The sequence below is a fragment of the Cnephaeus nilssonii genome (assembly GCF_951640355.1).
Source record: "Cnephaeus nilssonii genome assembly, chromosome: 9".
Lineage (NCBI taxonomy): Eukaryota > Metazoa > Chordata > Mammalia > Chiroptera > Vespertilionidae > Cnephaeus > Cnephaeus nilssonii.
Genome location: NC_137080.1, coordinates 10,223,564 through 10,367,742, shown reverse-complemented (window position 1 = coordinate 10,367,742; position 144,179 = coordinate 10,223,564). Strand labels below are relative to the sequence as shown.

Sequence of the window (144,179 nt, the reverse complement as noted above, 5' to 3'; positions counted from 1 at the left end):
TTTGGTAAGACAATAAGTATATCAACAAATGTAAGGCATTTCTCCCAGTGTGATCAATGTCAGTAATTGTGTTCATTGAGTCCATTGTTTAGAAAAACAGAATGCCAACTTGATAATGATAGATGCACCCAAACCTAACTTTATAAAATGTGCAAGTCAGCAAGGTAATTGGAGCTCAAAGGGTTTGAGGGATGAATGAATGAATGAATGAATGAATAGAGGTGTTTACTCATTTTTTAAGAGTTCTTTGCTTCTCAAATAGACTTATTTCAAAATCCCTGTGGAGAACAACAGATTCAACAGAAATTATTTAGTGCTCCCTCGCAACCCCCCCAAAAAAAGCAAAACAAAACAGTATATACATAGTTTTTTTCAGGAGCATGTATATTATACAAAGCAAGGCTCACCTCTTGTAAGCAACGTTTAATATTAAATTTAGAGAGGGTTTTTTTCCCTACCATGTTCTCTGAATTACAGAAATTAGAAATGGTAAACAAATACTTCAACCTTTTCCTGTGCATGACTATGCATTATGTCCAGGGTCAGTTTCTTAACATGACACTCATATCTTTGCTCCAGTAAGCTTTGATCATCCTAACCACAACTTTTATAATCTATTTTGTTTTGAAAATATGAAAAATGAGAGAAGCTTGCTTGTGAAAAATCTGGCTCCTTGATGTCCCAGCTGTAGGCTAATAGGAGAGACTTAAAAAACTTGATATGGGCTCAAAGAGAAAGAGAGTCATGTTACCACCAACAAGCAGACAAGGCAAATTCCCATGATGCCAGGCCACTGCCCGAGGGGTGGAGGGAAGAGGAGGCACTTCAGGGCATTCCTTCAAGGGATTGGTTTCCTATGTGATGTCACATGTCACCGGGGGTGAGGCCAGGTTGCTACTTGCCCTCCACTTCCATGAAACTACAATTGCCCCCGGAGCATGTCACCAATGAGGAGTCTTCTGGGACTTTGGGTACGATATGGACCACAGGGGTCATTCTTCCTAAAAGTCTAGAAGAACTGCTAACATGGCGAAGTGTGCAGGATGAAACAGATAAAGTAATTTTTTTAATGTAGACTTTGCTTTAAAGTTGTCTATGGGAATGAAAGGGGGTATAATTGTTATTATTGGGTGATGAGTACATAGGGGGTCATTATACTATTCTCTTTTTTGTGTATGGTTGAAAACCTTCATAATCAAATGTTGTCATTGTGTGTGTGTGTGTGTGTGTGTGTGTGTGTGTGTGTGTGTGTGTATGTTTTTAATCCACTAACATAGTTGTGGCAGGAAGTAGACATGGCCATGGAGCGAGAACAAAGAGAATGTCTACACTAACTTCATTTCTCAGGACGTAAAAAGCAACTCGGTACTTGCTATTGAGTGAAATATCCCAACCATAAGCTCTGCCCTATCTGATCAACACTGTGGTGAAGCCAGTAAGCCCAGCACCAATTCAGATAAAACAGCTGCAAAAATAGAGGCTGCTCCAACCTTGAAACCTAAGGAAAATAGTAATTTAACATTTTTTATAAAAATCTCTGAAATGAATCCATTCCCCCCGCATTTACAATAACAACTTTTCACTTGAATTATGCATCACAGTGACTATTTGAATTACAAATGTATGAATTATTCATGATCTGCAATGTGACGGAGTGTTTTGGTCCCATGTGTTGAAAGCCAGTGAGAAGCTGGCCCGGGACCTGGTTGGCAAGGGGAGGGTGGCATCTGGGGACCCTGGGAGGCAGGCTGCCCTTCAGAACCCTCCACCACTGGGTTGGAAGAATGGAAGGGTGCCTTGTACTGTACGGAGGTCAACTCTGACCTCCTTGTCCCCACTGTCTCCTGGCTCCCCAGCCTGTAACAGCTGCTACCCACTGGCACCACCTACATTTTAAACCAGCTGGAGACAGAGTTCTACGTGATAAGCCTGTTATATTTGCAGAGTAAGCAGGAACACCTAATGGCTTGGCCCCCTAACGATTCTGGGACGGCCTCTGACAGGCTATAGCAGTATGCCCTGGCAAAGCAGAGGAAAGCATAATTAAAAGAGCTTTTGTCTAAGCTCTCTCTAAATCAACCTTTTAAATGTGCTCAGTTTAAGAGTCCCCAAATGCCAATTCAATCACACTGGCCTCTAAGAACCACAGAAACCCCCAGGATAGCTCTGGCCAATTAGTCAAGCAAGAAGGGAGTGTGTGTGTGCGCACGCGTGTATCTGTGAGGGTGTGTGTGTGTGTGTGTGTGTGTGTGTGTGTGTGTATTCAGAGAATCAACACAGATGCTGAAAGAGCCCCCCGGAGAGAGGGCAGAATGGCCCCAAACAGAACTCAGCTGACTCTGATAATACAATCGAGGGAGAGGTGAGCACACTGGGGACCTTTCAAGGAGTCAAGCGAACACTCATATTCTTAACGTAATTCACAAAGAAAGCCAGCCAGCCAGCTGTCTAACACCGGAGAGCTCGCACTGTGTGAGGCAGGGGAGCAGGGAGAGACAGATAAAAAAAGAAAACACAAGACATGCCAAAACCCAGAGGGAAGAAAAAAAATGTCAGAAACCAAACAGAAGAGCAAGAATGAAAGTTGCAATAGTGCAAAGTAAAACCCTGAACAGGCAATGTGCTTTTGCTAACAAAGAAAGCATGTGCTTTTTGTAGACAGCCCAGCAAACATATGTGTGTGTGTGTGTGTGTGTGTGTGTGTGTGTGTGTGTGTGTGTGTTTTAAGGGGGGTGACAACAGTGGGCAGCCTTTGCCACCACCCTGGCACACAGCTTCTCCTCCTGGGACCTGCAGACCCACCCTGTGCAGCAGGAGGCAGGCCATGGGTACACAGAGGTGTTGTTCGGTTGCTGGGGACGCTGGGAGCCACATCAACGCTGCACGGGCTTCGGTCCACAAGGGAAACTGGAGCCTGCACAGAGTCAGCAAGGCCTGGCAATGGGTGGCCATCCAGAGCAGCCGAGACCTAGGACTTGGTGGGAGCTGTGGACAATTGGACTAGACGTCTCCTGCGCTGCTGGCTCGGAAAGACTCTGGACTGAGCCCTTGCAAGTTCTTCTGATCTTCAGTTTCTTGTTTGCATTGCTGGGGATCTAGAATGTCATCTTTGACTTCAATGCTGTCCTTGTAGGTTAAGTTTTCAAACCACTGAGCAGAGTGCCTTTGGGTTGGTTTACTTGCTCTTTTAGGGGTCATGTTATTATTTGGACCCATGTTTTAAATTTCCCTAATTCTAATTGCAGTGGCTCAGGACATTGGCTGGTTTCAAGTTCTGGAAATACATTTGAACACCTTTCGCAGAAATGGGTGAGAAGTTAGAATAACAGAAATACTTGGCTCTGAGTTCAGTCGAATGCAAAAAGCCCATGTTTGGCTGAATGGGCTTTGTACAATGAAATCCCAGCTTCCCTTTCTTCTCTTCTAGGCCAAACCCATCCTGGATGAAATTAAACAAAGTGAGAGGCTTTGGAGTATTTATTGCAATATCCTATTGATAAGCAGTATTTGTTGCAATATGCTGCTGATGAGCAACAATGGCTAACCCTTTGGCTTCATTCTGCATGAACTTTCACAACCATCCACTGATTCATCTACTCATGACTAGCCCATCCCATATGCTAGTCATGACAGAAAGAGTAATGAGCCCCTCATCAATGATGAACATCCCTCCTCTCATCTCAAGAGTGCTGGCCTATGGCAACCCCTAAAGCTCTGCAAATATAAGGAGTTGTTCTATTCTGTCCACCCAGTGAGGGCATCTTCTCAGCTTCCTACTCCCCCAATTGTCAGAGAGGCTTGAGTTGTTTCACCAAAGGGACTAATAAATTGGTCTTTGGTTTGCCTTAGAACAATAATATATATTTCCCAGGTCAAGTGCCTGGGGCAAGGAATAGAGTTTAAAAATAAATTTATCATGTTCTCAGCTAAGGATCAGAGCAAAGCTCACTGATCCTCAGGATGGCTGACTCTATTTCCTTGATGATAAGCTAATCGACCAGCCATAATCCATACAGCACAGGGAAATCTGCACGTTGAATTGGCTGGGCCTTCTCACCAGGACACAAACAAGCTGGTCTCCATGGCAGTCTCTTTGCCCTACAAGGCCTTCAGGATGAGCTATAGAGAACGAGAAGGTCTATTTTCATCCTAGGAATTTGACCCTACTTTTGACACAGTGGCAGTCACAATGGAGTTTAGGAAATGATATTAAGTGGTTTTCTGTGGTCAGGTTGATATTCTGGCATGTCCGGGGAACTGAAAACAGACCACTCAGCTCCCCGCAGCTCTTTGTGCATTCACTGCCTGTGGTTTTGCTACAAGAGAGAGAAGTGCTATGGAATAGAAATGAGGAAAGCCCACCGACTGGGCATGCGGGCCCACTTCCAAGTGGGCGCGCACAGAAGGACCGCTCTCTGTGAGAAACAGAAGACCAGGCTCTACCTTCAGGTCACCTCCACTCTAACCCAGGTTGCCACGCTACACTCGGAGCCTTGACGTCACAATTCAGTTCTTGTGCTTCTGAACTTTTACACTAGTATTTGGGGAGCATTCGGAAAGGGAGATGAAATGTGGACAATGATTCCCTTTTATTACTTATTCAGAAAGGGCAATGGAGCCAATGATGCACTACCACAGGCTTTGTGAACTTGAACAGTCACCACTTTAATATCAAGACTATTGTCTGTTCCACAGAAAAAGCTGGAAGAAGTAGCAAGAAGCAGCCGGGCATCTGTGGATATATACTCATGCAATTAGTGCTTAATTGCCTTCTATAAATTGCATGTAGGTAGTTAGAGTTTAACAACAGTTTGTAGTGTTTTCATTTTCCTACAAATTAAATTTCCTATTTGATTTGGTGATTATATTCAAAGTAAGTTTAATATGCCTTAAAAATACTTTTTCTATATAATATTGATAGTGTGAGAACAGTGCTTAGAACAATTACTATATATGATAATACATAAATGAGTTTAATTTCTCTTGAAAGAAAAAATTTAAATTAGCTTACTTAGAACCCCTGCATTAAAACAATTAAAATTGCTCTGACCAGTTTGCTCAGTGGTTACAGCATTGGTCCACGGATAGAAGGGTCAAGGGTTCCATTCCTGGTCAAGAGCATGTACCTCAGGCAGGGCATGTATGTGGGAGGCAATCAATTGATGTGTGTCTCTCTCATATGGATCTCTCTCTCTCTCTCTCTCTCTCTCTCTCTCTCTCTCTCTCCCTCCCTCTCTCCCCTCTGCCCCTCCTTCCTCCCCTCCACTCTCTCTGAAAAAAAAAATCAATAGGAAAAATATCCTCAGGTGAGGATAAAAAAATTTTTAATTAATCAAAGCATTTTTAAATGTCTATACAATTCCCTTTTGAAAGTTGACAACTGGCAAGAAATCTAGACTTATCTCTAGTCCTTGATAGGATGCTCTAACATCTGGGAGACTATGAGGTATTTACATCTCTTCTTTCAGTTGAAGTTTCACAGCTTTGTAAAAGAAAAGAAGAAATGGTGAGTAAACAGCCAGTTTTTACATGGTGTTAAGGAGCAGGATTTGGTTTTCTGGACCAGGGCTCACCACACAGAACAGAGGGATGTTGACAAGGGACATTGAGCACATCCACAAACTCTGGAAAGAACGTATTTGGCAGGAAACTTGCTCATCCCATCAGGAGTACCAGAAACAGAAATGTGAGGGGAAGGAAGAAAACTATCCACATACAACTGGGAACTGTACAGGACAGAGGACAAGAAGTGTGCTAGTGAGAGAAGAGTGGGTGAGGAGGGTCCCATTCATTTCAGTAGAGAAATGGCGGGAAGAAGGTAGAATATGAGCTGACCTACAAGGACTGTTAGCCAACACCCAGACCCAGAAGCCAAGGGAGCTTGACATTTTAACACAATGTGGAATTCTGACCTCACTAGGGTCTCAGAGCGATGGAACTAGTCTGTGGCAGGAATATGATTGGGAGAGGATATGCCCTGTTCAAGCAATAGAAGCAGCGAAAGGGTATCACCATGTTGAATTTAAAAAGAATTAAATGTATTTTGCTCTCACTGTGTTTCAAGCATTTGTACTCATTGCCTTCTAGTAATTATTCCAACTTTAATCCAACGAAGTAGGGGTCCATTTTACAAATGAAGAAACTGAGGCATGGGGAAGTGTTGAAGCCCAGGTTCACTCCGTTGAATAGCATGGGAACTAGAGCCCTTGCTTTTAGCCACTACACTGAATGCCTTCTGAGGAAGCTTCCCAGAGCAGAACAAGCCTCAGCATGCCCTGCCTACCCACAGCCCCTTGTACTCTGCATCTCCCACCGTGACCTGGGCTGGAGCCGAAGCTGGGTGGGAGCCACAGCTGAGATCCCACAGGGAGTACCCACACCCCTGCCAGTCCAGAGTAAGTAGCTCTACAATAAGCCCCATTTATCCTGAGGCAACCCTAGATTAGGAGAGGGGTGTCCTGTATGGAAAGCCATTAACTCGCCGAAACCGGTTTGGCTCAGTGGATAGAGCGTCGGCCTGCGGACTCAAGGGTCCCAGGTTCGATTCCGGTCAAGGGCATGTGCCTTGGTTGCAGGCACATCCCCAGTAGGGGGTGTGCAAGAGGCAGCTGATCGATGTTTCTCTCTCATCGATGTTTCTAACTTTCTGTCCCTCTCTCTTCCTCTCTGTAAAAAATCAATAAAATATATTAAAAAAAAAAAAAGAAAGAAAGCCATTAACTCGAAGGTGGAGGTGGCCAAGAGAATTTGTGGGTGAGGATAAGTAGGGAGAGAAAATAACCAATCAAGTAATGAATGCTATAGTGACTACCCAGTCAGGAGAGACCAAAACAGGACTTTTCCTGCATAAATTATAATTGGGCCATGTAGTGCAGTGACAGAATCTCAGCCACCCAGGTGTCCTTGGTAGTCTTGTTCGTTTCCTTGTCCCTGCTCTGCTTTTCCATCAAGAGACCCTTTCTGTACACCAAGGAAGCCAATCCTGGGAGCTCCGCCCCCAGGGAGAAGCAAACTAGCCTTTCTTCCTACCTTGACCTAGAGTTGCCCAAAGTCCAGCAACCTGCTCTTATCTCTATGTCAGATTTGGCACATGTAAATGTCATGGTTGAGTCACTTGTCTGTCTCCTCCATTATACTGTGATCCTCTGAAAGGCCAGAACTGGTTTTTAGCCCTGAATCACCATCAAGGAATGTGCCCTAACACAAGCAAGCACTAATTTCACGGTTGTTTATTGAATGACCTGTGGATCTTACTTTTTCTCCAGATCCCCTCGGGGAGGCTTTCCTGATTGATCAGTCCTGCTTTCCTGTGAACTACCAGAACACGGTTGTTTATTAGATTATCAACTTCTCAACCTTGATCTATATCAAATGCCTGATCCATAACAGGCTCTTTATATAAGTGGTAGCATAATTTTCCACCACTCTGGTCTGGAACTCTCCCCTCAAAAGGCAAAATGCCATTGGCTCTCAACGCTAGCCTTGCATAATTCATTTTTTAACATTTTAAAACCTAAATGTGGCATTTTTACATTTATTCTTATAAAATCTCCAAAATAGTCCATCACTTCAGTTTATGAACTGATTTTGTTTTTGGATAGTAATAATTACTCACACTTTTGTCCTCTTTAATAAATGCATTGAACGGGACCCCCATGACTCACCAACAGCCTCTGGCACAAAGCTTTTCACTAGGAAGTTTTCAATAACATTTTTAACATAAATAGAAACATACTAAAAGCAGACTGTCTGATAAAATCTTTTTCTGATGACTCAAAGGCAGAGGAAATAATAAAGGGAACAATTGCTAATCATGGTGTTTTAAATCAGAAAGTTAAAACCATAGCACTTAGAGGTCATTCCTTTCTGAAGAGATGGAAGAGGATGGGGAACTGGTGAGTGCTTGTCTAAAGGATACTGGGGCCAACCACTACCCACCCCCATCCCCACTTAACCCTGAGCTAACCTGCTGTCATCATCTGTGTCTGGAGGTTTTGCCCAAGGCTTTGTTTGGGGGTAACTGGTGCAAGTCTGATAAAAAGATGGAAAACAACCTCCTCATTTCAGATGCCCACCTCCCACGTGCACACATTGTATATGGCACTTTGAGCATCATAGTCTGTGAAATAATAGAGTGTAGTTAAGTTGGACTCTCAGCAATCAATACACCATGCTAAGATGATAATGGATTGATTTCTACCTGGAGGAAAATCACTGTAGCCAGACCATTGAACTGAGCAGCACTTTCCCCAATGACGTAAAGGAAACGTCAAAGGCATGTTTACCAAATGAATAGATGATAAAAAGATGTGAGAAACCATTAAGATTATAAAGTATCAAAACATGTTTTAATGACATTGGCCTAAAAATAGACTAAACACAAAAGGCACAACATTTAACAAGAATAAATGCTAAGTCCCACTTTTAGATTTTCAAAATCAATTGCAAAAATACAAGATAGGAGACCTGACTTCAACACTTCTTATGAAAAAGCCAGAGGTTTATTATTAAGAATAACTCCAGCTTTTTAAATGCCCACTGTGTGTTATTCAATCTGAATTAAAAGTGTAACATAAAATTAATAAAGTCTACTGCAAGTTGTATTTGCAATCATAGAAATAAGCATCTAAGTTAAAGAAAGGGAAAATGTGACCATAATCTGAGCTGGTCAAAGTACCAAATGAAGATTATGGTTTCAATTCTGGATGACATGCTATAAGAGGAACCTTGATAAAAAAAAAAAAAAAAACCTGGGCTATATGCCAAGGAAAACAGAATGGTGAAGGCTCTATGAACCATAACAGGTGAGGAAGTATTTGAGGAAATGGGCATGTTTACTTGAGAAAGAGAAATCTTAGGAGGGATTTGATAAATATCTTTTAAAATTTCAGAGGTCATATTGACAGGAGGTCAGATATACTTTATCTAACAGCAGAGAGCGGAACTAGAATCAATAGGGTAAAGTTAGAGGTAGCAGATTTTGTCAGCATTCTTTGGTTATGAGCAATAGAAACCACCTGACTTGGATAGGGGAGGTCACCGGTTACTAGAAAGGCCAAGAAACAGGTTGAGACCAACAAAAAAGAGGTGGCACCAAGAGTTTGGTATCAGGACCTTCTTGACCATCATCTTGCCTGGCACCCCCTCTAGGCTAAAAGAATTCTAACCCCTAACTTGGTCTTTGTGCCACTCTGTTCAACTCCCAGAAGCATGGTTTTATTAGCTACTGGTTGGGTCATGTGCCTGCTCATTGACTGTCCCAGAGAAGTGACAGGGAGAGTCTGGCAGAAGGAACTTACAGAGATCCCTTTGACTTTCATAGCTGGAGGACATCTAGATTTATTTTTCCAACCTAGGCTTCTCCAATGGAAGGCAAATTGTGCCCCAAAAGAAAATCATGGTGCTGTTAGGGTGGGAGAATGAAGTTAAGGCATCCATAAAAAGAAAAATGACTACTGTGTAGAGCTCAAGATGGAGAAATCATTTCTAAATATCAAAGTGTCTAAAATGCAAGGTCCAGTGAGGTCATTCTCATTCAAGGTATTCAAGCATAGATCAGAGGATCAAACTGAGGAGGTTCTCACGTGAGGCAGGTTGGTTGAACTGAGAGATCCCTTCAATTCTAAGATTCAACAACTCTAAGAGCTTTCAAATTGGGGACATATCAGAATCATAAAAAAGAGCTTTTTCTAATTATTTCTGCCTAGCTCTCCTCCCTGTCTCTGAAGATTCTAATGCCTCTTTTCACCCCTCATCCCCCATCTCTATTTGAGAACCCAAAACCACACCACCTCAGAAGTTTCTACTGCTGTCAGTACTTTATATAGGTGAAATAGTCTGGGATGAGAGACGGGATGCTAATTAAATGGGAAAATTCTTTCTTTACTTAAAAAATCTTTTTAAGTGTTACAAATGTCTAACTTGTAGATTGAAGCAGTATAAGAAATATCTGTGAAAAATGAAAAGGGACTTAGTTGAAGAAAATTAATAGGTGGAGTTATCTCACAATGCTGCAAATGTTGGCTTTCTCCTGCTACTGCTATTTTGCTTGGAGTGGGTCCAAGTTTCCCCTTGCATAAAAGGAGACAAGATCTATTTGAAGCCATTAACAGCACCAATAGGGGGGACATTTGAATTAATAACCAGGAGGCCAGTCAGCCAGGAGCAATTTTGAGCATAATCTTTTCCTTTGACTTTTTTTGTAAAGACTGATATTTTGCTCTATTAAACTTAGTCCGACATGCCACTGCAGAGCCAAATAATTTATCTTTCCAACTCTACTTTTTTTAAACTGACCTAAGTAAAATATTTTAATTTACTTGCATGGAGATTCTTTTTGTGGACTGAGTTAGGTGCTATGAAGCATTATTTCTGAACTTAAAGTATTCTTTGGAATTTAGCTTTAAAAATAACAATATATTTAAGGGCATAAGCAAATGCTCTTGAATTAAAGCTAAGGGAACAGAGTAAGATACAAAACCATATATAATGCATGATCTTTTTGTTTCTTTGAAAGGAAATTTATACAAAAATTAAATTTTTTCTCACTCTTTTTTACTCATCCCTACTTGCTATTTGTACTACTGAACTCTTTGCGAAGTCTTATAATGTCTTCCTGGAGGCCTCAGGGGACTCATATGTGCTCAGTCCCCAAAGATGCTATGTGGTTTCCTTGCTGTTTCCTTTTCTCCAGCTCTGGGCCACCTTCTACCTACAGGCCCTGCATCTGCCTAGCATTCCTATTGCTTATCCAGGAACTCAGAGGCCCTCCGGCAACACCCTGTGGGATCACTATCCACACGCTTGATGCAATGGAGCTACCAAGGTGTCAAGTCTGGGCCAAATTCTGCGCTCAGTCCTGCCTTCCCTCGGGCTATGTACTGCAACCTCCTCCCACCCATTCTACTCCACGGCCTAGGCTGAGCTTCCTAAAACTCGGTTTGGAATCCAGATCTCTCCTGCTTATGCAGCCTTCAGTGGCTTTTCCAAGACCTACACTATAAAACCAAAACCTCTTAGCCATAACTACCAGTATGTGGCCCAAATCAGCTTCTGGCAGGGACTCTTTCTTAGAACTCACCCTCTCCTCTCAGGGAACATCTTAGGGCCCCCCAGGGGATAGCCAGACCCCTGGCATTGCAGGTGCCCTACTGTGTGCCAGGCCCTGGTGGGCTCAGAGGTGAGTACCCATCCCCATTCCCAGGGGCTGGTGCTGTCCTTCTGCCTCCAGTACCTCCCCTACCAAACCCAGTTGCCTGACAAACGTTCACTTCTTCCGAATTTGGCTCAAACATCTCTTCCCTGTGAAGTTGTCTTCAACACTCCCCACCTGCAGCAGTCCGTATCCCATGCACGCAATGTTCTCATAGCATGTGGTTCTCCTTTTTCCCTCTTGATTTCTGTAGAACTTAGCTAGGCTTCTGCTAGCATTTACTCACATTTGCTAGTCTACCTCCTTCACTAACTAGTGAGCTCCTGTGGGTAGGTATTTCCTCGCCACTGCAGTATCCTCAACACCCAATTCGGTGCCTAATACCGACCACACACAGTCCATGGCCTAACAGGAACATAACTGAACAACCATGAAACTCCACATTGGAACTTTAAAATTTCCAAGAGCACCTTATGTCCAAAAAAACTCCATGTTTCCTTTCTCTTGTTCTAGAGGGTACCTGGTCTTTATGTACCCCTTTCCTCCACCCAACAAGGGAGTTACAAGATGTGTTTGGTTTCTGGCCTGTGCTCCTCCAGGATTCCTAATGTAGGTGCATGTGTACAAGGCACAGCTCATTAGCTGGGTTCAAACTGACTGCAATTAGCACTGACCCTACATGGCCCAGCCCAGTGACCCAGTGCCGAGCGAGGGCATTGGCCAGACAAATGCCCATCGCTCTGGGCCCTGGCCTTCCAGGGTGGCATGCCATCTTGGCTCCCCACCCCTTTCAAGGGCAATGTAGTATCCACTATGCTACAACAGTTCACTCAACCCTGTCAATCAGAGTAATTCTCCCCGTGAGAAGAGGACCTGAAAGACACAAATCTGCAGAGCCCAGGAGCTGTCTGAGGCTTCCAAGGACACAGTATCATTTCCTCTTAAGAGACAGGTTTGCCTTTGCTGCCTCACATAGGCTTTGTGAACCCAGCCAGGTTTCCCACTAAGGAAGCTTCTTTACTTACTCACGGAGACTATCACATCTTAGATGACACAGCCAAGATTTGCCCTCCTTTCACTTCTTTAATGCTCATGGTCAGAACCACCCCACTTTACAGAGCTAGGGCTGAGGGAATATCTAATCTTAGCAGTAAAACTCACATTTATCATATTCAGATGACCAGTTTAGGAGAGAGGACAGCAGCAGTGAAAATATCTCTGGGACCTCTACAAGGGATTAACTCAACGGGCTGTGGAATGTCAGTGCCTCACCAACTGATACGCAGCTATGAACGCATTTCTCTGTCTAAAACTCAAGTGACTCTCAGGAAGGGATCACGGCAGATATCACACACGTAGGGCATTCGTGTTTCCAGCGAGCCTGGCATGTCTGACTGCTATCAACACAAACGTCATATGATCACTTGATAGACAAGCCCAAGCTAACACTAGGCCTAGCCTCTGAGTCGCCATTACTTTAAACCTCTCCCAGAATTGCCATGACCAGAGCTTCCTGGGATTACGTGGTGAGGTCACCTGAGCCAGTAACTGAGCCAGGAAGCAGAGGCTCAGCCATCTGATGGGCAGGCGAAGGCTCCAGCCATAACAACACCGTCAAAACAATGTCATGAACAAGCCTAGAATTTGTGATGATCAAAAGGTGCTGTAAACATGCTAAGGCCTTGCCGAGACCCTAGGCTTTCAATTAGAAAAGCATATGTAAGTGTTTTGACATGGTGTTGGGACGTTTCACTTAAATTTAGTGAAGGCAAGAAAACTCAGTCTGCCTTTTATTCATGCTGCTTCTACGGGCTTCTTTGGTTTGTTCTCTTGTTTGTTTGTTTTCAGTAATGTTAACAAGGGGTGAAGTTCCTCCTGGACTTGGCATTTGGTTGCCTCCTCAAGGCTCAGAATTACAAAGGGAGAGTCCTTGCTCAACAAATACTCATTGAGCTTATATTATGTGCCAGACACTGAGCTAGTCACTAGGAATACAATGCTGAGCATGGCAGAGGTATCTCCTGTCCAGTCAGGGGTGACAGTCTCATGGACAGTGTGCCCTAGAAGTAAACTCAGCCTACTGTCAGGTTTATCATCTGCACAGAGGCAAAGCCAATCTATTCCAATCCTCAGCTACAGGGCTAGTAGTAGCCTCAAAATGAAAAGAGGGCACCTGTGACCCGCACCTGCCTATAGCTCAGCTATAGACATCCCTGAGTTGAAAGTGGTGGGAAGTGGCAAGAGTTTCAGGCCTGGACTGGCCAGGCTGACCCTGCCCATGGTCCTGCCAATTAATTCTATTTACTACATTCTATTGAAGGTTCTCTAGGCCTAGACCTTTGGCTAAGGGCCTCATCCATGTGACCTGGTTGTGGCAGGGATCCTCCTTATCTCTGTTGCAAGAATCTTCCTGCTTGGCTTAAGAGGAAGGGATGAGAAAAAAAATGAAAAGAGGAAGGGAAGAGAAATCTGAGAGTTCAGTCTTGCTGTCGCTTTTGCTAGAGAAGTCATCTAGCTTGTAACCTCCTGTGGTGATGGCTGAATTCCTCCCGGCTGTGAGGCAGTGGAGACACTCCCTGGATCCACAGGGATACTTCCCCTCTCCGCTGGAACCCTACCATCATTCTAGGATATAGGCATTCGGGGAGAACTTCTGGAATTCCAGTGCAAACAAAGTCAGGTGGATCAAAATGTTTCATAAACTGTAAAATGCTATAAAACTATTGGATATTATTATTACTGTTACTATAATTGTTAGTTAGGCTTGCTGACTACCGAGATTCAGATCCCAAACCATTACCTTTATTTTTCTACTCTTTCCATTATCGTTTTATTCTTTCTCTATTGAAAGACTACAAAGCACATATTCTAAGTGCAATATCTGTTGTTTTATTCATTTCTTTTTCAGTAACATAAAGTCAAATAGTAGTGTTTTAACACATGATACAAAGTCAACTAGTTATATTTTAACTAATGCAAATATTTAGAACTATACATTGCTAATTATGACACATGTATGGACTGAATTTTTGTGCCACTACCCTTGCCTCCCCACCCACCACCCCTACTCAAATGTAGAAGCCCTAACTCACTGTAACTACATTTGGAGATAATATTTATGAGGAGCTAATAAAGGGTAAATGAGGTCATAAGGGTGAGGTCCTAATTGGGCTTTTGCCCTTTGAAGAAGAGGAAAAGACACAGGAGCTCTCTCCTCACACCACAAATGAGAGGTCAGGTGAACACACAGTGAGGTGGCAGCCACTTACAAGCCAGAGCCGATGAAAACAATCAATTTTATGCCACATTTAATACTTACACTTGATAGTATATGTAGGCCACTTATCACAAAGCACTTTTATCTACACTGTACTGAAATTCCAGTAATAAACAAAAATGGCGGTGGGCAAAAGTAGGTTAAATTACCAGCCAATATTACCTAAAAGATAAATCATAAGAAAGGATATGAAATAATAACAAGAAGAAGAAGAGGAAAAATAATAAGAAGAAAATATAACAATGAATAAATAATAATACAAGAATAAACTCTGTGTTTCTCATACTCACAGCTGTAAACCTACTTTTGTCAATCCCTGTACATAACAATTTTTCCTTTTTTTTTTTTCAAGAGGTGACTTTTTGCCTAAACTCTTTTCTCCAATAGAATGTTGATCCCATGTACAGTAAATTATGTTAATGTTTTTAAATTGTCCTTACAAGTTAATGATAACATATTTGCTGTATCTGTGCTGTCAGACACCCGTTTAATAAATGTTTGAAAGGGTTAAATATATGCAAAGGTGTTTTAGTTTCAACATGCACTTTTTAAAAATCTGCTTGCAACTTAATTCCTTTCCCAAGCCACTGTTTCAACACTGCGGATAATGAAATACAATGCAAATGAGACTAAGTCAAAGAGGAAGGCCTCTGGCTGTAATCTTCAAGAGAACATATGAGATACGTAAGCAAATATTACCAGAAATTAATTGCACACTATGCTATCTGGAGCGATTTACAAACCAAATTATGGTTTATATTTCAGCTTAAGCTAAAGAATTAGACTGATAGCATCTATGCGTAGCCACTGAATCAGACTTCAGAATGGTTTCCCTGAACACACACGTACAAGTGAAAAGCAGGAAGCAATGGGGAGAAGCAAACTTGAACTGAAGCTGACTCTGCCTTGCTGCCCAGCAAGCAGCCCCCTGGAGGCCTGGAGGTCTTCCTCAGGTACTGCATCCACGGCTGCCTTCCCCAAGCTTCTCCACCCCCTCCCCATCAAACCTTATCTGCCTTGGCCCTCAGGCTAGTTTTCTGTTCGGAAACTGATAAACTAATCTCTCTACAATGGGGAAGTCACTGCTTATTATCACTCCTTCCTGCCAATTAAACATATCTATATTTAAACAATGCTCTTACAGAGACCATGCTTAAACTTATGCAATCATTTTGATGATGCCAATGCTAGTCTTTGGTCTCTAGTTGTATTGGCTTTATTGATATCTATCATGTTTGATTAATGATTTTCTCCAAAGGAATATAATATCACAAGAGTCTCTTAAGGTTCGAGATAATTCAATATCACCCTTAGACCCATTAAGACAATTATCAGTAAGGAGTAATTTTTAGCTACAAATCAAAACCTATTAGTACTTTCAAATCTAAATGAACTTAGTCTCTTTCTATTTATGGTTAGTATCTTGTCAGCACAGGCTGCTATAACAAAATACCACAGACTAGGTGATTTAACCAACAAATATTTCTTTCTCACAGTTCTGGAGGCTGGGAAGTCTAAGATCAAGGTGCCAAGAGATTCAGGTCTGATGAGACCCACTTCCTGGCTTGCTGATGGCAGCCTTCTTGTTGTGTCTTTACATAGTGGAGAGAGAGAAGAGAGAGAGGGGGAAGAGAGAGAGAGAGAGAGAGAGAGAGAGAGAGAGAGAGAGAGAGTTTTACTCCTCTTATAAAGATACTAATCCCATCATATAATCTCTACCCTCATTACTCCATCTAAACCTCATTACTTCCCAAAGATCCTACCTCCAAATACCTTTACTTTGGGGTTAGGGTTTCAACATATGAATTCAGACAGGACACATTTAGTCCAACACAGTTAGTATGTGTTATTACAAGGCACATAGAATAAGAAATAATTCCTCCCAATGAATGGAAATTCAAGACTTAATCACTGACTCACAATGTCCAAGAGACATGTCCTCTGGGGCTGAACTGCCAACAAAATGGGAGTGTGCCCAATGTATGGTTTAAGAGACTTTCCAATGTGAAACAACACTTTTCTTGAGGAGCATGTAACTCTTCATTTTTGGCAATCCCCCATGAACCCCAAGGCCACTTCTGGTTCTGGGATGTTTTGCCAGGGAGAAAAAGATGTGACATAAGGATAGTCCATCTACTCTTCATGGGGCTGTGAGACTCATCCCCAAACACCATCAAATCCCCTGGGGGAGCTTGACCCCTGGACACACCGCCCTACAATGGCAGTCTGTGCAAGTCTTTGCTCACCAGGGAATTACCAATGTATCATGCCAGGAAGTGCTTCATAAATGCTAACCCTGGGAACCCAGCCCTTTTATCACTTTGTAATAAACTGGAATTTCCAGAAATTAGAACCCGAATCTAAATTTCCATGTTCTTGAAATCTAAAAAGAGAGAAGAAATCAGCTAGGCCTGCTGTTGGTCTCAGCATCTAAAATAGTTCCCTGCTGATTCATAATGTAGACACAGGGGTTAATTTCCTCCTTTCAGAAATCTGCTTGTGTGCACCCAAAATTATTATTATCTGTGTTCAGCCACGAGAGCATGACAAGCTGACTGGCTGCCAGCTTGGCCCTTTGCCTTTCCCGATTTAAATAAATAGATCTGGCTTTGGGCAGGTTTTCCAGACTGACGTGCGCTCCAGACATGAATGTTATTGTATTAAGATATATAGCGACATAAAAATATTTGTATAATCAATATATCTTGCTCAGCTTTAAAATCCAGGACAGGTTTTCAAGTAATCTCGTTTTCATAGATCAAGTAGGCTAGTCAGAAGCAATGACGAATGTTGGAAGAGATGGCATGTTTATTTATAACAGATTGATATTATATCTAGTTTCTGTGTACTAGGAAACGGAAATAAGTTTGTACAAACCTTTCCCAGCCCCCATAACCTAAAACCCAGGAGGCACCTCATCGGAGCCCTTTTACTATACAATGTAGTATTTTATCTTTACACAGGGTTATCAATGGCCTATATTTTCACCTATTGGCTTATCCCAGGCTTTTTTTTTTTTTTGGCTCAACTGAAAACATTCCCTGTTAGAGTAAGGCTGTTCTTTAAAATAGACCTTTTCCACCCTAGCTGGTTTGGCTCAGTGGATAGAGCATCGGCCTGTGAACTGAAAGGTCCCAGGTTTGATTCTGGTCAAGGGCACATGCCAGGGTTGCAGGCTCGATCCCCAGTGGGGGACTTGCAGGAGGCAGCTGATCCATGATTCTCTCTCATCATGGATGTTTCTGTCTCTCTCTCCCTCTTCCTTCCTCTCTGAAATCAATAAAAAATATATTTAAAAAATAAAATAAAATAGGTCTTTTCCTAATATGGTCCCTTTAACTGGTCCCTTTGAAGTATCCTACCTTTCCTAATTGTTTCACTTTAGTGTACCATCAAAGGGGAGAAGTGAATGAAAACAAATGAAATTGAAACTGGGACTTGGCTAGGGGTGCTGAAGGCTCTTCATTTAAGAGAGTGGTTTCTTTTCTCTTATATTGTAGAATCTGAAAATACCCCTTGAAATTTGGTCAGCCCAACAGGATCCACCTCCACACTTCCTTCTTCCTAGATTCTCCCATCTCATTTGGCAAAAAACTGTCAGGCTCAGACTCTTGTAGTGGGCAACTGAAAAAGACACTAAAGAAAGCAAATAGTTGGGCCCGCTGTGGCTCAGTGGTTGAGCATGAGCCTATGAACCGGTTCACGGTTCACGGTTCGAGTCCCAATCAGGGCACATGCCCAGGTTGCAGGCTTGATCCCCAGTGTAGGGCGTGCAGGTGGCAGCCAATCGATGATTCTCTCTCATCATTGATGTTTCTATCTCTAGCTCTCTCCCTTCATCTCTGAAATCAATAAAAATCCTATATAATAAAAGCCTAATATGCTAATTTTGTCTGGTTGACCAGTCAACCATTCAACCAATCAAAGCGTAATATGCTAATGATATGCTAAGGCCACTCACCCACTCACTATGATGTGCACTGACCACCAGGGGCAGACAGCTGACCCGTCGACCAGTTGCTATGATGTGCACTGACCACCAGTGAGCAGACACTCTGACTGTTAGGTTAGCTTGCTGCTGGGGTCCAGCGGATTGGAACTGAGCGGGAGGGGCTGGACATGCCCTGGAGCCCTCCTGCAGCCCCTCTCCAGCTGGCCAACCTCCTGCATCCCTTCCCAGAACTGATTGTGCACCGGTGGTGTCCCTCGGCCTGGCCTGCACCCTCTCGCAACCCAGGACCCCTCAGGGTATGTTGGAGAGCCGGTTTCAGCCCGATCCCACAGGCCAGGCCAAGCAAAGGGACCCCACTGGTGCATGAATTCATATAATTTTTAAAAAGATAGCAAATACACGCTATGAACCCAGTAGCACATAATTTAAGTTGGAATATGACTGATATAAAGAAAGATACATTAGACAATGCACGCCAATAAGATGTAAGCACTCACAGGTGCTACCAAATGCAAACACAAATACTGAGGCTTTCGGGGGTATTTGGAAACGACCTAAATAAGGAAGGATCTCAGGGGTGGATTTATCCATCCTTTGTTCCTTGCATTTCTCCAACATCAATTTAGTCTTCACTCCATGGCCAGAGAACTCATGGCCATTGGATGAACATGATTTGTTGTTTAATTCTCCCGAAGATTCATGAGTGGAGAGCTTGGATCCTTTTTTTCTCACATCAGATTGCTTTAAAATGCAGTTTTATATTCTAGAATAGGATGTAAAATCACCATGACATTTTTCCTTGTTTCTTCTTCCTTTTGAGACCTGGTTCCCATTATTTCTTTAACGTACTTAGAAATCAAATTTCAAGTTTCAAAAGTAATTCAGACTTATTTAACTAAATAAGACAATCCATGATGAAATTAAACATTATTTCTCTTCCTAACCTCCCTCCATTTTCCTTTCCTGAGGTAATATCCCTATCCATGCTTACACAATTAGATATAATACATATGCATGAAGTTAGGGTGTTTGTTGTTTCTTTTTACAAATAGGAAAGCAGTGCACACTTCATTCCACTGCTTACTTGGCTCACTCAGTATGCGTCATGGACAATCCTCTAGCTGCTTCTTTTGCTGGTCACACAGTATTCCACACCACCGACGTTCCTCCATTCCCCTACTGATTGCTGCTTTCTACTTCTGTGTCTCTCCAAACAATGCTAAAATAAATATCTCTGTATATCCATCCCTTCTTCTACCCATGAGGCTTTAAAAATTATAACAGTGGTCAGTGGACTTTTGACCTAAGATGTACTCCTACCTCAGAGGAATATGGCTGCCTAGAATTTGCTCCTAAAAACAAATAGCCTGTCCAGGCCTAAAAATTCAATTGTGATCATTAATAGCTTAGTTCTCCTAGGACACTGTTTTCCCAGCAGGTTTCATCAAACCATTTCCGGTAAATGAAAACTCAGATTTTTTTCAATCTACTTAATTTGCACCATTGAAACAAAACTTTTTGTAAAACCACTCATTGGAAGTTCTTATGCTGTTTTCTGCTAGACCAGTGCTTTTAAACATAAAAGTTGAAAGGTCAAACAGGTCACAAGTTGGCAGTAGGTGCTCCTGAAAGGGCCATTAACCCTGAACTCTTTGGCACGGGCCCCCCCCAAAGTGAAGAAGTTAGGAGCCAATGGCTCAAGAGGAAGACCTTGCTCTCATTCTGAAGAGTTGGGTGTTCTTTTGATACCCCTTTCCAATATTTTGACCTCAAATTTATTCTTATTGACCAAAATGACTAAAACAAAACAGAAAGTTCAAGGGTTCTGCTTTCTCTAAGCCACTTGCTCAGCTCTCCATGTCCCAAGGTCATGGCCAACTTTCAGTTCCTTAACTGGGCAAACTTCCACCCCCTGCTGCTCTCTGCCCTCTCCACCCTCCTCTTCCAGTCCTAGTCTAAGTAGTTCTTCCTCAGTTCAGCCTTCCCTCTCCCCTATACCCCCTACGCTGGCTCAGTTGGGGTTTAGAGATTTCTGACACTATTCTTATGCTGACCATGCTCCTTATTGGTTTTGATCTTGATTATATGTTTTTCACACCAGCGTTTGTACCTGTCCCTTGAGATCTAAAGCTCATTGGAGGGCTCCTAGTACATTCATTCTGTTGGGTGTGGCATGGGAGTATGGGCTCCCTTTTATTTTCAATTATACCCGTTGTAATTACACAATATGAGTCCCAGTTATGAGGTCGTCAGGCTTTCTTGAGCCTCCCTCTCTTCCAAATCCTGGGCCATGGATTCTGTCCATCTTTCCCCTGAATTTTAAGAAATCAGCACTCCGAAAATTTAGAGTGCATAAACACCATACACAGCTGAGTTTCCCTTGCCAGCTATGCCACGCTTTCTCCCAAGGTGCCCATAAGTAGCACTGTGTGAATTCAAGTGTTGCCTTGTTCGTTAAAGTTTATTGAAGGGAACAGTTTCCCTAGCCCCTTCTGCATCATCTGGGAAATGAAATTATCAACAAGCTAAGTCAGGAATTTTTCTGGGGCTCTGCTCTAAAAGGAATGAGATGTCCAGAGGAGGCTACCATCACTGTTTTTCTTGACCTGTGCCTGGGAGTGTCTGCCATTTTCTCTGTCTTGTTCCCACCCCCAGTCACTATCACTTCTACTCACTTTCTGCCATAGTTCTGCCTCTTTAAGGACATGTGGCAACCCTCCACTGTTCCTTACCCCGTCTTCCCAAATACACACATGCACACACGCACGTGCACACACACACACACACACACACACACACAGAATCACACAGAAGAGGAATGCCAAATGGACACAGACACATTTGCCAAATCCCACCCTGTATTTTCTTTAATTTTCTCTTTGCTCACCTAGTTTCAAACTTGGCTGTGCTACAGCCTCTTCTCCCTGTTCCCTGTCCCTCACACACTCACATTCACACACACACACACACACACACACACACACACACACACACTCAAACACACATAAGCACTTATCCTACTAGACACAATGCCAGTCACATCTGAGAGTTTAGCATGGTGCCTAGGGCATGGCTGATGTCATAAGCAGAGAGAACTCTGCTCCTGAGGGGTTCAAATCACCTCCTAGCTCATCTTCCATATTCTCCTCTTCAGCACTAGGTCCTCCAAAACACCCCACCCAGAGCTAGAACTGTTTGGAGGTCTCTCTCTCTCTCTCTCTCTCTCTCTCTCTCTCTCTCTCTCTCCTTCACTCATCAATCCCATTCACCCTGTGCCCTCACTTTTCAGGTTTGTGTTTTTCCACGCAGAGGTGTCTCCTTCATTCATTTCTTTGCTCATTTACTTCCATGAGTAGCTGCCTTCTCTGTTTCTAGCCCACCCCCCATTACTGATTTTACAAACCAAATGGAAGTATAGATAAGCAATTATAATAAATCCTAAGTCCTATACTTGAAATACAAACTATCAGCTATTTGACAACAGAGAAGGGGGCAACTATTCCTGCCTGGCCTGTGAGGGAAGACTGCAGAGAAGAGCTACATGTGAGTTGGGTCTTAAAGGATGAATAGGAGTTCTGAGACAAAGGTCATGGTAAGGTTCAATATGGGAATAAGCAGGGGCCTGTGTGCTACAGTGTGGGAAGCATGTGTGGGCAATGCTTTGTTCACCAGTGTCATGGAGATCCTGAAAGAGCACACAGTGGGCCCTCAGTAAGTATTTATTTTGGGTTTTGGATGAAGTAGAATAAAGCAGAATTTTAAAGAATATTTTATGCCATGCAGGGAAGTCTAAATTTTAGTTTATAGACAGTGAGAATTTACAAAACTGTTTTACTATAAATCAAGGAAATGGCATAATTGCATCTGGGTTTTTAGAAAGGGGTAACTCAAGTCTGTGTATAAAATAGATTTCTAAGGGAGAATTTAGGGGGGGTGGGAATAAAACATCATGCTAGCAAACTTTTTAATGGCTATATTGATTTATATAAAGTATATCCCTTCCTTTGCTGTATTTATTCCAAATCTTGGTTATTCTTGGGAAATCATACTTACCACCCTGTGTTAGTCTCTTAACATTGATGTTTAGGTCTGTCACCATACAGTTACCTGGAACCAATTTTGTTTCTGCCCCTCCCAATAGTTTTCTCTAAAAATCTCACTCATGTTCACACTTTTTTCTAATGATACTTGCTTTCCTCCATAATATCCAGCTTTCAAGGATTTACACTCACTCTCTGTCTCCATTTTTAATCCCATTGGCTGCTCTGTCACTACAAATCTGTCAGTCTCTGAGTTAACTGTTAGCATGTTGGCCTTTTGACAAACCTCTGGGAGATGCAATGCCTTAAGTACTTACATAAAAAACTGTAAGGATGAATATTTTAGGCTCCATATCAGGCCATCATGGGAAATGTTTGGAGGCTAACAGTTCACTTAGCAATTGGTCAGTTCTCACCACATAACAAAATTCTTATTTCTCCTTGGTTTGGCACCAGCCCCCACCCAACCCCTCCTTTCCATAAGTTTTTGGGTGCAACTGGATTTGGGGGAGGTAGTGTCAGATGAGGTGGCAAGGTGATTGTCGCCGCCATATGACCCAGCATATGATACCCACAGGGATACATTAAGAAGAAATAAATTACAGCTCTAGCATTTCAAGCTAGAGAAGGGATTTGCTTTTTAAATAAAACAATCCTAGAATTTTGGATCCAATCTTTTTTTCCTTCTGGTTTCTCTGCAAAGTATTTCCCGCATAATCCTGTGGCAGCCCACGGGCCCATGGCAGTTCCACACACAATGAGCGCTATGAACTTGGGACGTCTTCCCTTCCCGCTGGCATCCTCAGTGCTCGGATCAGCACATCACTCACCACACAAGACAGGAGAAAGGTTTCCCTGCACCAACATACGGTCTTGAATTCCTAAGCCAATCTCATTTATAAAAAGCTAAGCACCCATGGCATAACTTGTGATTGATCCAAAAAGACGTTCCCTGCACTTTGTCAAGACAAGTACTGCAAATAACATCTAAAAACATTATCAGACTTGGTCTCTAGACACTCCCTGCGCTACCCCATTACTTTTAATTTTTCTGGAACTTGTACCAACTGTCAGACTAGCAAAAGAGAAATGTACAAGAACCATTGAATGGAACTTGATTTTTGTTTCTTATTTCTTTTTATTTTTAACAAAGAAATCTAAAGAAATATTTTATTCATCAGGATCTCTTATGGATATTTTTCCTATTAAACCTCTTGAAGATTTCCAGGATAACTGGGTCCTTGAGCTGCAGACCTAGGAGGAAACAGGCAGACAAACCTCAAGAGGACAGAGTTATTTTTCTGCCTCCTAAGGCTGAGGCCTGAGCGTCGTATAAAGGGAACATTGTGATTGGTGGTCTATGGTAAAGTAAGCTGTTGGCCCTGATTCTTTACCCTTCTCTATACCGATCCTGTCTTTTAAATTTTGGTATTTTGCTCATAATGGATTTTTTTTGCATTGTTTTTTATTTTAAAATGCATTTTATTAAGATATCGTTTATCTTGATTAAATATCTTGGTGCAACGTTGAACTTTTCATTGAAGACAAGTGCTTACTTGCTACCTCACCCTCCTCTTTGCACTGCCCACAACCTGAGCCATGGGATTTTGAAGTTCTTCCACCTACCAGACACAGTATATTTCTTCTCCTCTTTAAGTTCAGCTGGGTGACATGCTGTGACCAATAAAATGGGACAGAAGCAACGGTGTGTCACTTCAAAACCTAAGCCTGAAGAGGCCTTGCATGCTTCCACTTGCCTTCTCTCACGTCTACCATCACCATGAGAAGAACTTGCCTATGGTCCCAGGAGAAGAGGCTATATGGAGCAGCGAAGAAGAGATATGTGAGCAGAGGCAACCCAGCCAAGTCCCATCAGCTGGGTCCATTCTATACCGGACAACCTCCAGGCAATGCACAGACCTATGAGCTAAATAAATGTTCATTGTTAAGCCTTTGTGATTGTTTGTGACACCAGAATGTAGTACACATAATAATTATTTCACCCTGGCTGTTTAGTGTGAGTTAGTCCTATTGACCTTTGTCAGTAATTGGCTTCACAATGGAGATGTCTAGGCCCATTGCAGACAACAAAACATAGGAGAAATTTCTGGAGCCTTCAGGGGAAATTACTCCTTTTTTTATGAGACATATCAAGTCCACTCTTTATTCTCTTCCTTACTTCTTTGTGGATAAGAAAGCATTGTAGCTCTGATGATGGCCAATAGTAGCCATCCAAAGACCTCCGGTGGAACTAGCCTGAAAACAAAATCAGGCAATAGAGGAATACAGAGCTGTGACAATAACAGGAAAAATAAAGCAAAAAGCTTGATCAAACCACACCTGAAGTCTGACCTACCTCTGGATTTTCACTCATATGATTCAGTCCTTATTGTTTAAGCCAGTTTGAGTTGGGCTTATGTTTCTTGCAGCTGAAAGCATTCTTACTAGGGAATTCAGAGCGTAGGACTACTGGACTCACTTTAGGGCCCTCTCTTTACATCAGTCCAGGCTTAATAAATGAAGCTTCTGAGTGATCTGACCTAAACTCCATAAATTATTGAAAGTTCCATGCTCCTTCCCTCAGGCCTTCCTCCATAGAGAGCTTTACATGGCTTAACTGCCTTCATTGCAGAGCATGTCTCTCCCTGCCTCGATGTGGCCATAATTATACAAATAATTTCTCACCATTCCCCATGCTATTTCTACTTTAAAATGGAAAAGAGAGGGAACTTATTGAATCAATTATAATATTTTCATATGATAGAATATTTTGCATGCATTAAAAATAATTTATTAACTCAGCAAATATTTACTCAACACCTACTCTGTTCCAGGAACTGTACTATGGAAGAATACTTGACGATATAGTAAATGTTAAGTATAGACTATAATACATACTTACAGTATGGTCTTAAATACAGCATGTGAAAAAGGAGTGTGTACACATATGTACACAGACTTACAAAGAAAATAAGACTGGAAAGACATTCTAAAAATAAAATAAGGATTATCCCTGAATAGTGGATTAATGGACAGTTTATTTCTTCTTTGTGCTTTTCCCTATTTACTTATCATATTTTTATGATTAACTTCTATTATTTATGTAAACAGAAAAAGTACCCCCAAGAGGAGACTATGCTACGTTTTTAATAAATCTTGAAGTGTTTATTATCTAGACTCGCTAACATTTCTTTCCTTTCTTTAATGAGCCTTGATGTTTAATAGACACTTACACAAAGTTGCTGTGTGTCAAAACTAGAGACAGAACAAAGGAAATGAATGTTTTTGAGTAATTTAAGAGTCATATTTAGTTTTATAATTGTGTCTCTTTTCATGCCAGATTTGAAATTTGGAAAAGGGGAGAAGAACCAGACAGATGCTGCAGACTACGTTTTCTGCTCTGACCCCCTCAAAAGCCTGAGCACACTTCTAGGGGCAGGAAAAAGGAGAAATAGAGAGGGTGTCATGAGACTCAGCAATCTGGGGGCTACAGAGACAGTGCAACTAACTCCTTCCAACCCATTTAGCAGGAAGCAGCTGACGTACCTTTCACGCTCTGACGGACCAGCGCGGGGAAAACCCACATTATGCTGAAACATTTCCAGGGCCAGCCTGCTTACTATTTAAGGGAAACATCATTTTTTAAAAGAAAGGGAAGTAGAAAGGAAGATGAAACCTTTTTATGATTTCATTTCAAAATGATAATACAATAAGGTATCCTAAAATATAATACAGTAACTTTATCTCAAAATGATAATACAATGCTTCTATTGTACTACTAGAAGGAATTGGAATAAAGGAAGATAAATTGGAATTGTTAAGGCTGGAATGCTTTACTTGCATATAGAATTGAGTATTCATAAACTACATTCAAAAATTATATTATTACAAGCACATTATCTTATTCTTATTGATTTTTAAAACTCTTTCACAGATGTTATTACATTTGATTCTCACAGCCTCCCTAAGGAGGACTTAAGACAAATATTCTTCTCCCTATTCTTTATTTCCCATAAATGAGAACCATAGAGACAGGGCTAGGATTCAAGCCCAAGTCTTACATGGTCCAGGATCTTTTCTGCTAAATAACTCAAATATATTTGTTCTGCTGATTAGACATTAAAAATACTTCATTTCCCTCTTTTTAACATGTGTATTGAACTAAAAAAAATTGATCACACTGGGTAAAATTTTCCACACATGGAAGCACCCAGTACAGTCCCCACTTTCAGTGGCTATTCCAAAAATATAAGATGACTGACATGCACTTGATCTTAATAAGGAACAGACCTCTTTAGAAAATTATAGCCTTTATATCACATTTTTTCATTACTTTTTTCTCTACTTGAAAATCGCCTACATGCTACTGAAAGATTGCATCCTGGGGGATAAAAAAAAAAATTGTCTCAAATATCAAAGGACTTGAGACCAAAGTCTCTTAAGGTAGCAATTTCTCCCTCTCCTTTTTTTTTTTAATCAACTCAGTAGAAATTAATTTGAATCATACTTTTAAAGAAAACCAAGCTGATCTCGAATAGCTCATGTGTAAAATGAAAAAGAGTAAACTCAGGAACCACACAACCCTCTGAAATTGGTTCTGCTAAGAAAATTGCCACAGTCAGAATGGTTTGCTGCTGAGAAACAAGTTGGGCTGGGTTTGGTGAAGACCGAATCCTCCTCTCAGACAATCAACATTGTCTGTGTCTGCACGACAGACAGTAAACACACCATGGATATGTTTATGAAAAGTTTAATTAAACCATTCAGATGGTTTCAAAAATCAGAATAGTTGGGCCCAATCTTGGCAAATGTGTGAATTATTCATGTTTCTACCTGATAAAGTTCTCAAAGAACGTGTCCTCCTCTCTGGGAACCTGGGAATGTGGTGTTCTGCACCACCTGCCTGCATAAGAATCATAAACTGTGCATGCCAGATGGGAAATCACTTCCTAGAGACTAGGGTCTATGTTTCTTTAAAATGGCTTTGTTAATTTCCCACTGAGAACCCATGGTGTGCAGACAGAAAGAATGCAACCACAGGCTTCCAGGCACTTCCAAGCTGGGCAGTCGGGTGTGGCCGTGAACTTCCTGCCTCTGAATCACCTGGTACGTGTCGATAATGTGGATCCTCGGGCCTCACCCAGACCTTCTGAACCAGAAGCTCTTGGGGAAGAGCCTTGTAATATGTTTGTTTAACAAGCTCCCTGGATGATTCCTATGAATTTTGAGTGCCACCAACCTCCTAGCTACTGAAGGAGTAAGATCAACCCAAGCAAGGGTAAGCTAATGTAATTCAGAAAAAGGGGTGCGGGCCCAGCGAGGGTGGAGTACAAACAAAGGAATGATCATAGGGGATTGGACTGGCCACCCAAAAACACCTAAGCAAATGCTAGGCAGAGAGAGGTTCAAATAGTAGTGAGTAACAAAGAAACAACCTTTTGCCCACAGGAGAGTAAGCTGAGCTCCCCATGTAGCCCACACCTATGATAGCAGCTAAAGAGGTCCAGACAGTATTGACAGAGCCACCAGCTGGTCCTGATGCATTGTGGGATCTGCCCCTTCTCCAGCACCAGGCCTGTATTGCCACACAGTGTTGCTGTGTGCATAAACTGAAAACAGTGAGGTTCTACCCCCAATGGTGTGCTGATTAATGTTTAACAAGGGGTTCTCCGGGAAGAATGAAACCTGACTTACAGCATTTGTCCATTTCCATGGTGTAAATTCTCCCACCATGGCTAATTTCAAGCCATTTAACATGATGTCAATGAATGTACACTTAGGAATCTAGTTACATAATGGTTCTCATAAGCCAATGTGAGCCAGCACACATACCACACACACATATACCACACATTTCTCACATAAAGAGAGTCACCACTTTTATATCATTTTGTCCTCACATTCCTGTATCTAAAAGAAGTGTCCATCCTGTCCTATAATTGAACATATAACTATTCTTTGCTAATAATGCCTTTAAGAAGGTATCCATTTCTATACACAAAAAAAATGATTTTTTTCCTCTAATTAAATAAAAAGTTTGAATTCAGAAAACATTTACCACAGTTAACCTATCTATTAGAATCAAATAAAGAAATTACCATGTGTCTATGTGGTAGCAGAATAAGGACCCCACCACCACCAAAAATGTCCACATCCTAATCTCTAAAACCTATGACTCGGCTAAATTACATGGCAAAGGGGAATTATGGTGGAAGATGGAATTGAGTTTGCTAATGATCTGACTTTAAGGTAGATTGTCCTGGATTATCTAGATGGGCCCAGTGTTATCACCAAAATCCATAAATGTGTGTCATTTGGAATGTGGAAGCAGGAGGCAGAAGAGTCAGGGTCAGGGTGACGGGACGTAAGAAAGGCTAAAGGCCATTGCTGGTTTGGAAGGTGGAGGAAGCAGCCAGGAGCCGAGCAGCATACATGGGCCTCCTCTAGAAGCTGGGAAAGGCAAGACAATGGATGCTCCCCTGGAGCCTTCAGAGAGAAATATATGCTGCCAACACCTAGATTTCAGCCCAATGAGACCCATGTTGGACTTCTGACTTCCAGAATTTATTACTCAAGAAAATAAATCTGTGCTGTGTTCAGCCACTAGGTTTGTGGTCATTTTTGACAGTAGCAATAGGAAACTAATACAGCCTGCTTTTCAGGAATGAGGCAAACTAACGCAAGAACAATATATAACTAGAAAGCCATAAACGGCCCTGGAAATGCTGATTACATTTGCCTGTAGTGCAGAGATCTCTAATTTGTTGCCTTTACATTTTCTCTAAGTGCTAAGAGACCCATTGGTCAAACTGTCACATATTGCAAGTGAGGTCTAAGAGAGATGAAGCAAGTGGCCCAAAGCCACCCTTTGAGTTCACTGGCATCAGAACCAGACTCAGAGCCTGAACCCTGCTCTCAGCCCTTGGTTTCTCCACTGCAGCTCATGATTTGGATTCTGTGAAAGACAAAGACATAGAGCTTCATTTTATCCTCAGGAGTCAAAGGACAGCTATTGATTGTTTTGAAAAAAATAAGTAGAAATTATATAGAATTACAAAAAATAAGAAAGGACTCCTAGTCCCTTATCCCCTTACTTTGGCCTCCTTACCTACCCTCTTTCTCAATCTTTCTCAAGATGAAGAAACACTAAGATGGCTTTTGAATGCAAATACTGACTGGGCCACATTTGTTCTGGGGAAGGAACACTGGATTTTAAAATGCCAGGCACATTGCCTTCTATCATGTTTTCATTTCCACATGACAGAGAGGCAACTAGCCCAGAATCCACCTCCTTGGGACAGGTCCTGGCATCCTCCTCCTTTTCCTGAGCATTCCAGTCTTGGTACCACATGCTGGTTGGATAATGGTACATCCAAGATGTGGGTTGGGGTTGGGAGGAGAAAGGTGAGCTAGAGGCCTGACCTGTCATGAGCTCCAGCTCAGAGCTCTGCTTTGGAGTGGAGATGTGAGGTAAGAAGTCTTACTGGGCACTTGTTCAATGAATAGTAAAGTAACATGATTTTTGTTTGTTATGGCTCCTTATACATATGGCTCCCTTCACCTCTCAAGAGGAGAGGGATTGGAGAAAGCCATCTTTAGGAAGGCCAAGGAGGAAAAAGAAAAGAAAAGAATGAACTACTGCTATACACAACATAAACAAAGCATCCTACAGACCTTATATTGACAGAAAGACGCCAGACACAAAAGAGCATGAACAGTTCTGTTTCCATGTATATGAAGATCAAGAACAGGCAAAACTAATCTACGGTGGATGACGTCAGAAGAGTGGTTACAAGGAGAGTTGAAAGAGTGGAATGATACTAAGAAGAGCCTAAAGGGAGCATTCGGTGTGCTTAAAATATGCTGTGTTTTGATTTAAGTGGTAGTCACACAGGTGTATGTATATGAAAGGTATTTGTTGACCTGTGGCTAAGGGTTGGGAACTCTAACACAAAATCCTGTTTCCCACGTGAAAGGCTAATTTTCAAATAGTTCTGTAAATAAAAGTGCATTTCTACTTTTAGAGCTCTCTGATGTCCTTAAAATTAGAAACATAGAAGCTACATATACCTTTGTTAGGTATAAAAGTATTTCATTTAAGTCATGTTAAATTGCAGTTCTCAGCTTAAATTTTCTTTCTAATGAGAAAGATCAATGGAGAGGCCCCACATCATCCAGTGTCTCCAAAGGGTCCTTTTTTGTTTGAGGAAAGGCAAGGCAAGAATTAGACATTTTAAAAGAGTTACCACATTTGGGTTTATCTGTAGAAAGCCAAAGTGTTTGCCAACGTTTGAGATTGTTCACTGTGTCCTCTTTGCTGCATAAATTTTATGTCCTAAATCTCTTTTTATAAAAAAGGAAATGAAGAGGCATATAAAAGTCGTTGCAGAGAGGTGACTGTGGTATACAAAAATTTTTTAATCATCTTGTTGAAGAGTTTAGAGGCGATGTTATAAAATATGCATTTACTGGTATTGGAACAGATGAAAACAGTATTTTAATTTTTAAAGACGAAAAGAGCTATTTTAAAAAGCATGTGTTTTTCATAGCATACTTTATACCAATGATTCTAAGGTTTCTATTAAACAGAAAAACAAATTACAAGTCTGGCAACCACAAAGATGGAAGGGGGAGAAGTCTCCATAAGTGAAAGGGATGGTAACCAATAGTAAAGTGATGACAAAATACCACGGCATATTGACAGCATTGTTAAAGCTCCAAATTATATTTAATGATAGCTAGCTGATGTCTGGGGGTACGAGAGCCCATGGATGTCTGACTGTTGACGAAAAAAGGAAAAAAGAGAAATGAGGGCTCACGTCTTCTCCAGAGAACAGCTAAGTTAAACTGATCCAGCTGAGACACAGCAGCTTCCAGGGTAAAATAACTTCTATTCTAATCAAGTAGGTACATGGATCAAACCTGGCCCTCCCTTGCATGCACAACCCAGGCTACTTTATCAGTCCGAGGGGAATAAATTTAGCACCCCAACAGTAGGTCTGGATCCAAATTCCAGAAACACCAGTTCAGGTCAGGACTCTTGTCTCTAAGCAGGTGGAACTTTGCTTGTCAAAGGCAATTTAAATGTGGTATTGAGTGTCAGTTGAAGCTCAGCGAAATCCCTGTTCCTTAGAAATGTAATATTTACCAGGAAATTGTGAGCTAAGTAGACTGGGTCTGGTGGAAGGGTGTGAGTGTTTAAGGGTGTCTACACTTTTAATAGAGAAACTTAATATTTGCATAAGCAAAGAAGATTATTAGGCTAACTGATGGCCGCATTCATATGCCAAGCATCAAAGTCAGACATTATAAGGTCTGCTTTTCTAGGTAACGATTACAAATGCTAGACTTGTCACCTGGCAAAATATATTTGGAGCTAATGGAGGGAACTTGAGAGGACTGTGTTCCTTGGCTGAATAAAGATCCCTGCCATTTGAGGAAACAACAGGATATCAAGAAGAAGCAAACCCACATCACTACCCATCATTTCAGCATCAACCGGTAGATCCCGCTGTGAATTGGTCCCATTTGTAAAAATTAAACCCAAGAGAAAAAAAAACTGAATTTAATATTTAAGGCAATATTCTCTTAACTCTTTTTAAGAGTTCTACATTCTTTTTTGAAAGAAATAGTCAACTGACCAAAGTTTAATTATGTGCTTTTCTCCTGGTTTTAGACAAAGCACAAACATTGAGAAGTTTTGATAATGATGTCTAATTCGCAGAGCTGTTAAAATGTTGTTACTCATTAGGAGAAAGGAGTCATGCTATCATTGTTACAGAAAAAGATAAAGATGTTTTTAATTAGAATTAAATGGGTAGTTTCTATATCAAAACCTTTTTTTTACCTAAATTTAACGAATTCCTACGACTATCCAGACACAGAAACCTGAATTTAATTTGGCCACCTACCATGCACAAAACATGATGTTGATGCTGAGTGGAAGCCAAGATTTTTACCCGTCACCACCCTCCAGAAATTTACAGCATGAAAGCTGGGTGCAGGCGGTAAGTTCAGCAGGAAGAACTGCCATTTTAGCCAAACCAAAGGATTGGTAGGATATCAACATACGAAGATTGACAGAATTTTCCAAATGAATGTCATGAACACAGTTTCCTCTGAATGCTGGAAAATACTCCCTCCACGGCCCTGAAAATGCAGAGTAACTTAATAGCTTCATTTCTACAACCCCTAAAAGGGCATACAATTTCCCTAAAAGGAATTACTAAAGTTCCTATGGGGCGGGCAGTGTTGTTCATACAAGGAGCTCCCCAAGTTCCAAATGGACACGCCTCTCACGCGGACCCATCTCTGCAGGCTGTTAGGTGGGCAGTCAGTTCTGGAGCACCAACCAGAGCTCTCCTTGACTTTGGCCACTAAAGAATCTGGCAGGGTTGACCTCTTCTTTCCATGGCATAGTCCCAGCCTGCCTCTTGCCAGCTTCAGGGAGGGTCAAGTGAATGCTTTGCAGTGTGCACTGAGAGAGGAACCTATTCTGCAAGCCCATCACAGGAGTTCAGAGATGCGAAGGCGACTGCCGTGGGTTGTGTTGGCCCAAGCACCCGGTGGAATGAGTAAATGGCACCCGGTCTGAGCCGGTTAATCAAGGGAGAGGAACGAAGGCTACACTGGAGCTTCTTTGGTAGGGTCTGGAGGCCAAGGGATCCCCTGGCCTCACAGTGAGGCGGGAATGGATGTGCTTGGTGCAGGGACTGTTGGTGACCATGGACAAGAAAGAACTTCTACTGTAAAGAGGCAACATCTGCCCATTCCCGGAGGGAGTGTGTCCCCACAGAGGGACTTTATGAAAACAAAGACTACGTCAAATGAGAGTTCTGACATTAAAGCTGAGGATTGGTACGTTAGTTATTTGTGGCTGACAGGAGCAAAGCCTTCTATCTACATCAGGGGTCTGCAACACTGCGGGAGGGAGTTCTTATTCCATCCAGTGCAGTAACTGCTGAAGATGCAGGGAACTAGGAAGCAGAGCTGAAAGGAAGCAAGGGGAACATCAGTGCACCTGCAGAGAGGGGGACAAGAACCATGTTGGCATGGCAACCACATCCCCATGACATAGCGAGGTGAGCCACAGCAGAAACCTGCAGAGGCGAAAAAGAGTGGGTCAGGTATGTGCGGCATTGGCCGCAGAGAAGAACTTCATGACCAAAGGGAAAGTGTGAGCCATGGTGGGAAAGCCATGACGTGGCTACGTTTCTCTTGATTCCCTTGGAAGAGGGAGAGTTAGCCCCGTGGGTTAATATTTTCTTGTTTTTACCCAAATATTTTGCTCCAGTGCAAGCTGAAGTAGTTTGGGAATTTAGGATATACCTGTCTTTAGAATTGTATCATTTCTAAATCTGATTTAGACAAAGTTAATAGGTTGGAGCCTTAAAAAAGGGGGGGTGGGATTAGGGGAGGAAGAGTTTTGACTCATTTGAAATAAAGCTGGAAAAAATGCATTTTAAATGACAAGGGTTCAGAGCCCTGTTTTAAAACACAGCAGTTTCCAAGGTTTACAATTTTGTGGGTCTCTAATGGCGAAGACCCTACAAAGCAAACCCAGCTTTGCCAGCATTCTCTTTTAGAATGTTCTTGGAATTTGGTTGAGGTTAAGGATATTTCCATAACGTAAGTCTACACCTTAGCTGTTTTCCAACATCTGAACATCACTGTTACTGCGACTGCTTCTCTTATATTTTACTGTGGCCTTTCTGAGCTTCCCACAATTGGGATAGTATTTCATATCCACAGGAATGGAAATAATAACCAATAGCTCACTTTCCTCTTCTGCGGTTTCTGTTTGTGTTTTTCTCCTGCTTTCTTGAGCCTCCTCAGCACCCCTCCTCCCCAACCACTTACCCCTTCAAGCACTGCTTCAAGCATCTTTACTGAAAGCAACATTTTATGAAGAGTAAGATAAAAGGAATATAATGAGGGCTAATGCCTAGAGGCTGACATCTGAGGAGCACTGAACTTGAAGCCAGAGGGCCAAGGTTTCATGCTAATCCCCAAGCTCCACACCGAGTCTGCAAGATTCCCTAATGTCTATAAAAGGTACAAACTCCTTCGCCTGGAATTCAATGTTTTCCCCAATCTGACATTGACCTGCATCAGTGTGCTACCACAGTACCCACATGAATTCTCTTCTCCTGCCAGCTGGGAAGTCGCCCCTGAGCACGGCATGCTCATCCCTGAGGTCTGTGCTGTGCTCAGGGCTCCACTTGCCCACGACTCCAGCCACATCCTTCCCCGCAGAGCTCTTACTGATCTGGAACCTGCTCACAATGGGTCACCACACTCAGCTGCTGAAATAAGGTTACACCTCCAGTTAAACGCAGAGTATATTAGGTGATATTAGCTTTCGGCGAAGTCACCTTAAAAAATCTTTAAGTCAAAAGAATAAAAGGAACCAAAAATAGCATCTGGTGTTACTTGAATATAAAAGGGAGCAGTAGTCAAATCCCAGTGCTGAAAGGATGTGTCAACAAAAGAAGGACCGGCCTGCATGAAATCTAGAAAAAGGAAACCCAACAGTCTACCTGGCAGACTGCCCCTTAGCAGGAGGAATATGCTGAAATCTCATAATCTGGTCACCTCACTGATGAAACCGCCCCCACTCCTTACTTTTTAAAAAAATATTTTTTTTATTGATTTCAGAGAGGAAGGGAGAGAGAGCTAAAAACATCAATGATGAAAGAGAATCATTGATCCACTGCCTCCTGCACGCCCCCTACTGGGGACCGAGCCTGCAACCCGAGCATGTGCCCTTGACCGAAATCGAACCTGGGACCCTTCAGTCTACAGGCCTAGGCTCTATCCACTGAGCCAAGCCAGCTAGGGCCCCACTCCTTACTTTTGCTCAGATTTCATGCTCACCCAGGAACCTTTGGTCACATTTATATTCCCATGAAGGTTTCCTTACAGAAGAGAAAGGCTAATTGGAGAGCATGAATATCCCAAACCTATGTCATTGGTTTTGTACTTAGCACCTTCACCTTCTGTGCGTTTGTTTCGCAGGCAGCCATCGCTGAGAACTGAGCCAACTTGAGGCACACCAACCAAATCAAGTCTGGGAGCCGCACAAGCGAAAAGCCAGAGCACAAATGTGGTAATCCTTGGAGGCAAGGCTTTCAGGAAGCCCTGTGTGGGAGGCCAGCCTGATCCCTGCAGCCTCAACCCACTGTCCCTATACCTGCCTCACAACCTCCCCTTGACCAGTCAGGGTCTGGAGAAGAGGGGAACCCACACCAGGTACCTTAACAGAGAGAACTTAATATAAAGAATTGGGCACGAGGTAGTGACCAAAAATGCAAAAAAGGAACACCAAGTTGTCATGGCTTTAACCAGTGCAGAAAGTAGTGCCCACCCCTAGGGGTTGGGGGAACAAAAGAAAGAGGTTTGGATTATTACAATCTAGAAAGTTAGAGTAATGGTATGGGCTAAATTGTGTCTCCTCCCACTCCCCAAAAAATCGTAAGTTGAAGTCCTAACTCCCAGCACCTCAGAAGGTAACCATATTTGGAGATGGGGTAAAGAGGTAACTAAGTTAAAATGAGGCCATTATGGTGGGCCCTGGTCCAATATGATTGGTATCCTTATAAGAGGAGGAGATTTGGACACAGATGGGTATAGAGGGAAGACCAGGTGAAGACAAAGGAGAAGATAGACATCTACACGCTCAGGAGAGAGGCCGCGGAAGGAGCCAACGATACCTACACCTTATTTTTGGACTTGTAGCCTGCAGAGCCATGAGAAAATAAGTTTCTCTTTCTCAGCCACCCAGTCTGCATGCAGTCCTTTGTTAGAAAACTAACACAAATAGAGAGGAGGGGATTCCTGCAAAGCTGGAACTCAGAAAACTAAGAAGGAGGCATGAGCTGCTGGTATTGGCGTTTCTGAGAGAAAGCGGGCAAGCAGGAAAGAGAGTGCATACCTTTCTTCCTCTTCCTGCAATCCAAGCTCTCTGTGGTGCCCCCTACTGGTAGAACCTAGCAAGGATCCAACAGGCAAAGCAGAAAAGTGGTTTGCTGAGTCCCAGCTCCGTCATAGTAAAGCAGAGGAAGAAGGATGGTTTGAAACTAAGACAATAGCTTAATAACTGACATCATATTGTATTTACCGATATTCGTCATCATCTCTCTCCTCCAATCGGAAGTGAGCTCCACAGGGTAGAGATTTTATTTTGTTCACTGTTATGCCACCAACATCTAGAATAGTCTCTGACAAATAGCAAGAATTCAATAAATACATGTCAAATAACTAAGTGAATTTGTATCATCACCCCTCCCCCCCCCCCAAAAAAAAGGGTAAAAATGAAAGACTATAGTGACATATGCTTTCCAAAGTACCTCATAATGAATGCATTAGTTAGGATTAGGTTGGCTTTAACTACCAAAAAGAAACAAAATGGTAATGGCCTAGAGTAAGGCGGTTATTAATATTTCCTAGCATATGGGGTATTGAATCTTGAATGCATGTGTTGGGTTTCGTCGTTTTTTTCCAAGGACAAAGTGCATTTTTCATGGTACTTGCCCCAGGCTTCCTTTGGACTTCAGCCACGGCTTTGCTTTATCTCCATGTAGACACTGGAAAGCTCCAAGACCGGAAGCGTGTTGGCTGCTTCTAGCTGAGGGTGATTCTCCCTTTCTGTAGGGCCAAAAGGAGGAAAATGTTCACCTCTCAGTTCCGGAAAAGAATTTGCTGGTGCTATTCTGAATGTAGACAGGTTACTTTGCCACTGTGGTTATAAAAGCAAATCTTCCTTCTGCATTTACAATAAATGATTGTAAATTGCTTGTATCTGGTTATCTATTTACAATAAATGCATCTGCAATTGCTTGTATCTGGTTATCTATAATTTCTAATTTCCTTATAATGAATATGTATTTCTTATGTAATAAAAATTTTTTCAAAAAGCACAGTACAGTAGTTGTTTCCAATTTTCATGGTTACAGAGTGAGTCAATCTTTTTAATGTCTTTTTTTTTTTTGTCTTTTTTCTTTCGGAGAGTGACCTAGTAGAAGGAGCATGAGTCTGGGAGCTGGAAACTTCCAAGTTCTTGTCAAAGCAGTGAGAGTCCCTTGCTGTGTAGACCTTGAAATTCCTTTGACCTCTCTGAATCTTGGGTTTCTTGTGCAATAAATAAGGATACTCAGGGACATTGAAAAGTACAATTGGTTAGTGTTCACTATACCTATAAAGGCATGACAATTTTTTTACTTAGAATAAGTTGAGAATTGAGTCAGAGGCATAACATCTAAATAAAAGCTGCTTTTATCAGCTCTGTGCTGTGAAAAATGGTGCATCCTTTGAGTATATTGTAAAGATCAAGTGTTTCAGTAGGCCAAAGCCTCCCAATTCAAAACCTGCTTTAGTTGCCACGAAGAAGATTGGACACATTGCTTGTGTACTTGACTCATTTGCCAAGTATTTACTAAAAGCAGTCTATGAACACAGCTCGCTTGTGGTAAACATAGCCTCCCCCATGTTTCTTGTTAAATAATCTAATGTATGCCCAGAGATAGCCCTGGTGTCTCTGTTCTTCATTACACAAGCTCTCTCCAACCACAGCGGACTGCACTGAAGTGAAGAGCAGGCCCATGAGGAACTGAGCTGGTCAGATTCAGTCTCTTGTGGACTGAGATTGAGTCAGGGATCACTTAGAATTTGGGGTGGCTGCCATATTGGGCCATGGACAAGCAAAAGAGCCTGGGTGCAGCCAGGGCAGGGGAGCATGTAGAGTGGAGAGACCTTGAGACCAAGGAGAGAGGAAATGGGGTGGGGAAGAGAAAACTGCCTGAGGCTGGGTGCTTTCCACAGACCAGGAAGAGCTCTCCAGTAAACTCTTTTCTCGGTAGGATTTGAGCAGGTTCTATTTTATTGCACCAACAATCCCTGATTAAATTTATAGAACCTCGCCTTTCATGGCAGTGAATCCTAAGCTAAAATTGCATACACCAGGAAAAAGTCCACCAAAATCCGGGAACTAGTAGAAACTTGCCAACTTCTTATTCTGCCAAATAAGAAATAAGAAATGTTACATTGTACTATCATCAACACAGTGCTATAAATTATAATGTATGTGTAATATATAACTTTTTAAAGTTGAATAGTTTTATTTAAAACTCATTGCATTGGGTTTTTTTTTTCTATTTCTTATTAAAGTACAGTTTGCATATAGTAAATATCACCCTTTTAAGTGTACAGTTCTTCAGGTTTTGAAAAATGCATAGAGCTATATAATCCCACCACAATGGAACAGTTAAATAGAATAGTTCCATTATCCTAAAAGATTTGTATGCGCCCTTTTACAATCCACCCCTATCACCACCCTCACCTCCTTGAAACCATTGATCTGTTTTCCATCATTATAGTTTTGCATGGGAAGATCTATAACAATAAAAGCATAATATGCTATTTAGACCGGACAGCCAAACGACCTTCCAGACATCCTTCCAGACGAAGTCACCATGCTGGGGGCCGAGGCAGAGACGGTTAGGGGTGATCAGGCAGACAGGTGAGCAGTTAGGGGTGATCAGCCAGGCAGAGTGGTTAGGGGCAATCAGGCAGGCAGGTGAGCAGTTGGGGGCAATCAGGCAGGCAGGCGAGCGGTTAGGGGTGATCAGGCAGGCAGGCAGAGTGGTTAGGGGCGATCAGGCAGGCAGGCAGGCGAGCAGTTAGGAGTCAGTGGTCCTGGATTAGGAGAGGGATATCTAACTGCCAGTTTAGGCCCAATCCCAGAGGTGCCGGATTGCAAGAGGGTGCAGGCCGGGCTGAGAACCCCCACCCCCCATGCATGAATTTTGTGCACTGGGCCTCTAGTTAGTATATAAGTGTAGACTTTGAGTCTGACTGCTTTCACTTATTGTAATGTATCTGAGACTTAGCCATTACTGATCCTGGCATATGCATCAGTAATTCACTTTTTATTACTGTGTAGTATTCCATTACATGAATGCACTGCATTTTACTTATCTGTTACTCAGTTGGGAGACATTTGGTTTGTTTCTGGTTTGGGGTGATTACGCATAAAGCCACTGTAAACATTCACATAGAGGTTTTTGTGTGAACATAGGTTTTCATGTAACTTGGGTAAATACCTAGGAGAGGAATTGCTGGATCTTACATTGAGTGTATATTTAACTTTACAAGAAACTGCCAAACTGTTTTCCAACGTGGCAGTTCCATTTTGTAGCACACCAGCAATAGATGAGAGTTCTAATTGCTCCTATCCTATCCAATGCTTGATAATGTCTATTTTTTGTTTATTTTAGCTAATAAATATTTTATAGTATTTGTGGCTTTTTTGTATTTTCCTAATGATTAGTGATGTTAAACATCTTTTTATGTGTTCATTTGCCATCTATGTATCTTCTGTGATGAAATGTCAATTGAATTCTTTTGCCTATTTTTTAATTGGTTTGTTTGGTTTTCCTATTCTTGATTTTTGAGAGTTCTTTATATAGTCTGAGAATAATTCTTTTATCAGATATATGCTTTGCAAATGTCATCTGCCAGTCTGTGTTATTTCTTTTCATTTTTTTAACTGCTGCATTATTCCTCCTTTTTTTTATTTTAGCTTGAACAGTTGAAAATATTGTCAAGAACATCATTGGCATGACAGTGTTTGGGAATCCCTACTATGTGGAACACAGAAAATAATGACAATAATGTGAATAATTTTGTTCGTGAGCTAGTGCACACATAACCTTACTTTAAGATGGGTAGGCAGCTCTACCCCAGGGGGTCATTCAGGGACCCAAGTTTTATCTATCTTGTGGTTCCATCATCCTCTGGCATACTGTCTTCATCTATTTAACACTAATTCACCATCCTTTAATTGCATTCCTACCCTAGGGAAAAGAGGAAGTGGAGGGCAACTACTTCCTTTTCAGGACATAACCCGGAAGTTACTAGACCTTAGTCACTGATCCCCAGCTAGCTGCTAGGAAGGCTTGATAGTATACTCATGATCTGGGCAGTGAAGTGCTCTCCTTAATTCTATTACTATGGAAGAGTATATATTGGAGGACAAGCACAGTTCACCAGAGACAAGAAATGGAGCTATTGTACCTCAAATCAGATTTTCTTACTCATACTCATAGACAACCAGAAAGCAGTTCCTTTTTAAAAGCTAAAAAAAGGCTTTGCCCAAAACTACTTTTAAGGTAAATATAAAGTGGAATGTGATTTTCCTTTGCCTTGGAATTCACCAAAGGAGTTGGCAAAAACTGAGGACAAAAAGGGAGCCAAGCATCAATTGTGTCAGACACTCCCAGGAAACCAATACCACACACCTCCAGCCCTCCCCCCAACCTCCCAAAGGCTGAGTTAGTGAAGAAGTTAGAGGAAGTTGTTGAGTAATTGCCCTGTGGGAATGTAATTTTCTGTGGTAAGAGATCATTTCTTCCTCATCCTAGGAGAAGGGAAAAGAATGTGTCCCTTCTCAAAGCTAAGTGAGCAAGGCTCAAGCAAATCACTCCTAACAAAGTCTTATCCAGGGGAAATTTTGCCCCCCGGGTAAGATGACCAATAATGCTGGTTTGAGTTGGGACTGAGGAGTTTTCTAGATGTCTTAGTATCCTATTGCTGCTATAACAAATAAGCATAAACTTGGTGGCTTACACTATGAAAATTTATCATCGTACAGTCCTGGAGGTCGATAGTCTTTCTACACTAAAATCAAGATATTGATAGGATTGTGTTCCTTCTGGAGGCTCCCAGGGAAGATCCATTCCTTGCTTTTTCCAATTTCTGGAGGCTGACTGCATTTCTTGGTTCGTGGCATCCTTCCATCTTCAAAGCCATCAGTTGCATCACTCTGATCTCTGTTCTTGTAGTCACGTCTCCTCTGACTCTGGCACTCCTGCTTCTTTCTTATAAGGCCCTTCGTTATTACAGTCATCCAGGATAGCTTCCCTTCTCAAGACACTTCACTAAGGGACTTTATCTGCAAAGTCACTTTTGCCAAGTAAGATAACATACTCATAGGTTTATGGAATTTGTATGTAGATCACTTTGGGGTTGACATTATTCTGTTACCATACCAGGTCATGGGGCTTTCAGGAAAATTGGTCACCAGGAGACATTTGGAAATATTTGGGGATGTTTCTATTTGTCACACTGTCATCTAGAGGATAGAGGCAAAGGGTGCTGCTAAATATCCCACAATGCACAGGGCGTTCCTTCCCAACAAAGAATTCTTCAGCCCAAAATGTCAAAAAGGTTGAAAATCTAGATTAGAGGTACCTACAAAAGTCATGAATGGCACTCTAAGTGGTGAAATTGATGATTTTCTCTCTGCCTACCTGAACTGGGCAAATAGAAGACAGATGTAGGAGATTTTTGCTGAATACCTTTTTATAACTATTGATGCTAAAACTACATAAATATACTACCTATTCAAAATAAAATCAAATGTTTTAAAACTCTACCTTGTAAGACATGGAAGATCGCTATCTATGACACATAATTCTTACTCAGATAAGAGAGTCTAAATGCACGTACCATATACTATACAAGTTAATTATTATACTTCCTATTTCCTTTAAATGAGTCAGAACAGAAACATCAGCATTAAAGTCATGAAATTAGTATTTGCTACAGCTTTTACTTGCAAACAGCCTAAATGTAGTTTTAGAGACATGATTTGCAATACATTACAACACTCTCAAATGCATCTTAAGTTAAAGGATACATAAGTTAAATGATACCAGATAGAAATATAGACCTACACAGAGCAATAAAGAGCATTGGAAATGGTAGCTGCTTGGGTAAATATATAAGATTTTTTTCTATTATTATTTAAATTTCCTTAAAAGAAAATTGATTTACTGTTTAAGTAAAAACAATAACAATGAAATTTAAAAGTATATGAAAAGCCATGTAAAAATATAATAGCACAAAAAGAGGGAGGGGTAGAAATGAAAGTAACTATTGTAAGGTTCTATGATTCTATGTGAAATGGTAAAATGTGACTTCAAGGTAAACTATGATAAATTAAAGATGTTTACCAAAACCCTAAAGCAACCACTGAAATAACAAAGAAAAGAGTTAGAACTAGTAAGTCAGCAAAGGAGATAAAATGAAATAATAAAAATAGTTATTAATTCAAAAGAAGACAAGAAAGGAAAAAAGAGGGAATAAAGAACAGCTGGGACAATCAAATTAAATAACAAGATGACCAATTTAAACCTAACCTTATCAGTAATCATATTAATGTTAATGGAGCCTAAACATACCAATTAAAAGGCAAAGATTGTTCATAATGAATAAAAATGTGAAACTCTATATTTTCTAAAAGAAATACACTTATATAAAAAGACAAAAAGGGATTAAAAGTAAAAGGATGGGAAAATATACCATGTTAACACTAATCAAAAGAAGACTGGAGTAGCTATACTAATATCTGACAAAGTAGACTGCAAAACACAAAAAATTATCAAAGATTTTAAAAAGTAATTTTATAATATAAAGGTGTCAATTCATTAGGAGAACATAATAAATGTTTATGCCCCTTATAACAAAATGTCAAAATATACAAAGCAATTGCTGATAGAATTGCAAGGAGAAATAGACAAATCCATAATTGTAGTTGAAGCATTCAATAACCCCTCTCAATAACTGGTAGAACAAACAGAAAATCAGTAAGAACATAGAGACTCAAATATACCCACCAATTTGACCTAGTTGACATTTATAGAACACAAAATATTCTTTTTTAGAACACTTACCATCTTAGATTATAATCTGAGCCATAAAACAAATCTCAAAAAAATCTAAAGGGTCCAAGTCATACAAAGCGTATTCTCCAACTACAATGGAATTAAATTAGAAATTATGAAAATGGGGCAAGAAATAACTATGATTATTAAATGTGTGATTAAAAATGTTACTCACTGCATTTTTCAGACCATATTTTAGGGCAATAATCAGAACAAGTACAAATTTAACAGGAATTGACTCTCAACTCAACAAAACCCAAGACTACGCCTGAGTCACATGGATTAGTCACACACAGAAGGAGCTCTGCTTGCCACCGCTCTCAGGGAAAGCAGCTCTTGCCATGTACAAACAAAAAACAACAACTATTGCTTGCATTTAAAAAAATCTCTTCCCATCCACCCAAGGCCATAATACATCCCAGAAAAGCATTTTTGACTATTGGTTCTTAATACATTGCAACTGACTGGCCATTTAGGAGACCTGTAGAGGGGGAGAGAAAAGGGGGAAAGTCTTTTGTGAAGATTTTATTTCCTACCTTAATAAACAAAAGGTTGACAAGTGACCACCTAGAGAGAGTAATCTAACAATTATTTAATAAATCAAACAATTCTCCAATTAGTAGGCTTGGGTGGTTCTATTGTGGAAGCTCTCCACTCCCATCCCACTGAGCTCTGTTTGTACCACTTGGTGGATGCTAAGTGGGTGGAGATAGTAGAAGCCACAGATTTCAGTTCGTGACCTATGTAAATGGACTGGTAACCAAGAGAGGAATGAAAAAGTGATGTAAGTATAATGGGACTATGGGAGGAGGGGAGAGGGTATGTTATATCTTTGTGTAATATTATCAGAAGTCTATTGATAATATCTAGAATTAATAAATCACAAAAACGGACAGAAGAATATCATGTGGAAGTGCAGAAGTAACTACAAGAAGAAACAAAAAGAGAAGTGGCGGCTTTTGCACAACAAAAGTGTCTTCTTAATGGACATTAGGTTGTTTCTGTCTTTGGCTTTCCTTTTGAGAGAGCCGGGGCCATTAATGTTTCTGAGAGGAGGAAAGATGTGATCTCTGTTTAAAAAAAAACACTTTAGTATCATATGATTTTACTTATATGTAGAATCTAAAAAAAATAATAAACAAACAAACAAAACAAAAACAAACTCATAGATACAGAGAACAAACTGAGATCTCCAGGTAAGAGGGGTTGGAAGGATGGGTGAAAACAGTGAAAGGATTAAGAAGTAAAAAATGGCATTTATAAAAACCATCACAGGGATGTGAAGTGCAGTATAGGATATATAATCAATAATCTATATATACAAAAGCCTAAGCGACCGGCCGATCAGCCGACTGTTCGGCTGGCCGACCGGTAGCTATGATGTGCACTGACAACCAGGGGGCAGACACTCAACACAGGAGTGGAAACCACAGGCATGGAAACATGGAACAGACTGGTGAGTCTCAGAGGGAAGATGGGGAAGGGAGAGGGCAGGAAGTGATTAACTAAAGATCTTATATGCAAACTCTAGAGGCCCTTGACCTGGCCTGCACCCTCTCACAATCTGGGACCCCTCAGGGGATGTTGAAGAGCCAGTTTTAACCTGATCCCCGCAGGCCAGGCCGAGGGACTCCACCAGTGCACAAATCTGTGCACCGGGCCTCTAGTATCGTTAATAACTATGGTGTCAGATGGAAACTAAACTTATCACTTCCTAAAGTACATAAATATCTAATTGCTATGCTATAGGTGTGAAAGTAATACAATATTATAAGTCAACTGTAATTGGAAATTTAAGAAATATTAAAAAAAGAATCACTTTGGTTCCTGTGTTGAGGTATAAGGGCAGAAGCAGGGCAAACCATTGACTTGAGAAAAGCTATTGTGTACAATCTTACAAAGAACCAAGGTGAGTTCAGGATACTCTCATCAGAACATTGTTATCAGACATCATGTAAGTTCCACTATCAAATATTGTTTAGTACTAATAAAGTTTATTACAAGCTCCTTCGTGTATAATACAATTGCACCGTTTTAAAAGTGTTCTGGAAATCAAGCTTTTCATTAGTTCGGTTAACTATTTCTACAACGCTTTGGGTGTGAGAGGTTTTGCTGGGCAAGGAGGAAAAGGCCCTTTTCTTTCTCTACTGGCATCCTGGTCACTCATGTCTCAGGGGCTCTGGAGATGAGCAGGACCAGAGGAGAAGTTGCTGGTAGTGCCGTCATGGGGCCACGAAGGAAGCTTGTGTTTCCTTTGGGTGTAGCCCTGAGGTGCACAGAGCCTAATAGTCTCTGTGAGTTTGTCACCGTCTGTTCTCTGCTGTTTTGCAGAGAGGAGAGAGGAAAGGCACAGGAACCAGAAAAACATCCACTCTACTGAGCAGCCTGTGGTGTGAGACAGAAACAACACAGGGACCACTTTCTTAGCATCTCTGAGCCTCGGGTTCCTCATTTGGAGAGAACAGTGCCCACCTTATAAAATGGCTTGGAGCGCCCTAACTGGTTTGGCTCAGTGGATAGAGCGTCAGCCTGTGGACTGAAGGGTCCCAGGTTCGATTCCAGTCAGGGCATGTACCTTGGTTGCAGGCATATCCCCAGTAGAAGGTGTGCAGGAGGCAGCTGATCAATGTTTCTCTCTCATTGATGTTTCTAACTATCTATTCCTCTCTGTAAAAAAAAATCAATAAAATATATTTTTAAAAAATAAATAAAATAAAATGATTTGGAGATGAGTGAGATTATCCACATAAGATACTTTGCACAGTGCCTGGCACATACCAAGGACTTGAAAATATTTACTGCTATAGTGCAAAGTGTTTGTTGTTTATGTGTTTAAAATGTTAACTAATTCATCATAACCACAATTTTATTCTTTGGCTTAACAACAATTTGATGACTGAATTAAAATGTGACACATCTTTATGCAAATATCAAGGCTCCAAATATTATCCAGTGGGAAACTATTTTGTGGCGCTTTGTTAAATTGAAACGAATGCTTACAACCTCCTTATAAGTAATACACCCAATGCATAAGTTCTCGGGTCTTTATTTATTAATCCACTTTAGAAAGTGTTCAGCACTAACCTGCCTTTTCCTGAACTCTCTGCAGGGAATAGTGTTATGTGGCAGTTAGAGCAAGCACAATGTCTTTATTTTAACACATATAAAAAGTAAAACCAGGCACAGTCCGGCGTTGAAAACGATTCAGTAACAGGCTGACCGAGAGTGGCCCTGCGCTCTGCGGGCTGGCTGGGAAGTTAATGTATACCTCAGCAGTTTGCATCAAAAGAAATGCCTTTCCATCAACTTTGCAAAAGCAGATTTCATTTTCCATCTGAAAAAGTCATAATTTCCTACTAGTCTTTTAAAAAACAAACCCAGAAAACAAAGTTTGCTTGTTATAGTTCCCCGCCACTCTATGTGTAGAGGAGGTTTATTAGTTCTCCCCATTTAATATTTCTGGGAGCATTTCCAGTTTGGGGCATAAATTCACATGTTACAGGTCCTCTCCTGCTCTATTTACTTGTTTTTAAAACAATGTTTATTGTTTTTCTATTTGTAAAATTAATACATCTTCAACATAATGAAGAAGAGAAAATCACCTATTCACCCAGAGATAACCCATGTTAGCATTTTGTTTTGTTTTCAGTCTTTGTTTAAATATATTCTTTTATGGTTACATAGTTGAAGTTAAACAATACATACAATTTTTAAACATGCTTTGTCCCCTTAACATCATAGCAAAAGCATTTTCGTAGGTTATTAAAAATTCTTCATTTTTAAGCGTGCCAAATAGTCCAACACATGAATGCATCATAGTTTACTCAGCTAGTCCCCTACTGCGATAGTTGAGTCTCAGATTTTCGCTAAAATAAATAATGCAGTGGTAAACATTTTTGTTCATAAAGCTTTTGTCAGCTTATTTCTTCAAGATTGGTTTCTGAAGGAGGAATTCATGTCAAAATGTGTAAAAAGGGGTTGTGATATGTACTGGCAAAGTTCTTTCCAGAAAGATTGAACCAGTTGCCTTTGGTGGGACTTCAAGGCATGATGGGCTTGCTGGCACTCTTTTTAATAGAAAAAAACTTTTTAGAGGAATTTTTAAAATGCTATTCACATCCTGTTTGAAGAAACAAAGTCGAGTAACATCAAACATTAGTAATAACCTAGAAAAACTGAAAATACCCATAGAAAGCAAATTGTTGCCTTGGATATACAGAAATAATTCACAAGATATGTGCACCATGTAATAATATTGGGAAAAATATTTTTCATGTTCTGTGCATATGTCAGATCTGGAATTCTATTGATAGTAACTTAAATCTTTCCAAAATCAAAGATTTAAGACCAGGCATTGGGAAAAATTCAATAGCAGTGTGTAATTAAGTTTGAGAAATACTATTGGAACTATTTGACTATTAAAAATATATTTGGGGGGGTAATATATACCTTATTTTTTTTAATGAATGAATTCTTTTAAGAGAATATTAAAAGAGTTTATAAAATATATTTTGGTGCCTTTCTTTCCCTGAAAGCAAAACTAAGACTTAGTGGTTGTAAACTGTACACCGTATTATTTAAAGCCGTGGTTCTCAAAGTATAATCCCCAACAGCAGGAGCATCACCTGGGAACTTGCTAGAAACACAAATTCTCGGGCTCCAAGACCTAATTAATTGGGAAATGTGAGGGTAGTTCCCAGCAATGTGTTATAACAAGCTCTCCAGGTGATTCTCACGCATCCCCAAGTTTGAGAAAAACTGATGTAGAGTTTAAAAGCAAATCAGTTTGCCCCCCTGCCCAAACGCCACCGCCTGAGGCTAAGCGTCTCCAAGGCCGCCTCCACCTCACCAGTTTTGCTCATCTGCAAGTGTGGGGAGAAGTCACTCAGTGTGCTCAGTACACGACTGTATGTGCTCAAGAAGATGGAGAGGCATATTAAAATACACGTTTTAGAACCTTCTCTCTATTTCTCACTTTATAACAAGACAGGATCCTTTGTGGCTCCCAGACTTCATAGGGTTTATAGAGCGAATAGGTGGAAATGCAGAAACAGTTCAGAGAAGGAGGTCGATTACTTTAAGACAGGCCTAGGAGATGGGGGAGGCTACTTCCCAGAGCGGAGATTCCGGGAAATGTACGAGACAGGATCCAGGCACAATTGTGAAATCTCTTCAGAGCCCCCTGGCTTTCTCTCCCCGGGTGGTGTGCCTTCGGTCTACCCATTACGTAACGTGGGGGATAGGTGAGTTTTTCTGAGCCTATCTACCATGCACCCTCTTGAAGAGCTCACTGGGCACTGCAGCATTTCGTCTCGGCAACTACACCAGGAGAATGTGGCCTCTTAAAAACAAGTAAGACTCAGAGAGGGACAATGACCTGTCGGATATCACACAGATATGAGAGTCAGAGGCAAGTCAAACCAGACTTACCTGATTCCAGGGGCTATGTTCTTACTCTGTACCCGTGTCCCTGATTCCAGAGAAGTTCACTTCTCCTCCCTGGAGCCAACTTCCACTCCCTCTGATTGTGATCTTAGATGCTGCTGTTTCCGCAGGTGTGGTGGGGGTGGGGAAATCCCTGCACAAGGAGCGTGAGCACGATTCAAGGGCAACCTCTCCCAGGATTACTTGTGCCTAAAAGGGAAGCTTGAAAAGGCAGCTCTTTACATCTTAACAATTTCGGGTGGCCGCTCTAGCAGTATAGCAGCTAATGAATAAGGTCTTTGAGAGTGGGTTAAGGGGAACTTTCCAGAAACTTTTTGAATTCAAGTAACTGCCTTATCCTGCCCACGAGTAAGGACAGATTGTTTCTATGCTTTGGAGTATGTGTGTAACGGGATCATTTTGAACCCAGATTGAAAATTAGATCTAAATTCTTTGTTAGATATTTCCTCCTATTAGTCTCAGTGAGATTAGCATTCTCAGAGCAAACTTTAAAAAAACAACACTTACTGAGCATTTACTATGCACTCAGCCATAGGCATTGGGATACAAAGACTGACTTCAAGAGCAATCTGGGGCGTGGCGGGAGGACTAGAGTTGTAACGCTGTGTAACTATAACCTTGTTGTTAGAACAGTGACGGAAATGTTCACAAAGAATTATGGAAAAGAAGGGAGGCACCCAATTAAGCTTGGGAGAAGTACCGCCTTGCTTATTCTTGAAGAAGGGATACATGGCGGAGTGGACAGCAGGCCTGGAGGCACTCAGTTGGGGATGTGGGGAGATGAAGCATGTTGACATTGCTTCGGCATGAAGCTAGTGGAGATGCAGGTGCAGAGAGAGGTGAGGGAATTCACAGGAGAGGCATGACGTTCTTAAACACTGTGTTTAGGAGCTTTGTCTTTCTGCCGTAGTCCATGGGAGGCTCTTAAAACTCTCAGAAGAGAAATGACATAGGTCAATTTGCATTTTAGGTGTAGGACCTGGCAAATGAGTGTTAGGTTGGAGAAACCCAAGAGATGTTACAGTTACTGGTTGGTGGTTAGATCCTAGTGACAATAGCCCTACAAGATTGTCATTATTTCAGTTCTAAAACATTGAACTCTTCACCTCATTCATTGTAATGGTTTTTATTATACTTTCAAAATGCTCTTTAAGTCAAACACACACGTACAGTTATAACCCACAGTCCCCTCCCCTCCTCCATCCAACTCTCGTCCTCTTGTACAAAACTACCACTTCTTTATTTCTTCTTGTAGTTACTTCTGCATTCCCAAATGATATTCTTCCGCCCTACTTTGTGATTTAATTATTCTGGCCTTCCAATCACGTTACACAAAGATATAACACACCCTCTCCCCTCCTCCCACAGTCCCATTATACTTACATCACTTTTTCATTCCTCTATTGGTTACCAGTCCATTTACATAGGTCATGAACTAAAATTCATGGCTTCTACTCTCTCCACCCACTTCGCATCAATCAAGGGGTGCAAACACAGCTCAGTGGGACAGGAATGGGGAGCTCCATAACAGAACCACCCAAGCCTACTAAGTAGAAAAATGTTTGATTTATTAAATAACTATTAGATGACTTGTCAACCTTTTGTTTATTAAGGTAGGAAATAAAATCTTCACAAAAGGCTTTTTTCTCTTAATTTCCCCCCCTACAGGTGCCCTAGCTGTCTCAGTCAGTTGCAATGTATTATGAACCAACAGTCAAAAAATGCTTCTCTGGGTTGTATTATGGCCTTGGGTGAGTGGGAAGAGATTTTTTTGTCTGTACATGGCAAGAGCTGCTTTCCCTGAGAGTGGTAGCAAGCAGAGCTCCTTCCGTGTGTGACTAATTCACGTGACTCAGTCATAGTCTCAAGTTTTGTTGAGTCCAGAGAGTCAATTCCTGCTGAATTTGTGTTTGTTCTGATTATTGTCCTAAAATATGGTCTAAAAATGCATCGAGTAATGTTTTTAATCATATTTTTAATAATCACAATTATTTCTCACCCCATTTCCCTCATTTCTAATTTAATTCCATCATAGTCAGAGAATATACTTTGTATGACTTGAGCCCTTTAGTTTTTGAGATTTGTTTTATGGCTCAGATTGCAATCTAAGTTGGTAAATGTTCCAGAAAAGAATGTCTATTTTGTGTTCTTTTATAAATGTTAGTTAGGTCAAACGGGTGGGTATGTTGAGTCTTTTATATTCTTACTGATTTTCTATTTGTTCTACCATTTATTGAGAGGGGTTATTGAATGCTTCAGCTATAGTTATGAATTGTCTATTTCTCCCCACAGTTCTGGCAGGTTTTGCTTCATATATTTTGAAGCTTTACTATAAGGTACATAAGTGTTTAGAATTATGTTCATTTAGAATTTTTTATTGTAAGACTTTTTATGTTATTTTATGTTTCAATATTATCACATTTAGAATTATGTATGTTATAAGCTGCATAAACATTTAGGATTAAATTTACACTATACTAGTACTACTTGTAAACATACTTCAGAATATCTTATACTCAATGATTTTTAATGAAGCAGTTCCATTTATGCTTCACCAAAAATTTCTCCTTCCCCCAACCCCTCTGTCTCCAATGCTAAACTAAGAGGAAGAAAGACAATTCAAAAATTTTCCAATTATTATATTGTCATTTTAAGCCCCCTAACCAGAGGCCTGCATTCATGATACCTGGCTTGAGAAGGCAATTTCTGCAGCTCACATGATGGTTTATATTGAGAAGCGCAATGCATTTGGAAACTTCCAGCTTGCCAACTTTTCAATCATGGATACTAATGAAGACAGTGCCTAGAGAAATTAATTTATTCATCTGGTCAAAAAATTTTAACTCAATCCTCATATCCTGAAGAACAATAAAAAGGTTTGTAATGGGCTTTGGGTTATATGATATTTTTATGAGAGGGAAACAAAGGAATTTAATTAAGATTAAGAATGTTAAGGAAATAGGTCATATGATTAGCTATGAAATAACTTTAACTTTTGAATAAGCTCATTGTTGCTTAATTAAGATATATTGATTTATAGAAACTTCAGGGGTGCTTTTGTTCCAAATGGGAAATATGTTGGATATTTTAATATGTAACTTTTATGCTTCTTAATTACCTATTGGAGCATTGTCAATAACATAGTGTTCTTTCAAAAATAAATTTAATAATTTGGTCCTTCCTCTATTTAAAAAAATCTATCTAGTTTATTTTATGCTCTTTCTTAAAGTAAACAAAAATTCTAAAATGCTACATGGCATAGTCTTATTGTTTAAACTTGCTGCTTTAGAGCCAAGCCCTTACTAATGACTTTAATTGCATCAATCATTCTGAAATTGTGCTTTTTATCTTGACTTGTGCAGTTCTCATGGACTCCTGATTATGAAACAGTTTTCTGATGCCAACACTGATAGAGTTCAATCTGTGGTCCAAGGCACTGGGAAATGAGGTTAATCAGTTTTTTATGTCAAAAATGTACTGAACTACTCACTCTTTATAAAGCTTTGTACTCATCAGAAGCACAATACTGCTGTCTCGTGAATCAATCCACTTGCCATTTCACTCTTAAATTCTGCAAAATCTGGTAGTCAATTACCTCCTCCTGGAAGGCCACTAAGATTACCTACCCATTTATGTTTGTGGTTATGTTCATTTGTATAAGTATTATGTAAATTATGTTAATTTTATTATCTTAATTTGTATAATTTAATGAACATTCACTGTACGTTGCTTCATAACTTGTTTTCTAATGATATAGTTCTTATGACTGTCCTCATAGCTAGACTAAACCCTTGAGGATAGACATGGTCTTCTGTTGCTCATATGACAAGTGACATCATTGAGATGAGCACTCCGTCACCTAGAAAACTTAAGTAATATTTCTAATGATCACATCCAGTCACTGTAAAATTCTGAAGTAAGTTTCTGGATAATCAAAGAAAGTTTAAACTGAGCTTTATGCTTTACTCTAACATTTTGATATTTGACAATCCCTGAATGTAAAGGTTCTCAGTCACTTTCTGTGCACAGAGCCTGTGAGCACAAATCATTCTGAATAAACAGGAGTTTACTATGCGGTATTCTGCATGGAACAGGAACTCAGGGATTGTGTTTGATTTTAACAAAACAGAACAAAATCCCAGAAAGAAGAAAAGCTTTTAAATTTCAATCCCATTTTTTAGCGTTTATGATAAATTGTCAAACAAGGCCTGCACTGAAGCATATTCTTGCTAAGAGAGTAGCAACTCTCTTAGCAACTTTCATATGCAATACAGCATCATTAGCAATAGTCACCGTGCTGTACATCCTCTGGACTTCATTATCATATAACTGGAAGTTTGTACCTTTTGACCCCCTTCACCCATCTCCTCCCCACCTCCCCAACTACCAGTCTCACCTCTGTTTCTATGAGTTCAGTTTTTTCAGATTCCACATATAAGTGAAATCATTCCATTTTTGTCTTTCTCTGTCTGATTTATTTCACTTAGCATGATGCCCTCAAGGTCTATTCATGCTGTCTGAAATATTTTCTTATATGTAATGACAGTGTAAATTTGTTTTATAGAAATCTACCATCTCATTCAAGATGATCAGTAACTCACTTCTTTTAATCCTACAGAGAAATCTGGAAACTACAAGTGAAATTTTCTTCTTTTAGAGTCATCTTCAGTAAGCTGTCATTAATTCACTTCTTAATATGTGTTGCTATTGTTTATTTGCATGGGTTTTCTAGTCTCAAAATAAAACTGGTCTCTGATGCAGCTGTCCTGGCTTGTTGTTTGAATCTTTGCACATTCCAATAGCATTTTCCACTGGAATGTTGAATTTAATGAATGAAAAACCAGATGTTCCAGGTACATGCAGCCTGGGTTGAAAAGGGCATATATGACAGGGCCCCAATGCCTTTTGAAATAGTTAATATATCAGTAGTATAGATGTCAACTCTGCAAAATTTTATGCTGCAAATATAAGCTTGACATGTTCTGTTAAAGATAAATTTATTGCTTTCAAAATGCTATCAGATCACTTCACAGACAATATGACTTCAGTTATACAATCTGATAATATAAAAACTCATAAAAGTGTTTTTTCTGCCATAATGATACTTTAATTACTAAAAACCTTAATTAATCTAGTACAGTATTATAAAAACTATTGTTTCAATGGTAAAAAGGCAGAGACTAGAGAACACTCAATAACAGTTATTTTCTCAGAAAAAAAACATCTTAGTAGGTCTGTGCTCAACCACTGAGCCACGTCAGCCAGGCTCTGCTTACTTTTTATATGTAAAAAATAGTATAGTATTTTTCTTACTATACTGCAGGCTCCCCATTTATTTAAAAACTAGAGGCCCGGTGCACGGATTCATGCACCAGTGGGGTCCCCCGGCCTGGCCTGCACCCTCTCGCAATCCGGGACCCCTCGGAGGATGTTGGATAGTCAGTTTGGGCCCGATCCCTGCAGGCCCGATCCAGACAGGAGGGAGCCTGATCCTGTGTGTTGAGGCATCTGTCCCCTGGTGGTAGTGCACATCATAGCGACCAGTCGTTCAGTTGCTTAGGCTTTTATATATATAGATAGATGCATGGTTTTATGTGACAATACATTGAATTGTGGAAATTCTAAAAATAATCATTTTATCTTTCACAATATCATGATCAATTTACTCTGTTTTTCCTGAAAAATAACGCCATCAACTTAAAACACCCAAAGAAGCCATTGGAACTATATCACAATTTAGTTGAAGGAAAAGAATTAAACAACTCTAGGGCATTTTAGATTATGTTCATAGCTACTCTAAAATGTTATATTAAAGTGGCTACTGTTCTAGATATCTCTGAAAATATGCATGCTATTCCTTGAAATGCATTTTCTTTGGGGGAAGATGTGTAGTTTTAAAATCAGAAGGCATTTTAAATCACAACTCTACTACTATCTACATGTGTAACCTTGAATCTGTCATTTAAGCTCTTTGAATTTGGGGTTTTTCATTTATAAATTGAATATTATAGTATGTACTCTTAAAGATTATTCTAAGGAAGAATTAAAATATGGAAGACATTTTACAAAGTCTAGAACATACACAAACACAGAAACAATAATTTTTCTTATTTCAGGAGCAAATCCCAAACAGTGATATTATATGTTCCCATCTAACAGAACCTGTTTGAGAATGTTGAAGATAATTCTTTTTTCTTATGTTGTTTTTGAATTTTTAAAAAAACATGCCTAGCTTCATTATTACTATCAATCATAACTTCTCATTGGGGATTTTCTTAAAGAATCTTTTTTATGATAAGTAAATATGGGGATTTATTTTTTTCCTTGACCAGACAGCTAACTATGAACACTTTTACATATTTCATACATAACAGAAAATGAAAAGTATTACAGTGGGAGAGAAAAACTATGTTAAGAATTCATTTGATTTTAGTGGAAATTTTCATCTACAGATATAGTATTGGTTTGAAATATTTAATTCTGGTCAAGAGACTATAATAATTACATTAGTGTCTATTGTCAGCTGCCATTATAATTCACATCAGAAAGAATGTTAATAAGCCAGACAGTGCAGTGCAAATTAGGGGAAATTTATTTTTCTATACTCAGGCTTTTGCTAGATGAAAATTAAACTAGATAACATTTTTGCTAGGTAAAGATGAAGCTTCTAGATGAGGACAGAAGATTTTTTTCTCACTTTTATTAGAGAATTTTTGTCTCTAAGTATTAACAATATAGGAAGAGTATCTTGTATAGGACTAGGAAGATGATAAACTGAGGATAGACCCTGTAATCCTAATAAATTGTGAGTGAATCCAGGCAAAGAAATGCATCCTAAAATGTCTATCTATTGCTAATAGTTACTCTGATTAAATTGTAAGCCCTTATTTGTATGCTTGACTTGAGAAACCCACAATGTCCTATTTCTCACACATAAAAGGAAAATCAGACAGAATAGCTTTGATCAATAAGACATGTTTACTGAATCATGGGTACAAGATGGACTGGAGTCAGATAATCTTGATTCTAGAACTGGTTCTACCAATAACTCTGACCTTGAGCAAATTGCTTAGTTTCCATGAAGGTGAAATGAGGAAGTACAATGAAATGGTTTTTTAAAATCCCTTCCTTCCAGTTATAAAATCCTACAATGCTGTAAATTATTTTTAAATTTCAGTAATACTGAAAGTGACTCAGGATAATTCTTTTTTTTTTTTTTACATTTTCCTGATTGAATATGAGTCCTTGAGAATAGTTTAGTGTTATGCAATAGAACTTTTGTCAGTCGTGAGTCTGAAACCATCTCTCCCCCTACTACCACATCCACATATCTCCAATGCACATGCGCGCGCATGCGCGCGCGCGCGCGCGCGCGCGCGCGCGCGCGCGCACACACACACACACACACACACACACACACACACACTCCACTATCTCAAAAAGACAGACCCAATGTCAAATTAAGGAAAGGACCAGGAGATCCAGCAGGGAATTAAGGAGGCAAAGATAGGAAAAAGTGAGCTGAAGGCTAAGAGAGAGTGGGGGAAGTCAGCCAATGATCCTTAGCTTTGAGGCCTGTCATTGGAGTTGAAAGTTCTAGACTTGCATCCTGCTGCATGGAAAAGGAGGATCCTGACTCAGTTACCCAAGTGTATTGGATGCACCTCGGCAAACAAGGACCCATGTGTAAATTGAAATGCTGTATCAGGTGCTATGCCATTCGGGGTCTGGTGAGCATTGCTGAGATAACCTGGGTAGAGACTGAGTGTTGCAAGAGGCCACCTTCCCTCTCACCCATGGAATCATCATGAATTTGGCTAATTGGCAGAGGTTCACAGTAGGGTTGGCCAAAGCCACAACTCTGTGGGCGAGTGGGGGCTCTTGACATGGTGGTTAGGAACCATAGATCATCACCAGTGACACCAGTGACAAATCTCTGGCACTTGAGGCAACCAAAATCAGAAGGTATGGCAAGGAGTCAACAGTTACAGAGTTTATAGCCTCAAGGGACATTTGAGTTCTCTCTCTTCTAATGGACAGTAACAGGGGAACTACAATAACACTAGAAGTCTGGGGGAGGGGAGTGGACTACAAAGCTTGATGATCAACTTATAGGTTCTTGGGGCCATTATAATGTAGAGTCCAGGGTAACTGCAATCTTATTTATACACTGAGGCCCGGTGTTCGAATTTGTGCACAGGTGGGGTCCCTCGGCCTGACCAGCGATGGAGCCTATCGGGGCATCTCGCCCAGTCTGCGGGGTGGGGGGAGGGACCATAGGAGGTTGGCCGGCCACAGGAGATTGGCTGTGGGAACACACTGACCACCAGGGGGCAGCTCCTGCATTGAGCATCTGCCCCCTGGTGGTCAATGCATGTCATAACCACTGGTTGACCGGTCATTCAGTCGTTCATTCACTTAAGCTTTTATATATATAGATTGACTTTGTTGATGTCTACACTGTATATATTATGCTTTCAATATTAAAATGTATTAAAGTGAAGGCCAACAGAAAGTTAATAAGAGGATAAAATGGTTATTTCTGCATGTTACAATAACAACATTCATCAAGAAAACATGGTCAGGAGAAACAAGAACCCATGTTTATAAATCCTAACTCAATGAATGTCAGTTCACATTTTCAAATCTCTTATTGTTTATTTATTTGTTTTATCCTTGTGAAAGTTGTTTCATCTTCACTCACATACATTTTGACTACGAAGAGTGTTTTGTACTCAAGGAATACTTGTCAGTATACACTGTACTAAAAATGTTAACATTCTTTAAAAATCTTATTTTTATTATTTCAAAATAAACCACTTCTATAAAGCTAAGCCACCATTTTGGAGAACAGAAGGAAACTTTGAAGGATTAAGACATATTTTTCCATTACATTCTAATATTATTTAATATAGAATTATACATGCCATTTATGAAAGTTTTGACCTAAGAGTTATAAAGATTAAACTATTTTCAAATCCAAGAATGAAATTATTTTGGTATATATAAATTCTTAAAGCTGTATGTGTTGAAAACCTCTCAATCAGCTTCTATGAACTTACAGCTTGCCCTGTTTTATTTTGTCAATGTAAATACATACATGTGTAAACACACACACACACCTGATAGGCTCAGGAGCAGGTACAATCATTCTCACAAATGTTAGAAAATTATTATCACACTAGAGACCCAGTGCATGAATTCATGCACAGGTGGGGTCCAGCCAGCCCACCCCAATCTGGGCTGATCAGGGCCGGGCCAGCTGAAGAGGGGATGCGGGAGGTTGGCTGGCTAGCCCTGCCCCCAATTGGGGTGGGGGGGCCGATTAGGAGTGAGGCCGGCTGGGGGGAGGGGCCGCAGGCGGTTGGCTGGCCCTGCCCCTGGTCAAACTCCCGGTCAAACTCTCAGTCGGGGGATAATTTGCATATTAGGCTTTTATTATATAGGATATATGTATACATGTATGTATATTTTATGTGTGTTATGTATGTATATATATTCATTATATATACAAGTATATGATCATATATTATGTAAAATATTTTTTATGGTAATGTCTTTGTTTTTCATATTTTTTTAATCTGAAAAGGCATATACCAAAATATTAACAATGGGTAAAGTTAGGCTTAGAATTGTTAGTAAGTTTTATGTGCTTTCAGTTTATTTTCCAGTTTCCCTAAAATGGCCATGTATTACTTGCAAAATAAAATTGTCTATTAAAACACTACAGATGAATAGTTTATGGCTGAGAAAGATGTTCATAATAAAAGGTTCCTATTTGGCAGCAGACTTCTAACTTCAGAAGGTACAATTGACCAAGGACCTCAGCTGCTGGGCTTTGAAGTCCATCAGGCCACGCACCCTAGCTCTGCTCCCACTCCATAAGAGCCCGATGAGGTTACTAAGGCAGGCCCCTCCCTGGGTGACATGGACTCCTCTGATGGCCCATTTTACTTGAGGACTTTCCCAGGGCCTTTAGAAATTTTCCTAGAATAGATGGCTGTGCCGAATGCCACCACCCAGCCTCCCATCCCTCTCTCCCTCATTTGGGGTCAGACTTAGGTCATGGTCTGATGCCTCTCCCAGTCTCTCCTATCTCCCTCTCCATTTTCTCTCACAGGTGTTTTCCTATGAAATTCATGTACATTTAATTCTATCTTGGTGTCTGCTTCTCAGCGAACCTGAAATAACACTGTTAATTCAGGCAAAGCAGTATGGCACATTATGATATTTTGGTTAGAAAAAATATATATATGCGTTCATGTGTGTGTGCACCCACATATGTATATTTACATTATGGATATACACATATGCCGGAAACCAATCACTGTTTCACTAATAGAGAGATGTGGACAGGAAGCCGGGAAGGCTGGTCAACAATCTTTCTTCCCATTCAAATAGCTTTCTGAAATGTTGGTGAATAGTGTACGTGGGGTAGACTTGGGGCGGAAGTATACATTATTAACATAATCTAACATCAGATTCTGTTACATGAGCCCATAATGTTACCTGAAATCCAAACACTGCAATAGCTTGTTGCTTTGAGTGCATTTCCTTTTTGTAAGACCCTACCCAGCTCTCACAAGACTGGTCTGACTCAGAAACCATTGCCCATATGAAAGCACCTTCTAATCATTTCTGTACCTCAAACGTACTGCCTGTTCTCTGCTGTTAATAGATGAGCTGTTGGAACCTAAAAACCTTGACATTATCATGTGGAAAGAAAAGTAGTTCAAAGAGAAAACAAAAGAACACCAAGTTCTTCAGTGAAATGCTAACTTTGAGTGTAACATAGACAGAGCCGTTATTCATACATCTGAGGTAACATTCTCTTAAATTTTATTTAAAGAAATGCTATAGTAGCTGAAACTGGAGTCTACAAGCATTTCCTTAACATGTCATTTTTTCCTCCAATTAAGATACATAGACTTATTATTATAAAGTTCTTCAGAATTCTTAAGATTTTCCATTTTATAATAGCAAGGATTTCAACATTTATTTTGGGGGAAAAAAGTTTAGAAAATTTTGTGAATTTCTCTAGTAAGTAAACCAATAATTAGGCCTAGGAACATGAAGATTACCCAGTGCTTCTCCTCACCCCCGCCTCCAATCAAAGTTAGCTTTCTTTTTCTTTGTATAGGAATTTTGCTCTTAGAGAAATAAGAGGAAGGGAGAGAAGAGGGGGTGCTATTCCCCCCCCCCCCCCCCCCCCCCGGTCTATAAAGTTTGGCTAAACAGTCTTACTGAAAACTTGCTGCGTGCTGGGCATTGTGCTCCTGCTGGGTTCACCCAGCAAGAAACTAGGGAGGGACAGGGGACTCGGCACATACAGAGATAGAAAGCCCTGAAAGACCATACAATGTTTATTAATTTTGTAGTTTGTGCAATTTTTGAGAATAATAACTTTTTAAAAATCTAAGTGTCTTAAAATGTGACTCTCTGCACAACAGCAATTGTATTTTTGTTTTTGTTTTTGTTTTTTTTAATTTTCAGGCCGAGCTTGAGACCTATGTGAAATCACTGACTCCTTATAATAACTCCTAGTCCTAGAGTCAGACCGTCCTCCCACTCCAGGATCTGAGAATGAGACGCTGCTCTTTCCTGTTCAAAGATGGGTAGAGTTGTGAGTCACCGAACTGTTCTGTTACAAATGTGATAAGCATTAGGGCCTTGAATCCCACAAAAGAGTGGGTTGAATTGAGGATTTTTAAACCACCTTAGTGCAATAATGGGTGCAGAGCCCAAAGTACTTCCTCTCCAGATAACCGTGCAAATAAGAGCAGGTTCAGTAAGGTTGAGAACACAGACAGGAACAAGGGGAGAGTTCTCTTGCACCCTAAAGTCATATTTATATACGTGGAAATTTACACAGCTCGGGGAACAGTTTTAAATAGGATGGCGAACCAAGGAAAAGGCAAACGCCCCATCTCTCCTCCATCCCATCACGTCCCCATCCCTGCCAAAGAGCCCACGGCAAACCAAAGGCCAAAGCTGCTCGGATATTTTTATCTGCTGCCAAGGTTTTGTTTTGTTGGTGTGTTTTTTTTTTAGTTCTTTTAACCATCATGGGAATGAGGTCAGCACTCTGATTGTCATTTTGTTCCAGATTCTTGAAATAGTTTATTATTTACAAAAGATTTCCCTACTGAGTTAGGATATGGGGAAAAAAATGTGAATGAGCAAAACCTGGGGGTCCTAATAGCAAAAAATTTCAATTGTCATGGCTTTAGTTAATTAAACAAAGATTATTCCTAAAGGACTTTTGAAGGAAAATATTTAAGAAATGTAGTTTTACTTTGTTTCCTTTTATTGGAGAGTTTTATTTGTTTGTTGATGTATAAGTAGTATATTCATTGTTATAAATTCAAAAATGCCACCCCAAAAAGTATAAAGAATAAAACAAAGGTGTTGCACCTAATGTCACTACCCAATGTCATGTTTTGGAGTCTATCTTTCCAGACCTTTTCTATATATTCCCACATTCACATACACACCCCCACACACTGTTTTAAATGTGATATGAGTATTTTTTATAATCTGTTACACAATCTCTCTACCTTCTTCACTTAATATAATATTGTGGTATTTTTTCATGTCAATGTATGTACATCTACATGATCCTTTTAAATCACTGCCTCATATTGTATTGTATCAATGCACCATAATTTAGCTTGTTGCTTATATTCAGGTTGTTTTCTGTTGTGTGTGTTTTTTCTATTTTATTTCTATTATACTGAAGATTAAAGAAAACATCATACTCCTTGAACATACTCCTGCAAATAAATGCCCAATTATTCTTTCCTAGGGGTGGAATTGCTAGGTCAGACAGTTTGCATATTTAAAATTCCAATACATGTTGTTAAATAGCCTTGTGGGAAGCTTACACTAATTCTACTCCCATACCAGCATATAAGAATGCCTCTGCCTCCACAGTGCCAACATTGGTCCTTTGCTTTATTTTCATTTTTACCATTAAATACATTTAAAAATTAAAGTCATTGTTTCTGAGTGGAATTGGCTATTAAGAATGAATTTATTTTCCTACATTTATTGACTAGTAACAATACTCTTGAAAACCTATTTATGCCCTTTGTCCATTTCCTGTTAGCCTGTGGGATTTTAACCTTATAATTTTGAATAACCCTTTGTATATTAGGGGTAGTAATATGAGTCTCCATGGATTATGAACTCCATTAAGGACTGAGACCATCTTCTTCATAATAACATGGAGCCAGCCTCTAGTACAGTGATTTTCAACTTTTTTCATGTCCTGGCACACATAAACTAATCACTAAAATTTTGCAGCACACTAAAAAATACCTTTTTTGCCGATCTGACAAAAAAAAATAGGTGTGATTTTGATTCATTCATACCAGACAGCTATTGTTGCAGTGACAGGAGTTGCCATTTTTTAATTTGTCAGTGTAATGGAAAAGAGGTCAGTGCCCCTGACTGAATAGTCAGGTATTGCATGTTTTAAAAAATTTTTGTGGCACACGGATTGAAAATCGTTGCTCTAATGTGATGTCTGATCCAGGGTGAATACTCAAAAAATATCTGTGGTTTGACTGACATTGTTCATCATGTATGTGGTAAGTATATTTTTCCAGTTTATGTTTTTATTAATCTTTTTTTATTTATTACCACCCATCCAAAGGATTTAAATGTCATGTAGTAATCATCTATTAGTATATTCCTTTATGATAGATGATATTTGAGTCATATAGTTTCCATATCAAGATTATAAAATAATAACCAAGCATGTGCCAAGAACTATTCCAAACACAACATATGTTCATTCATTTAATCTTTGCAACAAGCCTTCTGTCTTGTAGAGTATATTGATGCAATTCCCGCCCCCCTCCACACACACACACACACACACACACACACAATTATTTCTGCTTTTAAAAACTATTCTAGCCATTCCTCTTCATTAATTTAATTAATTTAAATATTAATACATTCACGTTTTCTAAATCAGGAGAATAAAAAGAGATATCCCAATCTCTCGCCTTCATCTCAGTGCCCCCCATTTTCCTCCTGTGCGTGTGATTCCCTCCCCTTTTTACACTAATTGTAGCATGTTGATATACACTGTTGTGTAACCTGCTTATTTGATTCACTTAATAAAATCTCCATTGTTCTTAAAATCATTTTGTCAACTTTTGATTATGACTGAGTTAAATTTATAGCTTGGGGACAATTTTCATTTTTAACATATTATCTTTCCACTCAAAAAGATATTTCTATTTTTCTAGTGTTCGTGTCCTTCATTAGGGTTTTTTAAGTTTTTCTTATAAATCCCATATATTTCTTAAATTTATTTCTAAATAATTGGTCTGTTCAGTCTTTATCTAAAAGGCTGGGAAAAATAACTACTTTGTATGTTTTTTTTTAACTTGCATTTACATTATTATCAATGAGGTAACTCATTTTCATGCACTTATTGGCAATGTGTATTCTCTCTAAGTTCATCTTCTTATCCTAAACATCTGAATGACAGGGAAGGTTTGATAAGGTTGCAGAACAACAAAAATCATTTTCAACACTTTAAAAATCTAATTCATCACTCCCACCAAAAGCAATTTCTTCACCTTATTCCTTTGTTTCTGTTAATAGGATAACAATTCTCCATCATTCAGGCTCAAAAACCACAGTGTCTTCTTTGATAACTTTTTTCTCCTCTACCCTCTACTTTATTTCATTTGCCTAAAGTGATTTTAAAATATCTACCATCAAAATTTCTTTTGTTCTGACTCTTTCTTTTTATTGCCACAGCTTTGTTCAGGTTCTCATACCTTTGCCTAATAAGAGTTGGCTTTATGATCTCCCCACCTCTGTCTTCCTTCTCTCCCTAAACAGAGGACAAATGAAGTGCAAATGCAATTACATGTTATTGTTCATAAAACTTGAATGATACACCACTGCCTACCAAATTTAGTTCACATTGCTTTTCTGTCTCTCACCACTATCCTACACTCTCTCTATAGTTCAGCAAAACCAAACTACTTAATGTTCCCAAAATAAGCTCTACGCTTTTCTGACTCTTTCTATGCCTTTGCTTCTGCCATCACATGCACCTGGAATGCCTTCCTTTTTATTTACTGATTTTAGTTGATTTATAATTTTTGGTTTCTTGCAAACCCATCCTTTCTTCAAGGCTCATCTGAAATATGATCTCCAAGAAATCTTTCCTGTGATCTCCTCCTCCTCTGAACTCCCAGGTTATATTTAAGCTGCCTACCTTATTATTACCACCATTGTAAATTGTTTGAGCAAAGAGAATATGTCTTGCATGATGGTGAAAAGGACCTGGGACATGGCATCAGAGGATCTGTTCAAAAGCCCACTGTCCACTCACTAATTGTTTTAGATTGGGTGAGTCATTTAACCCCTTGAACCTTAAGATCTTTACTTATGAATTGGCGGTGATAGTAATGTATATAACAAAGGAAACTGTGAAGAACAAAGTAGACGATGTATGTGAAAAACTGCAACTTGCAAATTACTATATATAAATATTGGTTAATAATTGGGAAATTTTGTATGCCCTGAGTTCCTACACATTTGAGCATCACACCAACGTATCCATATGCCATATTCTATATCAAGTGGTAACAATATTTTCTGATAAATTTTGGCACCATAATCTAGTCTCAAAAATGAAAATCATTGTTACTGGAAAACAACAGATTTTTTAAACAATGGTTTTATAGTCACTAAAAAAGTGAAGAAGAGCTCTAGCCAGTTTTGCTCAGTGGATAGAGCACTGGCCTGTGGACTGAAGGGTCCCAGGTTCGATTCCGGTCAGAGGCACATGCCTGGGTTGTGGGCTCAGAGCATACAGGAGGTAGCCGATCAATGATTCTCTCTCATCATTGATGTTTCTATCTCTCCCTCTCCTATCCTCTCTGAAATCAATAAAAATATATTTAAAAAACAACAAAAAAAGTGAAGCGTCCTGAAGGTATTGAGCAAGTCCAGCTTACAGATAGGTGACATTGTTATAGATTGTAAAAAATTGCAAATGATGCTGACAAGAAGCAATCTGAATGAAATATATTTTAATTAAAGAGTCTATGATAAATGATGAAAGACAGAGACAAAGATGAGAAGATTAGTAATTCTGATTTTTTACTATTTTTTCAAGTCTAGTCCTAAAGTAGAGCAGTTGAATCGGTGAAGAGGACTATTGATTTCTCATGGCTCAATCTGCTATTATTATTCTCCTAAAATAAGTTTTTAAATTATTCATAACAACTTCTGGTACCTCTACCCACAAAACACATAATACCATCTTTTGTACACATGAGAGCATTTGAATAAAAGACCTTGCCTATCCTAGAGAGAAGTAAGACAAGAATGAATGAGTGACTCTTTCCTTTATATCACTGACTCCTTTCCATAAGTTTTTAACCCCCTTCTAAAACTCTTATGCTGAGCAAAAGGTCTTGCTTTCCATATATATGAAAGGGAAGAGGCCCCACAACCTCTCCAACGTCTCTCTTTTTCTAAGATTAAATTTCCCTGCATTGTCATTCATCATTCTCCTTTTTTACTTTTTATTGTAGTACAAGTATAATCAGTAAAGTGCCTAAATAGCACCTAACTTTTGTGTATATACCTCAATGAGTTTTTGCATATGTTTAAATCCAAACAATCATCACCCAGATCAAGATATAGAACATATTTATTTTGTTACATGTATTAGTAATTCATTTTTTTTTTAATATATAACAACTTTATTAAAATACTAGAGGCCCGGTGCATGAAATTTGTGCATGAGGTGCGGGGGGGCGGGGGAGGAGGAATCCCCTCAGCCCAGCCTGCACCCTCTCCAATCTGGGACCCCTCAGGGGATGTCTGACTGCCAGTTTAATCGGCAGTCGGACATCCCTCTCACAATCCTGGAATGCTGGCTCCTAATCGCTCACCTGCCTACCTGCCTGGTCACCCCTAACTGGCCTCCCCCCCCCCCCCCCCCGCCGGCCTGATCACCCTTCACTGCCTCTGCGTGCCAGCCTGATTGCCCCTAACTGCCCCTCCTGCTGGCCTGGTTGCCCCTAACTGCCCCCTGCTACCAGCCAGGTAGCCCCCAACTGTCCCCTCCCTGCCAGCCTGGTCGCTCCTAACTGCCCTCCCCACTGGCCTGGTTACCCCTTACTGCCCCCCCCCCCGCTGTCCTGGTCGCCCCAACTGCCCCCCCACTGGCCTAGTCGCCCCTCACTGCCCCCCCTGCCAGCCTAATCACCTTCAACTGCTCCCCCTGCTGGCCTGGTCACCCCTTACTGCCCCCCCCCCCCCCAACTGGCCTGGTTGCCTCTTACTGTCCCCTCTGCCAGCCTGGTCACCACCAACTGCCCCACTCTGCCGGCCTGGTCACCCCATGCAGCCTGCTGTTCAGTCGTTTGGTTGTCCCTCACTAACCCCCTGACAGCCTGGTTGTAGGCAGCCATCTTGTGAGGGTGTGAGAGTTAATTTGCATATTACCTCTTTATTATATAGGATAATACACATACCATAAAATTTACTCTTTCAAATTGCAAAATTCAGTAGTTTTTAGTATATTCAGAGTTATGAAACCATCACCAATATATAATTTTAGAGCATTTTAATTATTCCAAAAAGAAACCCTGTACCAATTAAAAGTCACTCCATATTCCTCCAGACTCTGGCAACTGCTAATCTACTTTCTGTCTCTATGGATTTGTTTATCCAGGACAGTTGATATATGGTCTATTGTGACTAGCTTCTTTCAGTTAGTATAATATGCTCTAGTTTCATCCAGGTTGTAGCATATGTCAGTACTTCATTTCTTTTTATTGCTGAATAATATTCCATTGTATGGATGTACCACCTTTTGCTTACCATTTATCAGTTGATGGACATTTGGAGTGTTTCTACTTTTGGGTTAGAATGAATAATACTGCTATAAATATTATGTGCAAGTTTTTGTGTGGACATATGTTCTCATTTCTCTTGGTTATTACCTAATTTTTTAATTTAGGTGAAGTCCAATTATCTATATTTTCTTTTGCTGCTTATGCTTTTGATATATTTAAGAAACCACTGTCCTCCACAAGGTCATGAAGATTTACTCCTACTTTTTCTCCTAAGACTTTTAAAGTTTTAGCATTTATGGTTCATTTTGAGTTAATTTATATACATAGGGTGAGGAATAGTTTCAACTTCACACTTTTGCATATGGATATCAATTGTCCCAGTACCATTTGTTGAAACAACTATTCTCTCTCTCTCCTGAATTGTCCAGACACTCTCACTGAAAATTAATTGGCCATAAATAAATGGGTAGATTCACTCTTTTTAAATAAGTAATATTCCATTGTGTAAATATACTACAATTTATTCATCCTTCTCTTGATAGACATTTGGGTTGTTGCCAGTTTGGGGCTATTAAGAATAAAGTTGCTATGAACATTCAGTTTGGAGCTATTATGAACAAATATGATATGAATATTCTTGTACATGTTTTTTGATTGTCATATACCCAGGAGTAAAATCACTGATGTATTTGTCAGAGTTCTTCAGTGAAACAGAATCAATAGGATGGATGGATGGATGGATGGATAGATGATAGATAGATAGATAGATAGATAGATAGATAGATAGATAGATAGATAGACAGATAGATAGATAAGGAATTGACTCGTGATTATGGAAGCTAGCAAATTCATAATTTACAGAATGAGTGCTGGCAGACTGGAGACCCAGGGAGAGCCAATATTGCAGTTTCAGTCCAAAAACCAGAAAGAGAACCAGAAAGAACTGAAATTTCAGGACAAGTCATAAAGCCATCTATCTGCTGGAGAATTCCTCCTACTTGGGGGAAGTTGTTCTTTTGTTCAAGTCAAACCTTCAACAATTAGATGAGGCCCACCCACATTATGGAGGGCAACCTGCTTTACTGAAAGTCCACCAAGTTAAATGTAAATATACAAAACACCCAGAAATACCCTGAATAATGTTTGACCAATAGTCTGGGCACCATGGCCCAGCCAAGTTGACACATAAAATAAGCCAACATAGTTGGGTCATAGAATAGGTATATTACTTACCTTATTTGAATACTGCCAAAGAGATTTCCAATGTGGTTGAACCAATTTACACTTCATCTGCAGTGTATGATCATTGAGGTTGCTCCATATCTTTTTTTGTTAACACTTGGAGCTGTCAGACTTTTTAATTTTTGCCATTCTGGTGAGTAGGTAGTGATATGTCATTGTGTTTGTAATTTGCATTTCCCTGGTATGAAATTTTTTTGAACACTTTTCCATTAACTTATTGGCCATTTGGAAATCATCTTTGTAGAGTACCTCTTTTAGAGTTTTTCCCTATTTTAAAAATTGGGTTTTTTAGTGTTTCTTCTTGATTTGTAGAAGATTTTTACATATTCTGAGTGAGTCCATTGTCAGATGTATGTAGTGAAATAGACGATCTCTACCTTACCCACTCTCCTGATTGTGTCTTTTGATTAATGGAAGCTTTGGGTTTTTTTAACTCCTCATTTAGGTCTTTGAGCCATCTTGAATTAATTTTTTGTGTATGGTGTGATGAGTAGCCAATTGCTCCAGCACCATTTATTGGGAATATTATCCTTTCCTCACTGAATTACAGCAATGCCTTTGTCATAAATCAAGTTCTATTTCTGGATTCTCTATTATGTTTCTTTGGTGCATTCATCTATCCTTGTGCCAATACCACACTGTCTTAATTACTGAGCCTTTTAATAACTCTTTAAATTTGGTAGAGTAAGTCTTTTAAGTTTATTCTTCTTCAAAATTGTCTGAGTTATTCTAGGTCCTTATATTTCCACATTTTAGAATCATCTTTCAATTTATACACACACACAAACACACATGCATACACAAATATATTGGGATTTTCTTTTTCTTTTTTTTTCATCTCAGAAAGTGTCCCTTCCCCTAAGAAGTTAAACTCTCCTTTAGTGTCTTCAATGTTATTCCCCTATGCTTGTCTTGGATGCTCAAAAGCCATCACCTTATTCTTGCATCTTTAGTCTTTCACACTACTTTGAATTTTCACCTCAGCATATAAACATGGCCAAATGTCTCTTATTTCCTTCCAAATCAAAACAAACAAAACCAAATGTTTTCAACCTTACAGTACCCTCACATTACCATCCTCTGTGTTTGCCAGTTAATATTTTTAAATATATGCATATACATTTTAGTTATAACATTTCAGGTGAAGTATTCTCTAGACAATTGGAAGTTACTAATGGTCTTTGAACAAGATAAAAGACATGACCTAATAGTGCTTTAAAAAAGATAATCTGGTAGCATGTGTATGAACTGGATTTGGTTTGGAGATATAAAGACCATGTAGCATTGCAAGAGCCAAAATGAGAGATAATGAGTCTATCACTCTGCAGTTCAAAGCTCTTTGTTTTTAAAAACTTTTAATTTTTCAATGATTTCAAACTTGGTGAAAAAGCATTACACAAAATTTGGAAAAATAGAGGGAAAATATCCCAATGTCCAACAACTCCAAGACAATTATAATCATTTTATATATTTTTCTAGAATCTTATACACACTTCTTGGTGTTGTAATTCATGTATTTAATGTTTTTTAAAGTTTTTTTTCTTTTTCCTTCATTAAATATTATAAAGTTTTCCATATTGTTTCAGAATCTTAATCATTATTTTAAATAACTGCAACATATACAATTGACTATTCAAACTCTAATTTTTAAATAATAATATATTCAGAAATTTCAGTTGCTTCTGATTTTTAGTCTTATAAATATTGCTATAAACATCTTCATTCATATAGCTTTCTCTTTCATGACTACCAATCTTTTTGAAAGAACAGTCCATATTTCATGATTTCATGCTCCTACCTGCGTAACACCTGAAACCTACCTGCTCCTACCTTACTATGAAGCAACTCTCTTAAAGGTCACAATGACCTTCTAGTTGGCAACCCAGTCCTTCTAAGGCAGGCGTCCTCAAACTCCGGCCCGCGGGCCACATGCAAGTGTTTTTGCCATTTTGTTTTTTTACTTCAAAATAAGGTATGTGCAGTGTGCATAAGAATTTGTTCATAGTTTTTTTTAAACTATAGTCCAGCCCTCCAACGGTCTGAGGGACAGTGAACTGGCCCCCTGTTTAAAACGTTTGAGGACCCCTGTTCTAAGGTGATATCATTCTGAGTCTCTCCATAGCACTTAACACTGTTGGCCTTGAAATTCCATCCATTCCTCTTGATTTCTGTGCAATATACGGCCTGGGTTCGCCTACTTCTCTGGCCATGTTTTCCCTGCCTCCACCTCATCCTCCAAGGTTGTATTGTAGACATGGCTCCTCTCCTTTGGCAATCTCATGGCTTTCTTTATTTTCTCTCTGCAGATGATGTCCAACGTATATCCCCACCTTGGATTCTTCATTCTGAACTCTGGTCCCATATTTTTGCATGCTGATCATCTGCACCCAGGTATTTCTTTAGCATCTCAAATTAGGACTATCACAACAATCATATTTCCTTCCATAACGTCTCTTCCTGTGCACGATAGTCATTTAGGCTTAAATCCTGGAGTCGTCTTAAATGCTCACCTTTCTGTCTTTGACTCTCCAACACTTGTTCCAGCATATAAACCTGGGACTGCTTCATGAATGGGCATGTGATTCAGCCATGGCCTAGGAGCTGGAAGGGAAGTCAGCCAGAGGGTAAGGGAAGTGATTCTGGGAAATAGTTTCCCTTTCTTAAGATCTCTTCTCTGCACATTATGACTTCAGGATATGATACCTGGAACTGTCATTACCATCTTGTTATTAGTCAGAAAATGATGCCAACACCCAAGACATCAGAGCAGATATGGAAAGAACCTGTACTTTGATGATAGTATCAAACTTCTGTTCTTCATCTTTCAAACCTGAAGACTCCTCTACCTTGTAATTCCCAAATTTGTGAGATGTAAATTTCCTCACTGCTTAAGCCATTTTAAATTGGGATTTGTTAAATGCTGTTGAAAACATCCTTAGTGATAGACTCATTATCTCTCATTTGGGCTCTTGCAATGCTACATCGTCTTTATATCTTCAAACCGAATCCATTTCATACACATGCTACCAGATTATCTTTCTTAAACAACTATTAGGTCGTGTCTTTTATCTTGTTCAAAGACCATCAGTAACTTCCTATTGCCTAGAGAATACTCCACCCTAAGTAGCTTAGCATTCATAGTTTCATACAGCCCTACCCTCCTTTACACACCTCACGTTACGGATACACAGAATTAAGTTGTGTCTCTCAAATATGTCTTCCCCTTTTCTGCCTAGTTCAAGTTTTCTCTACCTGGAATTCTCTTGCTCCACTTCCTCCTGTCCATAGTCGATCTTCTTGAAACGTCATCCCCGATGACGTTTCTCCTGTTTCCACACCCTACAAAGTAATCTCTCCTCCCCCTAAGCTTCTATAGTGTATATTATCATATACCTTGTACCAATGTGTATAGTATATAGTGTAATCTCTTCTACTACCTGTGCTGTTCAGTAGAATTTTCTGTGAAGATGGTTAATGAGCATTTGAAATGTGTTAGTGTAACTGAGGGCCTGAATTTTTCTTTTTGTTTAGTTATTTTAAATGTAGATAGCTACAGGAAGCTAGTGGCCACTGTCTCAGAGGGCACAGTACTAGACTAAAAGATTCTTGAATGTAGTACAGAGAAGATACTTTATTTCTGAAATCACTATAGAGATCACCTGAAAGCACAGATTGCTTTCTACCCCTCTTATTTTATCTGCATAGCTTGTAGATAATAGACACTGAATATTTATTGATTCATTAAATATGGAAATCACATTTACCAAATATAGAATGGTTCCTAACTACTTGTGTTCCAAATTTAAGCAGATTAAATAGGGAAGAAAGGAAAGCTGAATGACCAAAACTTCCGTTACTGAGAAACAGATGGCCAGTTCCATTGTAAAAGGATCTCTCTCTCTCTCTCTCTCTCTCTCTCTCCCTCTCCCTCTCTCTCTCTCTTTCCCCCTGTCTATCTCACAATCCTCCTCTTAGTCAAGTAGGAAAACTCTGCAGTTCAAAACTCTTTGTTTTTAAAAACTTTTAATTTTGCACTAATTTCAAACTTAGTGAAAAAGTGCAAGAATAGTACAGAAATTTCCACATTCACCAAGTTTTTAAAATACTTAAACATTTCTTGGAATTTAAAAATACCATGTGGTTGCCAAGGACTGGGGAGAGGGAATCCGTGTTTAGTGGGTATAGAGTTTCTATGTGGCAAGCTGAAGAAGCTCTAGAGATCTGCTGCACACAACTTAAATATACTTAACACTACTTAACGTTTGAAAATGGTTAAGATGGTAAACTTACTGTTACGTTTTTTTCACCACAATAAAAAACAAAACAAAAAACATACCACCATCTTCAAGCATGAGAACAGTTAAGCCATCTTTGGGGGGAAAGCTATAATTTTATTATAGACTAAAAAGAAAGCAAATATCTTCTCTTTGGTCCTGTGAATTATTCTTCTAGAAATCAATCTGTTCTTGTATTTTGGAAACCTCATTTTCTGGAAGTTCTTCCTTATGGCTGATTTTAAATTTTATACGATAATCCCCTTTTTCATCATATTCCAACCTCAATAAAACAGTTAGTTACCTACAAGGGAGCACCCATACGATTGTCAGCTGATTTCTCAACAAAAACTATGCAGGCCAGATGGGAGTGGCAAGAAATATTCAGTGATGAATAGCAAGAACCTACAACCAAGATTACTCTACCCAGCAAAGCTATCATTCAGAATTGAAGGTCAGATAAAGAGCTTCACAGATAAGAAAAAGCTAAAGGAGTTCATCACCGCCAAACCAGTATTATATGAAATGCTGAAAGGTATTCTTTAAGAAGAGGAAGAAGAAGAAAAAGGTAAAGATAAAAATTATGAACAATAAATACATATCTATCAACAAGTGAATCTAAAAATCAATTGAATAAAAAATCCAATGAACAGAATAAACTGGTGAATATAATAGAATCAGGGGCATAGAAAGGGAGTGGACTGACAATTCTTGGGGGGGAAGGGGTGTGGGGGGTGTGGGAAGAGACTGGACAAAAATTGTACACCTATGGATGAAGACAGTGGGGGGGTAAGGGCAGAGGGTGGGGTAGGAACTGGGTGGAGGGGAGCTATGGGGGGAAAAAAGAGGAACAATTGTAATAATCTGAACAATAAAGATTTATTTAACAAAATAAAATAAAATTGGTTCTTCAGTAAAAACAATAACCTAGATTTACCAATTTTTAGATTTTGTTCATCTCTTCCTGTATATGAGTCTGGAAGACGTGAGAGAGAGAGAGAGAGTGTGTGTGTGTGTGTGTGTGTGTGTACGATTTTTCTGAACAATTTGGGAGAAAATTGCATGCATAATCCTATTTACCTCTTAGTATTTCAGTGTTTACTTACAAATATATTCTTGTGCATAACATATTCAGGAAATTTAACACTGATACAGTACTCTTATCTATAGTCCATATAGTGCATCAGTTATCCCGATAATGTCTTTTATAACATATTTTTCCTTCTAGTAAAGGATCCAGTTCAGGATTAAATATTGCATTTAGTTTCCTTTAATCTGCAGTTTTGTTTTGTCTTTTATGACATTCACAGTTTTTTAAGGAAACAGGCCAGTTATTTTATAGAATTTCCCTTTGAGTTTGAGGAATGCCTGATGCTTCCTCATGAGGAAACCCAGATCAAAGCTCTTCAGTGTAGGTGCAAGGATGCATTGTTATACATACTTTCTCTGCCACCCACTGGCTCTTAGACTTGACCTACTCACACCTATAATCTCCTTAAGTTTATAAAGAATTTTATTTCTATTAAAATATGTACATATACATTCCACTAAATACATTTTTGTATAAAATACAGATTCTACCATTTCAAAAGCAACTGTTGGCTCTGTGCTTATAATGGCTTCAAAGACAAGTGAAATTTACTCAATAAGGGATTGTTTCTCTAATTCATTTCATCAATTATTTTAATATTGAGTATGAAAATAATTCCTCAGAGGACTACTGTAAAGCATTAAAGTTTAGTGATTTCTTACTACTCCCAGTGAATAAATTAAAACTATAGCCTTTCCATTTTTAAATCACAATTTACTTTTACATCTCTTAATGAAATCGACTATGTAGAGAAAATACTTAAATTCTGATTTATAAGTAGTAATAAATACTTTTGACTTTCTCAGTGGTAAAGGTTTTGAATTGGTACTATATCCCAAGATTTTAGGTATTTTTACACGAGTGAAGTGAAAAGAGCTGGGGAAAAAAAATCCCTTTAGAGAAACTTGTACTTAAGATGTGCTGTGAAAGGGGGAGGGAGGGGGGCTCTCCCTGTCGGTGGAGCGCCCACATTGGAAGCAGAAGAGAAATGGTCCTGGAGGGTTTTCTGGGGAGTAAGAATTGTTTCAAGGAAGAAACTGGCAGATCCAGAAATTCTGGACAGGGGCAGAAAAAGGCCGTCGTGTTTTGGACCCCATGACAGTGCTAGAATGTTTAAATAAATATTTTACATTGTGAGAAATGCCCGGGTGGGGTTTTTTGCCTAGAGGAAATTAACTATTTCTTTAAGAAGACAGAACGAAGTCTGCCCTGCTCCCCCCCCCCCCCAAGTTAAAGTGTCTTTGGCTCTGACTCCAGGACTTCTAGGAACGTGCAAGGAAAAGAAGATCGACCCAACACAACGCTTGCAGCATGTCGTTGTCGTGTGTCTCCTCCCAGGCGCTCAAGAAAACGCAAACACGGGGGCAGTTTTGTCCAGTCCAGAAGCTGGGAGTCCCCCGCCGGCTCACCTCCCCGCGCCCGCAGCTTCCGCGCCGCGGGGCTCCGAGGGGGTGTGTCCCGCCCGCGGCGGCCGGACACCGGCCTCCGCCGCCGGCCCACCTGCCGCCGCCCGCGGCCCCGGCCCCGGCCCCGGCCCCGGCCCCGGCCCCGGCCCCGGGGGGAGGCGCGGGGCGGCCGCCTCGCCGCGGCCTCGGGGCCGCATCGCCCACCCGCCCAGCGCGCCAGGCACCGCCGGCCGCTTCCGCACGGCCCGCGGGGACGGGAGCGCCATCCAGTTCCTCTCTCCTCTCCGCCCCAACTGCCGGGGGAAACCCTGCCTGTCCTCCCCACACGGACACCCTCCTCCCCAGGGTGCGCGGCCGGGACCCCCACACTAAAAAAGGAAGACGGGCGCCCGGGTCCCGGGCCCCTCCTCTCGCATTGGCCCCGGCGGCGGCCCGCGAGGCCGCGTCCTCCCTGCAGCCTCCGCTAGACGGGCGTGGAGTCTGCGAGGGCCGGGGGAGGGTGCAGGGCGGAGGGAGAGCATCCCCGCGCCGCCGCCGCCGCCGCCCGCCGCGCCCCCGCGCCCCCGCCGCCCGGCTGGGGGGGCGGCCTCGTCACAGCCGCCGCCTCAGCAGCGGCCGCAGATCTCGCGGTGTTTGCCGGCGGCCGCGCCGCCATATTGTGTGACAGTATTTTGATGTGCACTGGGCTGGCCGAAGCGCGGCGAGAGCGAGCGAGAGCTGGGGGGGTGGGGGGAGGGCGGCGAGCGCGCGGGGGGTGGGGGCAGCGGGAGGTAGGGAGGCCGAGCGAGCCCGAGCCGAGGCACCCGGGAGCGGCGACGCCACCCAGCCTCCGTTTCTGATCCGCGGCAGCCGCCGGCGGGGCGACCCAGCCCGACCCCCTCCCCTCCCCCTCAGCCACGAGCGGCGGCGGCGGCGGCGGCGGCCGGAGGGAGTTGGCGGCGGCGGCGGCCGATCGGAGGGGCTGAGCGGGGAGGGAGGGAGGGAGGGCTGAGGTGTCCCCCCTGCCGGGCGGAATCGGAGGCGGCGGCGGCGCTGGCGGCGGCCGTGGTGGTGGAGGCGGCGGCGGCGACGGTGGAGACGGCTGCCCTAGTGGGAGAGGCGGCGGCGGCGGCCGAGGAGGAGGAGGGGGAAGCGGCGGCGAAGGGTAAGCGGACAGCGCTCTGCCGGGGCCTCGGCGGGGTCCCCAGCCTCGGTTCTCCCCTCCGCTCCCTGCAAACCCCCCTTCGTCTGGTCGGGGCGCCGCGGATTCGCAAGGCCCCTGCGGGCGCCCGCTCCTTCCTCTCCCTCTCCCTCTCCCTCCCTCCGCCTCCTTCCTTCCCCCCGGGGTGAGGCAGAGAGGGAGCCCCCCCCTACACCCCCCAAGTCCCTAGACCGGGTGGGGGTGGGGAGCATCGGCCGGGCCCGGGCTCTCTCTCGGCTGTGTGTGTGGAGGGGGAGGGGGAGATTCATTGGAGTCGTCGCCGGGGAGAGCCCGGGTGGGGGAGGGTGCCAGGGTGGGGTGGGCCCCTGCCGCCCCGGGGCCCCCGGCCACCCCTCAGGCTAGTGTGAGCCGTGGGGGGGCGGAAACCTTTGGGGGAGCCCTCCGGATAAAGATGACCTGCAGGCGAGGTGTGGGGGAGAGAGACCGAGAGGGTGCTGTCGGGGGGTCTGCGGGGAGAAGGTCGTACCCTTTCCAGGGTTGCTTGTCTGCAGCCTTGAAGTGGGGAGCGGGCCCCGCTGTGGTCCTGCGGCCCCCTCGATTGCACGAGATAACCCTAGGTCTCTGCTCGATCCGCGTCCAGCCCCAACCTCGTGCTGGCGGCGGGGCGGGTGGGAGGGGAGTGCCGAGCAGGTGACAGGTGTATCTTTCGGTTGCTGATGCTGCGGTGCAGCTCGGGCCGAGTTGTAAGACCCAAGTGTCGGGCCGTGTGAGCGTGTCTTTATGTGTTTGGCCATGTTTCATTCCATATATAGTATATTTGAGATGCTAGGTTTCCATTCTTCAAGTCAGCTTAATTGTTGTGGAGAAATTCTTCAAATGTTTCTGATAAGAGGGGTTTCCAGGAGAGCCGGGTTGGGGGGGGGGGGGGGGAGCGGGCGGGGGTGTGCAGCTTCTCAGGGGTCTCAAATTCATAAAATTCAGGTCCCCGGTGCCAGGCTGTTCTCGTTGCCTTTATTCATTGGAAAGTTCTTGAGCACTAAGGTTATATTCGAGGCAGCAGTGAGGCAGTAGAATTTTGCATCCATTTTGTCTGTTTTGGGTAAGTTTGTCAAGGGTCGAATTTTAGGGTCAGGTTGATTCATATTTTACAAAAGGAATTAATTTGTGCTGTAGCTCACTCAAAAGAGTATGTTGCTCATTAGGCAGTTTCAGACTTGGCCGGGAATGTTGGTGGGCATGGAATAGAATTTTTGCTTTCAGTTTTTATACTACTACTACTACTCTTCAGACAGTAGCAGAGTATTGACATCTTTTTTTAAAAAAAAAAAATACCTTTAAACTTTTTTATAACAATGAAGTCGTGATTGATTTTAAATGTTGACAGCTTGAGACTTTAGATTTTGCATTCTTTAATAAAGGAAGACATGCTTTCATCTTACTGTATGTCTTGGCTGAGCACATAAATGAGAAACAATGGAATTGTCAGATAAATGAGCTACAAATTAAATTAGGGCCAAGTTAGTTTTAAAAGGATCCTATAGCTTTTAAAAAACGTGTATGGGACAAATATATTGAATGATGTTACTATCAGTGTGTTAACAGGAAATAGACCAAAAATTCCAGTGATTCAGAACTTCTGTTGGGGTTTTTCCCCCCTTAAAATCTACTCAGTTTTTAATAGAAGGCGCTTAAGATTTAAATCTTTAAAGGATCAACGGAAAGTTTAATGTGTTAATTAGATAAGTAAGTCATCCAATGAATATACTCCCATTATTTCAGTTTTCTCTTGGGTGCATGGAATACCTTTTCCTGAGTTTAAAAGTATTATTAAAGGACAGACACAACCCTCTTTAGTGAATTGTCACTTAGTAGAACCTGTGCTTTTGTAACTCATTAAGAAGCGGGAAACAGTCAGACTCTCATATATTACAGATTTCCTGAAATATAATTTTAAACTGGCTCAATCTCATTTGATTGAAATAGTACTTACATTTGGTCCTCTTTTTAGTGGAAAGAAGTGCTTGCCTTCAGCTAAGGATATTGTTTAAAACTTGCATACCAGTTATTACACCTAATGAGATGAGGGGGCTTTTAAACTCTGCAGAGTTAAGTAGGTACTACCCAGATCCCCAATTATGTCATTATTGAGTATTGCTTCTTGTGTTAGTAACACATTATACTTGGGTAAATGTCTTAACATGATTGGTCTTGTGTGTCTTGATAGAAGTAAAAGTTTATTCTACTTCTGTAGGTTTTCCTGTAAGGAAAATTCTTAAAATACTCTTTAGGATGAAATGTATGTACATGTCTATGAACATACTACATTTTGAAAAATAGGTGTAATGTAGACTGTGAGTTTCATGCAAAAAAAAATCTGTGGGAATGTCTGAATTTTCTAAAACAGCAGTTTTTTAGTTATATAAACTGATCAAGACTAAAAGTTTATCTTTTTAATGATCATCAACATATTTTAAAGGGAAATTTTTGCCTTGTTAAGATATTTTGGAAAAAAGTACTTGATAACTTTATAATATGTAAAGTTCATAAATAAAAGTATAATTCAGAATGGCTTCAATTCCATTATATCTCTACCTGTCTAGGCTCCCATGATCCAGAGGAGTACAGTAGTAGCGTTTTTTCCTTATTTCATTTATATTATCTTCATTTGATCCATCAAAAATTGTGACTATAACAGAAGGATACGAGGTAATAACAGGGGCAAATGTGATAATTGGGGCAAAATAGTAAGAAGGAGAAGATAGGGGTAAGGTACTGGTAGAGGATTAGATAAACAGTTTTATGCAGCTAGGAATTTGGAGATGTAGGTAGTGGTGGCTGCCAAACATAGGAAAGTGATCATACTGTACTGAACTGTACTAAGGAGATTTGCTCTAATCTTTTGATAGACTCTGACTATATCATTTATTTTAAATCCTCTGTATTAAGATGGTAGGGATTTGAAGACAATAAATTGTGTGAAATTTGAATATATGTATATTCATACTTATTTGCCTCTGGCTTATATTTCCAAAATACTTACTGTATTTTAACATTTCATCTTATGATTCTGGTCCTAAAAAATCAAGGACACTTGCTTTATCAGGAAGCTAATGAGCCTGAGTAAGTTTACTCTTAGGCTAGTATGTATTGAATGTACTTTTTACATTCTCTTTAGCCACTAAACTTGATTATCTTGATAGTCAGATTAAGAATGGCTGTCTTTCTTTGGAAAAATATTCTATCCCTTAAAATAATATTTTTAGTTGTAAGTACTTACTACTTCTAGCCAGCTACATTAAAGTTATGCTTTTCTCTTAGACTTTTCATTTGGATTTTTATTGACTCATATTTCAGAATCTGCTTAGAGTCTAGTTTTTTAATCCTCAGAAAAGGAGTGAGCTACTGTTAAAAGCACTGCTAACAAGTTAATGTTTCAGAAGGAGATCCAAGTCAGAATTGCCACAAAATGAAATCGTGGATATATACATATGTGTGTGTGTGTGTGTGGTACACATACATATATGTACACTAGAGGCCCGATGCACAAAATTCGTGCAAGGGGCTCAGCTCTCGCAGCCCCTCGCAGGCCTGGCTAGCCCTCACAGCCCCGGCTTCATCCAGAAGGTCGTCCTGATGGTCATTCTGCTGTTTGGTCTAATTAGCATATTAGCGCTTTATTGTATAGGATAATCCCTATGAAAATTGATTAAAGTCTTGGCACTTAAAAGTGCATTCATTTGAAATTATTTATGGAGACCCTCTTATCTCCTGACAATGCTTGATAAATGAGGCTTTGCTGAATGTGTATTTCTGACTTGCTATCATTCTTAATGTAAAACTTTAATAAGAAATTTTATTATATTCTTTATTTTATATTTCAGTTCAAAATTTGGTATTAAGGGAGTGGTAAATTTCTTTTGACCTTTATTATCTTAATGTTAACCTTTTTAATGTTTCCTGCATAATAAAAGAGAGAGAAACTAATACCTACTGAATGCTTATTGGGTACCCAGCTTTCATTTATTTCACAAATATTTATTGAACACTTACTATATGCCAAGGACCTTCGAGATGCTGGAAATGCAGCAATGGATATTAATCAACAAAATTTCTGTCCTCATATAGTTTACATTTTAGTAGTGGAAGTGTGTCTAGGAGAAAAAAGTACTGTGGAGAAAAATAAAACAGAAAAGGGGTTTGGGGAATGGATATAGCCTATTTGTTCTTTTAAAAATTGTGTAATGGCCCAGCCAGTATTTCTCAGTGGTTGAGCATGGACCAATGAACCAGGAGGTCAGAGTTGGATTTCTGGTCAGGGCATATGCCTGGATTGCAGGCTCAGTCCCTAGTGAGGACGTGTAGGAGGCAGCGGATCAATGATTCTTTCTTCCTCATTGATGTTTCTCTCCCTCCCTCCCTCTCCCTCCCTCCCTCCTTTCCTCTCTGAAATCATTTATTTATTTATTTGTTTGTTTATTTATTTATTTAAAAACTCAGTGGTCAGCAAACTGCGGCTCTTTGGCCCCTTGAGTGTGGCTCTTCCACAAAATACCACGGCCTGGGTGAGTCTATTTTGAAGAAGTGGCGTTAGAAGAAGTTTAAGTTTAAGAAATTTGGCTCTCAAAAGAAATTTCAATCGTTGTACTGTTGATATTTGGCTCTGTTGACTAATGAGTTTGCTGACCACTGCCCTATGTAATGGATATCCTTGCTTTCAAAAACAAAAACTATCCTATACATAAATTTTATCTTTGACTAAAAATGCACTTTATAACTTGGGAACACAATTATGTTTGTACTTAAGAGTTACAGTTTCAATTAATATCAATTTCCTATTGTTAGTACTTCAGAAATCTGCTTTTTGACTCAGTAGAAAATTTGGAGTTTACTATCCAGGTAGCCACCTATTAGTTTTGTGATTTGGGGCCAATAACAATGTCTTACATAGCTTCTCTGAGCTTGTTTTCTTTTCTGTAAAATGACTTATAATATCTGTAAGTTTGTTGTAAAGATAAATTATACATTTTATGTAAATTATATGATATAGAAGGGGCTCAGTAAATTGCAACTTTTTTGTTTACTGCCTATCTGGAGTTCTATAAAAATAGTCGAAGTTGGTGACTCTTCCAAATTCTCATAGTACTGTGTGGGACATTATTTAATGTGCATTTGATTTGAACAATGAAAGCAGTCTTGCCTGATAGTATATAAGGTTAATTAAAATGCAACTGTAACTTATAGTCACTAGTACTTTCTGGGGAGTCTATATATACAATTATACATGTTAGCTAGTCAGCATGTTATCAGGAGTAAACTTTCTGTCTTCCTTTTTCTGGTGAAGAAACATTGTGATACATCTTATATAGGTTGATGAGCTAGGTCTCAGCATTTTGACAAGTAGATGTAAATATTGTGTAAAAATCCAATTCATGGAAAAACTTGTAAAAGGTTTAATACAGTGCCTGGCATATTGTAAATATTCAATAAATGTTTGCTATTGTCATATTTATTACTCCTTTATTGTGTGAAGAGAGTTAATGCAAAGAATTTACAAAGTATTAAAAAAGACAAAGATAAAATAATGTGAATGAGTTTCTTGAGGAAAGAGTGGAATAGGCAATCAAACTGCAATTGTTTTTCATTTTTTATTAGGCAATCAAAATTGAATTTCTCCAGGACAGACGATGTTTGATTTTCCTTCCATCTTGACTTCACCATATCTTCAGCGCCTGGCCTATAGTCCAGAGCTGTGTGTTAAATGTCCAGTGGTTCTTATTGATAGTTTTTCTTTGGTACTAAGTACCTTCTGAGTCTGAAAAGTGTGTGGTCTAGACATGTCTTTGAATCTCAGATTTTAAGCACAGACTAAGATGTCATGCAAAGTCTTCTGAATGGCATTTTTTAAATCTAGCCAAAAATTTGAAAAATATCCTAGAAATTGAAAGGAAGAAATCAGTTATTTGAAGCTAGATTAGTATTGATTAATTTATTTTCTGTAAGTTGTTGAAATTAAAGTGAATTGCAGTTTTAAAAAGGAGAGTTGAAAAAATAATTCATGCATAATTATATGCTCTTAGTTGCTAAAAGACAATTTTATCTATCTCTACATATTAGGTGTACCGGTTAAAAATAGCGGATTTTGTAATCAAAGAAAACACGATAATTTCAAGAGAAACATCAAAAGTGCTTTATTCAAAGTAATGTCCATCGCTAGCTACACATTTCCCCATCTTTCAGGTAATTTGTGGATACCATCCCAATAGAACTTTTCTTGTTTTGAGGCATACTATTCAGAGACCCTGTTTTCCACTCCTTTGTACATTTTGAAGTGCTGCTCAGAAAGTGCATGTGCCATCGATCAGAACAAGTGGTCATCTGAAGGAGCAAGGTCTGGTGAATACAGCGGGTGGGTTAATACTTCCCAGACAAGATCTTTTAACGTGTCTTTAACTGGTTTTGAAGTGTGTGGATGGTGCATCATCATAAAGCAAAATTACTTTGCCTTGTCTTCTGGAACATTCTGGTCGTTTCATGATCAAAGCGTGGTTCAAATTGATTATTTGTTGTTGGTAGTGATCAGTATTAACGGTTTCACCTGGTTTTAGAAGCTCATAATACACCACACCTTCCTGATCCCACCAAATGCAGAGCATTGTCTTCTTTCCGAAGCGATTTGGCCTTGCAGTCGATGTTGATGGTTGACCTGGATCAATCCATGATTTTGTGCATTTGGGATTCTCAAAATAAATCCACTTTTCATCACCAGTCACAATTCGATGCAAAAAATTCTTTCGTGCTGTTGAAGCAACATTTTACTGATGACTTTTCGGTTTTCCATTTGTCTTTCGTTCAGTTGATGTGGCACCCATTTTCCTTCCTTTAAAATCTTTCCCATAGCTTGTAAATGATTGGAAATTGTTTGCTGAGCAATGTTTAATCTTTCTGCAAGTTGTTTTTGAGTTTGGCACGCATCTTCATCCAATAATGCTTGTAATTGTTGGTCTTCAAACTTTTTTGGTTGACCTGGATGTTCTTTGTCTTCACGTCGAAATCATCACTTTTAAAGCGTTTAAACAAGTGTTCACAAGTATCTTGAGATGGAGCATGTTCACCATAAGCTTCCCAAAGTATTCAGTAGCACTTTTCTTCAAAATAAAGTAATGAATTATAACTTCCCGCAAATGCTCTTTTTTTGGCACGAAATTCAACATTTTTAAGTGTAAAAATATCTATGATGTTAACACCTTCAGCAAATTTGACATATGAAGTTTTGAAGCTTGTTGTCAATACAACAAAATAGCATACATATCAAATCGCATACATATCAACATACGTGTAACTCCATCTATTGAAAATAATCCACATTATTAACCGGTACACCTAGTATATATATAATTCTTTTGATTTCAGAGAGAGAGAAACATCAATGATGAGAAAGAATCATTGGCTTGGCTACCTCCCACACACCGCCCACGGGGGATAGAGCCCAAAACCAGGAATCGAACCCTGGTTCATGGGTGGACACTCAACCACTGAGCCACACCAGCCGGGCTCAGAAATCTATATATATAAAATCTCTATATATAAAAGGCTAATAAGCTAAGTGTCCCTCCCACCCTCCGACCGGTCTCTATGACGTGCACTGACCACCAGGGGGCAGACACTCAACACGAGCTGCCAAGCTGCAGTGACTTGGCAGCAGCGGTTCTCAGGTGACGCACCCCGAAACCAGAGAGGAGGGAGCCCAATTCCTCACGGGGCTGTGTGATTCCACCTTCAGCCTGGGTTATGTTATTGCTGGGGCACTGTCGGCCCCAAATCTGGTTTACTGCACATTTGCGTTTGTTTTCCACACCCTGAATGACAGCAACTTTGCAGAGTGCCCTCTCACACTCCAGGACCCCTAGTGGGATGTCGGAGGAGAGCCAGTTTCAGCCAGATTCCCACAGGCCAGGCCGAGGGATCCCACCTGCTGCAGTGACCCCACTCACTCCGTAGACCCTGGGGAGGGACCGAGGGAGGTTGGCTCCAGGGCATGTCCGGCCCTTCTCACCCAGTCCTGCCCCGCCGGCCACCTTCTAATTAATTTCCTTTCTATGTTCACGAATCTGTGCACCAGGTCACTAGTTATATTATATTGCTATGATGTGTTTTCACAGAAAAGGGAAAACATCCCACCTCACCCTATTTTAACAGTAACCCATTTTTTAGATATTTAAATCTTAGCACCAGTCAGCTTTTCCTGTTCTGTGGCAAGTTATCCTCTGCCTAATGAATAATAATTTTAGCTTTTCTAAAACGTAATACTTCCCTTAAGCTCTAAGACCTTTAGTCGTTTATACAAAACTAGAGGCCTGGTGCACGGGATTTGTGCACTGGTGGGGGGGGGCGTGGCCTGTGAGGATTGGCCAACTGTGGGAGCGCCACTCATCCTGGTCAGTCAAGCACCCGCCCTCTGAGCAGCTGCTCCCGCTGTGCTCATCCCAGTCAACTAAGCGGCGCTCTAACTGTGGGAGTGCACTGACCACTAGGGGGCAGCTCCTGCATTGAGCATCTGCTCCCTGGTCGTCAGTGCACGTCATAGCGACTGGTCAACCAGTCATTCTGGTCGTTCCACCATTTGGTCGCTGGGCTTTTATTATATAGGATACTTCCTGGCTTTAAAGATATATCCACAAATATGTATAGGACAAATTGTTTTCTATTCAAATTTGATGTGACACAATACTATTTTACAAGTGAGATAGAAAAACATACAATTGATTATTTTGATGCTCTTATGAGTTATTTGCTTGTTTTGAACTGTAACAGCCGTCCACTGGAAAAGTATACTACTGCTGAGTATTAGTTTGAGTGGCTTCAGAAAGAAAGTCTGATTTATGCACAAACAGGTACAACATAGATAACGGATGGCATTGTAAGAATTTGTAGTATTTTGTTAAAGAAAATGGCATTCTTGTTTCACTTAAGAAGAAAAACAAAAACAGTCCTAGTACAAGTCACAGAAGCCAAATAATAAATTAGGAAAGGTCCTGTAGAGAGAGGCAGGAGAAGCAATAGTAATAAGATTTATAGAACTTAACAGAGATTATGGTGGAAATATATAAATGCTGATTGTTATTCATAAAATAATTCAAAAGAACTAATACATTAAAGAATATGTGTGATCCCTGTAACCAGTCCCCCACACTCAACCTTGCTAAAACAAAACAGTAGGTCAAACGCAATGCCACATTTCTGGGTATATTACAGGAATTAATGCTACCATTAAAAACTTGAAAGTTGCTGGGGGGTAATTTCGTCCATTTAACTTGCCTGCTTGGCGCAGAAGACAGATAGGTTCTGGGAGAATGAATTATTGCAACAACAACAAAGTGTGTGAAAGTAATATTCAATTAGTGAGTTCTACTTATTCCCAGCTTTATTAACTATACTTTCATCTGAATTATTAATAAATAATACTATTATTTTAAGTTTTACCTTAAAGTTTTACTCTAACATTTATGTTAAGGAAAATGTCTTTTGACCTTTAATATCTTAATGTTAACCTTTTTAGTATTAGCAGAATTAAGCACATCACAAGTTTGTTTCCTGTCAATTTGCCATTCAGGCAGACCAAGGATATTGCTTGTTTCATCAGTATAGAGCCAATAGTAATTGAGTATCAATGAGAGAAAATACTTGCCAATATAAACAAAAATTTGAAATCAGCATCTTGACCTTGCAAAACATGGTTCTCACACGCAAGTTTTGTTTAGTCAGAGAAATTAACAAGAACAATAATTCTGATATGAACTGGAGAGATAGGAGTAGAAGGGAGCCTACCTGATTTTAATTTTCTTAGCAACTAAGGAAAATACTGCTTTTGAGTTGGTCTCTGTCAGCTTGTCGACCTCCACCCCTTTAAATATCTTAATTTTACCATGTTGGGAGTCAGTGAGGTGTAATAATTAAGATCTGGGCTTTAAAGTATGATGAACCAAAGTTCAAGTGAATTCTATTAATAACTATACTAGTAGCTATGAGGTCATAGGTTAATCATTCAAATCTTTGAACCTAGGACTTTCCTTTAGAAAAAATACATTTTTATAGTAACACCTACTCTGCCTGGTAGTTTTAACTACATTATCTGTATTTCTTATGTTAGCTAGTACAGTACCTATCTGGAACCTAGTAGGTAGACATCAATAAGTAATAGTCAAAATGTAAAATATATTCTGTGGTAACCTGTGCTACAGCTTTTCTTCACTGTAATTTATATTAGCTTCATTTTTGAGCATCTTCTATTTAGTAAAGCTTAATTTTTAGAAGTCCAGTCTTTCAAATAGGACAAGGTGAATTCTAGTTCTGGTTACATTAGACATGTAACTTAAATAATGGGAAGTAATTTCATTGGAATTTTGCTTTGTTAGACAGTTTTTCCTCAGGATACGTGTTCAATTCATTTTTCCTCAACAAATAGAATGAAAAAGAAATAATTTCTATACTGTCTAATTTGCTGGAACTCTTTAGACCAAGGGTGAAATAAAATATCACTGTTATTTTTTTAATCACAAAGTAAACATGCAAATTATTATTAATTCTTTGTATTTTTCTTACGCATTCCTGTAGGGGGAAAAAAAAACACATTTTCAATTTGGAAGTAATCTACAACCATAATTTAATTCTTTTGTATTTTAAGCACTAGAAAATTGGCACAGATCAGATTTTGAAAACACTTCAAATATGAGTTAAATGTACTATAAAACTTGTGCCACTTTATCTGTATAAAATAACCTTGTACTTTTTCTGTTTTAAGTTGCTAATTAATATTTTTCTGTTATTTCAACAATACTCTTTTCTATGTCCTTGTTTACATTCAAAGGGGATATAGTGCTAAATTCCCCGATATTTGTTACTTAATTGCATTGAGCGTAACTTGCTGTTTACCTTTTGACTAACATGTACCTGAACTGTACTTGACTAAGTACTGTTTGCCACTTTATGATGATTTTCTAAAGAAATGGAAAAATAAACATGGGAACGGGGTTTCAAAAAATTCCTGTTTCCACATAGATGATTCTGCTTTTTTATATATTTTATTGATTTTTTACAGAGAGGAAGAGAGAGGGATAGAGAGTTAGAAACATCGATGAGAGAGAAACATCGATCAGCTGCCTCTTGCACACCCCCTACTGGGGATGTGCCCGCAACCAAGGTACATGTCCTTGACCGGAATCGAACCTGGGACCCTTGAGTCCGCAGGCCGACGCTCTATCCACTGAGCCAAACCGGTTTCGGCATGATTCTGCTTTTTTACATATAAAAATGTATTGACATGTATTGGTTGACCTTGCTTTTTCTTTCGGGTTTTTTTGAGATTTTTCTAGCTGAGGTGATTGGTTGGCCTGAATGAGACATCCTCATTCTCTTCATGAGATTTTCCCTTCATGAACAATGGCATGAATTTATAGGATGACTGTTTAGAGCAGTTGCTGAAGCTCTGCAAGTGGAACAATAAGTACTTTGGGGGGAAGGTAACTGGTTCATGGGAAAATTGAACTTGTGATCTTAGCCAAGCCAAACCACAGGATTAGTACTTCAACTTTTATAGGATATCACATGATCAAAAGACTAGCAAGAAACTCCATAGAGTTTGTTTCATATGTCTTCTTTGACACACCTATGAAAAATAGGTGGCTAACCCAAGAAATCTTGCCTGACTCATTCTTTCACTATATCTCATCTCTGCATTTTTTATTAGTCCATCTAATTCACTAATCCAGTAGTTTTGAGTTCCTACTGTGTGCCAGGTACTTTGCTAGGTGACAAGGATGGAGAGATGAGTAAAGTTCTTGCCCTCAACAGACTTGCAAACTAGTATGATTTGCTGTAACAAATGCAATGACAGGGTTAAACATTGAACACTTCAGGAATCTATAGGAGGGAATGTCTGGCTCAGTGAGGGATAAAGGGATATGAGAAGGAAGTCTTCAGAGGAAAAGTGACACTTAATCTGAATGTGTGTCAAATAGAAGTACAAGTTGGGAGAAGAAAAGCCATTTCAGTCAGAGAGAACAACATGCACAAAGGAAAGTCCACATGTATTCAGTAACTGAGTAGTTACACAGTGCATTAGGCACTAGCACTGGGTAAATAGGAAGTGAGGTGAAAAATTATGCTTACATGAAGATACATGCTTTGTAAAGTAGATTTGACTTCATCCTATAAATGATGGAAGGCAAGTGCTTAACTAAAAAGATTTCTCTGGCTGCATTGTAGAGAATCTATACTAATAAAAGGGTAATATGCAAATTGGTCAGGATGCCCTTACAGTAACGACTGAACAGCAGGCTGCATGGGGCAACAAGGCCGGCAGGGGTGTTAGTGAGGGACGACCAAATGACTGAACAGCAGGCTGCGTGGGGTGACCAGGCTGGCGGGGGGGGGGGGGGGGCAGTGAGGGGCGACCAGGCTGACGGGGGGGGGGGGGCAGTTGGAGGTGACCAGGCCGGAAAGGGGGGGGGGGGCGTGAGGGGCGGACCAGGCTAGCAGGGGGAGCCATGAGGGGCAACCAGGCAGGGGGCAGTTGGAGGCGACCAGGCTGGCAGAGGGGAGCAGTGAGGGGCAACCAGGCCAGCGGGGGGGGGGGGGCAGTTGGGGGCGACCAGGCCGGCAGAGGGGGGTAGTTGGGGGTGACCAGGCGACCGGGGGGCAGTAAGGGGCGACCAGGCCGGTGGAGGGGGGGCAGTTAGGGGCCAACCAGGCCAGCGGGGGGGGGGGGCAGTTGGGGGCGACCAGGGCCGGCAGGCAGAGATGGTTAGGGGTGATCAGGCTGGCAGGGGGGGGGGGCAGTTAGGGGCGATCAGGCAGGCAGGCAGGCAGGTGAGCAGTTAGGAGCTAGCAGTCCCGGATTCTGAGAGGGATGTCCGACTGCCAGTTTAGGCCCTATCCCTGGGATCAGGCCTAAACCAGCAGTCAGACATCCCCCAAGGAGTCCCGGATTGGAGAGGGTGCAAGCTGAGCTGAGGGAACCCCCCCTCCCATGCATAAATTTCTTGCACCAGGCCTCTGGTATATGTATAAAAGCCTAAGCGACCGTTCGACCAGTAGCTATGACGCACACTGACCACCAGGGGGCAGACGCTCAAAGCATAGGCGTGGAAACATGGAACAGACTGATGAATCTTAGGGGGGAGGGGGGAGGGCAGGAAGAGATTAACCAAAGATCTTATATGCCTACTAGAGGCCCGGTGCATGGATTCGTGAACCGGTGGGGTCCCTCAGCCTGGCCTGCGGTGATCGGGCCAAAACCGGCAGTCCGATAATCTCCTAAGGGGTCCCGGATTGCAAGAGGGCACAGGCCAGGCCAAGGGACCCCACCGGTGCATTAATCCATGTACTGGGCTTCTAGTTTTAGAAAAAGCCAGTTGTGGGAGAGAGACAGATATTTGAGAGTTGATGAGGAGCTGAATTAGGTCTGTGATTAAGTAAAACAGTAGGTGATGAATTGAGAAGCCAATACTGAGTATTAAGTAAAACAAGGTAAGGATTGCACATGCCCTGGCTTGAGTACTGCCATTCACCAATACAAAAACATACCAGGGAACAGTAACAGGTGAGGAAGATGTTTGAGTTCTGTTTGCTGATTTTAAGGTTTCTTTGGAGAGAAAAAGAGGAAGAAGACATCACTTTATATGGTGTGAGATGGGGAAAACTTCTCTGATTAGATGAGATTTGAGCAAGTACTTGAAGTGATCAAGGGAAGGTTTCCAGATGGAGGCAAAAACAAATGCAGAGGCCTGTAGGTGGGAGCATGCTTGCAAAGTTCCAAGAGCTAGAAGGCCACTGTAGTTGGAGCTGAGACAGAGGGAGAAGGGAAGATGACATTTGGGTATGTGCTTTTCATGTAGCATCTTTAGATTGTAGTAAGGACTTTAGATTTTATTCAGGATGAGATAGGATGCCACTGAAGAGTTTTACGCCTTTTGCCCTCAGTTATAACATGATTTATTTTTTGGTCATTGTATATGTATAATTTTATATTATTTATCGTGTGTATAGATTTATGTAACCATCACAGTCAGGATATAGAACTAGAACTATTCATCACCACGAAGACATTTCTTTGTGTTACCCCTATATAGATGTTCCTTGACTTACAATCGGGTTATGTCCCAATAAACCCATCATAAGTTGAAAATACCATTAAGTCGAAAATGTAATACACCTAAGCTACCAACATCAAAGCTTAGCCTAGCCCAGTGGTTGGCAAACTCATTAGTCAACAGAGCCAAATATCAACAGTACAACGATTGAAATTTCTTTTGAGAGCCAAATTTTTTAAACTTAAACTTCTTCTAACGCCACTTCTTCAAAATAGACTCGCCCAGGCCATGGTATTTTGTGGAAGAGCCACACTCAAGGGGCCAAAGAGCCGCATGTGGCTCGCGATCCGCGCGGTTTGCCGACCACAGGCCTAGCCTATCTTAAACTTGCTTAGAACACGTTACATTAACCTACAGTTGGTCAATTATCTTGAGGTTCATCTCAATAGTAATTGCCTTCCTCTTCTTATCAGAAGCAAGAGTCAAAGATGTGGGCATTTTGTAGACATGATGGGATGTGAAAACACAAAACACAATGTTCAAAATGCTGCTGGCAACACATAACACTGTAGAACATTGGTTGCTTGCCCTGGTGTTCTCGTGGATGATGGGGAGCTGCAGCTCGCTGCCACTGACCAGCATCACATAAGAGAGTATCTACCGAATATCACTAGCTTGAGAAAAGATCAAAATTCAAAATTTGAAGTACATTTTCTACTGAGTGTGTATTGCTTTTGCACCATGGTTAAGTTGAACTATGGTAAGTCAGGAACCATCTATATATAGTCAGACCTTTCCCACAACCTTAACCTCTGGCAATCACTGATTTGTTCTCTATCACTATAATTTTAGTACTTACATAAATGGAATTATACATTATGTTATCATTGGTTTATTTCACTCAGCATTATGTCCTTAAAATCCATCCAATATGTTGTGTGTGTCAATAGTTCCTTTCATTTTAATGCTAAGAAGTATACCATTGTATGGCTGTACTACAGTTTGTTTAACCATTGACTGACTGAAGGACTTTTCGGTTTCCAGTTTGGAGTGATAAAAATAAAACTGCTGTGAATAGTTTTGTACAGGTTTTTATGTGAAAATACATTTTTATCTCTCTAGAATAAGTTCCCAGGAGTGCAATTGCTGGGTTGTGTGATAAGTATATGTTTAACTTTATAAGAAGCTACCACTTTTCCAGAGCAGCTGCATCATTTGACATTCCCACCAACAATATACATGAGATTCAGTTTCTCCGCATCCTTGCCAGCATTTGGTATTATTTATTTTTTATTTCAGTGATTCTAATAGGTATGCAGTGACATCTCATTGTACCATTAATTTGAATTTCCCTAATAGCTAATGTTGTTGAGCATATACTCATGTGCTTTGCTATCTATATGTCCTTTGTGGTGAATGTCTGTTCAAGTCTTTTGCTCATATTCTAATGGGATTATTGACTTATTGTTGAATTTAGTGAATTCTTTACATATTTTGGATACAAGTCCTTTTTTGAGTATGTGATTTGTAAGTGTTTTCTCATGGTCTGCAGCTTATCTTCCTCTTAACAGTGGCTTTTGCAGAGCAAATAAAAAAATTAATTTTGATGAAATCTAATTTATCCACTGTTTCTTTTATAGATTGTGCCTTTGTTGTCAAGTCTGTGAATTCTTTGCTTATCCTCAGATCCCAAAAACGTCCTACTGTTTTCTTCTAAAAGCTTTATATCTTGAATACATAATTCTATAACCCATTTTGACTTAATCCTATATAATAAAAGGCTAATATGCAAATTGTCCCCTCGGGGGTTTGACCAACCAGGAGTTCAACCGCTCGCTATGACGTGCGCTGACCACCAGGGAGAGATGTGGAATGAAGAAAGGCCCCAGCTGGCAGCCTAGGGAAGGCAGGCCCGGATTGGCCCTGATTGCTGGCCAGGCCTAGGGACCCTACCTGTGCACAAATTTCATGTACCAGGCCTCTAGTTTTTATATATAAGTGTGAAGTTTAGATTGAAGTTTATTTTTTGTCTATGGATGTCCAGTTATTTCTACACCATCTGTTGAAAAAAATATTCTTTCTCCATGCCCTGGCCAGTGCGGCACAGTTAATTGGCCATCGTCCTGTGTACCTAAAGGTTGCTGGTTTGTTTCCCAGTCAGGGCCCATGCCCAGGCTGCAGGCTCCATCCCTGGTAGGCAGTATGCAGGAGGCAGCCAATTAATGTTTCGCTTTCACATCAATGTCTGTCTGTCTGTCTCTCTCTCTCTCTCTCTCTCTCTCTCTCCCCCCCCCTCCTCCTCTCTCCCTCCCTCTCTCACTCTCCCTCTCTCCTTCCCTCCCTCTCTAATAATCAGTTTTAAAAAATCATCTTTCATCCTTTGAATTGCATTTGCACCTTTGTCCTGACTGTACTTGTGAGAATCTATTTCTGAATTCTCTGTTCTATTCCATTGATCTTTGAGGCTATCCCTCCATAGGAAGTACTGTCTTGTTTACTGAAGCTGTATAGTAAGTCTTAAAATCAGGTAGTAAATTTCTCTAACTTAATTCTCCTTATTCAGAATTGTTTTAGCTGTTCCAACTCCTTGACATGTAAAGTTTCGAGTCTACAAAATAATCCTGCTGGGATTTTGGTAGGAACTGCATTAAAACCATAGTTCAATTGGGAAATTGACATTTTTATTTTGTGTTTTAATCCATGGACACAGTATATCTTTCCTTATATATAGGGGGTCTTTTAAGATTTACACCTAGAAACATTTTTTTGGAGCAATTGTAAGTGCTGTTGTGTTTTTAATTTCATTTTTCAGTTATTCATTGCCAGTTTATAGCAGTATGGTTGATTTCTGTGAGTTGACCCTGTATCCTGAGACCTTGCTAAGCTAAACTATTCTAAGAGTTTTTTTATTGATTCTGTATGTTTCTAATGTGTCTGTGAATAGAGACAGTGTTTTCCCTTCTATATTCCTTTTATTTCCTTTTCTTGCCTTACTGCTCTGGCTAGTATTTCCAGTACTATGTGTCATAGGAGTGGTGAAATCAAACAAGCTCGTCTTGTTCCTGATCTTACAGGTAATGCATTCAGTCTTTCACCATTAAATATATGTTAGTTGTAGGTTTTTTGCAGATTCTGTTTATTAGGTTGACAAGCTATTTCTAGTTTAAGAATTTTTATCATGATGGAGTACTGAATTTTGTCAAATGCCTTTTCTGCTTTAATTGATATTGTGATCATATGGCTTTTCTTTAAACTGTTAACTGATGGTAACTTTTCTTTTTAAAGATTCATTCTGGCTGCTCCCTGTCTGTTCTCTGTGTCTGTGAGTCTGTTTCTGTTTTGCTTGTTTGTTCATTAGATTCCACATATGAGTGAAATCATATGGTACTTGTCTTTCTCTGACTGGCTTATTTCACTTAGCATAACGTTCTCCAGGTCCATCCATGCTGTCACAAAGGGTAAAATTTTATTCCTTTTACGGCCGAGTAGTATTTTATTATGTAAATGTGCCATAGCTGTTTTATCCACTCATCTACTGATGGACACTTGGGCTGCTTCCAAATCTTGGCTATTGTAAATAACACTGCAATCAGCACATATTCATTTGAATTAGTGTTTCGGGTTTCTTCAGATAAATGCCCAGAGCCCGGCCGGCATGGCTCAGTGGTTGAGCATCAACCTACAAACCAGGAAATCACGTTTTGATTCCCGGTCAGGGCACATGCCGGGTTTTGGACTCGATCCCCAGTGTGGGCATGCAGGAGGCAGCGGATCAGTGGTTCTCGCTCATCATGAATGTTTCTCTCTCTCTCTCTCCCTCTCTGGAAGAGAGGAATTGCTGGGTCATAAGGCAGTTCCATTTTTTATTTTTTGAAGGATATAATAATTATTGTTAAGCCTTTTTTCATTTGTCTCTCTTGATCCCATTCTTTTCTGCATTTTATCTAACCTTTCTTGACCCCCTTTTAGTAAGTTCTTGGTCTTCAAGTCTCCTCTCTTCCTGCCTAGCCTCTTTTCCATTATTCCCAAGGTCAATATCACCACCTTCTGCTGAATTTCACTAAAGTTATCTTTCTTTGTAATCATATATTCTGTATATTATGCATTTAAAACCATTCTGAGCGGAAATATGTAGCTTTCTCCAGACTGGCTTAGGGGTCCATGACACCAGATCTAGTGGAACCAAATTGGAGATGGTTAGGAAAACCACGTCAATAAGTTTTAGTTGAAGTGCTAAGCAGGGGAGAAGCCTAGTTAACTTTTCATTTGTTTTAATTATGAAATAAATTATAATTTAGAACATTTTTAAATTGTATTAAGTTTTTAAAAAGAGGGAAGACCTCTTTTTAGTTCACAACTATAGATAAGCTAAGATTTCAAGGTTAAAAAAAATTGTCTATAATCCCACAATCACTTTTGTTACCCTCTTATTGTGTATCTCTTCCAGTTTATTAATTTCTTGTTCAAAGGAGTAAAATATATAAAGCAGTTATATAGGGGCATTTCTTATTCTGCTAAACAGTACTTGATAGGTCAAGTGGGAAGTCCTCGGGGGCAGGGCGGTAAGCTGTGGGTCGGGTCATTTAGATGATGGATGATTGGGATAGGGTGGTAGCAATAGGGGTGGAGTAGGCTTGACACCAAGAGGTGTTTAGAAAGAAGGACTTACAGGACTTCATGGTAAATACTGGGGCTGAAATGCATGGAGTGTAAGGGAAAGTATCAGAAAGGAATAGGGTGCCTAAATTAGGATTCTTGGAATAATAATGCACAGATCCACAGTACCTTATCCAAAATCCAGAGGACAACTGTGTTTTAGAATTCAAAATTTTTAGTTTTAGAAAGCTAACATATTGTATATTCTATAATACAAAAGCCTAATATGCAAATTGTCCCCTCGGAGTTCATCTGGGAGACTGGGAGTTCGATTGCTCACTATGACATGCGCTGACCACCAGGGGGCAGTGCAAAACGAAGGAAGGCTAGGATCGGTAGCTGGAAGGCCCCAATTGGCCCTGATCACCAGTCAGGCCTAGGGATCCTACCCATGCATGAATTTCGTGCACTGGGCCTCTAGTATTATATATTACTTAATATCCTCAGTGAGGTCTGAGGCATCACTCAGTAATTAAACACTAATATTTCTGTCATGAAACATGGAAATATTCACAGTAAGTAGGCCAAATATAGCCTATTAATAATCTCATATTAATAGTTCAAAGCAGATTTTTGCCACTACCAGATGAGTTTTGACATGAAGTTGCATGAAAAAATCTTTTCAGTACTTTTTAGATTTCAGTACTGTGGAAGTGATTGTAGATTGACTGTATTGACTAGCATCCAGTGAGGAGAGTCTTAGGAATTGTGTTTTAAGGAGTCATAGTTATTAAATGGATGAGCTTTAAAGGAGTTGAGAAAGCCAAAGAAAGGCAAGAGAAGAGCTTAGGTAACTTCGGTTATCAGGCTAAAAAAAGAATTGCTATGTCTTATAAAAATGAGAAGTTGAGGAGGGAAGCTAATTTAGAAGAGTTTAAGTTTTAACTTGCTTCACATGACTTTCCCTTTTATGTTTCATGTATTTCATATCGTGGGTAAATGAACTGAAAAGTTCAGATGTACTGATGTATAAAATTTCCTTTTAAAATAAGCTCTGAATTTTGAGATCCTTCAGACTTGTAGGTTGGGAGTGGTTAGAAAGGTGTTCCTAGATAACTAAGAATTGGGGCTCTGCTCACCTGGAAAATAGACTGAAGGAGTGAAGTTGAGGTACTTGTCCACTAACAGTATTCTTTTCTGTATAGTTGAATCATTAATATGGCCATATTTACAATGACATAAATATATTCAAAAGGAGTAATTTTTGTAGCAACAGTGGTAGCTGACATGTTTTAAATGCTTAGTATGTACCAGGCACTGATCCAAGTGCTTTACAGTAAGCAGTCTAGTGATATCTGTTTCTGCCTTGTAGATTGGGGCATGATATCAACCCAGAGCATAGGTAGTGGTGTGATTTTTTGATTCCCAGTTCTTGGGAAATCTGAAATATAGATAATTAATGCATGAATATATAGAATTGAGTAGGTTTTAACTGTATTGCTATTCTGTGACTTTTTTAAAAATCTACTTTTAATACTGGACTCAGGACATTAATACTGTCATATAAAATCTCTTAGAAATAGGGACAAGTCTTTAACAAATATGAAATAAGGTCCACTAATTAAACTTAAAATTAGTTTAATTGCTTTATATTTACTGTGTATAAATGCATGCATTTATTTTGTTATTCATACATAATAAAAGACAAATTTTGTCGTAAACTTTTATTCAAATTCTACCAATTTGTATTATTTGAATTTTGTTTTTCTTCTATTAAATAAAGGTGTTGGACTAGATAGTCTGTAAGGCTCCTTTCAGTATCGAATTCTATGATTCTGAATATTTAAGTTTCATCAAGTGAAATAGAAAACTTAAACTTTAATTCAAAGGAGATTCTCCTTATATTATGCTCTTAAGTGTAGATGAGATAGAGATGCCAGAGGAAGAAGGTAGAGAATGAGCGTCATAACTTTGCACATACATACTTTTGATAAACATTAAGAACAAACACAGAAATAAGGATCCTTGGAAACTAGAAAAACAGTGTTGACCAGAAAAGTTTTCAAGAAAAGAATGATAACTAATCATTCAAGTTAGTAATCAATCAATCAAATTAATACTATCTAATAAAAGAGTAATATGCAAATTAACCATCACTCCGCTACACCCACAAGCCACGCCCACCAGCAAATCAGGAGCGAATATGCAAATAAACGCAACCAAGATGGCTACGGCCACAGAGAGCAGGAGGGAGGCTTGGGTTTCCCCAGCGATGGAGGACGCTATGGAGGAAGCCAAGCTTTCTGCACACCCTGGCCAGCCCAGGCCTCCGCTTAAGGCTACAAAGTTTCAATTATAGAAGATATATAAATCCAAACAGAAATGGCACCACGGAGCTGGAAAGAGCGGGAGGCTAGGGTTGCCTCCGGTGATAAAGGAAGCCAAGTGTCTGCAGCCCTGGCCAGCCCAGGCCTCCACTTAAGGCTACAAAGTTTCAATTGTAGAAGATAAATAAACCCCAGATACCAGGGCCTCAGCTTGCATCACCGGGGTGTGTGGCCATCCTGCAAACCACCACAGGCCCCTCTCCCAGGCTGCCCCACGCCCCAAGGGAACCCCCACCCTGATCCGGGACATCCTTCAGGGCAAACCAGCCGGCCCCCACCCATGCACCAGGCCTCTATCCTAATAAAAGAGTAATATGCAGATTGACCATCACTCCAACACACAAGATGGCTGCCCCCATGTGGTCAAAGATCCTGCTCCCATGTGGACAAAAGATGGCCGGCAGGGGAGGGCAGTTGGGGGTGATCAAGCCTGCAGGGGAGGGCAGTTAGGGGTGACCAAGCCAGCAGAGGAGGGAAGTTGGGGGTGACAAGGCCTGCAGGGAAGGGCAGTTGGGGGGGACCCAGGCCTGCAGGGGAGAGCAGTTGGGGGGGACCAGGCCTGCAGGGGAGGGCAGTAAGGGGTGACCAGGCCTGCAGGGGAGGGCAGTTAGGGATGACCAGGCTGGCAGGGGAGTGGTTAGGGGGTGATCAGGCCGGCAGACAGAAGCGGTTAGGGGCAATCAGGAAGGCAGGCAGGTGAGCAGTTGGGAGCCAGCAGTCCTGGATTGTGAGAGGGATGTCCCAGATTGGAGAGGGTGCAGGCTGGGCTGAGGGATACCCCCCCCATACTCGAATTTTGTGCACCGGGCCTCTAGTAAGTATAGAAGAAGGAACCCTGGACTTGGAGTTAGAAAGCCATGAATGCATTTCTGTCCCTAACTCTGCTGCTTATTGGAGTTCTGATAATCAGTAAATTACTTAATTTTCTGAACCTTGCAAAGTGAGAGTAATAACTACCTAGCCTTTCTCAGTAGTTTTCATAAGGATCAAATGATAATGGTGAATTAGAAGTGCCTAATAAGACTTAAAAATGTTTATGAACCTAAGTTATTGAAAAAATGTGGAGGATCCTTAAGAGGTTGGATTTGGTGATTTGAATAAAACTAATATCAAGGGAAGAAACTTGAAGGCAGATTAAAACAAGTTGAAGCCAAAGTATAAGTATTCAGTAGATAAGTTTGGCATGGTATGAATGGTAAGAAATACATGGACTGGCATAGCATATTCATTCCTTACATTGCTTTTGCAGGTTTTGTATTCATATTTGTGTTTCTTACTGGATTAGAAGTAGGTAGAGGACAGGAACTGCAGCTCACTCTCTGTTTCCTCAGTGCCTTGAAAATAGCAATGTCAATAAATAGCTTTGTGAATAAATACTTGCTAAACAGGACATAACTGGTAAAGAAAATTTTTGTGATATGAGTGTTTACATGGATGTATGTGTAAGATGGTGAAGACTTAAACATGTTCATAGGTTGAAAGGAGAGATTGAAAAGAAAGGGGTTGGTTTCATCAAGAAAATATGAAAGAGATAGGATCTGGAACCACAAATAAAAATCGCTAGTCTTACTAGTTAGTAGGAGATTTCTCCCACGAAAAAAGCACCAGACCCAGGAGGAGGTTATACTGTTGAATTCCTTAAAACATCAAGCACCAGATAACTATATTAGAACAGAGAAGGCAAAAGGGTCAGCTTCCCAGTTCTTTTTACAAAGACAGCACATAACATGATAAAATATGAGCCCAAAAGACTATACACCAATCTCACAAAAGTTGTTGCAAAAAACAATGCTTAATAAAACTATCAAATGGAATCTAGCATTACATTAGCAGAATAATACTGTAATTGGATTCACCATAGGGTTATCAGGATAAATCAAATTAAATCATATTAGTAGGTGAGAGGGGGGGAATGACTAAGGAACCAAAAAGGGGGAGAAATGAACATTTACTTCTGATAAGAATCCTTAGTGAAACAAGAATAAATTAATGTACTTAAGATTTTATATATCTCAGACCAGAAGTCAGCATTTTTTATGGTAAAAAAACTAGAATTCCTATTTTATTATTTAGTGAAGTACAAAATTCCTTTTAAAAAGCCATGAATCAAAAAAAGTGTGGCCAGCATTAGTATTACGTAACATTGTCTTGGGAATGCTGGCCAATGTAATTAGACAGAAACAAACAAACAAAATAGGTGTAATTATTTGAAAAGAAGGAGGCAAATTCATTATTTATAAGTGACATTGTATGTGTGGAAAAGCCAAGAGAATCAACTGAAATATTACTGTGAGTAATGAGATTTCAGTATGAAACCTAGTTAATCTAAAGTGGGGTTTTTTGTGTGTTTATTTTTGTTGTTGCTTTTATGTCCTTTAAACTGAAAGTCTATCCATATGGGTTAATGAGGATTCTCATTATTAAAATACTTTTTTTTGCCTTCTGGGGAATGCAGAGATTATTTAATCTTATCTCTAAGTAAATTGCAGTCTATTTTGAATAAGACACTTTTCAAGTTAACTTCTAAAAACTACTTTGAGCCCAGCGGGTGGTCAGGGCACAGGCCTGGGTTGCAGCTAGATCCCCAGTGTGGGACTTGTAGGAGGCAGCCAATCAGTGGTTCTCTCTCAACATTGATGTTTCTCTCTCTCTCTCTCTCTCTCTCTCTCTCTCTCTCTCTCTCTCTCTCTCTCTCTCTCTCTCTCTCTCTCTCTCTTGCAGCTAGATCCCCAGTGTGGGACTTGTAGGAGGCAGCCAATCAGTGGTTCTCTCTCAACATTGATGTTTCTTTCTCTCTCTCTCTCTCTCTCTCTCTCTCTCTCCCCCTCCCTCCCTCCCTCCCTCCCTCCCTCTTCCTTCATCTCTGAAATCAGTAAAAATATATAAAGAAAAACTACATTGAAATAAAGTTGCAGCAGTAAATACATTTAGAATGACTTTAAGGGTTTGTGTTTTTTTTATTCCTGTGGCTGAGATACTTGCTCTATTGCTTAGTAATGCCAGGAAAGGTGTAATCTGATCTTTGAGCCTTATTTGGTAAATAATAATTTTGTGTGGAACCCACTGTTCTATCAGTAAGAGAAAAATTATTGCACAAATGTAAAGGTTTTCTTTGCCCTTAAGGCATTTTCTGACTTAAAGTCCTAAATTGTATCATTTATTGATACTTTTGTTTTTTAAAAAGCACTGTGTAACCTTAAGGAGGGCTATTGACAAAAGTATTTTCTACTTTACTTGGAGAAGAATTACATGTCTTTTTGTTTGCCACTAATTCTCTTTATATCCGAGATGTAAATTCTTATATTTTTATTCATCATTAACTCTCAGAATTGAACTCTCTCACACATTTACCTTGTAGTTCTGCAAGCAATAATGAAAAATGAGTTATATCTCTTAGGATGTGATGCAGATGATTTAAAACTAAAGCTTGTTACACAGCTGTTGCTTTAGCATTTATGAAAATGAACACTTAAGTATACCCATGTTTAGAACAAAAAATGTATTGAATACCTAATATATGCTAAGTTTTTAGGTGCTTTATAGACTTTAGCTAATTCTCATGGCAATCCAGTGAGGTGAGCAGTGGTGCCCCATTTCAGAGAAAGAAATCTTCTGCAGAGAATTTTAGTCCAAGGCTAAATCTATCCCTTCCAGACTTTTTTTTTATTATTATTAACAATATGCCATCACAGTGATGGAAAATTTGCATTTTTCTTAAAAACTACTTTTATGCTATTTTGCTTTATTGTATTGCTAGTTACCAAGAATGCAAAGTTATTTGAATCCTTGTCTTCACTTTTTTTTTTTTTTTTGGTCCTGTTACAATTCTCACAAGCAGCCATCATTTGGCAGCAGCAGAGAATTCAATTTATGTTGACTGCTGTGGGATTGGTTTCTTGGAGAAACTCCTTAGGGTGCTAGCCTGCCAAGTATAAGGACATTGTTTGCAGGCCTTAGTGATCTAATTAGTACACCAGTCTCCCACTTTTAATATCCTACCATTTCTGTAACCTTTGTAGTTGTATGGTTGTTGTTGTTTTAATATGGACCTAACAAAAAAATTTTTAAATCATTGAATCTATTTTGGTAATGGAAAAAAAGAATTTCCAATGTGGTGCAGAATCACATCTTATGAGCTATTCTTTGCCTCCCTCTTTAAGAATTACCAAGTTTGTTTGTTTTTTATTAGAACTTGGAATTAAATTCACTGTTTGGATGTATCGAAAGCATTTTTTAAAGAAATCTCTGAGAATTTATTTTAGGAAATTAGGGGAACAGTTAGAAGACCATTGTAAATAAAATAGCAAGCAAAAGAGAAAAACAAAATGACCTGAAAATGAGGACTTTGGAAAGTTTTACCACTGAAATTGGGTTTATTGTTTTTCTCTTTCTGTTATACTCTGTGGTCTGATGTTGGACAGTCTATTGCTAAAAGCCACTAGAGATTTCATAAAAGCTACTATTTCAATTTCTAGAATCGGGAGTCCAGAATAGAGCTGGGAAGATAAAAATAATGACAGCTAATGTAAATAGCATCTTCTGATAACTTAAAATTTAAGAGACCCTCTTTCCACTTTGAAATATTTTGTGAGAGACATTGGGAACTACCTCACTGCTGTTAGATCTCATAATGTTATCTGGTCACGTTTCCTGTTCTGCCTACCTCCAGTTTACTCTAGTTTCTCTTCTGCTTTCAAGGCTCCAGACCCCGTTCCTGGACCTGCCCTGGAAAAGAAGTATCCAGTAGAGATGAGCTCACTGCAGTTACTTAATTAAAAATTTGTAAGCTGCAAAAATGGCAGTGAGCCAACCAAGAACAGCTACAATTTGAATTTTTCTATTTCCAGGTATGCTAAAGTCAACGGCACCAGTCAAGCTTAGCCTATGTAACTGCCTTACAATGAAATCTATAATAACCAAAACTTTATTTTCAAAATTTGTGGTCATCTTGCTTTAAAATATAGTAGCCTCCCTAACATTTAGGTAACTTGCAGCTAGTATTGACCTTAACATACCTTTTGCCTGAATATTTCTAATTGAACTGTTTGCTAGTGGTAGCAAACTAATCCAGAAACAATTTAAGAAAAATAAATTTGAAATCCTATTGAGTAAAGCCCTGTAAATGTACAAAAAGTAATCTGGTCTTCATTAAAAAGTAAACAATAACCACAATAGAACTGTCTTCCCTTCAGAGGTTCACATATAGTACAAGTAATATAGGGAATTAAGTAAATGAAACTAGTTCTCCATCCTGAGTTTCTCAACCATTCTATACTACAAATGTCTTCACGTAAAGGGTAAATATATTCTTCGGTAATTGGAAGTCATAAGTAAGATTTCTGGATACAACCAAATAATGTATTATATAGAACTGTTACCTGAAGAATTTAATTATTTTAAATGTAAGTATATAACTAATATTTGCTATATTTTTTTTGAGTGCTCAAAAGAAACCAGACTAGAAAGTAGTTGGAATTTTAGCAACAAAATTAAAACTGAGGTTTCCTGCCGCCTTAGATTTTAACCAAGAGAAAACTTATGAATAGTTTGAGGGTTGAGGTCAGTTAGCTTTTAAGGACCTTTATTGCTTTTACCAATTTGTACAGATTTAGAAACAGAATCCATAAAAGGTGATTTTATTTACTAAAAAAGATAACCATACATATCTTTTGATTTTAAAGTTCAATTCAGATAGGTTAGAGATTACCAATATTGAACAGAGGAATTTTTACTATATATTCCAATTGTTATCTTAAGAGATGATACTAATATTCTAGCTTGTGCTTTCTTTATATTCCTCCGTTGTTAATGTATAATGAATTTAATGTTAGCCAATCTTGTCAGCATTAGGTCACTGGTTATGTTCCACATTATTGGTTTGGTAATATTTGTTTTGGAAAAAATTTAATCTGACTGTTGAATTAGGACTGGAAAGGGAGCTACTACTAGAATTATAGGAGCATTACCACTGTTAAATGAATTAAAGGAGAAATTGTAGAGGGAACTGCATTGAATTTCAAGTCTTATTAGTTATCACTGGGGCTATCAGTAATGGTAAAAAATCTATATTATTAAATGCAAGTTGTGTTTAAAGCACTGTGCTAGACACAGTAAAGATGTCAAAATGAATAAACTTTACTTTCAGTGAGTTTACAGACAAGTAATTTTTTTTAAAGTATCATAATAGAGGTACAAACAATGTACTTGAAAGTACCAGAGAGAATCAATTTTTTAGGAAAGGTAATGTTTCTACTGAGCCTTGAAGGATAGATAGAATTCTTCAGGGAGACTGGAAAGAGTATTTCTAATTTATGGAAATGAAAGTAAGTAATATGATCTAGAAATTGTGAGCAATCCAGTGTGCCTAGAGAACAGTGGGATACAGGATGATATGATGGGAGATGGAGCTATGCTATACATGCTTTCAAAAGTCAAGTGAAGGAGTTGGATTTCATTCAGTAGATAATGGAATCTATTGAAGACATTTTAGCCCTGGTGTATTGAAATCCATGAATCTTTTGAAAAACTGAATGTGGCAGAGCAAGGGTTGCTTGATAAAGATTAGGCAGTAGTAATACCTAATAAAGGGCAACATTTATTATTATATGTCAGGGATTGTGTATGAAGAGTTATATGTGCAATTTCTCATTTAATCCTTCCTACAGGAATGTTGTGAGAAATAATACTTGTTAATCATTTAGCACAGGACTAGTGATTATAAGCTCAGAAAATTGTTCTTGTCCACATTTATGTGTGATAAATTCCTATAAGAGTGTTGCATTTATTGGGAGATTCTTAAGATAGTAACAATAAACTTATTTTTTACTACCCCTTACCTCTTTCTTTTAAACATTTAAACAAGGGGTGGGGGACCTTTTTTCTGCCAAGGGCCATTTGGATATTTATAACATCATTCGCGGGCTATATAAAATTATCAACTTAAAAATTAGCCTTTTTATATTTGGTCAAACATTTAATTAACTCACCCCTAATGCCTTGGCAGGGTCAGACCAAATGATTTTGCAGGACTGGATGTTCCCCACCCCTATTACTTAGTTTGAGGGCTGCATATTAGTTTATGTGGAGTTAGCCTTAGCGTAAAAAAAGAGAGAGCTAGACCACGCCTTTTTTATTTTTTTTATCCAGTGGATTGATTATAAGGTACAAGACTAAACATAGAGGTAGTCTTGAATAAATTAAATTAATTTAATTAAAACATAACTTTAGATCTCATCTGTCAAGCATCCTGAAAATTGATAATTGTTGCAGCTGTTAACAACTATATTAGTAACAGTTTCAACATAGATAACATAGTCCTTTAAGTATTTGAAATTACATATAGTTGGCTAAGTACAGGTACTTTCAAGTAACTCATTCCATCCTACTATTACTCTCCTACCCATGTATCAGAATACAAGTTATGTGAAAATATATAGGAAATAATTTTATAAGGAAAATATTCTGCTCTAATTATCTCAATTGTTTATGACTAATTATACAAACAATACATGCATATATAGTCTTATAAAAAATGAAAACATAGCAGAGATGACTAAACCTCCTTGGACCATCTTCTATCATGAGTCCCTTTATCCAGCTCCCTCTTCCAAATAATTAGTGATATCCTTTTAGAACCCTTCCTATACATACATATAAAAATATCTGTTTAAAATTTATCTCTTTTTTGTATCTTTTTTTTTTAAAAAAAGCACACTATCTATAGTACATGGGTTTTGCATCTTTTTTTCATTTGGTAATGTCTTACAAATCTTCCCATATAATTATCTGGATGTCTTACTCCACTTTTTAAAACAGTTGCATGGTATTCCTTAGTATTGCTATACAATGATTTACTTAATCATTCCTCACTGAACATTCAGGTTGTTAATACACACTGAGGTGGTCATCCTTGTATGCTCCTCTTTGAATGCCTGTGTTTGTCTCTAGATTAGATGCTTTAATTTATATAGATAAAGAGGTAGAACTCTGGTACATACTAGCAACTAATTTCATTCAACCCATCTCACAACTGATTGTAGTAACAGTGAGTAGTGACACCACAGTTGATCTGCTACTGACTCCGTTGAAACTAAATATATCTGTTAATATGTCTCTCCATGATTCTCTTCAGTTTAAAAAACCATGGTATGACAATTGTCTTCTTTGCTTCATATGTGGGGAGGATAAAATGACATAACAGATGTGCTGTGAGAAGTCCAGTATAAATCTGAAATCTAGATTATAATGTTCTCAAAAGCATGGACTATTTTATTCATTTTTGCGTAATAAGAGCACATTGCGTGGTATATAGTAGGCAATGTTTGTGGAATGGATCCCAGAAATGGTGAACTAAAAAGTGGGTCATATCTATGAGAAAGTTTCAGACTAGTAGAATTTTCTTATATGTATATTTTACATTATCTGAAATCTGTATATTTTTCACTGAAAATTTCCCACCTTTTCATCTTCATTTCACTTCCCAGCTGCATTATAGCCATAATTCCTCAAATTTATCATGTTCTATCATGGCTTTCCCCCAATACAGTCACCAATGCTATCCTGCAAGACTTTTATTTATTTTTCATGGCTAAGCTCAAGCACTACATTCTTTGTGAAGTTTCTCCTGCCTGTCCTTAATTCCTGAGTTTAGGCATTTCTTTCTCTTGACTTCATTGCAGTTTATACATCTCTACGTGGCACAGAGTGAATATTGCTGAATGAATGTATGCCCACCTCTGGGACTTGGTAGAAAGTCACAGAACCAGGCAGGGCCTGGAACTTCAGAGATAAATTATCTGAATCAAGAAAGTGAGAAGCATGCTGTTTTGCTGACTTATGGGATGTAGCATGCATGGTGCAAAGGAGGGCAATATAGATCTCCTCTATAATGTAACCCTGCTTACCCCTCTTCTTCAGCCTCATCTTTCATCCCACTTTCTCCTTGTTAGTCTCAGTCCCTGCACTTCATCATTAGCCAGCTACTTACCTTTCCCCAAACTTTCCATGCTATTTTACTCCTTGAAGTCTTTCCCCAGGCAACTATTTATGTCTGAAGTATTCTTTTCCTCTCACCTATCCACCTAGTAAACATTTTCATCTTCCAAGGTCCAGCTTAGCTGTCACATTCTGTAATGAATCCTTTCCTAAATCCTCCTTTTATATCAGAATTAACTGATCCCTCCTTTTCCCTTGCGTACTGCACATTATATCTGTAACTACTCAGTTATTACATGTCTTTGATGTTTGTCTTTTCCTTCTAAAATTTGTTGAACATAGGCAACTGTGCTTTTATTAATTTTAATATTTTAGCACCAATTATAGTATTAAGTTATAGGCACTCAACAGGTTTATTAAGTAAGATATATATATATATACACACACACACACACACACACACACACAGACGATACATATAAAATATATTAAAAAAATTATAAAATGTTATTTCATAAAGATGCTAATTAAATTATCACTTGCATACATTTTACAGTTCAGAGTTCATATTTCATTAGGGAAGTCTTTCTATATTTATGGATAAATATTATAGGATGAAATTCTGATTTCTTTTTTATTTAGTTATATAATTAAAAATATTATTAATTGAATATCGTCTAAGGGTACCTATAATTATTTGGAAAAATATGAAACATTTTTTATGATATATAATAAATCTGCTGAGATAGGAGTTTCTATACAGTTCTGAGATGATTCTTGACAATATAACAAAAAATTCATTTACTATAGCCATAATAAGACGAATAGCCAACTCTACAATGAAGTGTTGGATTTGAAAGACTGGCAAATACTTAAGAAAATTATTGCATTGTACATATTGTATTTTAGAGACTTGATTCAGTTCAATATTGTTTTATTAGTTTTAACTTTGCTCATGTTGAATTCTCTTTTTAAGATTCTGAGTGCTATTATAGTGATGAAATCTGGTTTAAATCTTTTCCTTTGCACATAGATTTTATCTTTGTTAGCAGGCTTAGAGGTCTCATGATTTACCATAGTTGTCAGATTACCAATCCATTGTATGTGTATAATTTAAATTTGCCAGTTTAACTTTTGGTTAGTTATGAAAAGTTTTAAGACATCAATAATAACATTATGTCTCACTCGTGAACTTAGTCATCACACTCCCAGTGTTAACCCAGAGCCATAACACATACCTAGCATCTGGCTGTCAGTTCATTCTGGGGAAAAGTCAACTGAGAGCCATTACATTAGAAAGAAGCTGGGCAAGGTGATATGAGAATAGGAAAAACAGAGCCAAGGAAGGATTGAAACTGCATGGGGATCAGTTGGTGAACGTTCTCATAACGTTCTCTTAATCTTCATACTAAGGTGCCATTTTAGATTAATATTTTAACCAAATTGTTGTAATTACCACATGTCATTAAGTTCACTGGTTCATTACAAATGTTTATGGTTAATGTGACATGGAAATTGGTTCTTTCAAGTGCTTTCATTTTCTTCTTCCTTTTTCCCCCTTTTACTAATAAATAGGATCTTATTGTCATATCACATATTTATATTATCTTTTTCTTAAAGATTATATTTATGTACAGGATGGATTATCCAAAAATTAAGTAAAAAGAGGGGCACTAACAGTAACTCTGTTTTTATCTTAAAGCCCTAATGTATTGGAAAATAATGAGAGATGAGTTGGAAAATACACAAAAAGTCGTTATATAATATGTTTTGATGAATTATAACCATTCTGTCTTAGATTTATTGCACTTTTTTTGATCCTTAGAAAATGGTAGCACTCACCACAAAACCACAGTACATAAATTGCCAAGTGTGGCTGAATTGCACATTCCTTTTAGAAGAACGTATTACTGGTAAGCCTTTTAGCCATAAGAAATGGTCAACATTCATAGACTTGAGGCAGTGTATTAAAAGAGAAAATTGGGAAGCTTTATTTTTAAGAAGAGGTAGTGTAGATCAGTATGTTACTTCATCTGTTAATGTTTATTATTTTTCTTTAGAAAGTAAATTAGTATAGGATTATAAAGTTGAGAAATCTATTGTTTGGTAACATAATTCATTGTTCCCTTCTAGCTTATTAAAAAACTCTAAACATAATAGATAACCTAAATTAAGTAGCATTCAGATGATTGATTTTGGTATGTTACTGTTATTTTATTTTTGCAAATAACTGGTTAACTATGTAAAATGATTGAATATAACATCTGTTTTATGCTAAAGACATTATATTTATCTTGTTTTTAATCTTGAATGGTGTTAGTATTTGAATTTTAGATTTTTTATTACATAGCTATAATTCTTATACTTGAACATGTAGAAAAATAGCTTGATATTGTAGATTTGGGGGAGGGGAATTTTGCTTTGCCCTCGTAAATTTGTAACATCATGTTCCAAGAAATATAATTCTACTAATTTGCTATTAAAAATAATTTTGAAATTTTTCATGTTTAATGACATTTGTAAATTATTTTAAAGTTAAAAAATGTGAAGTGCACACTCATCATGCGAGGAATACAACTGTTCATGGCTTGTAGGCAATTTGAGTCTTAATTCTTATGTACTATAACACCTCATTGACCCCCCTTGTCGTCGGGGGATGAGGCATTCTCTGAATGTGCTATGTAATTTAAATTTACCTCTTAAAGCACTGAATCACAAAAATAGACAAGAAGACTGGTTGTATTGCTTACTTTCCCTGTGAAATAAACAGTACATTTCATACTTGAAATTTTATGATTCAAACCATCATCGTGAATGAGAATTATATTGTGTGGTTGTAATTTATATGTGTTATGTAATAAAACATTAAAAGGGAAAAAAATGTGAAGTGCATCAATTATTACCTAACTGGCACTTGATGACATATTTACATAATACATCAATAATGTAAAAGGTGCTTAAAATTGTATATGTAATTAGGCAGGTAATATAATTATTTTTCTGCCTAAATCCTAAAATCTTCCTTCAGGCCAAAAGGTTTCAAAACTTGCTTTAACTTTTATTTAAAAAATTATAGCATCATCCTGCTATTTTTATTGCATATTATTGCTTCTTTCTATCATAGTCTTTAAAGAGTAACTCAACTGCAGTGTGATAATGTCAGGTAGTCCACAGAAGAGACACATTATAATTAGTGATAAGAAACTGTTAATATCATATTGACAACCAAAGATAAGTTGAAACATTCTGCCTTCCCATTAGACATCCTGAGGAAGTTAGTGTTAATAGTTGTTGGGGTCAGAGGGGCTTTGCAGTAGTTCTGTTAACACTTGACATAGGTATTTATTTCTAAAAATCACCATGCTTTGCAAATTGTACCAAAAACACAAACAGGGTTTATGGAAAAAATAAATTTGGGGTACAACACTCAAAAACTTCATTAAGTGAACATTAAAAAAAGATAGGAACCTTAAAAAAGCATGGTAGTATAAATGTTAAGCGGTTAAGAAATATATAAATACTTATACAGCATTTATACAAATAAATATTGTTCTTTGCTTTGAAAAAGCCTGAATTTGCTTACGGAAGTGAACATAAGTATGGCAGCTTATTATTGTGAAGTGGTTAAAGGAGGGTTTTCTGAAATCAGAAGGAAAGTTGTAACAAAATGTGGATGGGTGTGACCGACTGCATACAGATATAGTGAGTGAGGGAACTAACATGTTTGAGGTGTGTTCATATTTACATTTTGTGTATTAACTTGTTTCAGGTGAATATGATTTTCTGCATCCATCTAGTATTTCTCACAGACAAAATCACAGCAAAAATTTACTTAATGCTCAAATTATTCCCTAATATATCAATTATATTGGAACAAATATGCAGTTTCAAAGCAAGGTGTTATAGCAGCACTGACTTATAGTTGAGTGTAAGGAAAACACTTTCGTTTGGAGAGACTACTACTTTTTATAGTAGTCTTTAAAATATATATGTGTTTTTATGCATATTTAGAGATTCCTTGCAACAAATATTTACTAAGCATCTTCTAGTTGCCATACACTAAATATTTAGGATACAGCAGTGAATAAGTTACTTTCTCCACTTTGAAACCAATGTTAGTATAAAGAATTTGTTGCCAAGAGTTGGTTTTAAGAGGTAAAATTGGACAGATGTGTGAAAGAGGAAGTCTAGCAAGGAGTCTACTGGGCAACAAGGCTTTTCTCTAACCTATCACATTACTTACTTTTACAAGATTTCCTAGGTCCTGTGTAACTCAAGATTCCAATATTCACAGAAAAAAAATTATCTCCAGAGGTTACGTCCCAAGTGCCCATCAGTAGATGAGTAGATTAAAAAAAAAACTGTGGTGCATTCACACCCTGAAATACTATGCAGCAGTAAAAAAGAAGGCTCTCTTACCCTTTGAGACAGCACGGAGGGACCTGGAAAGTATTATGCTAAGCGAAATAAGCCAGTCAGAGAAAGACAAGTATCACACGATCTCACTCATATGAGGAATCTAAAGAACAAAACAATTTCCTTCCTAAATATCTTTTTAAGTTTTTCCCTCTACTCAGTCTCCATTGGTTTCTCTGCAGTTACAAGCTGTTACATTTCCTGGTTAGACTACAGTTTTCTAACTGGTCTTCTCACATATTCTTTTGCCCTTTTCTCTATGTTATAGCCAGCGATTCTCCATATATACGTAATTTCTCGATCATGTCACTTTTCCTACTTCTGAGCTTAAATCCTTCAAGTGGCTTCCCATTACTCTGAAAGTAAAACCTCCAAATTTTAATGACCTATAAAGCACTTCATGATTTGGGCCCTACCTTTCTCTTGCTCTGTTCTCTACAATTTTTCATAATGTACCATACCACCTTTCAATTTCTGTTTTTGAATGATGTGAAAAAAGGAGTAAAAAATTGATAGCAAGATAAACTGAGATGGCAGGCATCAGATCTGGTAGCAGAAGGAGACAGACGAAAGATGAAATAGTGGGCAAGTTAAAATAGTTATCTAAATATGAACGTGTATTTAATCCATGGGTTTCTGTGGCCTGGAGAGCAAGGGCATTATGAATGACACATAGTAAAGACTGTGAATTCTATTGTGTTCCTCCAATTAGTATTGATATTTGGTTGGTTGTTTTGTTTGTTTGCTTGCTTGCATGTCTGTTTTAGTTAACTTGGCTGAACTCAAACTATAGACTGAAATCTCAGTTTTGTTATTTTAGCCTTAGCCTGGCTGCTTGGAATCACTCACATATGTGTAGTTTGGGGATCAGAGATGTGTGTAGATAGAATATGTAGAATTTGGTGCTTCTGTTCTTTCTGTGATTTACTCAGTAGTTTTCAGCTGTTGTGGTTATGTCAAAGTCTGTCCTTTGTTTCAGTAAGTGAGTAAGATTGCAGGTTTTCTGTCTAGGATTTATCTACCCAAACCAACTGGGGCCAGCTTTCTGACTATAAGCTATTTTAAAAAATGGAAAGTCACCCCATGCTGTACTCTCTCCTAAGTACTGACTCCCTTCTCCCCATCCCTAGCACCACCACTACCACCACCCCATTGCTGTTTCTGCTTTCTGCCTTTAAGTAGTTGCTTTTTATACTTTGTCTGTTGTTTATAGTTGTTCTTGGTGAGAGAGTTGGTCTAGTAGGAGCTACTTAGCCATTACAGGAAGTGGAACCCCCAAATACATTTGTGCATTTGAACAGTTTCTTCATTTGTGTACTTGATAGTCTGTAAGAGAAAAGCAAGTGTGATAGTTTTTTAAAGAATTTCAGAGCTTTCTGTATATGTTTTAATAATGAAATAAGTTGAAATTTATTTTTTATTTATCCTCTTTTAAATAATAAAATGGTGCTGAATTAGATTGAAAATGTATCTGCTTCGCCCTCTGGATAAGCTTCTCCCTCTAGATACTTACTTCTGGGAGCAGCAAATATCTAGATCATTAGAAATGTCTTGAAACAAAATAATTTGAAGAAATCAAACAGTAAAACTTTCATTTCATCAAAATGTTGCTTCTTTGACCTAAATCCTGGGGAGATAGCAGTAAGCTTCAAAGTTCTTAATCCTGTGGAACTAACATTTTAGAGATAACCTAGATAGATAATAAGTATATGTCATGTATCGATAAATGCTATGAAGAAAATGGGTGTAAGAATGTGATGGGTTGGTAGACAAGTGTGGCATTATTTTAGATAGATGGGTCAGGGAAGCTGTTTCTGAGGAAGTGACATTTGGTTAGAGATCTTCATGAGGTAAGAGAAGGAGCCATGCAAGCAATCCGAGGGGAAGTATTCCAGGCGCAAGGAACAGCCAGTCCAAAGGCCTAAGGGAGGAATGAGATTGGCTTCTTTGAGAAATCAAAGAACCAAAGGCTCAGTTCAGAACTGAGGGAACAAGGAGAATGGTAGGAGATGAAGTTTGAGGGGTGGTAGTTAGCCAGGAGTTGTGTGTTGCAGAATTTTGAGCATGGGAGAATGATTGACTTAATTTTTACAAAGTCACACCCCTCAATAGAGTAGGGGGGTGCATGTAGAACAAGAGTAGAGGCTTTCAATCTAGGTGAATTATGATGGTGGCTTGGACAAAAGCAGTAACAGAGATGGGGAAATTCAGATTCAGAATTTATTTTTTATTTTTTGTAGATATATCTAACATGATTTGATGATGGATTAGATATGGGATGTTAGAGAAGGAACAACTATATGAATGATGATACTATTTGCTGAGATGAAAAAGACTGGGAAAGGACTGGTTTGGATGGGAGGAAATTAAGAAATTGATTTTGGACACAAAAGGATTTTGGATATACAGAAGGAGATATGTCAGGCAGGCAGCGGGCCATATTAGTCTGGGACTCCAGGGCGAGAGCTCCTGTGGAGTTGGAGATACAAATTTGCAAAGCCTCTGTTTAAAGCAGTGTGTTTGAATGAGATTACCTTGAAGAGAAGTGTAGGTATAGTTGAAAAGAAACCCTAGACCTGAACTCCCTAGCCCACCAACATTTAGATGTCAAGAAAAGGAAGAGAATCTGAAAAAACTGAGAAGGAGCTGCCAGTGGGTAGGACGAAAACCAGAAGAGTATAAATCTTAGAAGTCAAGAAATTGTTTAAAGAATGAGGGAGTGACTGAGGAGAGGTCTGTAAGATGAAGACTGAGGACTGACCTTTAGTTTGAAAATCCGCAGGTCTGTTGATAGTTTTGGTAAGTATAGTTTCAGTAGGAAAAGCTATGAAAGCCTGATTGGGGTAGATTTATAAGAGATTAGGAGGAAGGAAATGAAGATGGTTAAGTATAAACAACCCTTTCCAGGAGTTTTAGTCCAGAAGAGGGAAGGGGCAGAGTAAAGTCAAGGGTAGCTTTCTCAAGATGAGCAGCACCCCTTAAATTATTTTTAAATATCGTTTACTAATTTTCAGTACTTTCCTCCTGCAGCCCTTTTGTAGAAACACTTACTTTCAGTGCTGAAATTGTGTGTGTATGTGTCTTACATAGAAATAGATTTTGGAAATCTATATTGCAAATAACTTGGTTTGACAGTGCTTTCACCTAATATGTAACAAAGCTAGTCACATAAAGTAAAATTTAATCAAATGATAATAAAAATCTGAAAGGCTGTACTGTGCATGCTCTCTATTCTGTTGAGGACTCAGAAATTCTGTCGTAACTAAATTTACTAAAAAATAGTTTAATATCTACTGTTATGCTGAAAACTGCCTACAAAGTGCTAGATTTACAATAATGAATCAAAGAGACCTAATTTCTATATTTATGGAGTTTACAGACCTGTATTTTCTTAAGGTTATGTTAATGAGGTTAAAAGAAATACTACAGATAAGAAATTTGTTTTAAAGAGACTTTTTGTTAAATTTATCCTAAAATGAAATGTATTTTAATTATTAAGCAAATGCCATGATTTTAAATATTTTAATATGATATCTTAGTTTAATATACTTATATACTATTTATATCCCAAAGAGGCTTAAATAAGAATCAACATGGTTTACATTAGGAATAAAAATAAGGTAGACAGTTCTCATCTTTGGCCACACATTAGAATCACTTGAGGAACTTCAAAAAATTTATATGCACAGGCTCCTCCCCATCCAATTAAATCAGAATCTCTGGAGTTAAGGCCAAGCGTTAATATTTTTTAAATACTGATTTAATGGAAACACAGAATAAAGTGCTACTATGCCCCTGAGAATGAATTGATTACACACTTAAGGATTAAGTCTATCTGAAAATTAACAGAAAATATCAAATGTATTGGATTATAGGTAATTTTTAAACAAAGCATGCAAAGTTATTTGTAGAACCAAAGTTTTTCAGGTTCTTAATTTTATGTAGAGTAAATGAGAATTACTCTCCTCAGGCCATCCTTTAATCATTAAAAAAAATATCAGTAAAGTTAGTCACTTTCCCCTTTTAAAAGAATGAGGGAAGACTACCTGGACAATAATTTCTTATTTAAATACCTATGGGAACAGCTGCTTGCCATCAGGAGTTGAAAACTGAAAAGACAGTATAACTTATGTGGAAAGCATTATAGGACTAAATATTTTTATAATTTATATTAAATGTTAGGTACTAGAGCACAATACCCTTTTGTATTGAAATTTAAAATCCACAACAATATTCATTCTATAATCAGTTCTCATTAAAATTTTCTTTCTTTCTTTCACAGAAAATGCTTGGACAGAAGAGATGAGTACTATTTCCACTAAGGCCTAGAACTGCCTACTGTATAAGTAGTCCTGATCGGGCAATATACGAATGGCCCAAGGAAGCCACCAAATTGACTTTCAGGTTTTACATGACCTGCGACAAAAATTCCCTGAAGTACCTGAAGTTGTTGTATCCAGGTGCATGTTACAGGTCAGTGTTCAATGATTTCTGAATTTATTAATACAAACCTGGTATTTTGTTAAACGTTGGAAGAAAACTCTTATCTTCTTGTTGGCATTAATGTGCTATGATGAAAAGAGATGAGCTTTGGTGTCTGATAGTCATGTGGCCTTTAACAAGTTATTTAGTCTCTGTATCCCATCTGTAAGATGGACAATACCTACCTTGTAAAGTAGATGTGAGGATGAAATGAGATCCCAGTAGGCATTGGTATATGGTTTATATTTACTATGAGCTTGCTTTACTTTTCCCCCTCCTATTTTACCAGGTCTTCATGTGAAAGTGAGAAAAATCATTAAATAGGAGTCAAGACTCTTGGGTTCTAATCCTAAATAGGCACCCCATGCATATTTGGCAAGTACTATGCCTTCTTTGTACTTGAGTTTTGTTATCTGTAAAAATGAAGGAATTGACTTGACAAACCCTAACAACCCAATTCTAGAGAAAAAAGTTTATCTTTATATTTTTAAATTAATCTAAGTTTTCTAATTAATATCACTAAACAGCTAATAAATTTTTATATTTTTATTAGTATGCACAATTTCAGAAATCCATAATTCTAAATATTCAGTGATACTGTGCCTTCTCATTTGATTAAACTGGAAATCTGTCAAAACTATTTTTCAGTTTGTTCAAATAGAGCTAAAAAAAGAGTAATTTGGATTTAAACATATTTACTCTTGACAAATTATTTTTAAAGTTTCAATTTGTATGAAAATTTTAAAGACTCTGTATTTGTATTTGACATTAAGTAACTTCATTTTGTTCACACCCTTATTACCTTTTTTAAAAAATATTTTTATTGATTTCAGGGAGGGAGGAAGAGAGAGAGAGAGAGAGAGAGGAATATCAATGATGAGAGAATCATTGATCAGCTGCCTCCTGCACCCCCCACACTGGGGATTGAGCCCAAAACCCAGGCATGTACCCTGACTGGGAATCGAACTACGACCTCCTGGTTCATAGGTTGATGCTCAACCACTGAGCCCCAACCAGCCGGGCCACCCTTCTTACCTTTTATTTGTACATGTAATTGGTGTGTGCCAATTCTAACCTTGTTTGATATCTCCCATCCGTCTTCTTCACTTTTGACAAAGTGTCTTTCTAAATGCTGATTTTAACATATATTTACCTGTTTAAACCTTGTTATTGTTCTTCATACCTTCAGAATAAAGTTCATATCTTGACTGGGGAATAACTAGGTCTGTGATCTGGAATTTGCCGCCTTCTGCAGCCTGATCTCTAGCCCAGTCTTTCCTCCTCACACCTTATGCTGTAGTCATCCTTGATTGGAATTCTCCGAATATGCCTAGCTCTTTAAATAATATAGTGTTGAAAATGTTTTAATACTGTAATGCCCAAAGTAGATCTTTCGTGTTCTCACCACACACACACAAAAGTTAACTCTCTGAAGTGGTGGATGTGTTAATTAAATTGATTGTGGTACTTTCACAATATATAAATACATGAAATCATTGCATTGTATATCTTTAAAAAATCATATTGTACAACCTGAATATATACAATTTTTATTTGTTAATATGTCAGCAAAGCTGTGAGGAAATAAGTAAAAACAAAATTTAAAAACAATAAATAGCATATATTTTGGTGATAAACAGGTTTGAGTTCAAGTTTTGACAGTTACTAGGAGTATTTAACTTCTCTGGATCCTTATTTTTCTCAACTGTACAATGGGAATAAAAAAACTTCACAGAGTATTAAATATAATACAGGTAAAGCAACTAGGAGGAGGCGTAATAAGAATGGAGTCAGAGATTAAAGAAAGTGTGAGGAGGAGCAGAGATAGTGGGAGAAGGTGTCTCCCCTAGAACCCAGGTACCTCTTCCTAACTTTTCAAATAGAACTTTGTGATAAAATAAGACTATGCTGAGAATGTTCCATGAGTCAAAGAAAAATACTATAGGTTCTTCAATAACATTTTGAGAGTTAATATTGAAAGAACTGTTTAGAACACTTTCCCAATAGCACAGCTATAGAGATTTTGCAGTACCTTAACTGGGACTAAAGCATAGAACCTGTTGTAGAATTATTTAAAATATTTGCTGTTTTTATGTTTTTAATATTCAATTACAGTTGACATTCTATTTAAAATATTTTCAAAAAATAAAGAACTGTATTACTCTTACAGTATGATCTTCAGGAGGGTGTATTAAGCTAAGAAAACAAAACAGATCTGTATATATAGATGAGAGCAGGGGGAATAAATATATACATGTTTATATATTTGCCCATGTTTGCATGAAGAAATGCTGGTAGAGTGAAAAACACAAATTAATAAAAGGACTGTTACCAAAAGTGGACAAGAGGAAACAAGTCAGATATCACCTTCCCTGTGTTAATCTGATTTTACAAATCAAACCTTCCTACAACATGAACTCTGAACTCTGTTTTGTTTCTTGCCAGTTACCCATGAGGCACACCATATACTCTTTTATATTCAGTTATTAATCATTCTGGGCATCCAGTAATGTACTGTTTAGCTGATGTAACAAGAAATTTAACAAGAAAGAAATAGGGAGAGCAACTCGGGGATACAACTAGGGTGTAAGTCTTCCCAAATTTGGAGAAATAATTTTAAATTGTAAAGGTAAATTAAGCTACATCTAAATGTAGTATAAATCTTACTTAGTGACAGCCTTTCTTTGGGAGCTGCTCTCCCTTTCTCAATTGTGTTGGTATCTGTCCTTTCTCTGAAGAGATCCTCCTTATAATGTACTGGTTTAGAACTTTTCTAGATGGAAAAAAACACACGTAGTATACAAAATATAAGAAATGAGTAGTTACAGGATCATGCCCCACTGGTACTTTTCTTCTTAAACATTATGCTTCTTAGGAGAACATAAGGCTCTATTTGCTGTTCTCTTCTGGGCTTTATTTACTGCTCAGATCCCTGTTTCTGGAACTACTCACATCACTTCCTTGTGCTCTGGAGTCTCTAAGATAGCTATATTATCAGTAGGTATAGTTCATATCTTTACAATTGATTGATGTTTAGTGATAAATCTTAGAACAGTTTGAAAATATAGCATAGTTGGTACTTTGATTTTTTTTAACTGAGTTTTTCACTAATTCTCTTAATATGATTGAACCTGTAAGTTTAAAATTGTTATTTTAAAAGTAATGCATTAAGTATTGTTCATTCTTTTTTTATAAAACTTAGTATTTGAATAGCATATCCTTAGTTGATGCCTTCTTAGATGACCTTCACCTGTAGTCTTTATCCATATTTCTGTTAAAACACCTACAATTCTGTATTATATTTGTGTACATATTAAACTTCTCCACTGGACTGTGAGTTCTTTAAGAGTAGTGATTGTATTCCTTTCTACTTGCCTAATGGGTGCTCAGTAGATACTGGTTTAAGGAGTGAATGAATAAGAGTTTGAGAAGGGTGATCATAATGTATACTTTGATTACTATCTATAATCTCCATGTCTGTACAAGAAGCTTGGGGAAGAATGAAAGAGGAACTGGAATTGTGATTCAGATGGCTTGGTTCACTTTCTTAGCTTTGAAGAGATTGCAGATTTGTATGTACTAGTATACAAAAACTAATGATGCTCAACCTTTAAAAAACTCATCCCACATGTTTTGATACACTTAAAAGGAATCCTCTACACTGTAGAAGTAGTTAAGGGCTTATTTGAGAAATAGTTGATTCCAGGTCTAAGATATGGAGTGTACAAGGTGATCTGAACATCTTGTCATGTCGGAAAGCATGGGAGCTTTGAAAACTACTGGGTTCATGTCAGTGTACATAGGAAGCAACTTGAAGTTATTCCTGCTAGCCTAGAAATAGGATATAATGACCACAATCCGTTACACACATCAGAATGTTAAAGATACAGGCGTTTATAATGATACAAAAAAATCTTAGTCACCTTTGGAGGTTGCTAGGGTATCAATTCATTACTCTTCAGTACAGAGAAATTATTTATTTATCCTGCCTCTTCTGTGCAAAAACTAACCATGCCTACATATTCTACAGTAACCTACAATATTTACTCTCCATTGAACTTCAGTACCACTTATTATTTGGCAGATACTCAACATTTTAATGTTACCTTTTCAAAAGCCCATGCTTGGTTTGTCTCTCTAATCTAGCTGCAAACTCTTCTAGGGAAAAATTGGGTTTTGTATGTCATTGAGTCTTCTACAATCTCAGACAGGGTTCTGTGCGTATTGTGGGTGTTTAATAAATGTGTTTATGGATAATTTATGAATAGTGATTAGTCTCTTCTGAGGATTCTTTAGAAAAAATCTGGTTGGTTTTTTGTTTTGTTTCTTACTTCTCTGGAGTGGATTTTCCTATGGTGCTACCTAAAGACAGATAATGAACTCAGTTACTCTGGAGGCTATCTGGAGCTGACATTTCATTTATATATGTGTTTGGGGGTTGTTTTTTTATTTCTTTAAATACTACAAATTTTTTGAAAGGCCATTTTAAAAGGATTTGTATAGCACTTAAAGGTGTAAAATATTTAATCATACAGTAGTATATGCTTAAGTTGAATGTTGAGCACTTAAATTGTATTTTTAATTAGGTTGTAATTTTATTTGCATGAGTTCATCCTAATAAAAGAGTAATATGCAAATTATCCATCACTCTGCTACACCCACAAGCCACGCCCACCAGCCAATCAGAGCAAGTATGCAAATAAACCCAACCAAGATGGCTACAGCCACATAGAGCAGGAGGGAGGCTTGGGTCTCCCAGGCAATGGAGGAAGCCAAGCTTTCCACCTGCCCTTGCCAGCCTAAACCTCCACTCAAGGCTACAAAGTTTCAATTATAGAAGGTAAACAAATCCAAACAGAAATGGCGGCAGCCACGGAGCTGGAAAGAGCGGGAGGCTAGGGTTGCCCCTGGCAATGGAAGAAGCAAAGCTTTCCGCACACCCTGGCCAGCCCAGGCCTCCACTCCAGGCTACAAAGTTTCAATTATAGAAGATACATAAATTCCAACAGAAATGGCTGCCGGCCACGGAGCGAGCAGGAGGCTTGGCTCCGCTCCAGGCTACAAAGTTTCAATTGTAGAAGGTAAATAAATTCCAGATACCAGGGCCTCCGCTTGGGTCGCCAGGGGGCGTGGCTGGCCTGCAAACCACCACAGGCCCCTCACTCAGGCCGTCCCACGCCCCAAGGGAACCCCCACCCTGATCCGGGACACCCTTCAGGGAAAACCAGCTGGCCCCCACCTGTGCACCAGGCCTCTATCCTATCTAATAAAAGAGTAATATGCAAATTGACCATCATCCAACACACAAGATGGCTGCCCCCATGTGGTCAAAGATCCTGCCTCCATGTGGAGACAAGATGGCCAGCAGGGGAGGGCAATTGGGAGGGACCAGGCCTGCAAGGGAGGGCAGTTGTGGGCGATCAGGTCAGCAGGGGAGGGCAGTTGTGGGCGATCAAGCAAGCAGGGGAGGGCAGTTGGGAGGCACCAGGCCTGCAAGGGAGGGCAGTTGAGAGGGACCAGGCCTACAAGGGAGGGTAGTTGGGGGCGATCAACCCTGCAGGGGAGGGCAGTTGGGGGGGACCAGGCTGGCAGAGGAGGGAAGTTGGGGGCAAACAGGCTGGCCGGGGAGCAGTTAGGAATCAATCAGGCTGGCAGGGGAGTGGTTAGGGAGTGATCAGGCTGGCAGGCAGAAGCGGTTAGGGGCAATCAGGAAGGCAGGCAGGCAAGCAATTGGGAGCCAGCAGTCCTGGATTGTGAGAGGGATCCCAGATTGGAGAGGGTGCAGGCTGGGCTGAGGGACACCCCCCCCCCTGCCGCCCCCATGCACGAATTTCATGCACCGGGCCTCTAGTTTTACTATAAAATAGCTTCTAAAATAAAATAATGGCTTGGTTCACTTAGCTATTGCTAATTAGAGAACTTTTCCATTATATTGGTAATAAGGATTTTTAATTCAACTATTTGCATCAATATTTCTTCTCAAATTAATTTCAAATATATCTTACAATTTTATTAACATTTGTTGATTATGTAATATTTTAGTAGTGATGCATAAACATTAGCTTATGGTTCTTAACATCAAGCTGTTTTTATTTTATTTTCTAGAATAATAATAACCTGGATGCCTGCTGTGCAGTTCTCTCTCAGGAGAGTACACGGTATCTTTACGGTGAAGGAGACTTGAATTTTTCAGATGATTCTGGAATTTCTGGTCTACGCAATCACATGACTTCTCTCAACTTGGACTTGCAGTCACAGAACGTTTACCACCATGGAAGAGAAGGAAATAGAATGAATGGAAGTAGGACTCTAACGCACAGCATTAGTGATGGACAACTTCAAGGTGGTCAGTCCAATAATGAACTATTTCAGCAGGAGCCACAGACAGCACCAGCTCACGTTCCTCAAGGCTTTAACGTTTTTGGAATATCCAGTACATCTGGTGCTTCAAATTCAGCACCACATCTTGGATTTCACTTAGGCAGCAAAGGAACATCCAACTTTTCTCAACCAACTACCAGATTTAATCCCATCATGGTAACTTTAGCCCCAAATATCCAGACTGGTCGTAATACTCCTACATCTTTGCACATACATGGTGTACCTCCACCTGTACTTAACAGTCCACAGGGAAATTCTATCTATATTAGGCCTTACATTACAACTCCTAGTGGTACAACTCGACAGACACAGCATTCTGGCTGGGTATCTCAGTTTAATCCCATGAACTCCCAACAAGTCTATCAACCTTCACAACCTGGTCCCTGGACTACTTACCCTGCATCTAATCCTTTGTCACATACCTCAGCCCAGCAGCCAAATCAGCAAGGCCACCAGACCTCTCATGTCTACATGCCCATCAGTTCACCTACCACCCCACAACCACCAACAATTCATTCATCTGGTAGCTCACAGTCTTCTGCCCATAGCCAATATAACATTCAGAATATTTCAACAGGACCTCGAAAAAACCAGATTGAAATCAAACTTGAACCTCCACAAAGAAACAGCTCTTCAAAATTGCGTTCTTCTGGACCTCGAACTTCCAGCAGTTCCTCTTCTGTCAACAGTCAGACCTTAAATAGAAATCAGCCCACTGTTTACATAGCTGCCAGTCCCCCAAATACTGATGAGGTGATGTCCCGTAGTCAACCTAAGGTCTATATTTCAGCTAATGCCACCACAGGAGATGATCAGGTCATCCGGAATCAGCCTACCCTCTTCATATCCACAAACTCTGGAGCATCTGCCGCCTCCAGGAATATGTCTGGGCAAGTGAGCATGGGTCCTGCCTTTATTCATCACCACCCTCCCAAAAGTCGAGCAATAGGCAATAACTCTGCAACTTCTCCTCGAGTGGTGGTCACTCAGCCTAATACAAAATATACTTTCAAAATTACAGTTTCTCCCAATAAACCCCCTGCAGTTTCACCAGGGGTTGTATCCCCTACCTTTGAACTTACAAATCTTCTAAATCATCCAGATCATTATGTAGAAACAGAGACTGTTCAACACCTCACGGACCCTACTTTAGCACATGTGGATAGAATAAGTGAAGCACGGAAGTTGAGTATGGGATCTGATGATGCTGCCTACACACAAGGTAATAATAATAATAATAATAATAATAATAATAATACTGAAAGGGGATCATTTTCCATTCCAGGCTTAGTGCTGTACATTTGATTTCACTGCAGAAATGAGCATCACCATTTTTACTTCATCTTTTAAGAGCCTTTGCCAGTATTCATATAAATTTTAAATTTCAATTTTGTTATTGTATGTAACTTGAAGTTTGAATGATAGAGTTGTGAAATGTTTAGAATAAGCAACTCTTATTTGTTTGCTTAATGTTTATAACACATTTTCAGTTACTGTTTTACCTATGGTGATGCTTACTTTCCCTTTAAAATTACTGCAAATAAAAATTCATAAAACTATTTTAATAAGAGTTAGTGGACTAATATAGTAAATCTGTCTTCTTTGATCAGAATTCTCTTCATTTCTCTAATACATGTTCTTCATCTTATTTTATATCAAAGTCTATATTGCTATGAGTCCTAGAATAATTTAAAGAAAAAATTGAATCCTATTCTTAATATTTGTCTCTTTCAGCCTCACTTTAAAAAATAAGTTAAGGCGCCCTAACCGGTTTGGCTCAGTGGATAGAGCGTCGGCCTGCGGACTGAAAGATCCCAGGTTCGATTCCGGTCAAGGGCATGTACCTTGGTTGCGGGCACATCCCCAGTAGGAGGTGTGCAGGAGGCAGCTGATTGATGTTTCTCTCTCATCGATGTTTCTAACTTTCTATCCCTCTCTCTTCCTCTCTGTAAAAAAATCAATAAAATATATTTTAAAAAAATAATAAGTTAATGCAACAACCTTTCCTCTTATTTGGAACTGTTAATAAGAATGTTAGTTTTAAATCTATCTCACTTCAGTATCCTTTTCTGAAATAGATTAGTTGGTATTGGCATAGTGCTAAATTAAATATATATTAATTTATGTTTATAAGAAATACATTGTTTGATATGCCCTCTGCTATAGAATGAGCAGAAGAAAAAGAGGTAAATTAAGTAAACTTTTACCAGGAACCTGCTCATCTCATCACCAAGTCTGCCACCATTACCACCACCAGCCCAAAGGAATAAAATTACATTTGAGTCCTTAAAGTACTACAGGAATCAGAGACAAAAATGAGTGCCGAATAGGAGAAAAAAAAAACAAATTTAGAGAGAAATTTCAGCTTAAAATCTATAGATATGAAGAAGAGTCTTATTTTACCTATTAAGAACAAATATTGAAATGCAAATTGCTTACCAGTAATAAGGATACTGGCCAGATACCTATCTACACTTTTCTCTTTCACTCATACCACCTGACTCTACTTAATTTCTGGAAAGTACCAATAAATACTTTATCATTCACTGTATTCTGAGACTTTCTGGTGTTTTCTCCCATTCATAGAATATGCTTTTTGTAATATTGGCAACTCATTCAAACCAATTTTCTTGGAGGAGGTGGAAAGGCCTGCTTCCTGTGTTTTGTTATAATAGCCAGAGGCTCTTATAAAGCGGACGTTGTTGCCAAAACTGGTTTCTTATTCTCTAATAGGTGTACAGAAATCCACCTGTGGTATTGATCTAACTGGTAAACTACAATGTTTTTTTTTAATTACTTATATAAACATTTTTAATGATATTTTACTGCTTTTTTTTTCATTTCATTTTTGATCTATATGTCTATTCTTATGTCCATGCCAGTACTACACTGTCTTGATAATTATTACTTACTTTTAAAGTTTTGAAATTGGGATGGGTAAGTCATGCTTTGTTCCTTTTCAAAATTATTTTGGCTGTTTGGGATCTCTGACTATTCCATATAAATTTTAGAATTAATTTTAATTTTATTACACTCAAATATTATTTTCCTACATATACTTCTTTTTAAAAAAAAAAATTTAATTAAGTATATGTAGGAACAGAAGGTTGTATAATGAAAAGTTAACCCTCACCACAGACAACTAATAGCTATTCACAAATAGTTCATTTTCTATTCTGCTGGAAATTGAAATTATGTATCAAGCATCTATACATTAACATCTCTTTTAAAAAATGGAACATAGTATTTTTGCTCTTTTTCTTTATTTTTTTTTTCTTTGACTATTTCAGGTCAACAAGTGTAGATCTGCTTTCTTTAAAAATGGCCACATAGTATTTTGTACATAATCTCTAACTAGTCCTTTCTTGATAGACCTTAAAATCTTGCTTTTACAAACTGCTGCAGTAAAAATTCCGTATATACATATTTGTGTCCTTGTCCAAGTATGTTGGCAGAAGATATTACTCATAGTGGAACTGCTGTGTCACAGGATATATGTATTTTTTTATTTTGATAGATGTATCATTTAGGTTTGGTTATGCTGCAGTGACAAACTGTGTCTTCAAAACAACAAAGGTTTATTTCTAGCTCACTTGCCATTATAGATTAGCTGGTGGGATCTGTTCTATATCATCCTCACTCAGAGGGACCCAGTATGAGGGAAAATCAGTCTCTAGGTTTCCAAGACAAAGGAAATACAGCAAATCTACACTGACTCCTTAAGCTTCTGCCCAAACACATGTTACTCTTTAGCTAAGACACGTCACATAACCACACTTAATTCAGACAGAATGGAGAGGCTCAATTCTATATACAGTAGTGCCCTCTTATCCGTGGAGAATGTGTTCTAAGATCCCCAGTGAATGCCTGAAACTGCAGATATTACCAAACCATATATATATATGTGTGTGTGTGTGTATGTATATGTGTATGTATATGTATGTGTATATATATATATCCTATATAATAAAGAGCTAATATGCAAATGGTCATCACGTCCTCATGTCCTCATGCCCTTGTGCCCTCACGCTGTAACTGCTCAGACACTCAACACTGGGGAGAGAGGAATGGGTACCAGCCAGGCACAAATGAGCTTTTGAGAGAGGAATGGGGACCAGCCAGGCACAAATGAGCTCATGAGAAAGGAATGGGGACCAGCCAGGCTGTGGCCCGGGAGAGGGACAAGCCACACACCCCGTGGTCCCAGGCACCAACAGCTGTGCCTGAACCTGCGCCTGTGGCCCATGAGAGGGACAAGCCAGGCTGTGGCCCAAGAGAGGGACAAGCCACCCGCCCCATGGTCCCAGGTGGCAGTGCCTGCGGCCCAGGCAAAGACTCCTGCCCACGGTCCCCTGTGGCTGTGGCTGGCCTGGGCGAAGCTGGCCTGGGTCCTGGGTGCCTGCGGCCGACCAGAGGGAGGGAAGCCTGGGACCTGGGTGCAGGGTGAGGCAGAGGAAGTTAGGGGCAATCAGGCCAGCAGGGGAGCAGTTAGGGGTGATCAGGCCGGTAGGGGAGCAGTTAGGGGTGATCAGGCAGGCAGGCAGAGGTGGTTAGGGGTGATCAGGCAGGCAGGCAGAGGGCTTAGGGGTGATCAGGCAGTCAGGCAGGTGAGCAGTTAGAAGCCAGCGGTCCCGGATTGCAAGAGGCAGTCAGACATCCCCAGAGGGGTCCCAGATTGGAGAGGGTGCAGGCCGGGCTGAGGGACCCCACCCCAGTGCATGAATTTCATGCACCGGGCCTCTAGTATATATATATTTTACTTACACATACATACCTGTAATAAAGTTAAACTTATAAGTTAGGCAGAATAAGTGATTAACGACAATTATAATAAAACTAGAGGCCCGATGCACGAAATTCGTGCAAGGGGCTTGGCCCTCGCCGCTGCGGCTTCGTCCAGAAGGTCATCCAGAGGGTGTCCGGAAGGTTATTCGGCTGTCCAGTCTAATTAGTATATTATGCTTTTATTATTATAGATGAGTTATGATAGCAATATACTGTAATGAAAATTATATGAATATTGTCTCAGTCTCTCTTCCTCTCTTTCTCTCTCAATATCTTATTTATTGTACTCACCTTTTCAATTATGGCTTCTATTTGGAACATATGAATGTGTCAGGATGGCCAGCATCACCACTCCTGTGCTATGGGGATTAGTAAGTAAAATGAGGGTTATTTGAACACAAGCACTGAGATACTACAGTTTATCTGATAACCAAGAAGTGATTAACAAGGTTGTGAGTGGGGAGGTCATGGCATGGATGGCGCAAGATTTCATCATGCTACTCAGAAGAACAGTGTGCCATTTAAAACTTATGAATTGTTCACTTCTTGAATTTGCGATTTAATATTTTCAGGCCATTGTTGACCAAGGGTAATTGAAAGTGAAACTGCAGATTAGGGGGAATTACTATACCTTAGAAGGCAGAGACCCAAAAATACTTGGTGAAGGGAACGACTACCACAGAACATGTTGCCAATTTTAATTTTGAGACTCTCCAAAGAGATTCTTCTACTAGAATATAAACTGGTGGAATATTTATTTTTCCCATATTTATAAATGGGGAACATTTTTAAGAAGGTACTTTTCTTCCATCCCTCTCCCACCCACGCTATGTAAGTGATTAAAAAAAAAATACATTTTTATCATTCTGTAGGTAAAAATATCCTGTTTTGGTATTTTTCATTTACATCTTTAAATATGAGTAAGTCCTGGTTGGTGTGGGTCAGTTGGTTGAGTATCATCCCATGCACCAAAGGGTCGAGAGTTTGATTCCCAGTGGGCATATACCCAGGTTTCAGGTTTGATCCCTGGTTGGTGTGTGTGCAGGAGGTGTCTAATTGATGTTTCACTTCTTACATCGATGTTTTTTTCTCTCTCTCTCTCTCTCCCTCCCTCTCTCTAAAATCTCAATAAAAAAGCATGTTCTCCAGTGAAGATTGCAAAAAATATATGTAAATATGAGTAAGATTGAGCATCTTTTCAAGTATTCATTTTTTTAAGCCATTTGTAGTTCTTATTTTGTGAACTTGCCTTTTTTTTGTAGAATGCCTAGTCTTTTGTTCCTAATGTTATTTTAACTTGGTCAATAAATTTTTTTGTTTTATAAATTTTTTACATATTTATGCTTATCAACCTTTTTTTTCTTCTGGTTTCTGGATTTAGTTTTATGTCTAATTTATAAAGCTCTTCTCCATTCCAAGATTTTGAAGAAAAAAAAAGAGAACAAAAATCTTATGTATATATTTTCTTTAATTATAATACTTCTCCTTTAAAACCTTGAACTGGCCTTATTCTCTTTCATATGGAATCTCTTCAAAAACTTGAAATAGCTACTATATTCTCTTTTAAAGTATAAACCTTTCTAAACTATAAACATTCCCAGTTCCTATAGTGGTTCATCCAGTTCATCTTTGAGGCTCTGAGCTTTGATGTGTCTAGACCAGTGATGGCGAACTTATGACACGCGTGTCAGCACTGACACGCGTAGCCATTTCTGATGCCGAGGATGAAACATTTGCTGCTCCTGAGGATGAAACATTTGCGAAATAATGTTTTTTCCTCAAAGTGACACACTACCCGAGTTATGCTCAGTTTTTTGGCGAAGTTTGACACACCAAGCTCAAAAGGTTGCCCATCACTGGTCTAGACCCATTTTTCTTTTTCTCTAAAACAAAAGTTTTGGACAATGTCTCTACCTTAATGCTATAAGATTGCTTTCAGCATCTTAATGATATACAAATGAATGCCAACAAAGTATTATCAATCAGAGGCCTTATGTTTACCTATTATTAATAATGATGTACAAATAATTGAAATTTCTTAAAAATAATTACAGAGATTAAACATCATTTCTCATAGTCTTCTTACTATATTTGTTGCCCAAATTATGGGCCTACTTACAGAACTGTTGCAAGATCTGATTTTAAACTGACCTTAAAAATGGCAAAATAGATGAAACATCATGATGCTTTATTTTAGAATAATTGCCATCTCTACATTCTTTGCAACTCAATCACCAAGTAAGTGACTGTAATTAGACAGTGGTGTATAAAACAGATATTCCTGCTGTCAACAGTTACACTCTAGAAAAATCTTGATTTATTTTAGAAGCTGACATTGTACCTTCTTAGGTACAGTGACTTAGATATGTACCTGACTAAAGCATATAAAACTTACAGTGACAGGCAAAAATTTAAAAGAAGTAAGGTACCTATTACATTTCCAATGGCAAATTAAAAAAAAAAAAAAAAAAAGGCCTAAGGCCTAGCCGATTTTGCTCAGTGGATAGAGCATTAGCCTGTGGTTTGATTCTGGTCGAGGGCACATACATGCCCAGGTTGTGGGTTCGATCCCCAGTAAGGGGCATGCAGGAGGCGACTGATCAATGATTCTCTCTCATCATTGATGTTTTTTCTACCTCTCCCTTCTCCCTTCCTCTCTGAAATCAATAAAAATAAAAAAGGCCTAAGATCTTTGTATCCATAAATAGCTGGTACATTTTCCAATGGCAAAGGTATTTTGTTAATATGCACATTTCATTTTCTTTTTTTATCTTCTGGAGAAATTAGACATTATTTAAACTATAGAATGCCTAAAATTAGTAAAGCTTACACCATCTAGAGCTTCAGGTGTGTTTCTCTAATTACAAATAAAGTTAAGTAAAAAATTGTCTTCATTGTTCATCAGAAACTGACAAAAGTTTAGTAAAGGCTAAGTTTTCTAAAATTGCTATATAAAACATCTAGCAAACTTATTGGAGTTCTTTGAGAGCCCTAGTTTTTTAATTAGTGGTTATTTTAACAACCACAAGAGGGAGTTGCATGCTTAAATTATCTTTCTTACATTTTAATTTTGACTGAAAGATGATTTAAAAGGTACTAAATATTTTTATACCTGTTATTTCTCCTTTTTTGTCTACTTCAGAGGACAAAATAGATAGGTAAGTTTAGAAAACCAAAGAAGTCAATGTATGATAGAGGTGTTAAATAGATCACTTATTTCCTTGTTAGAACAAGCATATAAAAAGCCACTTTTCTGCAGTGTCAGCAACCTAAAAGTCTTGCCATATCTCAAAAACATATTGTCTTACTAAGTGAAAAGTATTAAGACTCAATATAGAAGGAGACTTTAATATAAATCTCAACTTTTCTGTCAATATTTCTATTTCTTGGACTTAATATTAGAATTTTACTCTATTATCCATTAAAAGTCAAATTGTTTCATTATTTTACATATAATAGATACCCATCAAGTGACTATAATTTTCAAGGTTTAATACAAAACTTAATTCAGTTTTTGCCCTCAAGGAACTTGAAGTTTAATTGAGAAATATACTTGATAATGAAAAATCTAAAGTTCTGAATTTTTCCAAATGAGAAATGAACTTCTCTCTTAGTGTAATGATTTATTCTGAACTCTGTTTCAGATAAATTTCTTATCTCTGCTTCATTTCTCTCTTCTTCTGGAGAATTCACTAGTTCTTTCATTTGGGAGTTGTTTCCTCATTTTAGTTGTCTGTTTGGGTTTGTGACTATGTTTTAGGTAGATCCTCTACTCTGAGTGGCCAGATTATTATGATCTCTGAACGCATAATTATCTGGCCACTCAGTGTGTGTGTGTGTGTGTGTGTGTGTGTGTGTGTGTGTGAGAGAGAGAGAGGGGGGGGGGGCCTGGTGCATGAATTCGTGCATGGGTGGGGTCCTGTCAGCCTGGCCAGGGGGAGGGGACATGGGCGGTTGGCCAGCCTGCCTGCTGGTGAAACTCTTGGTCGAGGGGACAATTTGCATATTAGCCTTTTATTATATAGGATATACACTGAGTGGCCAGATTATTATGTGTTCAGAGAGCATAATAATCTGGCCACTCTGTGTATACCTCTCAATCTCTAGTGCAGGGCAGTGTAAAGGCTTTTTCTAATTGGATCAGGCAAAGCCTCCAGAGACCGCCTCTGTTTACAGACTAATGGGAGTCTGACTTGAATTGCCCCCAGGCAATCATCCTCAGTGTGGGAGAGTTTTTTCAACAGGGTGGGGCAGTTGCTTCTGCCTGGAGGCTCATTGTTACTTTGAATCTCTTAAGTAGCCACAGGGCAAGGTGTTTTCCAATAGGGTGTATCGACTGTCTTATCCCCAGGCAAGGCAGATGTCTATGTGGGAAAGATGTCCTCCTCTGCGAGGGAATGCAGCCCAGGAAACTTGGGGTGTCTGCCTTCTGAGCTCTATCCCCTGAGTTCCCAGTCCTGGGTTCTGCTCTCAGCTCCAGTCCACTTCACCCTCTCTTTGCCAGAGCACAAGGTGGGTGGCTCCACAGGGAGTTTTTGTGCGTTGCCTGAACTTTCAGCTGCCACTCCCTGGCAGACAGCACCTCACTGCTTTTCACAGCTAGATGTTATGTGGGTACCCTCCTCAGTTTGGTGTTCTCTGCTGGGGAGCCCAGCTTCGGCATTAGATCCCAGAGTTCTCAGTGGCACCCCCCACAGCTGAGATATCTCTCCAGGACTTCAGTTGCCATCTGTGGGTGCCCAGCCAGTCCTTTCGAGCCTCCGCCCCTCCCACCAGTCTCTATGCAGTCTCCACCTTCCGTCCTTGGGTATCAGGGTTCTCTCCTGTGAGTTTTCCATTGATTATTCAGGAAGGCTTTCCGAATTTCACTTGTAATTCCAACTTGTTCCTGGGAGCATGTCCGTGCAGCATCCTTCTACTCTGCTGCCATTTTTGTGTGATGATGATTTATAAATACAGTGTGATGATCTGTAAACTCTTGAAATAGTAGTTCAGTGCAAATACCACAAATGAAACTGCAGTATAGTCTTTACCCAGACATTATGGTTTAAATATTTGTATATAATTGGATATTTCATTTTATCACGGTATACATATTTGTATACATACATTTATATATGTTCTATATGCACATTATATACATTGCTTCTGTACATAGACACAATGATGTGTCTGGGTGAAGTCTTTTTTTTTTTTTTTTTAATCCCTTGTTCCACCTTCAGTGGACCCCCTCAGTTTAAAAGCTCCCTTCAGCCATTCTGATTTCCAGTTTCTCTGTTGTCTCTTTATGCTAGTAGAACTTCACTTATTTAGCTATTTAACATTCTGGACCAACTTTTTATTTATTTTGCATTGACATATCCTCATATATTCCACCACCTTGTCTTTCCATTCTGTTAATTTTTGTTCCACTCTACATATGAAATTTTCATTTCAGCAATGATGTTTTTAAATTTCTAATACCTAGTTCTCGAACTCCTTTTTCACGGCAGATTTGTGTTTTCTGGGTACATTATTGCCTCATCTGTTAATGATATTTATTAGAATTTAAGTTATCGGCTCTCTCCTCAATTATCTCCACTTAACCTGGATTTAGTCTTTCCCATTGTTTATCTAGATCTTTTTCTTATCAAATGTTCCTCAGATGTGTTGTGGTCCTTGTCTATTGGTTCATATTTTTTAAGAATAAAGGACTATGAAGGCTAATTGAAAATCCTCTGTAAAAAGTGAGATTAGTTACTTGGCAGACTGCTTTGTGTTGAATAAGTCAAGAGCCAGCTGCTACAAGAGAATACTCCATCATCACCACCTAGCATTCTCTATGTTTGTGGACCAGCTTGAGAAATGTGTTTGGGCGCCTTACAAATAAGCTTACAGGTACTTGCCCTTCAGTGGGATGGGGAGAGGTTGATTGTTCTATAAACAGACATCCAATTAAGCTCCTGATTTCTGGCCCATTCCTCACCTCTGTCTCCTGTTATTACCTGTATTCTCCAAAGTCTGGAGCCTCTAGACTTCTGCAGGGCAAGTTCTGCCTCTTTGTGTTAAGAGCTCTCCTTATCTATCAGACTGTAGCTTTCTTCACCCTCCTTCATAAGTCTATGCCATTTCATCTGCTCTCATTCAGTCTTCCAGAAACTGGCTGAGATCTTTTGTCCATTAATTGCCTACTTTCTGTTGTACCATTGGATTGTACCAGTTTTATTCATCTCATTTTCATGGGGTTTTGAGAGGCAATAGAATATATATAAATACAATGCTCAAATTATCCTTAAACAAAAATCCTAATATAATTTATTCTTCATAGCTTGGCTTTTTAAGTCCATATTAGTCTATCTATCTATATAAAAGCCTTAAGCGACTGTTACACCCAGACGACCAGACGATAACCACGACGCGCCCTGACCACCGGGGGCAGATGCTCAATGCAGGAGTGTGCTCCCACAGCCAACCTCCCCACGGTCAGCCAACCTCCCGCAGTCTCTCCCCCCCAGCTGGCTGACCCCCATCAGCCCCAATCGGGACTGGGCAAGACGGCCCCAATCGGCCCCATGATCGCCAGCCAGGTCGAGGGGCACCACCAGTGCACGAATTCATGCACCAGGACTCTAGTATGTAAATAATAGAAATGGAGATACTTTTTTCCTTCAGCTTACCCACTGGAGTCTGTAACAAATCACCCCTCCTATATAAATACGTGTTACTGGATGTGCATGAGCTTATTAATTCATGTGTATGTGTGGTTGGTATAATTTTGTTTGATAACAGTTATTTCATTATGCCAAAAGAAAGAAAAACGTAAAAAGCCAGTCTAAGGGATTCCTTAAATCCCTATTCAATCATTTCCCGTAGAAGAGGTAGAATTTTCTAGCCTCTTCCCATAACTGTAGCCCTCATTTTTGTAAGCTTTCCTGAGTCTCTTTCCAAGCTTTCCCCTTTTTTTAGACCCTGGAAATATAATTGTCATGGTTCTTTCTTCCCAATCAATACCCAATCCTTTTTCACTTAGTGAAAGCTGATCAAAGTGAAAATGTCTAAAATGAACCATAAATATTTTTCTTCATTATGAGTCTAATATTGTTTCTTAATGGATATGTACTGTAATGTTTTATATGATGCAGTTTAAAATTGCAAAAACTACAACTAGAAAAAAGAGTTTCATTTTAGCCGAATTTTTATAGCAATTTTTAGAAATTTACCTTGACACTCTTTTCTTTGTAATTCCTTCTTCTCAGATTTCTATGTAACAATCCCAGACCACAAATGAAAAGGGAACTAGACACATAAAAATCCAGGCACATAGAAGAAAGAATTGCTAAGAAATAGAGATCAGAACTCTTTTCTACTGTTTTCAGAGCATTTATAGCTTGTTTGTAATTAATAGACATACTTAAGAGATCCTGAGTAGTCTACAAACTAGGTTTGTCATTTCTAAGTAACAATCATTCTAAGATTTTATTTTTACAAGAAAGAAATACCTCTTAAATTCTAAGACAGTGGATTTATAGTATTATTTTAGGGCTTCCATTTAAGCATAGATATATCATATTCATATTTGGTCATACTTTTTCTATTGAGACCTTCTCTTCATTGAGTATTTTTCCTCTATGGATCCCATTGTAGTAGCTCCCTGGTGGTGGAAGTGGGTTGCTGGAGCAGTTTGCATTTGCTTCTCCCAGGCACCCCAAGAAAATCACCAGCCTGGGGCTAATCCTATATAATAAAGAGGTAATATGCAAATGGTCATTACACCATGATGGTACCGCTAGCAGGGTCGCCTAAGACCATCGGAAAACCTAGATACTTACATTACGATTCATTAACAGTAGCAAAATTACAGTTATGAAGTAGCAACGAAAATAATTTTATGGTTGGGGGTCACCACAACATGAGGAACTGTATTAAAGGGTCGCGGCATTAGAAAGGTTGAGAACCACTGTTTTAGGACAATAAATAAACCCTAATGCAGAATTCCTATATTTTGGTAATAGAGGGATAAAACTGCAGTTTAAATAAAATCAAGTAAATAATACAAGCTTGACAAAACAAGCTGGGGTAGACAGGTTTTCAACCAGGAATATGTGTACCTTCAAAAACACCTCCCTGTGTTACACAATATATATTAAAATGTCAGGGAAGATACGAGGATTTTAGTGCTTATCAGAATTAACCATGGTTTTTAAAACTGAAACATAATGCCCTCATATTTGTTTCTTCCAGTAAATAAGAAAGGAAAATTACAGAGGGAAACATCTGTGGATTGTATTAGTGTCATATTTTTGTTGGGAAAAATTGTCAACTGTTTAAAGTTCATTTTGAAGTACTTGAGCCTAACAGCCTTCCCCAATCCACACCCTAAATCTGGTTCTATAATACACTACTAGATTAAATGACCTGAATGTATATTAATATGCCATAGCCTTTTCCTTATTTTTTAGATTCATGAAGTTTGAGTTTAGTTGAAGATGACTGTTCAGCATTAATCTAATCTGTTTAATCTGCTTGTCTTTTTATTTTAATTACTGTTTTTCATTTTTAAAGGTTATTTATTGTACTTTTCCAAATCTGCCTGTTTTCTCATGGTAGAATCATCCCAAGCTGCCTTTTAATAGAAGTGGATTCAGGTATCTTCACTTTCAGTCCAGTATCCTAAAAAAATGAGCCTCATACTGTCCAGGGATGGCTCACAAGAACATATATCAATTTTTATGGCTTAATAGGTTTCCCAAGCAATTCATCATTCATGCTACAAGATTACTTGTGTGCTTTTTAAAAATATCTTAGGAAAATATTTTTATAAAATGTGATTGGAATATAAGAAGATATGTATTTAATTTCTCTCAATATAATAATTTTTACTCTGCAATTTCAACAACTTAATGTTAACATTTATGTGGATTAAAATCAATCTGTTTTATTTGTTGATTCATCAAAATAAATTAAACCTAATCCACCCCTTCTAAAATATTTATAAAATATTTCTATTAGAATACCTTCTGCATAATTCAGACATATCAGACTTTTTGGAGTAAAAGGGCTTTCAGAAGGTCAGATGTAGATTAAGTAGTAGTAAGTAGGTTAATTGACTAGACTAGAGCCTTTAGAGAAGTAATAGCCTAAAAATGTTGTCTTTGGCCATAAAGTGGGTTTATCCAAACCCTTAAAAAATTTATTTAAGAGTGACATTTGTCCACTTAAATGTTTAAGGTAATTTTCAAGTTAAGTTTTGAAATTTATAAACTCACAATATTTTGAAATGTTTAAACTCACAATATTTTGTTTTAATGTATCTTTGGCATTCTTGGCAAACCCTTGTCACAGAAATATTCATTTGTTTTGTTTTCCCAAGGCTGCTGAAAGGTTAATTGACTAAAGTGGGTGAGTCCTCATGTTTACTAATATGTATTGCAGCTCTATTGGTACACCAGAAGGCCAGAATGGAACGACTTCAAAGAGAACTTGAGATTCAAAAGAAAAAGCTGGATAAACTAAAATCTGAGGTCAATGAAATGGAAAATAATCTAACTCGAAGGCGCCTGAAAAGATCGAATTCCATATCCCAAATACCTTCAGTAAGTCTTTCTATAACTGTTGTGACCTCTGTACTTGAACGTGTGAATAGGCAATCTGTCATAAGTATAAAAGCTTTATCTAGTTTTAAAAGCTCTTAATTCATACTTGTTCTTCTGTTCTTACCTTCCCCTGCCAAACTCAACTTTTTCTAACTAATGACACGAGAATTCAATGTAGATCCTTCTCACATGGAATTATCTTTCAGCTGGAAGAAATGCAGCAGTTGAGAAGTTGTAATAGACAACTCCAGATTGACATTGACTGCTTAACCAAAGAAATTGATCTTTTTCAAGCCCGAGGTAAAGTTCAGTGCATATTCAGCAGAAATTCAATGTATAAATATACCAACTCTTTTCCTGTGGCTGAAAACAGATTTATCAATCATAATCTTATTGTTTCAGATTTAACTTTAGATCCAGATAGTGCTAAAGAACTATTGGGTTTTTATGTTCTCTTTCCCCACCCCCACCCCCCAAAATATATATTTGGTTGAGGAATAATTTGATACATTTATATCCTTGAAATCTGCTTCAGTCATGTGTTAAGAGAAGACAAGGATTAGTATCTCTGGCTGCATTGGCAAAAGTATTAGCTATTATGTATTAAGTGAAATGTGTTATTAGCTATTATGTATTAGTGAAATGTATTACAATCACATTTATTAACATTAAAATGTATGTGCTCATACACCTTTTTTGTATTTCCCATTTGTCCTTTTACCTTTCAAGAATTATGCTTTTCAAAACAATTTAAAAAGCATCCCCACCTAATGACACTATCTTAATTGACAAATAGGGAAGAGAATAAAAATATGGCTTGTACATTTTTAGAACAATGATAGTTTATTATGCTTGAACTATTATTGACAAGTAATCAATACTTACTGTAGTTAAAAAAAAGTTTACAATTTAATTCAGTTTCATAGACAATTAGAATGAAATTTTATAACTTAAACCTAATTCTGAGGTTGGGAAATAATAGAAATATATAAAATGGAAAAGATAGGAAAGGGAAGGAAGCCAACAAAAAAAGAAGTCCTTAATCACACTTTTGAGTGTGTGCCAGAATCCATTAAAACTGAAAGATGATTCATTCTATTTTCTTTTAAAACGTTAGTAAGCTGTTTATCTTGAAACATTCATAGCAAATGCCATAATTTAACTTTGGAGAGAAAAAGAAAGGGCTGGTCTAGAAACTATAATTCTGAACTTGTTCCTTTTGTTTAAAATCTGAACCATTATATTACATCAGTGCAAGGTTTTTATACGTATTGGAGGCCAAGCTGTTTAGTTGCTTAAGGCCATGTTTGGTCACTTAAAATTATATTTTAAATTGTTAAATTTTTAGGTATTTTATTTTGTCCCATAGAACAGGGTCTGGTTCTAATTATATCACTGTATTACTAGCATTAATTCGACTTCTTCCCCAACTTACCACTTACAACCTCTCTTATGAGTACTGTACTATGCCTATCTCAGCTGTTTTGAAATCCTTACATATAATTTGAGATTAGAGGTACAAAATAAATGAAAAGCATTTCTGTGATTATTTTTTAGAAATAAAATATTTGGTTTTTAAAAAATAAAATATTTGGAGCTATAAACATTGAAATATTTACTTTTTATATATTTCAGGACCACATTTTAATCCCAGCGCTATTCATAACTTTTATGACAATATTGGATTTGTAGGTCCTGTGCCACCAAAACCCAAAGGTTAGTGTATCCATTAAGTGTGAAAACTGTTACATATTGAAAGCAAGATTTCAGAAAACATTATTTTTAGCAACCTTCCTCTCTAGAAGTGCTTCAAACTTAGACATTTTTGGATGGATTCATTAGGAACATATTTGTTTATTTTTATTTATATGCTCAGGGTTGGGGAGGATGCAAAAGTATAATGTATTTAGCTCTTTAAAAAGTAGATGTCCTTAGGATTCATTATATACTCCCAAAATATCAATCTTGGCCAAAAAAAAAAAATCATCAGGTGCAAAAATTTGTATTCTTTATAATTTTTGACATGATGAGGAAGATATAATAGGGAAGTTTATTTTTCATTAGTAGCCTGTTTTATTAAATTTGTGCATAATTCTGTATAATCAAATACTCTGAATTTCAGATAAGTGATTTTTGAAAACTATGACCTACTATCATTTTACATCATTGACATTAATAGAGTATATGTTCTCCAAACTAGGAAATGTCAAAATATGTGTGTGGAATTTTTAAGGCATTAATTTAAGTATAATTTAATTAGGCCTACCTAATCTTGATATTTTTTTACTTAAATGTTTTTAAACATAGCTGAAATGTAATGAACTGTTACTATAGCAGAGCAAAAGTGAGACTAGGGCATTTGGCACAGTACACAAGTATTCTGATACTGGATGCTATTTGGTGTTAAGGAATAAAGAAAATGGTGGCATAGCCTATTTCCTTAAAAAAACAAAGTAGGTATTTCAGATTCTGAATGAGTTGCCTCTAAATTATCTTTTTAATCTTTCAAAAACTAGAATCTTTCTAAGAAAAAGTTTCTGTTTTGCTTCAACATAAAGTACTTGTGCGTTGAGGGTAGGAGAGAGGTGGAATATATATAAAATAAGATTGGTCTTGACAATTATTAAAGTGGGATAAGTGCATGAGGGTTTATTTTACTATTCTCTCTACTTTCGTATGTATATATGTTTGAAATTTTGCATGGTAAAAATTTTTTTTTAATTCATTACTTAAAAGCTTTTTCACAAAATATAGAAACTTGTAGCTGGTTATTTTTTAAGAAATAACAAATCAGTCATTTTTGCCTTAAGGCTAAAATGAGAAGTTATTAGTTTCACTGGTTTATTTAGTTCTCAACATCAGATCTGCTTCACAATGCAGTTCTTTAAATAGCTGAAATTACAGGTCATCTTTTGCAAAGTAACTTCTTCTTTTTTCAATTCTGATGGTTTAGTTTCCAAGTACCTTTAATAAAAAGATTTGTAATTCTAAGTACTAAGTGAGATTGTGCGATGTAAGAAAACCAGTAGAGATTTTTCATTTAAAAAGGTATAGTTCCTCTATTAATTACCTTAGATATTAATAATTAAGAAGATGCTGGTATTTAATAATAGATTGAAATGTTATTCTAGATTGAGTTGCCCCTCCTACCTAAAAATCCTTTGTAGTTAAACCAAAAGGGTAGACAGTTTCAAAAAATGTGCCAAGAATGTTTTCTAACACCTGAGTAAGTCTGAAATTCTAGTAACTAGGATGGATCCCCAGATTAAAATAATCATTCTATAATGTGTTTCCCAAGTATGGAGTATGAAATAAATTTAGATGGTAAAAAGTCAAACTCTTTAAACTGTATTTATTTTAAGGTGTTTTAGGGGATACTAACTAGTATTGTCAGAACCTTGATTTTTTAAGTATTTTCAAGTTGCTCATGCATGTGCCTAAAAATTGTGACCAATGCCTGAAGTTGGGAGCTTTGCAATAAAGTGCTCCTGAAAACTCATCAGTAAACAAGGTACTGCTAAGGGGCACGAAGTACTGAACGCCACTTAATTCTTTTTAATTTGTTATAAAAATTTTCTATATTTCTATCTAATAATACAATAGTTTGTCTTTTAAAATAGCAAGAAAGATATCATTTAGTTACTGTCTCAGTAGCTGAATGATAGTAGGAAGAATTGGCAAATTAATACACATTGTTTTAATAGTTTAAATCATTAAATTATAAACCTGACAGGAGAGATCTAATAATACATTTTCCTTTTACTTTAAACTTTCCCAAAATAATTTAAAGGAATACTATTCCAAATTTATAATGGGATCCCCCTAAAAAAGATCCGTAAGTATAATTTCATTTTAGTCACAAATTTGGGGAAATACAATAATTTCTTATATTTAAGATACCTCTATTCATTCAAACACTCTAGAACATTGGCCTCTTAAAGCTGCACTGACTTTATACTTATCAGTAAGAAAGATTAGACCTAAAGCAGTGGTCGGCAAACTCATTAGTCAACAGAGCCAAATGTCAACAGTACAACGATTGAAATTTCTTTTGAGAGCCAAATTTTTTAAACTTAAACTATATAGGTAGGTACATTGTTATTAACTTAATTAGGGTACTCCTTCAATCGCACTGTACGTGCGCGCTCGCACGTGGTATTTTGTGGAAGAGCCACACTCAAGGGGCCAAAGAGCCGCATGTGGCTCACGAGCCGCAGTTTGCCGACCACTGACCTAAAAGATATGTGATTTATCTAAGTATCACAGAGCAAAGAAATCAGGAGTTAGTAGCAAAGCCAGATGTAGAACTCCATTCTCAGAACCTTCAATCTAGTGTTCTTTCTACTGCTTCATAATAAATTTGATTTTAAAATAAAATAAAAAGTGGTAAAATTTTTACCCTGTTAACTTCTCCGGGGTCTCTTATCAGTTAATAAGATTATAGAAATTATTTCATCTTTATATTTTATTTGTGTTCAAAGCTTACATTTTCAGCAGATAGAGAACATTTAACAAAAACTTATATTCCTGGTAGAAAACAGAAATATAAATACTGCTCAGTGGGAAATGAAGATATAAATTCACTGTAAGTATTGTGTTGTGTTGTAGTAGGACACCTTTCACAATCTTAGGTGACATTATGGGAATCTTTGCTATCAGTACTATATGATTTGTTTTCCCTTTTCTCCTGCTATAAATTGGGGGAAATGATGCTGGCTTCCCTTTAAGAAGATATTGAGGTGACTGACTACATAATGTCTATGTAGCTATTCCCCAGTGGAGAAATAACAACTTGATGGAGATTGGTGAGGACCAAGCTTGTGTGTCATTTTCAGTTAGATGCTTCATCTGGTTAACAACTGACTTCATGCTGTGCAGTACAAATAGTGCTTAAGATTGCCAGCAGTTTATGACTTGGTGATTTTCCCTTCTAAAATAATTATTTTGCTTCCTTACAGATCAAAGGTCCACCATCAAAACACCAAAGACCCAAGATACAGAAGATGATGAGGGGGCTCAGTGGAATTGCACTGCCTGTACTTTTTTGAACCATCCAGCCTTAATCCGCTGTGAACAGTGTGAGATGCCAAGGCATTTCTGAGCCAATAGGCCTTACATCTTCTCCAAAACCACATCTGAAGTTCAAGAAACTAGTCTGTCATCAGGGGGAAAGTTTCACTGCTACTTAGGATTTTGTCAAATTGAAGGTGTGACAAGATGGTGTTGTGCTAATGTTAAATGTCAGCCCACGGAGCTAATAATACCTCAGTCTAATATCATGGGCAGTTGAAATTCATCATATGAAAGGTAATCTGCTGAAAGACTTGGTTGCCCGCTGCCTAACCATGTACAGTGTTACCAGTAGCCCATTACGGATAATTCTCGAAATGTTAATGCCTACATGTTCCCAATACCTTTTTCCCCTCATGTCACTACTGAATTTTGACAGGAGGAAGGAATAAAATGATGGCTTTTTTTTTTAAGCTTTCAGTGAAACACTACAAACGTGAAGAAAAAGAACAAGGTTTAACTATTTAAAAACTGTTTGCTGCCGCATAGTGCCCACGGATAGGGGAAGAACTTCACAAATCTGTGGTACTCTTGGCCTTGTCTTTGTCTTCCCTGAAAACGTCTCCACTCTGAAGCCAGCATCTAGGGTCTAAAGATGAAAAGGAAAGCAGCATGCATTGTCTGTACAAACATGCAGTGAAGTACCCCAAAGCTTTCCTACTGTACAGATCTCTCAAGTCTGCTTTAAGTGATTTCTTTTCTCCTTTATTATTTCCTTATATTTCTATATGTATAGTGTAATAGTCTTTTGTTAACTAATTTTCTTTTTTCCTTTTAGTGATTAAGCACGATCATGTCCCTTTTTAAGCCTTACCCAAAAGAAGCAATGCCTTAAAATAAAAAAGCATTAATGAAATGAAACTATGCACAAAATAACTTTCCTCTACTTACTCTGTGCTTTACCCTCATGAGTGCCGATATTCTGTGAAGACATACAGATGCTGCACAATGAATTGCAAAAAATAGTACAAGACCTTTGTCTGTAGGTCACACTATATACTGACTTTAGTGGTGGGTGACTCAACAGTGCTCTGTCTTCCACAGGGAAGCTTAAAACGATATTTTTAACCCACTGAAAGAGCAACAGGTTAAACTTGCTTCATCTGCCTGGTGTCCCACAGAACTTCCACAAGAGATGACTATTGGGAAAGTAGTTTCAAAACCAGCAACAGCAGTAGTACCTACAGCCCCTTTTTTTGAGAGAGAAGTTTAAATGCTTTACTGTTGGGGCAATTTGTTTCTAAACCTGACTTGGTGGCAGTATCATGTGTATTTATAAAACAAGGCTAGTCATATTTAGGACAACTGAAGAAAAGCTGGAAAAAAGAAAAACAAGCAAACTTGAACACTGAAGCAACCTCAAGCATCTCTTTATTTTCATGATATATTTTTATAAGGAAAATAAATATTTAGATGATCAGGAATGTATATAACTAAATAAAATCAAGAAAAGAAATAACAGTATGCATTTAAAAAGAATTATGAAATTATATATCAGTGCTTAGAATGGGGCTAATGGAAGTGCTGAAATGTAGCAAAAGATAGGAGATAATGTAGACTGTCACCCATTGTAAATGTTTGCAAATGGATATTTTTTAAATAAACAGGATTATTACAGGTGATCTATATGAATGTCAAAGCCTTGAATTCCAGGTTTTGCACTGTGTATATGTGAAGAAATATGACAATCCTAGTTAATTAGACAGTAGACCCACAGCCCTTACATTTGATGCATTTTGCTTTAAAATAGGCCTTGTTTTTCAGCTTCCTCTGCAGTTCTATGTGAAGATTGATAAATCAGTTTTTACTTGTTTTATTAATAAAATGTAATTTGGATATCTTGAGTTGATGGTTTTGTGATTTAGCTGGGTAAACTATCTTTGTAACAGATAAGTTATTTATAAAAATTAAAAAACTTATATTCTAATGCGGATTTTGTGACTTGTTTTTAAAGTTTGTGGGGCAGGAGATAATTTATAGTTAATTGAAACCAGAGAAAACTCATTGTCTGGAGTCTTCTCATGACATCATGGCATTCAACTGCATTTCTTGGATTATTTTTATTAATTTCCCCAGGCTTTTTAACTGATGAAAGAAACCAGGTTTCAGCTGAGCAAGAAAAATGAATATAGCTTCTTTTTTCATAGTTAGAGCTTTTCCTTCCCTTTCTTTTGGGTTTTTTTAAAGTTTACCCCATTGTTGAAAATGTGATTTCTTGGGTCATACAGCCTGAGGAGTCATTTAGTTCATGTCTGCTCTCGAATAATGTGTAGGTGCTGAGAATGGTGTTTCTCTTGAAGAGCACCTTTGTATTAAGAGTTTTCTACAAATTATGACTCAATTTTTCTGAACTTGAAAAGAGCAAAGTAGCCCTTACTGTCCCCTTATGACGTAACTAGAAAACCCTGCCTTGCCTTGATTGGTCTTTTAAACCTGGTGGGACAGAAATATTCTTTACCAGGGAATATGAGGCCTGGACATGGTGGTGGTCTGGAGACCACCTTCCAGGAGTCATTGCACTAAGATACAATTACAGGTACTAAGAACTGCAAATGGAAAGATGGACTTCTGTTTCTCGTCACTATCTCTGGGTGCTGACGTTCTCTATATTTTAAGGAGGGCGGATAGCAAGCAGTGCATGCAAACTGGACTTCTCAGGAAAACTTATATTAACAAAATGTTGACCAGTATCTACTGTCATAACAAATACATTATATGGAGATGCATGTTGTATTGCAAATTTGTATGGGGGGAAATAAAAAATTATTTTGCTGTTAAATTTTTTATTTTTTAAAATAACCTGGATCAATCTATAGTCTTATGCAGAAAACCATAGACAGTTCAATATTAGCTATTAACTTTTTTTTTTTTTTAATCCTCACCAGAGGACATGTTCATTGATTTTAGAGAGGAAGGGAGAGAGAGAAAAATCAAAAAACATCGATGGGCTGCCTCCCGTACATGCCCTGACCAAGGAATCAAACCCGTAACCTACGTGTGTGCCCTGATCAGCAGTCACACAGCAACCTTTTGTTGCACAGGATGACGATCCAGCCAACTGAGCCACCCTGGCCAGGGCTAAGCTATTAACTTTAAACACATTTTAATTAAAGCATTCATAAATAGCAAAGTTAACTCACATTTCAGAGTTTTCTCTACCCCAATTGGTTGATGGGAAGTTTTTAGTGAGCAATGATAGGTTTAAGAAGTGAACAGTGTAAGATACAATCAATATTCAGTCCATGAGTAATTAAAGTTGGCTGCATTGCCTTAGAAAATATAAATCTGTAGTGACAACAAAGGACATTCCAAATTTAATATCTGCCTGCTGGGTATTAGCATAGTTTTCCATATAGTATTACAAAATACTTCTATTTCTCTATGACAAGTGAACACATTTCTGGCTTCAGTTTTCAGAAGCTACAATTATATCCATTTTACTTGGAGATAAAATCGCTCTGGGCTGCATTTTAATTTTTATTGCTTTCATCTGAAAATATAATCAGGCAACAGAAAAAAAAAGGACTTTTTCTAAAGAAAACAAAATTTTGTAGCTTTATATTTCTTGGGTTGGGTTTTTCCCCTCTATGTAGCAAGCTGTTTGGATATTTTTTAAGGGAGTGTAGTTAATCACACAAAAATGTTTGGCAATGCATTGTGTTTGTAACTATACATTTCTTCCTATATTATTGGTTCAAAAATAGAAGTGCTGTGTAGTATAATAGTTAATATTGATTTACCTAGTTGCTTGGAATGATTATGAAAGCAATTGCATTTTAACACTGACACATCATTGTTCCCCAGGTAGACCACGCAAATCTCAAGATTCAAGACAGTTAAATTATGCCATCTGCCCATATTTACTCTATAACCTTGGGATA

General features: G+C 38.8%; 1 protein-coding gene across 5 annotated transcripts; it reads left to right on the top strand.

The window, feature by feature from the left end:
• The first annotated feature begins 75,199 nt into the window (after positions 1 to 75,199).
• Positions 75,200 to 142,142, top strand: TAB2 (TGF-beta activated kinase 1 (MAP3K7) binding protein 2). Of its 5 annotated transcripts, XM_079781087.1 has the most exons (9): positions 75,200 to 75,591; positions 101,357 to 101,505; positions 107,418 to 107,505; positions 114,291 to 114,481; positions 120,596 to 122,093; positions 135,068 to 135,228; positions 135,435 to 135,528; positions 136,864 to 136,944; positions 140,187 to 142,142. In XM_079781087.1, the coding sequence occupies exons 4-9, from the start codon at positions 114,380 to 114,382 to the stop codon at positions 140,327 to 140,329; spliced, it is 2,079 nt and encodes a 692-aa protein (XP_079637213.1). In that variant the 5' UTR covers positions 75,200 to 75,591; positions 101,357 to 101,505; positions 107,418 to 107,505; positions 114,291 to 114,379; the 3' UTR covers positions 140,330 to 142,142. The 5 variants fall into 5 exon arrangements, with proteins under 5 accessions (XP_079637213.1, XP_079637212.1, XP_079637214.1 ...); XM_079781086.1 differs by lacking the exon at positions 107,418 to 107,505; XM_079781088.1 differs by lacking the exons at positions 101,357 to 101,505; positions 107,418 to 107,505.
• Positions 142,143 to 144,179: the final 2,037 nt, after the last annotated feature.

Bases quoted from the DNA above. Each gene is read 5' to 3' on its own strand.
- TAB2 (XM_079781088.1), top strand. From the start codon at position 114,380: ATGGCCCAAGGAAGCCACCAAATTGACTTTCAGGTTTTACATGACCTG. The intron at 135,229-135,434 runs GTAAGTCTTTCT...ATTATCTTTCAG, and splicing joins CCATATCCCAAATACCTTCA to CTGGAAGAAATGCAGCAGTT. The intron at 135,529-136,863 runs GTAAAGTTCAGT...TATATATTTCAG, and splicing joins TGATCTTTTTCAAGCCCGAG to GACCACATTTTAATCCCAGC.